The 144,179-nt window shown below is 38.4% G+C and overlaps 2 protein-coding genes and 1 pseudogene across 2 annotated transcripts; 1 reads left to right on the top strand and 2 right to left on the bottom strand.

The window, feature by feature from the left end:
* Nucleotides 1-12,551: 12,551 nt before the first annotated feature.
* UTP23 (UTP23 small subunit processome component) lies at nucleotides 12,552-17,303 on the bottom strand. The gene is made up of 3 exons (XM_008689275.2): nucleotides 17,034-17,303; nucleotides 13,938-14,112; nucleotides 12,552-13,037 (listed from the first exon to the last, which is right to left on the bottom strand). The coding sequence occupies exons 1-3, from the start codon at nucleotides 17,219-17,221 to the stop codon at nucleotides 12,654-12,656; spliced, it is 747 nt and encodes a 248-aa protein (XP_008687497.1). The 5' UTR covers nucleotides 17,222-17,303; the 3' UTR covers nucleotides 12,552-12,653.
* A 2,807-nt stretch (nucleotides 17,304-20,110) lies between these two features.
* LOC103661574 lies at nucleotides 20,111-21,398 on the bottom strand (annotated as a pseudogene).
* Nucleotides 21,399-28,265: 6,867 nt separating this feature from the next.
* On the top strand, nucleotides 28,266-120,845 carry EIF3H (eukaryotic translation initiation factor 3 subunit H). Its single transcript, XM_008689274.2, has 8 exons — nucleotides 28,266-28,432; nucleotides 50,214-50,370; nucleotides 106,479-106,646; nucleotides 108,166-108,265; nucleotides 109,488-109,637; nucleotides 116,988-117,108; nucleotides 119,108-119,240; nucleotides 120,630-120,845. The coding sequence occupies exons 1-8, from the start codon at nucleotides 28,301-28,303 to the stop codon at nucleotides 120,725-120,727; spliced, it is 1,059 nt and encodes a 352-aa protein (XP_008687496.1). The 5' UTR covers nucleotides 28,266-28,300; the 3' UTR covers nucleotides 120,728-120,845.
* Nucleotides 120,846-144,179: the final 23,334 nt, after the last annotated feature.

Genomic DNA, 144,179 nt, shown 5'->3' with positions numbered 1-144,179 from the left:
TCTGTCTTCTGCCCATGCAATTCTCCCAAAGCAGACGGTTCACTTCCTGCAGTGTCAAATTTTATTTGTATCACCTAAATGGTTTTCTTTCATTTTTTTAACACCAGAAATGTAAAGGTTATATTTCCTAATCTAATTATACTGAGTGCTCACAATACGCTGCCTTAATAAAAAATTCCTAGAATTCACCAAATACTTATGTGCTGGACACTGAAAAACACTTTCTCCCATACTGCTTTATTTCTTTCTCAAAAACATTGACATGGCTCTATATCCCTCCATGTTTATAGGGAATAGCTATGGTTTTTTGTTTTACCTAACGTTCTTTCCCCTTATTTTGGTAATGGCACCCAAGTTTCCTTGGAGGCCCAACTCCTCTCTTATACTTACTTCTTTGTGGCTTCTCCAGCGCTGGCCTCAGAATTGGGTTCCTGTGGCAAACATTTGAGACCCTGACGACATTACCAGATTCCCTGAACTGCCTTCTCGCTTACTCTAGTGTGGTTTTTATCTAGATCCGTGGTTCTTAAATTTTAGCATGCATAAGAATCACCTGGAGAGCTTATTAAAACAGAAGTTTCTGGATTCCGCCTCCAGAGATTTTTGACTAGTAGTTCTTGGGCAGGGCTCGCAATTTGCGTTTCTAACGAGCTCCCAGCTGATGCCGATGTTGCTGGTCTTCGGAGCTGGAGCAAGGACGTGGACGGAACAAGAGGGTTTATGCTACACGAAATTAATCAGTCAGAGAAAGCAAATACCATCTGATTTCACTCACATGTGGAATTTAAGAAACAAAACAGATGAACAGAGGGGAAGGGAAGGAAAATAAGACAAAAACAGAGAGGGAGGCAAACCGTAAGAAACTCTTAACTATAGAGAACAAACTGAGGGTTGCTGGAGGGGAGGGGGTTGGAGAGGAGGCGCTTAAATGTGTGATGGATATTAAGGAGGGCTCTTGTGGGATGAGCACTGTGTGTTATATGTAAGTGATGAATCACTAAATTCTACCTGTGAAACCAATACCATATTCTATGTGTTGAGTTTTAATAAAATCTCCAAATAATTCTTATGCACACCGAGGTTTGGGATCCACTGTTCCATTAGTGCTCTTGAACACTCACTACCTGTTGGAATCACTTGGGGAACTTTAAAAATATTCAGCAGCTCAGCCACCTCCTTTAGAGAGTTTTATTTGATATTTGGAAACATCTCATTAGAGACAAGTTTGCAGCTGAAGCATGAGAAAAGCTGCTCTGAATCATAATGTTTTCCTTAGAAAGGAAAATAGGGCCCAGGTTTGTGCCTGCAGAAGCTGGGGTAGTGGAGAATAGGGGTAAGGGAACGTTTATTTTCTTAGATCATTAAGTAGCCTTCTAACATGCGTTTTGATGGCTACCTAGTATTCCATTATAACCTATCAACTTTTCATTGAACACATACTAAGTACCAGACACTATCTTAGTTACAATCTTAGTTACAATTAACTCTTTTACCCATAAGCAAACTGAGGCTGAGAGAAGTTTGGTTAATTATTTGGACCTGGAACTGCCTGACACCCCGACTCAAATTCTTCTCTATACCAGAGGTTCTCCGTCCGGCCGCTTGTGAGAAACACCTGAGGAACATTGAAATGACATAAATGTGAGCTTCCCAGATGGTAAACATGTGGAGATTCGGGGAGAGTGCCATGCTCAGGGGAGACTTGGAAGCTCCTGCCCTTTCCCCATACCTTGCCCTATGCATCTTTTCCATCTGGCTGTTCCATCTGGCTGTTCCTTTTATAATAAACCAGTAATCTATTATGTATATATGTATGTTTGTATACATGAATGAATGAATGAATGAATGAATGCCTGGATTCCACGGAAGACTAAACGAATCTAAACCTCTTGGGTGGGAGTTGGGCATCTATTTGATTTTGGCTTTTTTTTTTTTTTTTTTTTTTTACCATTTCCCATGACTCTAATTCAGAGTAAGGGCTAAGATGCGTTGCCCCACAGCATTCTGCTTCTCATGTCGATGGTATAGATACCTATTTCTGACTTTCTTTTTCCTTTTTTGCTTTAGCAGAGTCACTTCCTTCTCCCTGTTTTGTTACTTCACCAAGGTCACTAGGAAAACATTCAGAAGGTCTAGAATGTATTCAGCCGGAATGTGGGATGGGCCAGAAGACACATGATGATGGCACATTACATTCAGAAAGGCTACAGTCCTTTCCCATTGCAGTGAGAAGTAAGAGGGTGGGAAGGGGCTGTCCTCCCAGGAGGTCAGAACAGCAAAGGGTAAAGACACAGTTGAAAGGACACTGAATCAGACAGTAATTTTGAGTGTGGTCTGAGGATAGTTCCCTTCTAATCAGCTAGTTTTGGTCAACAGAGACAGAAATGAAAGAGTATATCTCTGCCTCCTGTGAACTAACAATGACCTCTGGGAAACAGAGCTTGAGAGCTGATGAGGGGCCCAGCCAGTAGCCTCACACTGTAACCACGCCTGTTCTAAAAAATAATGTTTTATGTGCAACAGACGCTACCCAAGCACACATGCATGCAGTCTCTCTCCGTACCCTCCGTACACACGCGTTAGATTACCCGAATCAGAACCATTCATAAAACAATGATGAGAAAAGTAGCAATAATGTTTAGAGGCAGATAAACTTTACAATATTTCAGTTGGGGTACATATTTTGCCAACCAACATATTGCTAAGTATTTCTTCCTTTTCACCAAGATGTAAGTTTTTTTTTCTTCCTTATGGCTATTTCCAAATTCCAAAATGCTCAAGGAATAAAGTTTTGAGCAATGTGTGTGCTATATTAGCAAGTTAAATTAGATGGCCCCAATTTTGTCAGACATCAAAGAAACAGTGAGACTGAGTCATGAGTTAGGAAGGCTGGACACCCTGGATACAGGTCTAAAGAAGAGTTCATTTCACCCAATTCAGCTTCTTTCTTTCTTTCTTTCTTTCTTTCGTTCGTTCGTTCGTTCTTTCTTTCTTTCATTCATTCATCTACTCACTCATTCTAGGTACCTAGAAATGTGCCTAGGTACCAGAAATAACATCAAGCATCACCATGAAAACAAGGGTGGAATAAAAAAAAGGCTTTGAAGTTTAACCAAAGAAAAACCTAGTGACAACTGAGTGTCTAAATGTATTGTTTCAGGAAATGATGATGAGACAGAAAAACCCAGAAGCTGTCAGGGTTAGGGCTGCTACCTACCTGACCCATGCTCTGGGCTCACCACCATTCTAAGGGGAACACCCATGTGGACACTACGTGCACCAATAAACATGGGTCTTCTAAACCGCCGTGCCATTCCTTCACAGTTTCCTCTCGTGCCTCTGCTCATTCTGAATGTGGAAACTCTAATGGCAACTATGAATGTTATCACATCATATAGTTAAACAGCATCAGGCTCGTGTTGCTTACCACGCGAGAGATTTACTTGTGCTAATTCAGTTTTAGAGATTAAAATGTTTCATTACCTAGGGATTATCATTTTCACCTCAAGTTGGACAAAACATCATTGTGAAATCGTTGTGCAAAGTGATGAGCGTTTGGAAGACTTACCTTTTCAGCATTTGCTGCCTGTAGAAAGCTTTAGATAATTTGTAAAATTTTGGCAGCTGAAGGGAACAGATGGCACCTTTCTGACCACATCAGGGAGTGGACAGGGAGCATTAGCCAGTTGGCAGAGATCCACCTGAGATTAATTCATAGGAGAAACAGAAATGAAGCATTAGCACCCAAATAGCTTGTCAATAATTATTTTCCTTAAAAGAAAATGGAAACATTCATACAGTAAGCCACCAAAAACATCTAAGGTGTGAAAGAATATTTTGTTCAATTCACTCAGGTACATGACGAATTCATGAATAAGCATGTAATATATGCCTATGGTATATACTTTTAAAAATAGCTTTGTTGAGATGTAATTCACATAGCATAATTCACCCACTTAAAATGTACAAATTCAGTGGTTTAATATATTCACATTGTTGTACATCCATAAGCACAGTCAACTTTAGAATTTTTTCATTATACTGAAAAGAAACCTGACACCCATTACCCCCCCAACCACCCCCATGTCTCCCAGTCCTGGGTATCCACTAACCTATGTCAGTCTCTACGGATTTGTCTATTTTGAATATTTAATATAAATGGAATCATATACGATCCTTTGTGATTGGTTTCTTTCACTTAGCATGTTTTCAAGGTTCATCCATGTTGTAATATGTATCACTATTTCATTGGTTTTGGCTACAAAATAAAATCCCATTGTATGGACACACCACATTTTGTTTATCCATTCATCAGTTAATGGACTGTTGGGTTGTCTCCACTTTTTGGTATTATGAATAATGCTGCTACGAATTCTCCCATGAAAGTTTCTGCGTGGACATAGGTCTTCATTTCTCTTGGGTAATACCTAGGAGCAGAATTATGAGGTAATATGATAGTCCTATGTTTAACCATTTGAGGATTTGCCAGACTGTTTTTCAAAGTAGCTATACCATTTTGCATTCCCACCAGCAATGTCTGTGGGTTCAAATTTCTCCACATCTTTGACAACACTTGTTATTTTCTGTTTATTTGTTTATGACCATCTTCGTAGGTGAAAATGGTATCTCACTTTCATTTGTCTTTTTACCTTTACAATGATTTTATTAAGAAGGTGTTTGGAGGGCAGAGAAAGGTTGTGAGGCAGTGTTTTATAAACTTTAAAGACTATCTTAATGTTTAGATGTGGGTTTTGTTTTGTTTTTTGTTTTCTTTTTGGCCTGGTCCCTCCCACCTCTCTTTGTAATAGGACCCCCATGTTTTTCTTTGGTGAACTATCCTTTGTCCAATTCCAGTCTATATAATTTGAGTAGAGCTGACCTCTTCTCCCTAGTTCCTAAATGGGCCCATGAATCAGGCTGGCTAATAGGAAACTGTATATTAGATTGGGGTCTAGTCAGGAGAGAGAAAGCACATCAGTTATGTGAACAGAGAGAATTTAATAGAAACGGGTATTAATAGGTATCAAGCAGTTAACCGGGTAACTAAATAGGTAAAAAGATAACTAAGAATTCTGGAGGTAGCAACTGCAAGAAGGAGCTTCTGCCCTTAGGGCAAGGGAAGAAAGGAAAGAGATTAGAATTATTAAAACTTAAAAACTTGGAGAAGGAACCCTGTGGGGCTGAAACCTCTGAGGAGTTAGGCTCTAATTCATTGGTGCTGATGTCTCTCAGTTCACGGGAGGAGCCCCATGGGTCTGCTACCCAGGCAGATCTCAGAAGTGCGGACTCCAGGCAGCTAGTGCTGATGTCTGGTTCTCTGGTTGGGGGAGGGGGGGAAGCAATACAGCTGTTTCTGTAAGTGCTGCAAATCGGATTTAGGGACCATTGGTGAGGAAGAAATGTCTGCTGCTACAGCGCCATGGTGACACTCACAGGAACCTCAAGGAGTCTCAGTAAGCTCACAGGAAGCTCACAGGAAGAAGCATGTTCTTCCTTTCTCTACCCTCCTTCCAGGTCCTGCCTGGCACCCCTCATTGGCAGAATCTAAGAGAACGCAGCTGCCCCAAGGAGTTGTGGTTTGCAGTGTTCCGGCCCCATCATCACCATGTAGGGTATAGAAAGGTGAGCTTGGAGCTGGCACAATAAACCCCTTTGGCTATTCAGCATCCATACACACCCTCCTGTACAAATTTTAACTTTTATGTAACAATGAAACGACTCCCCGTGTCACCTAAAGTGATGTTACAATCTTTCATACCAATGAAAATATTTTCACCCTTTTCACAAAATGAGAAGATGCAAAGTCCTCATGCTCACTGTAGCTATCTCTAAGCTATACTAATTACCCCTCAATTTCAGTCTCAGTCCCAACTGGAATTCTGTGACTTAACGATGAAATAGACCATTTCTGTGGCGCCAGGGGGCTCCGGTGGTTAAGCATCTGCCTCAGGGTCCTGGGATGGAGCCCCACGTCAGGCTCCCTGCTCAGTGGGGAGCCTGCTCCTTCCTCTCCCTCTGCCTCTCCCCCAGCTGTGTGTGTGCGCGCTTTCTCTCTCTCACAAATAAATAAATACAATCTTTAAAAAAATAAAAAAATAAAAAAAATAGACCATTTCTGAATCCAGACAAAGTGGGACAATCAGATGTATTGTTCAAAGTTCCACCAATAGGGGAATTTCCCTCCATTGCTCTTTCTGGGCCATCAGTGAATGGGGCTTAATGCTGCAGCTGTTCACTTTTGGTTTGGGGCAGCATGGCAGCATATAGCATGAAAACATCTATAAACCAGACTCAAGTTTTTTTTCTTCCTCGATCAACTGATCATAGGAAAATTCCTTGAGGTCATAAGTAGGAACTGGGGGAGAGATGGCAATGCAGCACAGGTTAGTGTCAAAGGAGTATGAGAAATCTCACTCACGCACCTTACTTGTAGGTGCTGTACCTACCTAAGCCGGATCTCTTATGCACCATTTCCACTTGATGCACACACCCAACCTCATGGCTTAATGGGCAGATAGCATCCAGTTAATTACAGGAAGTTCAGGTGACCTGGTCATCTGATGTCCTATGGCTAGGACCCAGTAGCAAGCTTAGAAAAACAGCTTGCACTGCAGCCTAGACTTGCTACAGGGCCTTATTTTGCTCTAGTCCACCAACTCTCAGTCCTACGGGTTACTTAGAAATTGGGTCAAAGTAACAAATTAGCATGTGGCATGGGTTGTCTCCAATACTCAAAACAGCCTGCCAAGCTTTTGTGCCCCCCACCTCTTCCTGGGTGTATGGTTGTGGTGTAGCAAAGTTTCATCAAGAGGTTATTTTGACATGCTAAAGAGCACTGGACTCTCAGAAACGTCACTGAGGCAGCAGACCCCTGATTTTTCATAGGGTCTATCTCCCACCCTCTAGTTCATAAAGCTTGACAAAGACATCTGTAGTATTCGCTACTTCCTGCTCCTCAGATTTAATTTGTATAATGCCATCATTGTTGCAGGTCATGGTGATGTTTTATGCAATATCAAGATGGTCAAGATCTCTGCAGACTGTGTTATGGCTGAGAGCAGGGAAGCTGACTTAGTATGAAGCAGGACTGTGAAGGTGTACTGTGGACTCTGTCAAGGAAAAACATACTGCTTTTGGTGGTCCTAGCAAATGGTTAAAAACTGGGTGGTGGGGGGGCAGGAGAGAGGAAAGCATTTTCCCTATCAGGTTCAAGGAACTGTGTGGATTCGTTCCACCAAAGATGATACATCTGGAAGAGCTGCTTCAAATGAGTCACCCTCTGATCAGCATCAAAACAATGTAGTCATGCTTTAAAATCCATCTGCCTCCTGCACAGACCAAATAGATGAGTTAAATGGAGATGCAATAGGAGTCAACCTTTCTGCATCAATCAAGTGTTTGAGGATGGCAGTAATCCCTGCAATCACTCTGATGACATCTGTTCTTTGGGTTTACTATCCTGGTAGGGAGGAGAAATTCCAACAGCTTCCCCCTGACTCTTCATACCTTAGCAACCCTTAGTCCATAAATGAGGGAGCTAACATGGGGACACACCAGTTGCCTAGTGTGTCTTTCCCAATTATATGTTCTGGAGCTGGGGAGAAAACACAGGTCCATGAGCCCACTGTGATTCAAACTTGGCCTATAACTCAATTACTCACCTGACCCCTATAAATCCCTACTTTGAACGTAGGCGCAGCAACATTTGGGTCCCTAGCAATTAGCATCAGTTGAGAACCAGTATCTAATAATTCCCCCAAAGTCTGGGTTTTCTATCCCCTGGTGCACATTCACCCTAGAGAATGGCCACAGGGAACCTATAGAAGCACTTCAGGGTCTTTGCTCAAAATAACCCAGCCTCCCCTTAAATTGAGGGCTCTGGGCCTCTGAACTCATTTAGGTCTGGAAACTGGATGACAGGCTATGGCTATCCTTTCTGATAGATGTGACTTCATTCTCACCTATTTGACAAATACGTATTGAGACATCCTACTCTTAGTACACTCCTTTTTTCTTTTCCTTTCTTTTTTATTTTTTTGCCTGGTACATTGTCATAAGTATTATAAAGGAAAACCAATGATCTAGTCAGACATCACAAAAAATGTAATTGTAAAAAGTACTTCAAGTGGATTCATATCTAATATTATTGATAAAACTTCTGTCTTGAAATATTGGCTTAATGAAGCCATTTAATGGCAAAGATTTTTAAATAATTTCTTCTATCTTCACCATCCTTTACATTTTAGGATTTTTTTTCTGTGTGTATTTTATAATGCACAGTAGTAAACCTATGTAGTTTATAAACATACATTTATAGGTATACACAGAAGTTCTTTTACTGACAAGAATATAAGATTAAATATTCAGGGGCCTCCAATCTAGGATCATATGAGAAATCAGTTCCTAAGCTCAGTCCAGACACTTTTGCCTTTATTCCTAATTAGTTCTGGATCTCAAAATATACAGACAGGTAGAGTTATACCAAGTTACTGTATTTTTTCATTTACATCTAAACTAGAACTCTTAAGAAAAGCTATAGTACAATGACATATTTTTAAAATATTTTTAAGAATACAAACTATTCATCCTATCCACCCATGAAAATCTATTAATTAAACCTGTCAAATCACAGACAACTTGCTTCATCAGGTGCAGAGACATAAAATACTCTCTTAACTCTGTGCATAAATAGGAAACAAGAAATTTTACTTTTGATACTCAGCTGCTCTGAAATGACTTCTAGTTTTAATTTACATACCTGTGGGGATGAGAAATGGCTGGAGGGCTTCAAAAATGTAGGGAGTACAGAATCCTGCCCAAACTCAACTACAAATACTTTTTTGAAGTGTTCATAAAAAAAACTGGTTTTCAGAAACACTATTTTTCGGGGCGCCTGGGTGGCGCAGTCGTTAAGCGTCTGCCTTCTGCTCAGGGCATGATCCTGGCGTTCTGGGATCGAGCCCCACATCAGGCTCTTCCACTGGGAGCCTGCTTCTTCCTCTCTCACTCCCCCTGCTTGTGTTCCCTCTCTCGCTGGCTGTCTCTCTCTGTCAAATAAATAAATAAAATCTTAAAAAAAAAAAAAAAAGAAAAGAAACACTATTTTTCGGTCTGGCAAACTTCAGAGTCCAAAAGCACATGTACTCCACTTTTATCCCCAACAAAACTAGTACCTACCCTCTAAAGCAGAGGCTCTCAACATTTTCTTTTTGCCAAAAATGGATTATGATCACATGTGTTCACTGCCATGGTGCCATGCCCCCTTCCCCAAGTCATATGGAGAAAAATAAAGCAAGTAGCACTAAGGATTTCTGGGGTAGTGTTAGGAGGGTACTATTCACAAAAGAATTGTACAAAGATATGAGATCCTTTTGTTAAAATATTTTAAAAGTAATTTATAAATGTACAAATTCATATATACGATTAATCAGTTTTAAAATATTAAATAATACATTACTGTAATACATTGTATTTTCAGTATTTTGATTTAAAAGTTACTATTTTATAAAAATAAGTCGACTTTTCTAGGTCTCCAGTTCAGACACTATTAATAGGTGACCATATAGCACTGAATAAATATACATATTTCGGTTTCCTGGACGCAATTTCAATGCATATTGGGGGCTTAGTCCTTACACATACAAGCAGTGCCCAGCTGGGCATCTTACAACTCAACTCAATTCTGACATTATCTACCTGGAGATAGTATTAGATTCCACAGGTTAAGGGTTCAGTCCTTCAAGACTGCCACCTCCCTCCCTCCCCACTTCAGACTCATATAGGCTGTTACCTGTGCTTCTGACCTCTGGCTTTAAATCAGGTGTTCCCATAATGCTCTTCTCCATTAAATTAATTTGCTACAGTGGCTCACAGAACTCAAAGAAGCATTTTACTTACTACATTACAAGTTCATTATAAAAAGATATGACTCAGGAACAGCCAGATGGAAGAAATGCATAGGGCAAGGTGTGGGGAAAGGGCAGGAGCTCCCAAGCCCTCTCCAGGTGGGTCACTCTCCCCAGTCTGCACTTATTAACTTGGAAGCTGTCCAAATCCTGTCCCTGTGGGTTTTATGGAGGCTTCATTACATAAGCATGATTGATTAAATTGATGGCCATTCTCCTGCCCCTAACCCCGCCCCAGAGGTTGCGGGTGGGGTGGGGACTGGAAGTTTCAAACCTCTAATCACAGGACTGGCTCCAAAGGTAACCAGCTGTCGTCCTGAGATGTTTTTCCGAAACCATCTCATTAACATAAGAGATACCTTTAAGCTCTCATCACTTAGGAAATTCCAACAGTTTTGAGAGCTGTGAGCCAAGAACCATGAACAAAACCCAAATATTTATCTACTTATTATAAATCACAAAAAAACCTTGTTTTTTAAAAAGAGAAATACCTAAAATTTATTCATTTTAGCATATTGAAAATATCATCAGTGTTCATTTCACCTGCTTTATCACTTTGTCTACATTTGATTTGGTAATCCTCTCATCATCCTTTTCTTAAAGCTTTTATTTATGAGAGAGAGAAAGTACATGAGCTTGGGGAGGGGGCTGCACAGGGCGGGGGAGAAGCAGACACCCCGCTGAGCAGGGAGCCTGATGCCCGGCCCAATCCAGGGACCCCGAGATCATGACCTGAGCTCAAGGCAGACACTTAACGCTTAACCGAGTGAGCCACCCAGGCGCCCCCTAACTCTCATAATTCTTGGACAATTTTTTTTTCCTCACAAAAACTATAGAGCTATATTCACTTTTTCCTAGTATCTTTGCCTTCTTTTTAAAAAATGTTCCTGTTAAGAATTTAAAACAGAGGGGCGCCTGGGTGGCACAGCGGTTAAGCGTCTGCCTTTGGCTCAGGGCGTGATCCCAGCATTATGGGATCGAGCCCCACATCAGGCTCCTCCGCTATGAGCCTGCTGCTTCCTCTCCCACTCCCCCTGCTTGTGTTCCCTCTCTCACTGGCTGTCTCTATCTCTGTCGAATAAATAAATAAAATCTTAAAAAAAAAAAAAAGAATTTAAAACAGAATCATGAAATGACAATCAAGCACTAACCTGGCTTGCTAGGTAATACAACCTGTTATTCCTAGTGTACTTAATTAAGGCTGTATAACTTCACTTTCCACGCAAAACAGCATCTCTGAATTCAATTGAAAATATTTCTGTAGAAAATGTAAATGGTCTCAAATTTAAGAAAGATCGTTTATTTTAGCCATTACAAGAAGTTGTTCATGATGTACTTTATACCTGATCGTGAAACCCTAATGATACAGATTCAGAACCACTACTCAAAGGTGTCACAGGCAGCACAAAGTCAGAAGCAAATGATCGGATTCCACTTTTCCAACTTTACATTTCAATATTATAGCACAGAAACATTGCAGTTTTGGTCTGATGAATAATTCAAACAACTGGGGAGAGGGCTGAAAAAGACAAGTTTGATTATTCAATTCCTAATAGAATCAGCCCTTTAGACATTTTATTAAAAAATTTAAAATGTGTATATATTTAAAATATGTATATACTACATAATCTGTTAAAATTCTGGTGACCCTTTAGACACCTTTTAAATAACATTCATAGGCAATCTTAAAGAGAGTGTTATTTTGGAATTTTTGCTATTGAATTTAACATTTGCTTTTAAAGAAAATAGTCATCCTTAGTGGACAAATGGAACTCAAAAAAATTGTTTTTCCTCCCTAGGACTCTATAAACAATTAAGAGACTCTCTAGTGGAACTGAGTGATATGATCTTTAATCAAGAATTATCTTGCTAGGGTGGCTTGGCTGCCTCAGAGAAAAAAAGAAGAGTAAAAGAATCTGGGAAACAGAAATGACAAAGTATATTTCTGGATAAGGGCAAGAAGTGCTTGGATGGCAGCTGAGCAATACAGTTGGCAGAAAACCTTTCCACATTGAAGGACAGAGGACTCTAGAAGTATCTCTAGGGGTGAGGAATTACCTCAAAGTTCCTTTACAGAGTTATTGGAAAATGTGGCAAAACCAAGTGAAATGCTTAAAGAAAATAAGGGCATTATTAACTTCCAGAATAAGAACAAAGTAGTATAAGAAATAAATTCAATCATAGCATGGCTACTTGGCTCAGTGGGGAAGAAAGTTTATAGTCTTAATAATGAAAATACTTTATTTGGGATGTATAAAGACTGAACTACTACTATAGTAGAAAAATGGAGGAGTCATATAAGTAAGCAAAATTTCCACTTTCTAGTAGAAAGTCTAATAATGGATGGACCAAAAGGTAGCAGCATAGTCATATTATTTGGAAATATAAATTCTACAACTGCTACATGAATTGAATAAGCAATTTTCCTCTGTGAATGTGAAAAAGGACCACCTCTTGTCACAAGCTTTTTGTACTTGATTTTTGTACAATATTTGCATATAATGTTGAGGGTAGGGACAGTGGTGAGACAGAAAGATACAACAGTTTTACACTGAAAAATAATCTCCAGAATGCCTAAACCCATCCACACTGGTTTGTTCTCTTCTTTTTTTTTTTTTTTAAGAAATAATTTTAGGCAAAGGCTTATGGGTCAATATTTATTTATAAAAATAAGACTTTTAAGTATTTCCACAGTTCTAAAAAAATTTGCTTTTCACATTTGAATGTCTTTAAAAGTATTTAAAGAATTCATTCATTATCATTCTGCTTTTCAGAAAGTACTTTTGAGGTAGATCTGTTCCGGATTCTTTTTCTTTTTCTTTTCTTTTCAGAGGCTGATGATTTTGTATCCTGTGCTTTTTTCTTTTTCTTCAAACAGCTAAGAGGATTGGGGCCACTTATTTTCTTGTGTTTTTTTCTTCTTCTCTGTTTGGGGTTTTTCACTAAACCCTGCTCTTCTTTGAGTTGCTTGATACTTTGTTTCTCGTGCGCAGACACAAGCTGACCTGACTCTACTGCTTTAACAAAAGCAACTGTTTTGGGAGAAGGTTTGTCCAAGACTATAGTGTTCTGAATAATAAACATGAGAGGAACTCCAGGCTTCTTCTTCACTTTCACAGACAAATTCTGATCCTATTAAAAGGAAAAATAGAACTGTTTAGTTCAAATATGACAATTAAATAAGAGGCCTTAAATAGTAAAAATAAAAGAGAAGATCACAAGTTTTACTTTTCAAATCAGTATGTCTCACTAATGGGAATATACTTTATGATTTAAAAAAAAGGAAGACAAACATGAAATCTGTGCACAGTTAAGTGGCAACAATGTGAACTACACTTATCAATACTCTAGGACCACAAATCACAAACTAAGGCAAAGGTAAATATGTTAGGCAATGTCCCATGTTTCTACTCTAAGGCATGCTTCAAAAAGGGTTAAGAATGTTAACAGAGGTTGTAGGAATAGCAATAAAGTAATTCTAGATTCAGCTCTGCATCTAATTGTGTGGTTTAATAATTCTAAAAGCATATTTAAGCAAATCTGTATGTACATGAACTTATTTGAGGATATCAACACTGAGAGTCTCTCTTTCCCCCTCCCAGTCTTTAAAAGTCCAAAACAGTTCCATATTGGTAGCACAACTGCAAATAATATGAAACATGACTTTTTAAGGAAAAATATTAAATAAAGGAACACAAGAAAACACTGATGAACACAGAGTACAAAATCTTTGTTCTACTTATTTTCCCTTCAAGAGCCCTGAAATATACAATCATATCTCTTTGTCAATTTTATTTAAAAAAAAAAAAAACTTCAGAAAGAAGAAAAATCAAAATGCTTAAGGTTCTCTCCTCAAATTCTCCAATGACAACTGCTTTTACTGACTGCAAATTAACTTACAAGCCTGCATTTAAAAAAGTCGAAACATTTTAACAAAGCACTTCCACCTAATTTTTTCTGATTATATATAGCTCCATATGAACTATAGATAGAAATGATTAAAATGGACTCTGGTTTTAAAAGTAGTATCACCTGTGTTGCCATAAAATAATGATGAGGATTTCCCTCTTCAACCATGGAGAGCAGACATTCTGAGCCACTCACTGCATTCTTGAAATGGGGACAATTTCGGACTTGGCATTTTTGTGCAATCAGTTTTGCTCCATATAAGTCTTTTCCCAATGTTTCTAACTCTTTTAACACACACCTGGAAAAAAAAAGTTATTAACAGCTCAATATTATAACAGATACGTATCAGTTGTTCACATAAAATTCAAGAAATTAAATTTAAGAAATTAAATCTGAATTTACATTTACATTACAACCTGAATTTGTCATGTGTTGGCGCCAATCATATGGTAGCCATTTCACTCTTTAAAAAACCTGGAAAATACAACCACTGAGTAGAAGGAATAACATTTAAAATTTACTGAGCATTTATTATGTGTCCGGCAGCATGCTAATTGTTCTTTACATAACTTCTCGCTTAAATCTCAAAACAGCCCTGAGGTAGGCACCTTACTTGAAAATTATCCGTATTTTAGAGCAACTCACTCTGAGAGATTTCAAGTAACATGCTCAAACACAACTAATAAGTGGTAGAGCCGAAATGTGAATCCAAGCAGTTGACAACAGATGTCTTGCCCCAATCTTAGTGCTATATGCTTCTGCTTCAAGTACAAACTGGTACACCTATAAACTATTTTCAGTACAGAAAAGTAAAAATTTTCAAGTCACCAGTTTAATAACAATCACAACTTCCTTTTTTTCACTCTGCATTTTCGTATTAATGTAAGTCAGTGTTTTTCGAAGTGTCAGCTAAAAACTACTCATATTAAATGACATAGTGATAATCGCATTAATTTCTACACCTTTCTCATGCCCAAATCTGCGCCTCTTGAGGAGCCAAATAATAGCATTTTAATAAGCTCCCCAGGCACTTCTTACATCAAAGAAAGAAAGAAAGAAAGAAAGAAAGAAAGAAAGAAAGAACTGAGCCAAAAATTTCTTAGGCTCTAGCCAGCCCTTGTCAGACTCTACCTTGCCTCACTCCCTTTATCATCCCTTCAGTTTTTAAGAAGAGATTTTGCTTTCTAGTCATTAGTTTTGAACTCTTTTTTGGAGTTTTAGGCCCAAACTGCCAAGTATTTATTGAATATTTCCTATGGATGTATATCAGCTCTTCAAATTCACGTCTAAAATCAAGTATTTCCCTGCCTCCAAGCTTCTCCTCGAGGGCATGCTATCTCTTTGAATATATGAACTTCCCAGATGCTGGGTTTAAGTCAGAAACCCTAACTGACCTTTTCTTCTTCATCCCTCTCCTCCCCATCAGCTGTTAGTCCTCTCTTGGCTGTTGGTATCTATCTCACAATGTCCTTTTGTAGAACCCTTGGGTTCCTGCCTTTCCTCTCTGAAGTTCAGGCTCCCATTATTTCTTGATTGGACAACCACAAAATGAGTTTGCCTGCCTTCATGCTCTTGCTTCTCCAACTTAGCCCTCACACAGCTGCAATCAGCTTTTCTAAAAGACAGCTGTTAGGTCTGATAGCATTTATCTCTTCATGATGCACACCAAGAATTGATAGAATAATATGCTTTAAAATAAACCATCAGTAAGCTGTGTGTGTGTTGGGGGGGAGGGTGGTAAATGAAATAAGACTAGCCATGTCAATAATTCCAAAAGCTGGGTAATAGACATTTCATTATACTACTCTACTTTTGTGTATGTATAAAATATTCTGGAAGTTAAAATAAATTCTTCAGGGAAAAAATGCTATAGAATATAATTTCATGCAGTACTTCCCAAACTTTTTTGTTGTAACACCCTATTAAAAATGTTAATATTTCTATGGCACACAGGGGTAAATGAACAGGTTTTGTGTAGCCAGAGTGATGAACTCCGGGCACAAGCCAACGAAGGACTTGTCTGGCAGCCCTGAAGGCTAAGGGGATAAAACATTGTGAGGTGTCTATAACCATTTTGAGGCACTACTTGAATATGGAAAGCTGTTCATGAAGCAGTATTATGTGAGAAAAGCAGGCCAATGATATCGTATGCCCAGTAAGAGCCCATTCCTCTGTGTGTGTGTGTGTGTGTGTGTGTGTGTGTGTGTGTGTGTAGATAAAGAACTGGGTCATTTTAATTTTTTCCACTTTTTCAAAGTAAATAATCTACCATGAGGGGAAACCCCCTAAGTTTCTTAGTAGTTCATGCTGTTTGATTTACCTTCTTCCCAGCTTCACTTTCAATTACATCCTGCATTCTAACCTCTTCCAGGCACAACTCCACTTCTTTATTCAAGAGGCCTCCACAAGTCAACTTCTTTCTTTTCTGTCACTCAAAATAGTCCTTCCCCTCAGAACTGACAGGGGACTAGGCCCAAAAGTTATCTCCTTTATGAAACCTTACATGATTCTGTCCTCCCTCAAATCTCCAGGAGGTTCCATCTTAAGTGTTCCCACACTGAGGGAGTCAAAACACACCCATGGAGGTTGACTTATGCACTTTACTGGCCAGATGGCTGGAACCTTGTCCTGTTCACCAAGTTATGCTCAAGGGTTAGAGCAGCGCCTGGCATAAGGCTGGAACTTAGTAAAAACAGCTGAATAAACAAATGACCACGGGCAAAGATCTTAACCTCGAGTTCTGAATTACCTTTCTGGGATTCGAAGATGTTACCTCACGGAGGAGTTGTGAGGCTCGAAATTTTTTCATTTACACTAGAAAAAACTATGCAAATAACAGCAACCATTTAAAGGGGAGTAGGTTCTGAATACCAGCAAGTGCTCTACATACACTGTACCTCGTTTGATCCTTACAGCAACCTTACTTGTTACGGTCTCTTCCTTACAGATGAACTCGCAGGAAATCACAAAGCTGGTGAGTCTGGGACCTAGATTCGAAGCAGGTCGCACTACCAAGCACTGGTCCTATCTGCCAGGACAACGACGCGAATATTTGCAGGGCATTGTACTTTCTACCTACGTTGCAGACATCGCCTGACCTCCTTAGGGCCTTCACTCCACTGTCAACTCCTCGTGGGTGGGGCGTTTTGCACGTCGTGGCCTCGCCTCTACCACACCCGCAGGATCCCCGGGTTTCCTCCCCGAACCCGCCTGGCCCACCTGGTGGTGCAAAGCTGCGTCTCCCCCATCAGGTAGCGGGGCAGCTGCTCCCGCAGCTGGATACGGCCGCGCAGCGCCGCCTGACAGAAGGTACCGTCCAGGAGGATCTGGTACGGCTCGCGAACTCCAAAATTATTGCGGAAGAAGCCGAGATGCTTCTTGGCATGTTTCTGCCTCGTAATCTTCATGCCTGGGTTACAGGGACCGAGACCTGAGTCGGTAGAAGACGCCTACCCCACCGCCTGCTCCTCCCGGAAGTAAAGCCCCTTTGCCCCCGGAAGCAAACGCCCCCCATCTGCTGGGCCTGCCCCTGGTTACGTCACGCCCAGGCGAGCGCGCGTTTCATTCACAGTGCCCGCGCTTTCAGGTGCGTGCCCTCGGGCCAGTGCTTGCGCCTGGAGCGTTTCTGTGCATGTAGTCTGCCTTTCAGAGATTGGCAGTATAATGATAACGAGAATATCGAACCTTAATATGCTACAGGCATTATTCTAAGTTATTTACCACGTATTATTCCCTTTAATGTTTATAATTCCCAAGTAGGGAAAGGGAAGGGATCAGAGCAATTGGACAACTCTGACTGGGCAGATTTGTCCTGGTTGCCTCCCTTCAAAGAAGGGAGGGCTAAGGGCACATGGTTCCTTAGTGTTAGAACTATCACTGGAAACCAGGACTGACGTTAAGAGCTGCTTGTAGTTCAAATGTTCTTGCTACCCATCCTCCATAGGAACTAGTGTTACTGAGTGTCAAACTTAAGGCAGAAGATCGCACCATTTTGCATCTCCTCCACCCCTTAAGACCATTCTAAATCACTTAGACGGAGTGTTTTGGAAGAAAAAACTCTCAAGAGCTTCGTTTTCTAAGTGTCAGAATCCCTAAACTTGAGTCCTAGTTCTGCCACTAACCCAAGTCATTTCACTTTGAGCAACAATTCAAAAAAGCTGGGTTCAGTTCTGCACTGTCAAACTGTTTGGCAGGATTAGACTATTTTTAAAAACCCTTTGTATGTCTATGGTCTCTGAGATATGAAGACTACATATTGGACTAATAACAGGAAGCGAAAAAGATGACTGAAAGTTTACAAGTTTCTTGGTCAACTTGATTAATGAAGAGTTAATCAGAAAAATTTGTTCCCCAGCAGCTAATTGCCAAGCATCTGCTTCAGTTCAGAGCAAGATAATCAAATAATGGGGAAAATAAAATTTTGCATTTTTGTCCTAGCCTGGAATCTGTCCCAGATCTAGTTTTGGCTAATGATTGAGAGAAAGAACCAATACAGAAAAGTGATTTGCAAAATGATTGAGATGTATTATTTGCATTTGGGGTTTTATTTGAAGATACAGGTTTATGGAATTGGAACTAATATATTCTATAATGGTTCCCACGTCCTGATTCCCAGCACGTTACTTACATGGGTGCTTTTATTTCACTGAAAATAAATTTAGGAACTGGAAGCTATAAGGTGTTATTATGGGATTGGATTCATGGTCCTTGAGTATAATTGCTCACTGCTTTCCAGTTTTATTCTTCTTTATTCCTGTATGCCAACTCCCCACCCCAGTTATACTCCCACCACAGAGAAATTATACCACCCTCGTCTTGCAAAACTGTTAAAACATTCAAAAAAAAAAAAAGATTCACTGATTTATCTACCAACTCCATTCCATTCGTCATATTTCACTTGTGATAATAAAGGGGAAACCTCACTGTAATGGAGTTGGGAAGTTGGGCGGAGAGAGCTCTCACACCCCGCTGCTCATTGAATAACAGACCCAACAGGAAGAGACAGACCTTGTGTGTGGATACTACTTTACTACTCCAGCAGGAAGAAGAAAGTCTTTCCTTATCCAATGCCCCACCAACAGCCCAGCCAATGAGAGATGGTCACAACTTAGCCAACGAGAAGCCACTACAAGTTCTCAGTTTACTCCAATGGACTTTTTGTTTATACCAGTCTTTCCAACCCCCTGATTACCTCTATAAAAGAGCAGTACCTCTTCTTTGTCCCCCAGATTTGCCTGTGGGCAAATAACTGGCTTAAAATAACTGATTTGATTTTTAAGGTTAACCAGTGAGCAAAATGTGTGGTGTAGGACTAGACGTTTGAGTCCTATTCTAGTTATTGGTTTTTTTTTTTTAATGTACTGAACTACAACATAATAATTTTCCAAGTTCTATGTATATGACAGTGCCATTTGCATACCAGATCCTTATTTCACAAACATGAAGATAGTCTATAACGGTGATTACCAAGTTTAAAACAGAGTTTTCTGTTACAGCAGTATTTCTCAAAACATGATCCTGGGACATGCAGAAAAAGCCCTTGTTGCTTGTTTAAAATGCCCATTTCTGGCTCAGAATATGTACTGAGGGATAGGGATCCTATTCAGAAAGGAAGTGACGTTTATTACAATCTTCCCAAGTCGTTATTACGCATATTAATGTTGTGAGGTTTGCAGTCAAGCATCACTGTTTATCCAATAAGACCTTTTCGGTAAGTAGTCCAATGAATACTTTTTGGTCTGATGGTCAATGACCTAGTATTAGAAAATCAATATTTGGCCACAACCAAGGCAGAAGACAAATATTGCCATTATGGGTTGAACTATTTAGGTATAAATTTAAATCTGAAATTTTACTTTGAAAATTATTACGATATCATTGTTAAATAGTCATTGAAAATAATTTTGACCTTATAGTGCTGGAACAATAATGTCTCAGCCTTGCTAGCTGCTAGCTTGTTTCTTAGGTCACTACACTGGACATTTTCCATGCCAAATAGACATTCAGCTCAGGTAGGTAGTGAATTAATTTATTTTTCTTTATTTTTTCATGCTCTTCATATTCTTTATTATGTCTGGATCAAATATAATTTATAATATGATTTGTTGTACATGATTTTGAAGTTTTTTCTTCATGAAATTTTGATGAAGCCAAGTTGACAGAATGATTTATTCTTGTAAGGTGTGACTAATTCCCAAACAAGACTTTTTCATGAAAGATTCATGGCCTAAATGGAATTAAATAGGTAAACATTAAATACAATTCATAAAGGTTATTTTGTTTAATTTCATAAATGTTAGTATTCCAGATAATTCACAAAGATCTATTGTGACATTATTGTGCCTTACATTCATATTTAAATATTTATAAACATTGGTTAACATCCATTAGTTCAAAAAGAATACAATGTTCCTTCTAACATCATGTAGCTAACACGTTTTTATTTTTTTTGCCTTTTGATTTTTTTTATTACTCAAGCTTCTTTATTTAGCTTTCTGACTCTGTGCTTGTGCCTTCAACACTTTAACAACAATTTTCTGCTCCTCGATAAGGAAAGCATGCTTGATCCTGTCACGAACACACTGAGCACACATGGAACCACCATAGGCCCTGCTGACCTGTTTTTTCGTTTTATTTTTTTATTTTTTTTTAAAAGATTTTATTTATTTATTCGACAGAGATAGAGACAGCCAGCGAGAGAGGGAACACAAGCAGGGGGAGTGGGAGAGGAAGAAGCAGGCTCATAGCGGAAGAGCCTGATGTGGGGCTCGATCCCAGATCGCCAGGATCACGCCCTGAGCCGAAGGCAGACGCTTAACTGCTGTGCCACCCAGGTGCTCCTGTTTTTTCGTTTTAGACAACCTCATAAGTACTTTAGGTCTCACAGCACAAACTCCTCAAAGTCGGCCTGGGCACACACGACATGCAGATTTTGGTGATTTCCCAACCTTTTTGGATAAAGGTAAATGATTCTATTACCAGGGGTTTGGGACAGCTTACTTTTGTTAGAGGCTGTTTTGTTGGACAGCCTACGATGGTAGGTCAAACACTGGACCATTCTGAATGCCTATGGACACCATTCCCAGAAGAGAAAAAAAGAAGCGCTTGCAAGTTTAAAGGTTAACTATGGCTCGCTAACACGTGTTCTGAGTAAATAATTTCCCTAAATAAATCATTTAAAGCAACTTAGGTAAACTGTATTGAGGGCCTACCAAGTTCTTCACTAGGATCCCCTATGATAGACTCATCGTGGAATTGCTTACTGTGAATTTTCGTATATGGCAGGCAGTGTTTTGAAGGTTGGATCTGGAGGCTGCTCCACTTTTTAAAGCATTTTTCTATTTTTCAAATTACAAAAATGCCTATCATAACAAGTGGAACAATGGAACAACATAAAGATACTCATCCCTTCTCCCCTTGCCCAGAAAAAACGTTGACAACCTACTGTGTATCCTTCAGCAATTTCCCATATTCATATACTTACACATCGTTTGCATACATATAGTTAGAGATTTTTGCCACTTTATGTTATTCAAAAATGGAATCATATTTTATCACTTTTATACATTTTGCTTTTCTCATCCAGCAATCCTTGTGGAAATCTTCCCCTGCCACGCTCCCCAAAGTCAATTGGCATAGCTCTCAATTCATTATTTTTAATGGCTGCATGACATTTCCCACAAAATCATCGCATATAACATAGTGGATGTGACACAGACTGTGAATTGTTATCCAATCTCTCTTTTTTTTAGTAATAGAATTTTAATTTTATTCTGGACATGAATATGTGCTCAGAGAAAAGAATCCATTTCCCAGACTTCTGTGCAGTTAAGTATAGTCATATGGTTAAGTTCTAGCCAAGGATATGTAAGTATAAACGTTACAAGGGACTTTTGGGAAGGCTGCTTAAAACATGCCAACTTAGCTCAGCGATTGGCACTTTCTTCCTTCCTACTGGAATTTGGATGTGATGAATGGAACACCAGAAGCCTATTTTAGTCCATGAGGTAACCTTGAGCATGGGGGCCATGTGCTAAGCTGGCAAAGCAGCTAAAGGAAGGAGTCTGTGTCATTTGTGAAACCATCTTTCCAAATCCAGGCTTTCTATGTCTGGGCTTGTTTTACAGGAGAAGAAAAATAAACTTTTACCTTGGTTTTAAAAATATTATTTTAAGGTTTTTTTCACTTTTTGAGACTTTATTTTAGAGCAACATTAGCTTTACAACAAAATTAAAAGGAAGATACAGAGATTGCTCATATACCAACCCCGCAACACATACACAGCCTCCCTCATTATCAACATCACTCACCAGAATGGTACTTTATTTTTTTCAGGATGAACTTACAATGGCACATTCAGTTTCTCTTATATGCAGCCAAACCCAGTTCTAATTGATAAAGTTAAAACTACCTGGCAGAATTTTATATCGGCAGATATCTTTGATGAAACTTCGATGTCGGTTAGTGTTTGCCAATACAAGTGCCCTTTCTTTGAACAGGTTCAAAATCCACGTTTATGTGTTTTCCATAAAAGGTGCAATAGTTTTTCAAAGTAAAATAAAATAAATTCTTTTACATACTATAAAAGCTATCTGGACATTTTTTTCTTTTGAAAATATAAACAATTTGATTTGAATTGGGTGTGTCAGTGGGGTGAATCTTCTGTTGAGTAAAGTTAGTTAAATATGAAGACCCCCCAGCTACTTAGGCAAGAAACGTCAAGGACATGTTACTGTTATCCAGTTGTCAATGAAAGAAAGCAAGTAGGATTTCTGTCTGTTGGCCTAGCTAGTACCAGTGAGCTCTTCCTCCAGGGTTTATGACAATAAAGAAAGTGTCTCTCAGAAAAAAAGTTTCAAGGGATTTCTGTTTGTCAAGGATATTTTTAAACCAGACAGTAATCAAGAAGTATCCACCATTGGTTATCAGATGGCTGTAAAATTGGACTAGCAAATTTGCTTGTTGTAATAGTCTATTTGAATGAAATCATACAGAGAACAAATACTGCCATGGGAATTAAGTCAAAAGGAATTCAGTATTTCACTGTAACAGATCTGAATGGTGTTCTACATTGGATGTTACTACAAAATGTTTAATGGTATTAATGAAAGTGGTAAAACCGAAAACTGGTAGAGAAGAGGAAAAGTTAAAAAGTGGCAGCAATGTGCAAGCTGTTTTACTTTGATGCATGACAAACTGCCCTTTCCAATTTAATTAAATCATAACTGAAACTGGTTGAGAAGTTCGTAGCGACCGTATGGGGTCTTTCATTTTAACTTATTAAAGCATTTTAGGAGATTAATGAATCCTTGTAAAATTACTCTAGGTAAGCAAATATTATTCCTGTTACTTAAAGGAGTTTGAAGATCAAAAATTATGTCAGATTATAGCATTAAAAGGATTTTCTACAAACGCTATTTATTTATATTGAACAAAATGTTGAAGAGAACCATTTCACTCATGCTTTCGTATATATTTTTAAGCAGCAGGAGGACTTCAGGTCAGAAACTGAACTCCTGGTGGCAAAAAATTAAACAGACTTTCAATAATCCAGTAGAATATTATTTCAAAGTCTCATATTTATAATTAAATTACACCAATACAAGGTATTAATTATGTGATATTATTCAAAATAAAAGTCACTCTTAGAATCTGTGCAAATGTTTTCAATGTTAGATCACCTTGTTTGAATATTAGCTGGTAATTCATAATCAAAATACTGGGATGAGAAGGCGAACTGTTTTTTTAATTATTATTATTTTAGCAAACATATAAAAAATGCCCCCATGCTGGGTCACATGTATAAATGAATATTATTTTCTTTTTATTGGCTCTTTCTTTACCCTCTCTATTGTTCCTTTCATGATACTGAGCAAATCACTTAGCTCTTCAAACAATGGCCTCACACAGTCTCATTCCACATATACACAGACGGAAGCATATGATTTAAACTGATCCCAATCAGACTAAAGAGAAAGATCTTTTTTCCCCATGGTTGGGGGAGAGGTTTTCTTTTTCTTGCAATGAAGATAAAAAAAGAAGTGTGCTGTGTCCATTGCTACTGGCAGCTGTTTTGAAATTATGGGGGTAGCCAGTCTATGGACAGAACCAAAACATGTTAGAAGCCAGAGTCAAGAGAATCATAATGATATGGAACTGGAGACTTTATGCTACTTCATTTGCAATATGCCCCTCTCTAGACATTTGGTTTTGTGACAGAGTACATCTCCTTGTTTAAAATAATTAAAATTGGGGGGGGGGCGCCTGGGTGGCACAGTGGTTAAGCGTCTGCCTTCAGCTCAGGGCGTGATCCCGGCGTTATGGGATCGAGCCCCACATCAGGCTCCTCTGCTGGGAGGCTGCCTTCTTCCTCTCCCACTCCCCTGCTGTGTTCCCTCTCTCGCTGGCTGTCTCTATCTCTGTCGAATAAATAAATAAATAAAAAATCTTTAAAAAAATAATTAAAATTGGGGTTTTTGTGTACTTATTTGTTTTTTGGTACTTGCAGCCCAAAGTGACCTAACTGATGGAATATTTGCTAAAACCATCCCCCCCCAAATGTATTTTAAAAGGAAAAATGATAGGGGTGCCTGGCTGGCAAGGTTGGTGGAATGTGCGACTCTTGGTCTCAGAGTTGTGAGTTTAGGCCCCATTTTGGGCACAGAGCTTACTTTAAAAAAATAAGTAAAAGGAAAGATGGTATTGCCTGTGTAATACCTTGCTTTAAGGAAATTTAAGATGTACTGCATTTGTTCTTGTTTTATGCTGGACAACATTTTGAAGAGGCTGGGATGTGGAAACCTGTTGCTATTAGCTGCTTTTGGCATCTCCCAAAGGTATCTTTTCCATTTTGGTTAAATATTAAGCAAAGTGTTTAGTGTTTTAAGCCGGATGATTTTCTTTGGCCAAATGAATATTTGTGGACTTCTAAAAAGTATACTAGCTTAATCCAGAACTTTAGTTTTTCCCTATTTATATGTTGTTTCTTCTGGCTTTGCTTATGTCTAATTTTTGTATTGTAGATCTGGCTTGTTAATTATGATGACACCATATAGTCTCTCAGGCAGGGGGAGAAATTGCTCTTTCCTCCCATTTCCATAGAAGAGAGAGTTTCTGATCCCCTCCTCATGAGTAAGTATCGTTGGAGGGTAGGGTAGACTTCCTGTTTCTCTCCATTCCCTGTTACTTGTGACTCCTGAAAGAAGGAAGGGCTAATCTGATATTTTTGGAGATCTCAAACATCGCATAACCACATCTCCTTCCCAAGGGAAAAAAAGATGTTTGTGTTCCTTTCCTAGAAAATAATCTATATAGAAGAGGTAAGAACGTACACCTCCCACAGAATCTCTTGCTGAAAGCTTTGAAAGTTTCCTTGCTTCTTTTGTTTCCAATGAATACTAGAGAAGGAGGACCCCTTAGCTCTATGTCATGAATATACAGTTACTTCCCGAAGGGACAGTAATTAGAAAGATCAGATCACTTTTTACCCTCTTTCTTCAGCAAAAGTTAGAATAAATGCTAAGTTGATCCTATGGAAGTTAGCTGTGAGCCCTGAGCAGACACAGACACAGACACAGAGCCCGCTCTAAATCTATCTACCCCATGACCAAGAACGCTGCTCAGCTCAGGCCCCAAGACTTATCAGATGTTCAAAGGAACCTTGCTTTCCATAGAGGTCTGGAAGCAGGCAACAACTGAATAGGAATAAATTGATATTAAAAAAAATCCTTGGGCTCATCTGTATACCAAATAGGGATAAAGTGACATTTAAAAAAATCCTTTGGTTCATCTTTGGTGTCTTGACTCCCATTTTATTACATTGAAAGGGGTTTAAGGAAGCCTTAGCCAAGTGAGGGAAAGCAGCTCCAACACTGGCTGGTTCTAAGGCATGGCTGGACGGGTCAGTCTGACACTCGCTGGGCTGTGTTTTCCTAGTGGGTAGAGTTACTATGCCACAAAGGCAGAACTAGTCAGACTGTTTATTTTTTCATTTTTTCATTCAGGTATGACAGGCTATTCTTTGCTTCCTGTCCCTAGGTGGTAGTCACCCATGGCACAGCCCACAGCTTGCTTTGGAAGGCCCTCACCATCCTCTCTCTTTTTGCCTCTGACTGGATTTGAAATATTTTCAGCAAATGTAGAAGTATGCTAAAAACTTTAGTTCCTGTGACAGAAAAAATGAAGAATGTATTGTTACAAATCAGGGTAAATTTATTTTGGCCGGTAAATGAATAGCTACAATGGCATTAATACCCGCAACATCGGGTATTTTTTTTTTCCCGGAGGCAGAAATACAATGTAATGATTGTGGCCAATCTTCTTTGGATGATCAGTACAGAATATTCAGTATTCTGCTATAATCTGTTATTTATAATTTTCTGCATGCTTTAGTTTTATGTGGCTCTTATTCTTCTAAGAGGTTGAGGAGGGAGCTTTGGTTATTGATTTGAGATATTTCTTCTTTCATAACGTATGCATTTAGCTCTAAACTTTTCTCTTAGCACTGATGTACCTGTGTCTCACAGCTTTTGACATTTTGTATTTTCATATTCATTCAGTTTAATGTATGTGTGTGTGTGTGTGTGTGTGTGTGTGTGTGTTTTAAAGTTCCCTCAAGACTTCCTCTTTGATCCATGGATTATTGGAAGCATGTTGTTTAATTTCCAAGTATTTGGAAAATTTTCTGTTACCTTTATGTTTTGGCTTCTCGTTTGAATCCATTGTGGTTGGAGAACACACTCTGTGCAATTTCAGTTCTTTTAAATTTGTTGAGGTTTGTTTATGGCTTAGGATATGGTTTATATGTTCCATGGGCATTTGAAAATAATGAAATGAATGTGTATTCTGTTGTCGGGTGGAATGTTCTATAAATGTTGATTAGATCCTGTTGATGGTATTGCTGAGTTTCTTTGTAACCTAGCTGATTTTCTCTCTAGTTGTTCTGTCAGTTGTTGAGAGAAGGGAGTTGACACCTCTAACTGTGACTGTGTATTTGTCTATTTGTTCTTTGAGTTCTAGGAGTTTTTTCTTTACAGAAGCTCAGCTTTGTTACTAGGACATACACATTTAGAATTACTATGTGTTTTTGTTGATTGGCCATTTTTTCATTATATAATGTCTCCCTCCGTCTCTGGTGATTTCCTTTGCTCCAAATTCTCCTTTATCTAATATTAATATAACCACTCCTTCATTCTTTTGCTTAATGCTTGCGTGATATGGTTTTGTCCATCATTTTACTTTCAATGTGCCTATATCATTATATTTGAAATGAGATTCTTTTAGACAGCCTGTAGTTGGGTGGATTTGTACTATGTCAACTTTGCTAAGCTGGACTCATACTTCCTCAAATTCCCTTTCCTGTATAGTCTGAGCTAGGGTTGCCCGCAGGGGTGTGAGGGAAACAGAGAAGTCAAAGATGACTCCAAGGTTTTTGGTCTAATCAACTGGAAGAATCAAGCTGTCATCAAATGCGATGAGGAAGACTGTAGGGGGGGGTAATATTTGGGGCTCAGTTTTGGAAATGTTAAGTTGGTGGTGCATGTTGAACATTTAAGCAGAGAAGTTGCATAGGAAGGTGGACATGCTGGTGTGGACTTCAGTGGAGAGGTCTAGGGAAAAATTAATTTGGGAATTATCAGTTCTGCATAGACCTCTTTTGAATGAGTAAACATTTCAAAAATAAGCAATAGGAAAAATTTGGAAACGTGGAAAGAATGTCTTAAATTCCTTATCTAAAATTATTTGCTGAAGTTGCTTTAAAGACTTCAGTTCTATATTTCAGAGAACTATGTTATAAATAAGCATAATTTTTAGGTAGTGTGTTCTGCATTATTCTTGAACACTGTACATAAAATAGCTTCCTTGGTACTTTACTCATGGAAATCCTGCATGAAACTAATAGCAGCAAAGGGCTATTAATACTCGTTATTCTGATCAGAGTTCCCATATTCTAATTAATTTCTGTATAATCTAAGTGGTTAGAGACCGCTACATAAAATTACCTAAAACAAACTGCAATACCAGCTTGCCACTAATTAACAGAGTGACGTTGGACAAATCACGTCTCAGTTTCCAAGTATGTCTGATGGAGTTAGCACAGCTCTTCGTAGTTTAGGAGATTGGGATTGGGGAATTAATAAAAAGAAAAAAAGTGAAATAGTTTTTAGGCGAGATGCTACATTAATGAGCTATAACGCTGTTATGGTCAACTGACTAATGGAGACTGACTAAACATATGGTGGAAAATATTTTAAAAAGCCTACGTTTGTTTTAAAGCTTTCGGTGAGAAAAAGCCTCAAAGGCAGAACGCACATGCGCAGAGGATTATCTCGGCGAAGGAGGCGAGGCTGGAAAAGAGAAGGGAGGCGGAGCCCCGCTCCAGTTTGTCCTCCCATCTCCGCCCCTCGGACTGTGCATGACGTCACGTAAAGTCCGTACTTCCGCTTCCGGTCACTCACGTTTTTCTTTTTTCCTGTCTGGCTAAAAAGATGGCGTCTCGCAAGGAAGGCACCGGCTCTGCTGCCACTTCTTCCAGCTCCACCACCGGCCCGGCGGGGAAAGGCAAAGGCAAAGGCGGGTCCGGAGATTCGGCCGTGAAGCAAGTGCAGATAGATGGCTTGGTGAGTGGGGTTCCGTTTCCCCAGGCCCACGTGGGGAGCTCATTTCTTATTCCAGTTCCGCCAGACGCACTGCTTGGCAGCCTCCCCCTGAGCCTGTTGAGAGTGGGACAAGGTTTTCCCCTAAAACCTTTCTTTTTCATCTTCACTTTTTGTTGGGAGGCGCAACAGCTTTCTCTGCCACCTATTGGGGGAGTTGAGGCTGAGATAGGGAACAGAGGCTCGGGGTGTGTGTAACAGATTCTTGGGGTCTTGTTTTGAGATGCCTGGATTTGAAGAAAGACTCTTTAGAAGACAAATAGGTGAAGGAGGTGTCGAGAAGGATCTAGGAATCTAGGGCTTTTGGAAGGTAAGGTAAACTTCATTGCTTCTCTGCTGGGACCTGACATCTGTAACTTCCCAAGTGGAGATTTGCTTCGTAGCCACTTCTGAGCCTGTGGTTCAGCGTTTATCTGAAACTATGTACTAGGAATAATCATCTCTTATGTTGGCTTCTCCTTTCCCCATCTGTGAATGTTGGAGTGCCTCAGGATTTGGGTTTAGGCATCCTTCTAGCAGGTCTCTGCTTGACATAGTGTAACAAGAGTAGGTAAAAGCACACTCCTGGAGCCAGACTGCTTGGGTTTCAGTCCTATCTCTAAAATTAGCTGAATGCCATTGGTTAAGTTAATCTCTTTATACTTATTTTCCTCACTTTAGTTGTTTTGAGGATTAAAATTGGCTGAATATGTGTCAATAACTAGAACAGTGTCTGAGACATAGTCAGTCACCATTTAATCTTAGTTGCTTCAGTGTTATTATATGTTACAAAAAGTTACAGTAGTAGACCCTCCTTAAGTTCCTTTCTTGTGGCTTTAAATATTATTTATATTCTGATAACCTTTAGAATTACATTTCTTGCCAGACTTGGTTTTTGCATGCCACTCTTAAATACCCTGCTGCCTGCCTGACATCGCTTTTGGCTATCTTATAGGTATCTCAAATTTAACTTGTCCAAAATAAGATTGTTGCCATCTCCCCTTCCTTCCTCTCTCCCTATCCTTGGTCTTACCTCAGTCTCTCCCATCTTGGTGAATGGAACTACCATCTAACCATTTGAACAAGTCAGAAAACCTAGGCATTAACTTAACATTTGTTCTTGTTTTTTCCCCTCAGCAAATGCTGTTGGTTCCACCTCCAAAATATATCAAATTCATCTGCTTCTCATCTATCTCTATGCCATCAACCATATCCACTTGCAATAAAATACAGACTTCTACGACATTTTCAAGGTCCTGCTACCGTCTCTTTCTCCAAACTCACCTCCTACTTTATTCTAGGCTCCATTCACAGTGACATTTTAGTTGTTTTCTCTAACTGAAATAGCTCAAGTATTTCTTCCTACTTGATGGCTTCTTTTGATTCTTTAGGTCCTTGTCTTAAATGCCCCATTTTAAGAAAGGCCTTGCCTACCAGCCCTGTTGAATGTAGCTCCGTTCCCATCATCCTCCATCACACCACTCTGTTTCATAACATTTTCCACTGCCTGTGACTGTCTTGTTCGTTTTCTTGTTTGATTCGCCCACCAGAACGTAAGCTACTGAGGGCAGGTAAGGGACTGTGCTTTTTCACGTGTTATATTTCCAGTACAGAACCTTTTAACTGATACAGGTAGAATAAATGAATGCATGAAAGATTTCTTTTTTTTTTTTTTTAAGATTTATTTATTTTAAGAGTAGGGGACGCAAGCAGGGCCAGGGGGAGGGTCAGAGGGAGAGGGAGAGATGCAGATTCCCCACTGAGTACAAACCAGCCATGGGGCTTGATCCCACGACCCTGAGATCATGACCTGAGCCAAAATCAAGAGTTGGACCCACCGCCTGATCCACCCAGGCGCCCCTCATTTTTATACTGCTCCTACTTCGTGTCCTGATATCTTTTATAGATTATTCTAATGGTATCTTGAATTGTTCTCTTAAACCTGTTCAGTCCATCCTTCATACTTTAATTAAAAAATTCATGTAATGTGAAAAGTTAAATTTTGTTAACTTCCTTCCTGAAATGCTTACAGTGATATTGCAGTGAATTCAAGGCCTACTAAGATGTTGTCCTTGCCTTTGTGTTCAGGTTAATTTCCTACTATTTCCAAGCCTCATAGGAAGTGTACGTTCCAGTTACAAAGGGTATTTGGTTAGTCTGATGTTTAATCACATTTGTTCCTGGCATCTTGTTAGTGGTCAAGACCTGTTTTTCTTCTTGTATTGAACCTTTCCTTTCCTACCTTTGGTTCTGTTTCATCAAATCTTCTGTATCTTTAATATTACCTTCCCCTTAACAGGTGAGCATTGTCAGGACTTTCCCATATTACAGTGTTCAGTTCTCTTTTTCACTTAACGCTCTGTGTTCCATTCTTAGTCTCCACTTTTTTCCTCTTGAAGTCAGCGGTTAAAGAATTATCTGAATTGGTAGTCTTCCTTTCTTTTTTCAACTCACTGTTGTTAGAATCTCCATCACCAATAATTCCCTGATTTAGTTTTTAGAAAAATCATTGATAGCATTCGCAAAGAACTATACAAAATATGAGAATATATCACACATGCAAAATAGTATCTATGATACATAATTTAAATAATCACAAAATAAACATCCAGTTACCTGCCATTCAACGTGAGAAATAGAACATTATGAATAGCTTTGAAGCCTCTCCCTATTTCATCCTTTCTCCCATCCCTAAACCCCACCTTGTAATCACTATTGTGAGGTTTGTTCCAAGGATTGGGTTTTCTTTATAGCTTCACCATACAGAGTATTTCTAAACAATTTGTTTAGTTTTGCCTGTTTATATTAATAATATAAATGAAATGTGAATTAAATCACAGTACATGTTCTCCAGTGTCTTGAGTCACATATGCGTATCTCACATTGTTTTTGAGATTAGTCCATTCTAGACTGTGGCTATAATTCATTCCTTTTCATTACTATAGAGCACCTCATTGTATGAATATGACATAATTGTCCTCATCTGACCATTAATGGACAATTAGATGGCTTGTTTTTCTTGTGTGAAATGGTATCTCTCAAGAACTTTTAATTGTCCATTCCATTAGACTTGTCAATGAGACTTTTACTGTTCCTTGCACAGAGTCAGTGTTCAGTTTATCCTCTTGGAATGGAGGAATGGATTTTCATTGCAGTCAAGTGATCTCGTTGTTCCTAGAAACGATCAAAACTAATCTTTCCTGTTGAACTTTTCATGTAAAACCCATGTTGTTCCCCTAAACCAATCTGAATCTTTCCATGGATCAGCGAGACAAGTGGAATTGGCCTCACCTGGTACCTTGTTAGAAAGCAGAAATACAGTATCTCAGACTCTTAGGGCCCCATCTTGATCTACCTTATCAGTTGATTTATAGCCTATTAATATTTGAGGAGTAGTGTTCTGGTCCACACTGATTTCTTCCTTTATCTGAACTTTTAATGATGACAACTTGTATCACTCATCTTGGCACAGGATCATAGACTCTTCCCTAATGGTTTACTGTTTTCTTTTCTCACTGAGATGATAATTTGAAGGCAAAATTGTAAAATTTTTTAAAAAGATTTTGTTTATTTATTTTAGAGAGAGAGTGAGCCAGCAAGCACGTGTGGGGGCGGAGGGGCCCAAGGGGTATGAAGAGGGACAAACAGACTCTGTGCTGAGCTCTGAGACTGTAGCCAGATGGAGGGCTTGATCTTGACCCTGAGATCACGACCTGAGCCAAAACCAAGAGTTGGATGCTTAACCAACTCTGCCACCCAGGTGCCCCAGATTGTAAAATACTTGTTATCGTTCATAGTTCCAGTGCTTAAAACTGATGACCATCGAAATTTATTTCCTTTTAAATTTTGTTTTTCCCTTTATGTAAAAAGTTATCGTATTGTTTAAAATTGTTAGCTACCTCATTCTTCCTTTATTGGAATAAGGTAGAGTATGTTATTAATAAGTGAAAAAGTCAGAGTTCCATATACTTTGTCATTCAGGTGTCTTTCAGATGTTACCTCACAGGTACTTTCCAACTGCTCTTAAGTGGCCCCATCAGTTCATTGACCCTTTTATCACCCAGTTGGGCCCTTATTACTGTCAAAATTCTCTTATTTATTTGTTGCTTGTCTTCTCACACTAAAATATCAACTTCCTGAGAGCAGGACCAGTGTCAGGTTTGTTCACTGCAATGTTAACAGTGACTGTTACATAGAAAACACTCAGATACTGTGAATGAGTTAATACAGTTCTGGGTACAAGAAATTTTCTTGAAAATGAATCATGAGGACACTGGGTCGGTAAATGCTTTGTAGAAATGGTGTGTTGGGTGAGAAACACAGGAGTGAGGCTGGGAGACCAGTGAGCTTTATAAACTTGCTCATATTTCTTTCTTTTTTTAAAGTGTCAGTGTCTTATCTGTAAGAAAAATCACTAATATTAATTGAGCACCTGCTATTTACAAGACCCTGTGAAGGAAAGTTTGGTTAGATTATGTCTGATTCTCACAACAGCTCTAAGGGTAGATGTTATCTGCCTTACTTACCTGGTGGTTATTCAGAGCTGATGAGAAAATGTTGGTGGCGGTGCTCTGTGAACTGAAATCAATAATTCAAGTTTGTAAAGGGCTTATGCTAGGCTATGACATATATCACTGTGTAGTGTGTGTGTGTGTGTGTGTGTGTGTGTGTGTGTGACACTATATGAAGTTATAGAGACTAAATGGTGCTTGTTAAACTATGAAATGGAAGCCCTAGTCTAAAATCCAAATCTCAAGTAGAATACAATTTGGCCTTTTTAATGTTTTAACAACAAAAAATTGTGTGGCTTTTGGCTCCTCCTTTCAGTTTTCTGACTTCAGTAAAGAGTAAATTGCTTCACGTGTGTGGATATTTCAGTCAGATAACTTGAAATTCTTTCAAGCACCAAATTTTTTACATTTTCGCCATTTTAATTGTAAATCTTTCTGAAGTGTATTACATAAATTTCTGCCTCTTTAGTCAGAGAATATTGAACACAGCTTAGCCGTGTTTTGATGACTTAGTATTACTTTTAAGAACATAATTTATTGCCCCGTACTGGACAGTGGTCCTCGAGAATCCCTTTGGGTATTTACATCTGTTTATTTCTATAATGTCCCGTCTTTTAGGTGCCTTGAGCAATTTGTCTTTCTAGTTGGCTGTCTTTTTTTCTTACTGTTTTTGTTGTTAAGCTTGTATGTCTTTTACCCCTTTTATTTCCAGCTTTTCATTTGCTATGGATGGTAAACCAGATAAGCAGTATTGTTAGCATTATTTTTAACACGAAGCTAAGTACACTCTGAATGAGGATTAAATTGAGTATGCTGTCTGACATTTTGACCACTTCGTTATATTTTTGCTTTGGCAAGTAAGATGTTACTAATTGTAAGTAATAGTTTTTTTTATAGTAGATAAAAACATTTGACATTCGTTATTATATCCTAGGAAATCCAGGAGCTAATAGAACCAGTATTAGCTGGATTAAATGCATGATTTATATTTTAGAGAAACTGAGTGGGTTTTCTAGGGCATAAAGTGAATTTTTTCTAGAGTTTGGACTCAAATCAGAAATTGCTGTCTTTGATTCATTTTGCTTTCCATTATTACAACTGCTTCATACAGTATAAGGACTCAATAGATGTTAGCTCTTATTATGTGCCAGGTACTATTCAGAGTACTTTGTATGTATTATAGCATTGAAGCCATATAACAACTCTGATTTGGGAACCATTATTATCCCCATTTTACAAATGAGGAAGCTCATATAATAGATTATGTGACTTAATGAATGTCAGGATAAGGGGAAATAGAAGTAGTGTTCACAGAAGAATTAATCCAGTGTTTCTTGCTCAAGCATCAGGAAGTGTATTTTCCAAAACTTAGGTCTCTTACAGACTTAGAACTTTAAAATGTACAAGAAAGCGAATGTATCAGAATCTTTATATTTAATAATCTGTTGTATTTGGGGAGAAGATTTGTAGCTAATAGAAGTCAATTTAGTAAATATTCTCATTTGGAAAAAAGATGACTTTTAGCCAATGGGTCGCACAGATATAAGATATTGGGGAATCAACATTGAAGAAAATAGGAGGTAAGCTAAAGAGTATTGAGGAGTACTGGTAGATATTCCTAAGTAAGGTAATTTACTTGCCTTAGGGTAGGCAAATCTAAGTCTGTCTGACTTCTCAGGATGCTTTTAAGATTCATGTAACCCTGGAGACATCCTGGATTTTGTTCCTTTCCCTTAAGGTCAGAGGGCTTATTGAAATCCATTGCCTTTTTGAGAAAGTTTTCTGATCGTGCTTCCTGTGTTTATGGCATATACATCAGTGATGACAAACTGTATTAGCGTTGTTTCTTGTAGCTATCTTGGGATAACTTGAGCCTAGCATACATGGTATTTCTCATGGGGGAGATGATTTAATAAATCAGCATCTCTGGGCCTTAGTTTTCTTCTTTAATATGAGGATAATGCATGGCCTTCCTGCTGTAATGAATAGAAGCTTAATATATATTATTTTTATTGATGTTTAATTATTGTAGTAACAGATTTAGTCGTTGGTATTGATTTTAATAGTTACAGTGGGATTCCAAACTTGATGCTTTACCACGTAAATGGAAGATAATGAAAAATTTTAACTTCAGTTGTAGCATATCTGGCCCAGATGAAATGGCATATGTACTCTTCAGATGCCTATTTTGACATTAAAAGGTGTGGGTGCACAGTATTTGCTGGTTTCGTTTCTTTTGTTTTCTTGTCACCTTTGGCTTCAACTAGCTCCTGCATAATTATAAATTCTGATCTTCAGCTTAATATCTGAGACTTCAAGAGCTTTGCTGAGCAACATCAGTGTTTTAAGTCTTCTTTGCATTTTTCTGAACTTTTAGTTCAGTCCTTGCTGTGATACAGGGGAGACAAGCCTTTACGAAGCGTTAGCCTTTGGCAAGGGTCTTTGCCAGGTTTTATTTTGTGGTCAAATATTCTCATTTGTACTTTACCACGTCTACCCTAGTTTCTTAGATGAAAGCTTCTGATTTCAGCACTTACACGAAAGCTTGGTTGCATTTGCTTTTCTCTTGGAGATTAGTTCATAATTTTTCTTTTGTAAAATATTTAAATTATGGTACTTGGGTATTTCCTTTGGCAATGTATGAGAAAATATACTTAAAGAGAAAGTAGCTTTATTTTTTCTCATAAACTATTTGTAGAAGATCATTATGTAAAATGGTTATATCTTGTAAAGATTAGCTTTAGTAGCAAAAAGTACAGCATAATGTACATCTCCATCTATATAGTGACAAACTGTACTTGTTTTATTAAAACCAAAAGAGCTGAAGTGGACACTGGTGTATGTATTTTTGTTGATGTTGGCACCAGGCCCAAAAATAGAGGAGAAAAAATTGATTCAGCAAAAGAGTGGTAACTCAGTTATTAACTTAGTCAAAATATAAAACTTTTTTACTGTTTGAGTCTGAATTCATCAGCTATATTTTGGCATAATATTTTAAAGTTTTAGTTTTATTCCAAATAGCACCTAAACACCACAGATATTCATTGTATCCTGATGATTAATGTGAATTTTTTTTCTTAGTACCTTCTATACCTCTATCCCTGTCCCCAACTAATTTCATTTGATATAAGTAGCAAATGTTTGTTTATCTGTGGGACAAGAGTTATGTGTTAAAATACGATTTTTTAAAACAAAAAACATATGTATTCATTGTAAGGTAAGTTTGGGGATATCTCTCTCTCTCTCTCTTTCTCTCTCTCTCTCTCTCTCTCTCTCACACACACACACACACACACACACACGCACAGACCAACCAGAAAGAAAATTACTCAGTTTATAAGCTCATAGCATGAGGGTGGATAGCAACATTAAGATTTGGGGGTTTACTTTTCTAGTGTTTTTCCTGTGCTTTAATAAATACCTGTAGCTGCAGTTAATGGCTTAAAGGTTATGCATGATTTTAAGAATGTTGCCAAATTGCTCTCCAGAATCGTTGTATAATACAGTTTATTTTCCCGTGTACAGAATATTGGAGTACTGCTTCTTGGCACCATTGCCAAAGGAGTTAGGATTTTTAAAAATCTTAGTCTTTATTTTTAAAATTCCCTGTGCCTATTAGTATGCTAATATACTCGTTAACAGTGATTCAAGTCAGTAAAGTATTTCCTGTCCTCTGTTAGTGATACCACATCTGCCCAAGTCACCCAGGCTTCTGGTATCATCTTTGATTGCTCTACAGGGTTTCCCTCGGATTCGCTTAGGATCACTTAACATAGTTTGTGAGTCTCTAACTTGGTGTTGTCTCTGCTTTTCATTTCTCACTCTCCTTTCTGAATTATTGCTACAGTTTCATGTGACTGGTCTTACAGATTCTGTCTTGTACTTGGCCATCACACACAATGCTGCTGAGTAAATAATTATTTTTAAAGGACATCTGTAGTCCTAGAATGCAAAAACCCATTGGAAAATCCTCATTACACAAAATCAAATCATACTTGATAGCCTGACCGTTAAGATCTTCTTTACCTTCTGTTTTTAGCCTTCAAATGAGGGCTTTTAGATAACCGTTTTCAAGTTTGGTTTAAGGATAGCCTTTAAAGCAATTGAAACCCAAATATTTTCCTTTGGATAGAAGAAAACCCCTGTTTTACATTTTGTGCAGAAATGCATAATCTTCAGTTTGGTTCTGAGGGACCTCTTGAGAAAGGTGAATAATCACCTTCTGGTATTACTGTGGTGTGCTTTTTAAAAACTGAAGTCTTTTTATTATATTAACCCTGTTTAATTAAACAGCCATTTGGGTACACATGGTACATAAATCAAAAAGCAAAAAAGAGTATGGAGTGAAAAGAAGCTCTCACTTTTCATCCCTGTCTTCAACCACCCTCTTCCCAGAGGCAGTCACAGTTACTCTTTTTAATGTTTCCTTCTGGACTTTAGCAAGCACTGCCTCCTGTTAAGGAAACAGAAACAAACTATAATTGCAGTGCCCCCAAATCACCTAAAGGCCTTCTAATTAAGCAGTGGTCCATGCTCCTCAGTATAACAAACTTAAAACATGTTAGGAGTAGATAGCTCATAACAGTTTTGAAATTTTTTGGTTTGTTTTGTATGACAGAGGAAATGAATTTTGTTCCAGCAGAGCTTTTTTTATCACTCATTTTACTTGGGAAAAATTATTTTCCAGCTACATGTGGGAAAATTTGCAGATCAGTTATGTATATTGAGTTGGTAAAGTAAAAACTTAATGTTAAAACATCCTCATCACTTAACATTTAATTGTTATACATTTGTATGTTTGATTGTATCATTGAACTATCCCATGACCAATTTTTATGAGGAGAGCAGTGCTAGTCTGTTGAATTTCTTGAGACTACTTTGCCCTTCTCCCCCTTTTCCCAACAATTATTAGTTGATTTAACTTTAAAATTGTGGACCATTGATGAGTATTAGATCCAAGAGAATAATAATGAAGTGTGCTCTTTCAACTGAAATATTATAGAGGTGATATTGATTAAGTGTTTTGGAGCATTGCAACTAATCCCATATGTGTCAGGAGCAAAATATCTTTTTTTTTTTTGCTATTGAAGTTACTTAAATTTCTTTCACATCAAAACTGAACAGCAGTGATTTAAATCCTATTTATTATTTGACACAGCCAGTTATGAAATGGAACCCCTATCCCACTTGAGCCATAAAATGTGTTAAATTTAAGACTAATACTACTTTCTGCTTTTTGAATTTACATTTTGGCAGTAACTACCTTCTTTGTTCAGTGTTAGAAAAAAATGATCTAGGCTTAACCAAATAAGAAAACTGCCAAGTTCACAGATCAGTCAGTGAAAGAAGCCAGAATTAAATGAAAGTCTAGTTATTGACTTTACAGAATATGCTAAGGGGAGATTCTGTGGCATTACAGTTTCTTTGAGACTAAAATTCTTCTATGGTAATAGCTATTCTTTGTGATTGATGTGGGAAATTCAGGCTGTGGACCCTACCTCCCAGAATCTACAAAACTGGAATAAAGCCAGCCTAGGAATCATGCATCCCGCCTGACCTCTTCTCCAAATGGCCAGAAACTGGTGCAGTTGGGCTTTGCCTTTTTATTTCAGACTTCTAAGAAACTCTTGGAGTGGGTCTAGTCTTTATTTTTAGCAAGGATAATGATGTATTTAAGGGAACCTGCATACATACATAAGCACACGTATACACCGCTTTTTTTTTTTTTAAAGATTTTATTTATTTATTTGACAGAGACAGACAGCCAGCACGAGAGAACACAAGCAGGGGGAGTGGTAGAGGAAGAAGCAGGCTCATAGCGGAGGAGCCTGATGTGGGGCTCGATCCCGGAACTCTGGGATCACGCCCTGAGCCAAAGGCAGACCCTCAAGGACTGTGTCACCCAGGCGCCTCATACACGCTGTTTTGAATGAAGACCATTATTCTCAACTTTGACTCTTCGATGCAGATTTTAAAAATCTTGTTTTGAAACACCGTGGTATTGGTTGTTATAAGAGATCGCTCTAGATCAACATGACTGATAAGTCTTAACAAAACTGGAAGTTTGGTGTCAGGTAGTTGATTTTTAATAAGTTATATGTACATCTTATTAGACTGAAAAAAAATCTCTGAGGAATAAACTGAACATTCTGGGGAGGCAAGTGTCAATGCCATGAAAATACCTGGCATATTTTAGTCACTCACTAAATATTTGTTGGATAGGTGGAGGGATGAGTGAATGGATTAGGTGAAAAGTTTATTATAGTAGCTAATGTTACTGAGAATTTACTAGGCACTGTGTGCTAGGTACTTTGGGTGGGTTATTTTTTAATCCTTGCAACAGTGCTGTGAGATAGGCACTGACTAACTTATCTCCACAGGAGGTAGGTGAGGCTAGGATAGATAAGATACCTTGTCTAAGGCCACAGAACTGGCAAACTTTATTTTGGATTCTAGTGCTTCAGCCTCTGTATACCATATATTTTTTTCTGTGGTACAGACCAGAGGTTCACATTTGTGTATACAATCATAAGAATTAATTTTAAAGCTTTTATTTACTAAAGCTTTCTTTCTCACTTGAACATTATTTTTTTTCACAAAGAAAGGTTAGTTCTAGAGTTACTATGTACAACAAGTGGAAGACAACGAATGTTGGGGCTTCAGCTGGGCTCACTTACTGGATAAATAATTTACTTTCTTACCTCTGTTCTATAAAGCTTGTAGCTCCTGCTCCTGAAATAACTTTGTTTTTACCCCTCGTAAAAATACAGTGTTCAGATTGGAATCAGAGCTAAGAGAATAGTGGTTTGACCCCATGTAAGGAGAATGCCTGTCCTCTCCCATAGAAGCAGCATGGGGTGGGAGAGGAACTATGGGCTTGTGAGCCACACAGTTTGGAGTTCACATCTATTGAAATATTGTCATATTTTGAAAGATTTCATATCAGTAACATAAATTAAGAAGTGTTTGATTATAAAGTCTGAATGTTCACCTTTTGGAATTAGAGAGAATGGTCTACCTGCTTAATGTTACAGCTTCCATAAACCAGTGCTACCTAAAGTATGGGTGTGGTCTGTGAACTGTCCACTGTCTGTATGAGATAAGCACGGAATTGAGATTGAGTGTTTAGAAACTTTTATAGCAGTATGATATTGCTGTGATAGCCAAGAGTGTGATCCCTGGGCTTGTATTTTCTCTTTTTTAAAAAAGTCACTTTTCTTCTAAGTTTTCTTTTTTTACTATAGTATTGGTCTGTGAGGGACTGGAAGAAAATAAGTTCTTCACCACCGATAGTCTGAGAAGACCTGTTATAAACTATTTGCATACCTATTTTAGCTAATAGCATCTTCCTGTAACCAGAGTCTAATAATATTTAATAGAACCGTGTATAAAATACTACTGTGATTATTAAATACCACTAGATTTACTTTTTTATTGTTGGCTTATTGGCTTGAGTGGTAAAACATTTATATACATTCAGCATTTCTTTTATCTGTGAGCTGTTTAAAAAAGATGAACAAGTGGATTTAGTATTTCTTATTCTAGGTGCACAATACAGGTTGCAACCTCTGGACATTCCCTATGAACTTGGCTTTATATAGGAAGATTAAAAATGATGGTATAGTTCCAGCAATTTAAAACTACTTATGTCTCTAATTTGAACTGGGCTTTGAACAGATCCTTTTTATGTCTACTACAGGGACAGTGGAAAACCTGCTGCTTTTCTTGGTGAAAATTTATTACTGTTAGTTTGCTCAAAGTTTGAGTTGATATTTTTGCTGATTTATAATTGGCTTGTGTTAGGCTTCCCTCAAACAGCTCTCTCTGCTTGTTGAAAATCAGTCTGTATAGCCAGAAGTTCCTCTTTGACCTTGGTGGTGTGTACATATATGTATTGTCTAGTCGTTTGTGTATGTGAGTACAGTGACATCTGTGAATAGAGGTGAGGAGTAACCATATCAACAAGAGATTAGAATTAAAGTCAGCAGGTGCTCAGGCTTATAGTTGTATTTTTTTACTTTCTCCTCCTTTCAAAGCCACTTATTCCCCCCACCTTTTTTACGTACCTTAAAGAACATGCTAGAATCAAGATACGTCCACATCAGGGGCGCCTGGGTGGCGCAGTCCTTAAGCGTCTGCCTTCGGCTCAGGGCGTGATCCCAGGGTTCTGGGATCGAGCCCCACATCAGTCTCCTCTGCTAGGAGCCTGCTTCTTCCTCTCCCACTCCCCCTGCTTGTGTTCCCTCTCTCGCTGGCTGTCTCTGTCTCTGTCAAATAAATAAATAAATAAAATCTTAAAAAAAAAAAAGATACGTCCACATCATTCTGTCAGCTCAGTAGCATTGTCAAAAAGAAATTAGCGGGGTTTTTTGGTGAAACTTCATGTGGTAAATTGCTGTAATTGCTGGATTTTAAAATCTTTTCTGTTAACTTTTTCTTAACATTTGATGTTTTTTGAATTGAAAACAAATACATGCTTATTATAACTAAATAATAACAAAGATTCATAAAAGATATGTCCTTCCACACCATTCTTGTTCATGCAAACATAAAAGCATAACTGCATGTATATAATAAATTTTTATTACTAATAATTTTTAAAACTCTAACCCTTTGTGTGTTGTGGCTCTTTGGGAATCTGATGAATGCCACGGATCTTTCTTCCAGGAAAATGCCTTTAAGTGTATAGAAATTATTGGTAAAATAGCTAGTTAATCCCATTAAATTCCAAAATACTTTAAAATAATGGCAAAATTCTAAATGTTATACTTTTTTGGCTTCTAAAACAGTATAGTTTAATTTATTCTTGATTGCCTGGGCTTATAAATGTGAGTTATTATAAATTTGAGTTTATATATAGTTATGTAAAACATATGTTATACATAATGCAGGGATATAGCAGCGGTTTTTTACCTAGTTCCTTATAAGCAACTCGGAATCTTTGAATTGAGAAAAATTGGAAGTGGGTACGTGTATGAATTGTTTCTTCAGATTTTAAAAAATGTGTACAGGTTTTTAAAGTTCAGGTATTATTTATACAGAATAAAATCCACCTCTTTAAAATGTATGGTATGATGACCTTTTGTAGTTGTCAACAGCTGTACATTTGCCACCACATCAAGGTGTAGAATAGTTGCTTCACCCTAAAGAGTGTGCCGATCTGCAGTCAGTATCCTCCCCTCACCTCACCTTGCCGCCCCCCTCCCCCGCAACTACTTAGGGGTTTTGTTTTGCCTTTTCTAGAACTCCATGTAAATGAAGTCATATAGTACATAGCATTTTGTTTGACTTCTTTCAGTTAGAATGATGTTTTCGAGATTCCTCTCTGTTGTACTGCTATTTCGTTCCTTTTTATTGCTGAGTAGTAGTAGTACATAGAATGGATATACTACAATTTGTTTACCTAAGTTTGGTGGCCTTTGGGTTGCTTTCAGCTTTTAGCTAGTATGAATGATGCTGTTATGAGCAGTTGTGGACGTATCTTTTTGTGGGTATATTTTCATTTTTCTTGCTGAATTCCTAGGAATAGCAATTTGGGTCATGTAGTAAGTTCGTATTTAGCTAGAAGATGCCGCAATTACTGTTTTCTACCTTTCCACCAACACTTTTTATGGGGTTCTAGCTTTTTGGAAATGTCTTAATTTCCACTTTCCTAACTCAGAAGTCCAGGACTCCATTTTTTGATCCAGGACAGAGAATGGATTGCAATCCAGCTCCTAGCTCCTGGGTATTTTATCTTGGTCTGTTGTACCTTTGGGTGCTGCTGTGTTAACTCACAGGGTTAATGCTCCGGTTGTTCGTTTGCTTGTCTTGCTTGATTGGTTATTTCAGCTTTTTAGAAATGCAGTATATTCAGCATTTCTGTATGTCTGCAGGGGTAGAGGGGATTCAGGTACTTGAAATTGGCATATTGCAAGGCCTAAAAATTCCAGATTATATTTCTTAAATAGTTTACTTTTTAACCCTGAACTTTATTAGAGTTGCTTTAATAGAGGGATTTTGTGTGGTAGCTTCATAGCCCTTATTTTACCAGGTGAAGATTGGCTCTGACACTGATGTTAGAAATACTGCTGATTAAAAGTCATGTAGTATTTCCTGAAAGGATTTTGTTAATATATTGTATTTCATAATTCATCAACAAAAATTATATGAAATTGCTCATTTTGAATCATGTAATGGTATCTTAAGACACAACTATTTCTGTGAGTAGATTGAATTTATTATTTATATGGCACTGCTTTTGGTAAAAACATGAAAGTCTACTCCCATCCTAGTGTTCATCCATCTTTAGGCCTTTTTGTTCTGTAAAGTATGACTTGTGTACTTTGTGAAAAGTAAATATTAGCATTTTAATTTGAAATCCATAGCTGGCAAGTATTTTCTTCACCCAAGCCAACTGCTTGATCTTCACTTCTCTGCTCAGTTGTCATCTCGGAGAGGGGCCTTTCCTGGGTCATGCCAGTTAAGGTTATCTTCTTTTCAGTTCATCTGTTTATTTTCTTCAGAGTGTGCTTCACTATCTATAATTTTCATTCACTTTCTTAATTGTCATTCTGGAATATTGGTAAAGTGGGAGAATCCCCAACACCTTTATAGAGGGTCTCTGAGGTCAAAACTATTTTTATAATAATATTTAAACATCATTTGTCATTTTTACTCTCATTCTTTATGAGTGTTAAATGGAGGTTTCTCGATACATGCTGTGTGATATTAGAAGATTGATGCAGAAGGAGATATGTGAATCCAATTGTCTTTTATTAAACTAGACATTAACAGGATTTACAAAAACTGTGAAACAATGTTATTCTTTTTTTTTTTTAAGATTTATTTATTAGAGAGAGAGTGTGCTGCGCATGTCGCACGCAGGCAGAGGGAGAGGGAGAGGGAGAAGCAGATTCCCTGCTCAGCAGGGAGCTGCATACGGGGTTCTGTGCAGCTCAGATTCCAGGAACCTGGGATCATGACCTGAGCTGAAGGCAGACACTTAACTGCCTGAGCCACCCAGGTGCCCCACAATATTATTCTTCTATCCTGATTAAAATTTCTTTCTGAAAATGTAAATGTTTTACAAAAATGTGAAAGAAATGATGTCATTTTTTCCATCCTGATTGTTTTTATTTTGAAAAATTATTTTTCATAAATGTCATTTATGATATTATGTAATATATTTGTTATTGTTTTTAAGTGAATAAATATTTTGAACATATTTCAGTTTGAATTTCTAACACATAAATATCAATATAAAAATTCTTTGGGATCCTTAGTAATTTTTAAGAGTGTTAAAAGGGCCTCAGGATCAAAAACTTTTGAGACTTGCAATTTTAAAATATAAACCTCATGAAAGTAAAGACTCTGATATGTTTGATTTTAGTTTCATTTTCCCAATAGTCCTGTCAGAGGTAACTGTCCTATAGAGTCACTAAACACATACCTAGGTGAATGGATTAATGAGTGAATGAAAGAAGCCAAAAATAACAGAATTCTGGTGATTCTATGCACAGCTTCCAAATCTTTCTGTAGTACCTGGTCTTTGCAGACATCATAATCTTTGTTTTGGTCAGATTTAAATTGTTCCCTAGTATGGGATTGGAAGTTTTTGATATAATTTTGATAGAGAGGTCTTAGAGATTCTGCTAAATGTTCCATTTTAGGGAGGATGGAAGATTTTATTCATCATGCTTATTAACAAATTTCAGATTTGTTGATTTCTGGTATAATTAATTTCTTTGGATATTTTAGGTTGTTATTTATTTTTATCCTATAGTATTGAGAATACTTTGTGTCTTTGAAGTTAAATACTATGTGTGTTTAGCCTTTTGGGCAGTTAGGTTTTCATTTTTTAAAAACACACTTTTAAAAAATAGTATTGTGTTCATTAGAGATTACAAAATAGTCTGCTTTGCTCTTTCAAATTGCACTGAATAATAAACAGTAGTAGAAAAAATGGTTCCTCTAGGGTAATTTCAGCGGACTGGACATCTGTTTACTATTCCTTGCTAAGATCCGCCCGGCTTGAGAATGTGCAAACCTCAGAATGCTGGGAGACTGATCTAGAGATAGTTGATATATTCAGAGACCAATACTGACTGCGCAGGGCAAATCAAGTAGGTTAATAAACACTTAGACCCAGAGTATGACTAAGTTTGGGGGGGAGTGTAGAAGAATTTGGTAATTTAGAATTCTACAGGCCAGTTTGTTGCCATCCTTTAGGCATAATTTGTAGGAAAATCTTTATTTACCCATGAATTTATAGGATAAACAAACCTGGTCAGCGTTCATAAAGAGTCTTAAATATGGGGTCAAGCTATAAAGCATACGTCTTACAGAACTCTCGATGCTTCTCCGGTGGATTGCTGGCGTTACTCTCCCTCTCATTGCTGTGCTCTGGAGATTCTTCCAAGTAGGGCTCGAGTTCCTCTTATGAGGGGGTGATATTTATGCTTTTATAAATAAAATGTTCACTTTTGGGTCTGTGTTTTTCTGTGTACTCACTTTTCCTCAACACAGGGAGTCTTAAACCAGAGGAAAGGAAACTTTGTTTTAACCAGTTGTGTGCATTGCAGTCCTCTGCAGAGTTAAAAAAAGGAAGGCTGGTCCATACTACCTCATTAAAAGTTAGAATGAAGTAGGATGTTAGAATCACCTGGAGACTCTAAAACAAAAACGAAAAGAAATAAAATCCCCTCAAAACCAATATAGGATTCTTTTTTTTTTCTTTTCTTTTTTTTAATTTATTTGACAGACAGCCAGCGAGAGAGGGAACACAAGTAGGGGGAGTGGGAGAGGAAGAAGCAGGCTCCCAGCACAAGAGCCTCATGTGGGGCTTGATCCCAGAACGCTGGGATCACGCCCTGAGCTGAAGGCAGACGCTTAACGAGTGCGCCCCCCAGGTGCCCCCCAATATAGGATTCTTAGCCCAGATCAATTACCTCTGAATTTAAGAGGTTGGATTTAGGCCATTAGCTTTTTGTATTTTGTTTTGGTTTTGCTTTTGTTTTTTTAAATACTGATGGCTCTAATATATAGCCAGGGTGAAGACCTCTTTTCATTCATTTAAAAAAAGCTCCACAGGCCATTTTGATAAGCTGAGAACAAGTGATGTAGAGCTGGGAGTATGTGGGATCATATGTGACGCTTATAAACAAAATATAGGAGTATGTTTTTGTTTTGGAGACTATTAAGCTTTCATGTATCTATTTTTAAAAGTAAGAGGAAGCATGACGTAAACAGAATTAATTAAAAATATATCAGCACTGTTTTAGGGACAGAGGCATATGGTTGGTTGGAGGGAGAGAAAATGAAAGGGGATGAGCTTGACTGAAACAGGACTTTTGTGGTGGAACATTCCCATCTTGTGGCTTGTGAGAATAGTGCTGCTAAAGATTAGAAGCTGTATTGCATTATAGGAACTAGTGGCAGTTTCCTGTTGATGCTACTTGATGTCTAGTGATCAGGGCGCAAAAAATTTGACCTCTAGCACCATTCCCTTACGGTCTTTTGCTGCCTGACCCTGTGATCTTACACTGAACTGTTCTACTTCATGCACAAAACCCTGCTTCTGCAGCCCTGCTACAGTGACTTCTTCCAGAGCTGTTGCCCCTGCATTCTTTAGGTTTCAGCCTTGTTATTACAAACAAAGTTACTCAGTTACTATGAAGTAATTACAAGTACCTCGAAGTCCAAATTCATATCTCACCTCCCTGATTTAATAATTCTGTGTCAAATTGTCTCTTTCCTCATCTGGCAAATAAATGAGGAAATGCTATTTCTCACTTCATGCAGTAGTTATGGGATTGAACGAGTCATTGCGTGTAAGACACTGTGGAGTGCTTGATGTAAGTGAACGATAAATGTTTAATGTTCACTCCTTCAGCAAATAGATTCTGAGTATCTTTTATGTGCCAGGACCTGTGTTGGGGGTTGAAGATGTGGTGAATAACACATGTCTTCGTTTCCACAAGAATATTTAAGAGGGGAGACCATGGGCAGAACATGGATTTTTGTCTTGTAAATATGAAACAGCTGTGGAATGTTTTTATTTATAAATTCTTAGTTATTTCTGTAGGATATCAAAAGCTTGTATGTGAATTTGTTATTTCTGATGAGGAATTTCCTTTTGACATCTTTCAAGTTTGAATTGCAAGCCCATTATGTTACTTTTTGAACTAAAGAATTGAGATTTTTGCATGTATGTAGGAAATAAGGGCATAAGATGTCAAACTGAAGAATGAGTTTGCTTAGTTTTCATAAAATTTTTTTTATAGTTTTGAATGCTTTATCAGACTATATTACAGTGGCAAAATCATAAATGTTAGAGTTGGAAATTATTTTAGTGATCACCAAAGTCTCTTTATTTTGGATAGCCTTAAATGCTAAGAGAGAATTTATCCTTAAAATTTAAGCCTTCTTTCTGCTGCTATCATCACCTGTGGTCTTTAGTTTGCCTTTCAAAGTAAGACCCATCCCCTAGTGCCTCACTATTTAGAAAGTGCTCTTTGTGATTGTCCCTGCTCTAGAGAAAGGTTTGAATTCATTGAACTAGTTCTCATCACAGGGTTTTAGGCTTTCTCTCTTACCATTACCCCTTTCTTTGTATACTTACTTATGTTTATTGTTTCTAGCAGATAGTTAAACCACCAAGCTTTTCCCATCTCTCAGTTGGATACTGTTCCTGTAAATTTTCTCTGAACTGAATATAACAGGTCAGTGATGCTGAAGAGTGAGATGATAATTTCTCTTACTTGGAGCACCGTACTTCTGTTGATGCTGTATGAAGCTGCATTGATTCTTTGGCCAGGCATAGCAAGCTGCGTGCTGTTTGGTTACATTGCCCTCCTACCCCCCATCCCTTTACAGTTCATTTTTATTAGAGTTAAGACAGTGTTTCAGTAGAAGTTATTTTTGTACTGTGATAACTCATTTTTAAATATAATAATTTTTTCTTAACTTGGTTTTCTTTGAAAAAGAAAACGAGGTTATTTTGGCCTGGCTTCTTTGTGAAATTGCTGGGTCCTAGTCATCAACACTCCTTTTTGCGCACATGACTGCCTGCTGTTGAGGAATTAATTCTAGAGTTTGTCTGAAGATCTACATTAAGCTCTTCTGTCTTCTAGCATGTCATTTACTTTGATTTCAACAGTGGTTCAGTGATCTCATTAATAGGGGTAAGTGTCTAGGAACCTAGGTAACTTAGACAAGCTGGTAGGTGTGTTTGTAATAACTTTTAATTAGTTCTGTTTATCCCTTCTAAGTCACCCCTGTTTCTTTTTGCAATAATTGCCCTTCTCAGAAGGTAAGTTGAGTAGGAGTTAAATAGTTCTGCTTTTTATTGACAAAAATCAATAATATTAATTTATTGAACATTTATTACATGTTGGACCCTGTGTGAAGTATTTACCATACATTCTCTCGTTTCTCATAGTGTTAATGTTGCTTTAGAATAGCTTGATGTTGCAAATTAGAAATCAAAGACTTAGGAAGAACAAATAGCTTTCCCAGGGTCACAGCTAGTAAATGTTAGCGCTGGAACTTGTACCCATACCTGCATGACTCTTAAAGCTCATTTTGTACCTTTCGAAAGTGGAAAGGTCTTTTATGTAGGGATGTGTAAGATGGTGCACTTTCTTCATTTCACAGTATTGAAAGTCTTAATTGGTTGGTGTTCTTCCACGTTAAGCTCTTTTCCCTGCTCACTCCTTGCTATCCTTAAGAGGTCTGGATATTATTGGTCTAAAATCTTTTTGGGGTCTGTTCATCACAAAGCCTATGACTAATCATTGTTTTAATTACTGAATTATTGATACGAAAATCAATTTTCTTGTTATTAAAGTTAACGTACTCACACAACTTTGGAACTTGACTTGTTTTAAATCTTGGCTCTTCTACTTCCTGGATGTGTGACCTTTAGCCATTTACTTTCTCTCTGCTTTTGTTTTTAAAGATTTATTTATTTATTTTAGAGAAGGGGGAGGGGCAAAGGGAGGGGAGAGATAGAGTCTTAAGCCAACTCTACGCCCAACCACCGTGGAACCATATATGGGGCTCAATCCCATGACCTTGAGATCTCCACCTGAGCCAAAACCAAGAGTCAGATGCTCACCTGACCGTGCCATCCAGGTGCCCCACTGCTTTTGTTGTCTTACTTGTAGACCAATTATATTCCTTTCTCTTAACATAGTTGTGAGAATTACATGATGTGATAATACACATGAAATAATTAGAATATTGCCTGGCACATAATGTTCACTAATTGTAACCTTTTGTTATTAACTGGTTATTGATGATTAATTTTTGTCATAATGTATTTGTTTTAAGTGAAACACTAATCAACAAAATACTAATTAGCATTTTGTTGGTGTACTTATTTTCCCCTCTGAGGACTTACTGTATTTTAGATTGTGTTGCCCTTTAGTCTTCAGGCCATGAACTTATACTAGGTACTGTTACTACTAATAATAAATACTATGTGCCAAGTGCCATTCCAAGCATTTAACCTTTATTAAAAACCTTATTTTCTAGGAAGTATAACTAATGCTTATTGTTATTCTGAACTTTTAAATTAATTGCCTGTCCAGCCTTACAGTGTTACCTCTTTATCTTTATGGAAATGTTAAGGGAGAGAGTAATGTAAGAGCCAGTTTTCCATTAGAGGTTATGTGGTGTATCCTGGTTGAGGAAAATTAGGTAGTGCTGGAGACTTTGTTCTCTTTGTTTTCTGTTACCAAATGTTCCCATTGTTGCTTCCTTTGGCTTAATGAGATGTTCTGTTCAGGAACCATCTTGAAATGTTGAGAAATTGTCAAGGGAACGGTCTGCTTTCAGGTTTTCAGGTAATTGAGTTTTTTTATCTCTGTGTCTTATTGATGGTTTTATCATCCGTGTCAGGAAATTATATGCTGTTAACAGACATTAATAGGATCACTTCCTCTGTAATAACTTTGGGTTGAGGTAATACTGTTTGAAGGAGCTCCTGGATGCCAGACCTTTTGGGAGCTTTGACCTGAAGGTCATGAATGCTGTATGTGGACATTTTGGACATGTCTTCAAACTCCAGGAGTTACAGATGTACATTTAGATTATGTGACTTTTATTATTTGTGTCAGAGTAAAGGAATTGATCTTTAAGAAACTTGGTTAGTTCTCTTATGTAATTTTGTGATTTTTGTAAACCATAATACGACTGATTTCTTCCTTTGAAATAAAGGAAATATAAACTGTAAGGATGGTTGTTAAGCTTACTTCTGTATTTTCTTTTAGGTGGTATTAAAAATAATCAAACATTATCAAGAAGAAGGACAAGGAACTGAAGTGGTTCAAGGAGTGCTATTGGGCTTGGTTGTAGAAGATCGTCTTGAAATTACCAACTGCTTTCCTTTCCCTCAGCACACGGAAGATGATGCTGACTTTGATGAAGGTAAGGGTACTCCTTTCATGTGTCTTTGCAGTATACACAAATGGTTTTTATTTTTAATTTTTCAAAAAATTTTTTTGAGAGATTTTATTTATTTTTATTTTAGAGAGGGAGAGAATGCATGTGAGTGGAGGGAGGGGCGGAGGGAGAGAGAGACAGAGAATCTCAAGCAGATTTTGTGCCAAACGCAGAGCCCAGTGCTGGGTTTGCTGTCACGACCCTGGGATCATGACCTCACCTGAAATCAAGAGTCTGATGGTTAACCGACTGAGCCACCTACGTGCCCCCATAAATGGTTTTTAATATAGTTCTCACCATAACCTTAGTTATCTCTTATTGGGAGTCTATCAGGCCAGCCTAGTTCACTTGATTACTGAGTTTCCTTTTTTTTTTTTTTTAAATATTTTATTTATTTATTTGACAGAGATAGAGACAGCCAGCGAGAGAGGGAACACAAGCAGGGGAGTGGGAGAGGAAGAAGCAGGCTCATAGCAGAGGAGCCTGATGTGGGGCTCGATCCCAGAACGCTGGGATCACGCCCTGAGCCGAAGGCAGACGCTTAACTGCTGTGCCACCCAGGCGCCCCTGATTACTGAGTTTCTTGAAAAAATTAATGCAAATTCTTTGAAATGAGGATTTCTATAAAAAGCTTCATTAGTTTGGCCTTATTTGGAATTTGACGTTCTGATTTTAGTAATTTGGATAGGCGCTGCGCTGTTGTTAACTTTTCCATGATGAAATCAGCTTGCAAACAACTTACACTGTGAAGGGTAGGGATCATCATAATGTGTCCAACGTTAATTTTCTTCTGTAGTGTTTTGACTTAATGTTTAAGAAGATGAGCTTAACTATCTATTTCAGAAAGAAGACACTGAGCTTTTCAGGAGGTCTGTGTGTGTGTATGTATGTGTGCACATGCGTGCGTGTGTGTGTACACATGCACTACAGGTATAATTGCTTTGTTAGCAAAGGCCATTAGTAGTTAAAGTTCACACTAAAGGCCAAGGTCAATAACCTGAAAGATTTTTTAAAAAATCTAGTTAAAAATAATTTCCCACTTGTCTGAACACTCGATCATTTTCTATATAACTTTTTTTTATTGTGGTAAGAACAAGTAGTATAATTTACCATCCTAAACCATTTTCAAGTGTATAGTATAGAGTGTTATCTATATGCAGGTTGTTCTGGAACAGATCTCTGGAACTTTTTCATCTTGCAAAAAACTGAAACTCTACATCCTTTGACTAGTTCCTCCTTTTTTCCCCCTTGCCAGCCTCTTGCAACCACCATTCTGCTTGCTTGCTTCCTTCCTCCCTTCCTTTTTCTTTTTTTAAAAAAGATTTTATTTTTAAGTAATCCCTATACCCAAAGTATAGAGCTCAAGACCCATGACCTCAAGATCAAGAGTCACATACTCCACTGACTGAGCCAACCAGGTGCCCCATCTGCTTTCTGTTTCTAAGAGTTTGACTCCTTTAAATATTTCATAAAAGTGAAATCATGTAATATTTGTCTTTTTAGAGACTGGCTTACTTCACTTAATGTTCTCAAGGTTTATCCATGTTATAGCATATGACAGGATATCCTTTTTTAAGGCCGAATAATATTCTGTGGTACGTATATACCATTTTATCCATTCATCTGTTGATAAATATTTAGATTGTTTCTATCTCTTGGCTCTTTTGAATAATGTTGCAGATATCTCTTCAAGGTCCTGTTTTCAGTTCTCTTGGGTATATACCCAGAAATGGGATTTGCTGGATCATATAGTAATTCTTTATTTAATTTTTTGAAGAACTTCCACACTGTTTTTCATAGTGGTTACACCAGTTTTGACATTCCGCACCAGTAGTGTGCAAGGGTTCTGATTTCTTCACATCCTCACCCAAATTTGTTATTTTCTGGTTATTTATTTTTTTGATAGCGATCCTTCTAACAGGTGTGAGGTGATTTCTCATTGTGGTTTTGATTTCCATTTCCCTGACAGATAGTGATGTTGAGCATCTTTTCGTGTTTGTTGTCTGTATGTATTCTTTTAAGGAATGTCTATAGGTTCTTTGCCTGTTTTTTAGGATTGTTGTGAGTTGAAGTTCTTGGTATATTCTGGATATTAACACCTTATCATATGTATGGTTTGCAGATATTTTCTCCCATTCTGTAGGATACTTTTTTACTCTGTTGATTGTTTCCTTTACTGAAGCTTTTTAGTTTGATGCAATTGATATTGTCTGTTTTTGCTTTTGTAGCTAGTGCTTTTGGTATAATATGCAAGAAATTACTGCCATGACCAATGATAGGAAGCATCTTCCTTATATTTTCCTCTAGGAATTTTATGCTGTTACCATTCTGCTTTGATTACTGTTGTTTTGTAATATATTTTGAAATCAGGAAGTGTGAGGCATCCAGCTTTGTTTTTCTTTCTCAAGATTTTGACTATTTAGGGTTCTTTGAAATTCCATATGAATTTTAAGATTTTTTTCCTATTTCCATAAAAATGCCGTTGGGATTTTGATAGGGATTTTACTGAATTTGTAGATCACATTGGTTAGTACAGGCATTTTAACAGTATTAAATCTTCAGTCTATGAACACAGGATATCTTTCCATTTCTTTGTGTTGTCTTTACTTTCTTCCAGCTGTTTTGTAGTTTTCAGTGTACAAGTTATTCTCAGGTGTTTTATTCATTTTTGTGCTATTTTAAATGAGATTTAAAAAAAAATTTGTTATTTGTTTTCTGTGTAACTTTTAACTGATGACTTTACATTTGGATAAAATGTTACTTATGTAATGATTTCACATACTCATAGTACCTTGACGATCTAATAGACACCGAACATATTCTTGCTAAGGTTAGTACCTTGATATTGCAATTTGGTCTACAAAAATCATTTTTTTCATTAAGGTAATGCCTTTAGAAACTAACCAAGGCTATTTTATTCTAGACACTTGAGTATTTACATTTTTAAAAACTTTTGTGCAGTATACACCTTTTCGTTTTTAAGCTGACCAAGCTCTCCTTGTTTCATCTAAATTGTAATATTTCATCTGAACTACTGTAATACTATCAGATTATGGTTGGGATTTCTCTGCACTCCAATCTGGCGGTATTAGGATATCTCAGTTCCTCTCTTTACAAGCATATCTGGAGATTCTTAATTATATTGCAGTAATAACTCTTTTAGAGCTAGAAGACTAGAGGAGAAGACAAGGGATTGTTAACAGTTTTTTTGGTTTGTAAGTGAGGAGTTTGAGGGGTTCACTTGAAGTGACTTATTAGTTACTGTGTTAGTGGCATAGTTGGGAGTAGAATCCTTTCCAGAACAGTTTATATTGTCACGTAGTTTTCTCTAAATAATTTTGTCTTAGAACGTTCTCAATTTAGAATATGTACAAGAAATGTTCAGTGTAATTATGGCAGGTGAACAAAAAGCAGAATGTATTATTATCTTTAGATCTTGATCATTGGATGCTGACTTCTCTTATGGGCTTTCAGGTAATTGACCAATATTGTATTTTATTAACATGTACTTTTAAAAGCTCATTAAAAAGTGTTTTAACAACATGGACATAAGAAATTTCTATTTAGCATTAAGTAATAAAAAAATTGCTGGGCATTGTGTGCTGTGTACTATATGTATATTGTCTATAATTAGTTGTTACTCAGCACATTTGAAGGTTTTATCAGTTCCTTTTTCCAAATTAGGAAACTGATCCTCAATAAGACAGGTAACTTGTCAAAAATCATTTAACTGGGAATTTATAGAATTAGGGCTTGAAATCTTTGGCTGCCTGGTTCCAAGTCTCATGATTTTCCTGTTGTTGCTTTTGGACACTTAGTGAAGTGGAAGCCAGTGATTAAAGAGTATAGAATGGGGAGCATCATTATTTTGTAACTGAAATCTGCTTTTTGGATAAAACAACTAAATTTGTTTTTCTTGATTTATCTTCAGAAGCGAGTAGGATTTGCCATTTTTCTTATACATGTGAAAAATCTACGGTAATACTCTATAGTTCTTTCTGCCCTTACATGTCAGACTGGAATTTTAGGTTCTCTCACATAGTTCATTTATCTGAATAGGTTATACTGTGTAGTCACCATTAGATTTTTATCAAACATAGGTAAAAGCTAAATTTTCTCATTATATGGATACCTCTTGGAATAGAGGAGCCCTGCATGTTGAGTATTTTTAATCATTCTAAACATCCATTGTTTTATGTACTGCTTTTCTGTTATTTTATGCCTACTAAAACTAGTATTTATTTTGGGAAAGGACCTTTTTTCTGCCCTTCACCTTATGGAAATAAAGTTCTCACTAAATATTCGTAATCTTAATGATTACATACTTTGAGTTGCTTAGGTGTTTGTTTGTTTCTGTGTTTTTGTTTTGGTGCCTCATGTAAAGTGGAGATTTTTAATCTGTGGTTCCAAAGTGAAATGTTTTAAATTAGGGGCTGACAGGCTACAATCTGTGGGCCTGCTTCTGCATGTAAAGTTTTATTGGAACACTGCCATGATCATTCATTTATGTATTTTCTGTGGCTGTGTTCCTGCTACAGTGGCATAGTTGGCTAGTTGTGACAGAGACCATATGGGCACCAAACCTGAATTTTTTTTTTTAACCGTCCGGCCCTTTAAGAAAGTTTGGCCACTTTTTTTAGTGTGTGTGTGTGTGTGTGTGTGTGTGTGTGTGTGTATGTGTGTATATGTGTTATTATGTTATTTTCCCTTTCTCATAAGGTTAAAAAATAAGGTAATGTCTCTTTCTGTCATAAATAGATGACTTTTTGTTTGTTGCTTATTCCTTCTAGATGTTGTCTTTAACATTGACTCTGAGTCCAGAATGTATTGTGGTCACTGTAATAAAAATATGGTATTATTGGGTATTTGTTTTACTGGTGCATCTGGAAAGTATCAGAATATGTAGTTTGTCCTTTATTTAATTATTTAATGGGGTTTAATCATCCCATTGAGTTGTTGATGTTTAGGGGAACTGTCTACAGATAATAGGGAAGGAAAGCATTCAGTTCATGGTTGCAGACTTGTGAGCCAGGTACACGTTTCTGTGAAAGTAGACCGTTGCTGTGAAACCTTTGTTGCAAAGTGAAGTAGCAGTTACCATTAATTTATATGGAGAAAAATTTGAGCACTCCCAGACCCAAAAAAAAACTTCTCTTAGGCTTTTCTGGTACCTTAGTACACATCTTGTTAGTGGATGCACAAGATAAATCAAGATAAAGCACAGATGCTCACAGGCACAGTTCAAAGCTGTGGTGACTTGATGCTGGGGGAAGACTGTCAGGGCCACTCTCGCTGGTTGGCATGTGTGCTGCCTCTAACAGCTCACTGCAAAACAAATGCCAAGTGTTATTTTCGCTTTTTGCCTTTTTTGTAAAAGTGAAAATTCTCTTTGGATTTCTTTCAGTAGGTCTTTTGGAAAAGTGAAGTGGTATACCGCAAACTTCCAAAAGCAGGGTATGCCTGTATTATGGAAAGGTAATGAATGGTATGAGGCCAGAAACCTTGGGTGGGAATCTCAGCTCTATACTTAGATCTATGTGACATTGAATGACTTCAGTTCTGAACTAGTTTTTTCCTGACTCTGTACTATCTCTCATTTAGCACGTGTTAATTGCTTACTTACTGAGTACTAGAAACGTAGCTGAAGGATAATTTCTTTATGAGATCAATGCCACCTTGGATTATGTTACAATAGGGTGATTCAAAACCAAGAAAACTGTTTGTGGCATGAAGTTTTTCTTTTTTGTTTCTCTCCATGAATTCACTTTTTGTTTTTTCACATGATAACTCTCCCTTAAGTGGCTTAAATCTAGATACACTCATACACTTACATTACAGGATTTACTTTGTAGTTAAAAGCGAGATAACTTGCTCATATTAGAGAATATATATGCTTTTTAAAAACTGAGTAGAAAGACTCATATTAAAATTCCCATTAGGGGGCACTATTATCAAGCTTAGGAGAACTGGAGACTAATTTGTTTTCTCAGATGTGCAACCCGAGGCTTGCTAAAAGGGAAAATATTTTCATCTGATAAGATTCAGATACTGTTTTATACAACTGAATTCCTTAAATATGTTATAAAGTGCACTGAATTAAACACAGATCCAATAACTCACTGTCTTATTTTTCAGCAGACTAAATCAATTTAATATTGCAGGTGATATAAGAAGCTTACTTTATTCTGCATCAGAGCCAAATCCATAATTTTCATATTTGTAATGGTCAGATTTTTTATTTTGCTCTCTTTAAGTCAGCCCAAAGGATGATCTTTAGACTTCAAATAAGTTTTCTTCAAAAACGAAGCATGAAGACTATATTGTACTACTAAAATGCAGTTAGGGGAATGAAATGATGCCTAACTTACTCAGTATGAACGTGTGTAGCATGTAGAATTTCTGAAGTAATTCTACACACTGACGTGATATAGACACAGATAGCTTTTGGCTTTTTTGTTCATTTTCAGGTACTTGAAAGTTATTTTTTATTATTAAAGCTTGGTGTTAGACAAGAAATAATACTTTAGACTGTTATGTACAATTATTTTGTTATCATTAAACTTCCAGAAGAAAAACAGTCGTGTAGAGTATTAAACAGACTTTTCAAAGGCTAAATATGATTTGGCAAAAATGTAATTTACAATAAAATGTACTGGGAGTGATTTTTCACTGCGTAGGTGTTATTTGCGTATCACTGGGCTCAGAGAGAGTAGGTTTTATCTAGCTGCCTTATTTGCAGCACTCTCCACATTAGTAAGCCATAGTTGCATTGGGGAAAATCTCTCCTTAATCAATTGCTTCCTGAACTCTCACCTTCCTTCTCTTTCTTCTTAGTTTGCCTGCAGCCCACACCCAGGGCAAAACTGCTTGAAACCTTCCCGATAATTACTGTTTCGGCTTTGTATTGCTTTCCGGTTCAGGGAGGAGTTGAGTCAGGATAGAGAAAGCTTTAGTATTTTTTTTTTTTTATGCAGATGGGGACATTTTGTGACAAGATATGATGTTTACTTATTTTGTATTATTTTCTATGTGAATAATCAGTAATCGTTGTGATCTGTTTGACAGATTCACTTTTTTAAACATCCTGTTTCACTGCATTTTTTTCAAAGAGCTTTTCTTGGTGCAAATATTGGAAATATATACAGACCATTTTGGAGTGTGTTTTGAACCTTATTGGAGAAATAGAAGGGTGTTTACTTTGTGACCTCAGATCATTAAGAAGTATGATAAAATGTTTGAAATATCTCAGAAAAAAAATTAGTTCTTAATAATTCATTTTAGCATTTTTCAGCAAATTACATTGAATGGGTGGTGAAAAGGATCCAAAGATAGGAAATCTGGTTACTGCTTTGAAAGATTTTAAGTGGGAGAGAAAAATGTAAAGAATTGTGAAACAGACTTGATAAAAGTCTAGAGTGAGGGAGGACAAAAAGTGATGGGAACACTCAGGTACAAGCTACTAATTCCTTTTGGGGTATGACTTCATAGGAGAGGTGAAGTTTGATTTTGTAAGTGGGGGTTGTTTGTATTTTAAGTAATTTTTAAGGAAGATATGTCTTGTGAGTTTGTTCAAATTATTCACATTTCTGGGCCCTCATAAATAACAGGCATCTCTAGAAATAAAGAACAAATGATTTAATATATATTCAACTTGGCATCTTTTTTTGTTCAGTGATAATTATGTTCCTTGACAATATTTTTCAAATTTTGTTGCTGATTTTGTATCCAGGTGAGGAAGCTGCTTTTGCCGTCTAGGCTCTTTTGATACATAAAAGACTCCTGACAATAATTTAGTGCCATGTTTATAGAAACCTAGGACCCATGCTGCACTTAGCTCAATGTAAAATATTTAATAAATATTTAAATATGATATTTAATGAATTGTAAATATTTAATAAAAACATTTCATATGTATTTCATTTTAAATGAAACAGTGTGTAGGTAGGTAACTAGAGAGAATCTGTACACTGAATTATTATATAATTCTCCTGGGTACTGATCTCTTTGTTGATATTCATGGTAGTATTTTGAAAATGTTAAACCATTCGTATTTAATGGCTTATCACTGAATATTCAGGGCAATGAACTTTAGATTATTGCTTACTTAAATTATTTTGATTGCTCAGAAAGCCTATGGTTTGTGATTTGAAACTAACTTAAGAGTCTTACTTTATATGTTTAGTCTTTGGTTTATTAAGGTGATTAGAATATGAGACATACAACCCAAATGTGAAGCATCAGCCCCAATGTTTTTGTGCCTTTTTTGTTCTTTTAGTTTGGCTGTCTCAAGATATTAAATACAAAAGTAGGAATAAAGTCTAGCTTCATTTTAAAAGTTTGAAGAAATTTTTTGCATTTGTTTAATGTTTTAAAATTTAGGGTTTTTTTCCCTTTTAAATGAGTTGAGGAATTCCTGTGCATGGAAGGATATACACTATTGAAAATGTGGTCAAGGTAAAAGATTTTTCTGCTTAAAGAAATTAAAGCGCTTTACACTATACCCTCCCTTGGTCCCTAAAGTGTAAGTGCTATGGTTTGGAAAGAAGCCAAGTAAAACGTGTTCAAATTTTGTGCAGACTTAAAGTAATACTTTAAGATTTGAAAATTACAGGTGGATACAGTACTTAAATAGTATTTAAAATTCCTAAGTTTCCCAAGTCTAAAAGTGTAATCCTTAAATTACTATTCCCAGTGGTTTACATTTTAATTAAATAAAAATTGTCTTACTTTTGAACCACAACAACTTTAGGTATAGATATTTGAATTTATTACTGAACTTTAAGGTAATAACCATTAAAAATGAACTGTTTTGGCACTAATTAAAATGTCAAAAAACCACAGTTACAGTGTATAACCAAAGATCTTTGCTGTTTCTGTTTTTCCAAAAATTGTCCTAAGCAACACAGTTCAAGCTTGCTTCTATCTTGCCCAGAAATGCTAACTAGCTTATCTCATTAGGTAAGATAGATCTTGAAACTTTTATCCATTTGCGATTACTCTTCATGGCTTACCTAGTCCACTTTCCAAGTGGTGTTTTCCTACCTTTTATCTCTTTCCACCTTGGGGGTTATTTGCTGCTTTTATTTTTTGGTGGTAATTTTTACCCAGTGGTAATTTTTACCCAGTGCATTTTAGATGCTTTTTAATATATTTGAAAACAAAGGCAACCTTATATTTGGTTTAAGTAACAATATAATGGTTACTTGGTGCATTATAATGCAACCCTGTATCTCCCCACTACCCTCAGCCCCATACACATTCACCCTTTGTTTTCTTCTAACGTAGAACCTGCAGACATTTTAATATACAGACAATCTTTCTTCCCCACTTGATTGGTGAGAAGATCACAAAATTATTCCAGTGGTCTTTGCAGAAACATATCTGTCTAATGACTGTTTTGTAGAATTGGATAGTGCTGACTTCATAGAGATCGTTTTTGATGTCCGGTTACTAACCCCACAACGAGCAACTGTGGCTGTAGGAGTCCAGCAGCAGAGTCCTCCGTGTGGTTCTTTGGACTTCCAGCATGGCCTTAACAACCCCAGCAGGCAGCAAGGCAGTTGTCCTCAAGCCACTGGAGCTTCCAGGCTCAGGCTCGTCTGCTCTCACTTTACCTTCCCCTTTCCTTTTCTTTATTTCTTTGTTATTAATTTCATCAAATCAGTATTTCAGTGGGAACCAGGTGCCAGGCATTTCCACTGGCTGTTGTGTACCTGTATTTCTACTAAGGATGTTTTCTGAAGTGTTCATTATTTAAAGAACTTAGCTATTCTAAGCAGTATATTTGACTTGGAGCATGGGAAGATTTGTTAGCACTTTATTTTAGTGAGTTAGGTTATTATTATAAAGGAAAGATTATGTTGCTATTCAGGTGAAAGTGTCCAGAAAATATTTTTGTGCAGGTGTAGAATGACTTGGGTTTACCAGTATATATCGGCAAATCTAGATCTCCAGGTTTGCAATTCAGAGTGTTTCTGTCGTTTTGTTAAAATAATTTTGTTCTAAAAATGTATACATTGTCATGTATTCTGATTCACTTTCATAGTGGAAATATTTTATTTTTACTTTTGATCTCATTAGTAGCGACTCCCAGAATTTTAGATGAAAGCTTTTCTGTCAGCAATTTATTCTGTAAATAAATGTACGTGGTTTAAAAAGTCTGTTACCAAGACTCTTTTGGTAATGTGAATTCTTCTCCTTAGATTTAAAATTTCTTCTATCACTTCCATCACCACTCCTGCCCTGAAAACATAGTCAAGACAAAACACTTAAAAAGATTTAGTACCAGAAGAGAGTGAAAGGTTTTATGAAGAGTGCTGACATAATACTCTGATGGGTTTTAGCCATATTCTCTGGTGATCTCATGAGGAATGGGATGGTATGTACATAATATGAAATATTAAGATCACTGTAAGCCATATCTGGGTTATTTCCATGTTCCTTTAGGAGATATTTGATATAACTAAACAGTGAGACTGATGTTTTATCAGAATCCAGGCTTGAATTTCTTTCGAATTGTCTCTCTATTCTACGGGCAGCCTGATAAAAAATAATAGCCAATTCCACATACATGGAAATGATGTGTGTACATATAAATACCATTATAGACTTAGTTAAGAGAATTCCTAAAATCATTCATAGATCTTCCAAACTTTTTTGAAAGGTGTAAAAGGAAGGACAGTTAGACTGAGTTCTGGCTAAAGTTCTGGTAAAGTTCTGATAAAGCTCTGGCTTACTACTAATTGAAATCATGGGTCTCTCCAGCCTCAGTTTTCATATTTGCAGAGTAGCTGACAATAGGAACTTTTGTAATTCTTTTAACAGATAGGAGACTGGGGCTCAGAGAGGCCCAAGTTAAAATCAGTAGTAAATTCAGAACTAGAAACCCCAACATGAAATGTGTAATCCACTGCAGTTTAGGAGGGTTGTCAGTAATCCCAGTATTTTGTCAGAATCACTATGAGTGAGTGATAAGATGCCTGCAGTTGTGACTTGTAGGCATGGTTTTTTTTTTTTAAGATTTTATTTATTTATTTGACAGAGAGAGGGAGAGCACAAGCAAGGGGAGCAGCAGGCAGAGGGAGAGGGAGAAGCAGGCTCCATCCGAGAATCCTGGGATCATGACCTGAGCCAAAGGCCCACACTTAACCGACTGAGCCACCCAGGTGCCCCAGGTGTGATATATTTACATAAAAGTTTACTTCTTAGTGTTATCAGTTACTGTCAGTGCTACTGGAATCAAATGATTGTTTGAATTTAATGTTAAACTTCAGAAAGTTTCCTAAGTTTGTATATGTATACTAGGTATTACATAAAAATAAAGGGCAATTTTAACCTTCGGGTCAACAGAAAATTAATGGTCATTGAGTATATACATTAAGCTCAGACAGTAGGAACCTTTAAATACTGAAAGCACAACTTCTCATATTTTGCTAAATGGAATGGAGAATATAGTTAATTAACTATAGGTTAATTTGGGTAGATTAAGGGAGGAAAATAGTTCATATTAAATGCCACTGAATGCAATTACAAACAAAAGGTTGAATAGATGGTTCCAATTTAACTTAGGAAAGCGGTGTTGACTGACACAGGAAAACTTTTAGAATACATTGCTTTGCAGATGACTTAGACAGTAGTGATAAAGACTGTCATGTGAATTTCCATCTTTACTGAGTACACAGCATTGTTAAGTGGTATGTTGTGCACTGTTTCCAGTCTGCTGTGACTGCCATCTGTACAAGTGGAATGAAAGAGAAGAGAGCATGGAAAGGAAATGGGATCAGTTAGTTAGTTGTAAAGAATCTGTGTGAACGCTGGGTGCCACTAACGAAACACTGAGCAGTTAGTGGTTTTCCTTTGTAACCAGTACAATTAGCTGTCTGTAAACAGGAGGTGTACAACATATACACTTCTCACTTTACCTTTTGGATGTCATGGTGCGTACCTATGGTTGCTACCAACTAGGAAATCCGGGGACTGTAACTTTGTGCTACCCTTTTCTTATTTTTCTCTATCTTTGGTTATAATCTTTTTGCTACTTTGGTGTTTGGCACCAATATTGAGGTAGATGTAATATTCCTAGCATGTTTATTGTGCCTAAATGGAATTTTGGAAACAAATTATGCTATAAAACAAGTTTCCTGAGAAATACTTAAGTACTTTTGAAAAAAGTCAGTAAGATAGGAAAATTACTTCAAAATCTTACAAGTTGTAACCAACAGAGAATCATATGAATGATGGAAAAGTTTTGTATGGGGGAGAGGAACTGACTGGTAGAATCCTACCTGTGTACCTTTGTCAGTGGATAAATCTCTTATTTGAATCTGAGGTTTATAATTAGTAAACAGTTCTTTTTATGTGCATGTGGTTACCTTTTTGATGTAAACATGTGAGCCCTTATAAAACTGTGTTAACCATGAGTCATCTGGTACCTTAGTAGGAGTTAACATATACTTATATAGATGACTAATAATACAAAGCCACCGTGGTTTCTGTGGTTTTACCCGCCATAGCTCCAGTTCTAAAACATTTAAAAGGAGACCCACTCTCTCTTTTTAAATTTTTTTGGACGAAGAGTTGTCTTATCAGAAGTGCAGTAACTTAAGCAGATCCATAACTGGGGGGAATTAATAACAAAGTTTTTGTTGTCACCAGGAAGTAGATTAAATAGTGTAATTGTGGTAATGAGTACCATGTATGATAAGCCTGAGCCACCTGGATTTTATTAGGCTGCTTGATACTTTGATCACAATATTATTTCAAGGCTTGTCTATTTAAATGGCTAAGGTTTCTTGTCATCTTTGTGATTTAGACCATAATTTTTTTCACTGTGAAGAGATTTTTTTTTTAAGAAAGGCTCTGCTCAAGCCAAAATTCTAGGGAGGTGCAAGGGAGGTGCAAGTTCAACAGCTAAATGAGCCATAGAATGAGAAAACCTGTTAAACACAAAATTAAAAGCTGGAAAGTATAGCAGTTGAATATCGAGTTCATTTGACCTCTTTAGTTTTTTGCATGGATCATAATTACACTTTTTTTAAAAAAAGATTTTTTAAATTTATTTGTTAGAGCATGCACAAGCAGGGGGAGCAGCAGGCAGAGGGGGAGAGAGGAAGCAGGCTCCCTGCTGAGCAAGGAACCTGATACAGGACTCAATCCCAGGACCCTGGGATCATGACCTGGGTTGAAGGCAGATGCTTAACCGACTGAGCCACTCAGGCCTCCCTATATTTTTGTTTATCATACGATAGTGGAGTACTATAAGGACATTTGGCATAATTGAATTAATTATTGTTTGATATAAGTATGTGCATTTAAAATACAGGTTTCATGCTTTGAGAATGTAGTACTGCTGTCAGTTTTCCTTAAGCTGTTATTAAGCAGTTTTGATGAACATCTTTGAGGATTTATGGAAAGATTTGAACTATTTCACCCATAATGAATGAATTATATACCAATCACAGAATTTATTTGTTTGATAAATTATCTTGCTTTGTCTTTGAACTCGAAATTTTAAACTTTTGTCTGGTATAGATGAAATGACATTTTTAGTTATCAAAATTAACACACTCTCTGTCCACTAATTTTCTTTACTATATAGTCTTTCACAGGTATTTAAGGACATCTTTGTTATGTATTTAAGCAAATATTTTGGCTTGGGAAAATAAATATTCATTTTGACTAGTAAGGGGGAAGAACAGTAATTTAGTAACTTTTTGTTGTCCTTAGCCTAATATATAATAATCATTGTTAAGTACCATTTTGAAAATTTACGTTTAAAATGCTTTGTACATGTATTCATGTGCTCATTAATTTTCACTGTTTCGGTTGTTGAGAACTCCTATAACTGTTGTAATTTGGCTTGAAGTTTCCATGTCCAGTGTAACTTTTAAGCCTCGTTAGGGGCACTTAAAAATGTAATGGTCTTCTTTTAGTAAATGTTATTTGCTCTTGGCAGTGAAAGGAGTATATGGAAGTGGCAATCAACAGCACTTTCTCCTTCCTGATAAGACAAAGGAGAAAAGTATTAAAAATAGGAAACGATGTGAACATGGGAAGAGTTGCTTACTGGGAGTTTGTAACATTCTTATTTTGGGAATATAGGGAAGTACTTGTAATTTTAGGAATATGTGACTCATTGATTCAGGAAAGATGAACTCATAAAAAGCAGAGAAGCATAGATTCAGGAACAATCATGTGATACAGGCAGAGAAAAATGAGAAGATCTGTCAATTAGAGCAAAAGCTTGGTTCGGCGGATTATGGAAGACTTTGGACACTTGAAAAAAGCATGGACATGAAGCAGCTGTGAATCATTATAGGTTCTCCAGCAGAGGTGTGTTAGAATAAAATCAATATTTTGTGGCTAGAGGCAGGAAAAACGGGTAATGAGGGTTTGAATGAAATATGGGCATAGCAGTAAGAATGAAAAGGTGAGTACTAGAGAGATGTAAGAAATGGCAAACGATTGAGATCCAGGGTATACACACACTTTGAGGGTTTGACTTCAGATATGAAATAATTAATATCTGACATAGTCTAGAAGAATTAAATTTCTGTTTGTCATCCCTTTCCTTCTCGAATAGTTTGTAAAAAGGACCTGTTCTGTGATGATGGTACGTACGACAGAGCAGATGGGTATAATAGTAAGTGTAAGCTGTTGATAACCAGCAGGGGGATTCCTGTACTTACAATACCAGCATTACTAAAATTTTAAATATTTAAGATTTTTCAATTCAGGGAGTTGTTTGTTCCATTTTGAAAGTACATACACTGTTTGGAATAGTTGATGTGAAATGATATTTTTAGTTGTGTCTTACTGTAATCCGACCAACATGAGTTTGCTCTTTGGTGAGTCACAGATAGAAACTATACTAGGTGAATTGCCTCACAAAGGAAACTATTTGTAGCAAATAAGGAGATCACTGGGAATAACTTCCAAAGTCATGACTCCCTGAGCAAGGGTGAATGGGCTCCTTTTATTTAGGGTTAGTATGAATATTCATACAGGGAAGCCTTGTCCTCTATCTAGAGGCGGGCATAAGGCTGCACGTATACCTTAAGAAAATGTGCCTATACATACATTGCATGTTATGTAGATGAGGCTTGTGCTCTGCCTTGGGTAGAAATTTTAGTCTTATAATGAGGTAAAGGTAGTTGTCGGTTATTCTAGGGTCACTTAATGGTCCATCTGCACAGCGTGAGTTAGTGGTCTGAGTGGTCTGGGCCAGCGGAGGATCTTGTTAGGGCAGTTGCCATCATTTGAAGGATGGTTCCAGTTTCCATTTGCCTGTGTTAGGAGATTAGCCGGAAAGAAGAGCTTAAGGAAAAATGTGGGACAGAGGTCGGTGTGGTAAAGCAAGTGGGCAGTAAAGGTCAGGTCTTGTGTTCTAGCTGGTGACATTGAGAAGATTAATCTTTATTATAAAGATCCTAAGATCTAAAAACAGAAATAAAGGGAAATCTACTTCACTCTTTGAATGGAATAGTCCATTCATGGGATGGGATTCCTTAGACAGTTACGCCCTTTCTTAGTGATAGCTTTTGCAACTTGTTGGATTCATTCATTTAACAGACATCGGGGTGCCTGTATGCCTCAGTTGGCTCAGTATCTGACTCTTGGTTTTGGCTCAGGTCATGATATCAGGGTCGTGGGGTCTCAGGGTCTTGAGCCTTGTGTAGGGCTCTGTGCTCAGCATGGAGGCTGCTCGAGATTCTCCCTCCCTGTCCCTCTGCATGTCCCCCCCCCCGCCCCCCCGCCACCGTACTGCCCCGTGTGTGTGTGTGTGTGTGTGTGTGTGCGTGCGCACGCGCACACGCGCCGTCTCTCTTTCTCAAATAAGTAAAATTTAAAAAAACCCCAGATATTCACTTTGTGCTAGCTATCTCAGGAATTTTGCCAGATATTGAGGGATAACAGAATGAACAAGTGGAGGAGAAAGACATTGATGGTTAACCAAATAATAACAAGTTGCGCTAAGTACCGTGGGAAAAATAAGCAGATGCTTTAATGGGTGGCGTCCTGCCTTAAGCAGGTCCCTTCAAAGACTCTCTGATATGGAGGTATATTCGGCTGAAGGATAAAGTATATTCAGTTGAGGTGAAGGATAAGGGTGAAGATAGGCTGGGTGAAGAGCCAGGAGTAGAAGATAACCAAGTGCAAAAGCCACCCCTGAGGTGGGAATGAGCTTAGCATTGTTTAGCGACTCTCAGAAAGCTAGTGTGTGTCTGAATAAATCCTCCTGAATGAGAAACAAGGGGCTATGTCATTGAGAGCCTTGTAGTAGTTTGGGTTTTATTAATTAAGCAACAAGAGGCTGTTGAATTGAAGATTTTTAAGTATATGTAGTAATCTAATTGAATTGATGATTATCATGTTCTTTATCATTCTGTGACCTAATCAGGACTTTTGGTGTTCCGTTTGATATATTTATGGAAACTTGGCTTGGTGATTGGATTCATTGGTGATAGTGTTTACTCCAAGAAAGTATATCCACGGCTACTAGATAACCTTCCTAAACATAAAACATGAAGTTTGTCTGCAGTCTTCATTTTTTATAAATTTTTCATTTTGGGGGCACCTGGGTGGCTCAGTCGGTTAAGTATCTGCCTTCGGCTAGGTCATGATCTTGGGGTCCTGGGATCCAGCCCCCGAGTTGGGCTTCCTGCTCAGTGGGGGAGCCTGCTTCCCCTTTTCCCTTTGACCCTCCCCCCTGCTCCTGTGCGCGCGCGCTCTCTTTCTCTCTCTCTCTCTCAAATGAAGAAATAAAAAATCTGTAAATTTTTCATTTTGGAATCAATTTAGTTATACTAAAAAGTTACAAAGATAATGCAGAGTGTTCCCCTAAAGCTCACAACCAGGCTTCCCCTAATGTTATCTTACTTTACCGTGGTACATTAATTTAATTAAGAAAGCAAGGTATATAAGGTATATTACTGTTAATGGAACTCCAGACTTTATCCAGATGGCACCGATTTTTTCCATTAATGTCCTTTATTTTTCTGGGATCCAGGTCATAATCCCACACTGCATTTAGCATGTCCTGTTAGTACCCTCTGGTCTGTGATCATTTCTTAGTCTTTCCTTGTTTTTCATGATCTGGGTAGCTTTGGGGAGTACTGGGTAAGTGTTCTATAGAATGTCCCTCGGTTTGAGTTTGTTGATATTTTTTCATGGTTAGATGAGAGTTACAGATTTTGAGGGAAAACCTCAAGTGATGAAGAACCCTTCTCATTACATTCTATTAGAGGGTAGAATGATACCCTCATGACACCACTAGTGATGCTAATTTTGAGCTCTTGGTAAGGTGGTGGTTGACATCCTTTTTGAATTAGCATACTATCTTAGAAATCGTTGTAACCTGAGGAACCACTCAGACACAAATGTTTTGGTTGAAAAATCTCTCTTGGAAGAAAGAGCTTGAATAATTTTCCTCCTTATACTGTATTCCTAATAGTTTAATATTTAAACCACATAGGTAAATGTTATATATTATGTGCCTTACTATGTAACTTTTCACACAGATGAGATGATACTTTTGCTTTTGCTTATATACTGTATACCATCTTGCACATACTGTTGGGTATTTAACTTCATACAGGTGAGTTAGGATCCACCTCTGATCGAATCTGAATTAGATGTTGCAGAACATTCCTTGTAGCTTATCAGCACTTCAATACCAGGAATATTTGATGACAGCGATTAACATTTCCCATGTGTAATATGACACAGTGTTACTGGCGTAGTTTGTTTCCAGGACACAATGCCTTTTATACAAAGGAACCCTTTATCCAGCTTCCCTTTTAATATTAACACCTTATATAACCGTGGTGCATTTGTCAAAACTAAAAATTGGTATAAAACCATTAACTAAACTGCAGATTTTATTTAGATTTCTCCAGTTTTCCTATTTGTGTTTTCTGTTTTAGGATTCGACCCAAGATACCATGTGCCCTTAAGTTGTCATATCTCTTCAGTCTCCTCCAATCTGTATCTTCTCCTTCTTTTTCCTGCCTTTGACATTTTTGAAAAGTACTCTTAGCTGTTAGGCCTCTTGTCTGTCATTTTGAGTTTGACATTTTCTCATGATCAGATTAAGATTATGGATTTTGAGGAAGAATACAAGTGAAGTGCCCTTCTCATCACCTTATCAGGGGCTACATTAACTCAACATGGTGATATTAACCTTGGTTACTTGGTTTAGATGATTACTGCCACGTTTCTCCACTGAATAGTGAATGTTTTCCCTAGAAGTGAGTCCTAAGTCCAGCCTATACTCAAGAGGAGGGGAGCTGAATTCCACCCCGATGGGAGGAGTATCAGAGAATTTCTGGAGTATGTGAAAAATACTCCCAGTAGTTAATAAATATTATGAGGGCTGTTGGGCTGTATCTTAATTATCTTTTCAGTTATTATCATTCACTTTTTCTGGCCTGGATTCTCACCAATTTATTGTTTCCCTTGAATGTGGAACAGTGGCATGTGGTAAATAGTGAAATATTTATTGAATGGGTAGAACTGAAACAGGGAGTTTGTGGATTGTTTACAAAGCTGAAGTAGCTAAGCTTGATCCTATAGTAGTGAGTGGCACCGTTTAACGGTGTTTGAATGATATGATAAAAAAATTTCAGTTTTCTTTGTTTTAATTTTGTTTGTGATTAGGGAATGTATTCTTCCCTAATTTTAACATATTTAGAAAAAAGTATTTTTTTCTTCATAGCTTTGAAGGAAGACTGATTAAAGCAATTTAACAAAATAAATTTAGACCAGCAGTCTTTATTTTATGATTAAAGGTACCATTTGAATGTTTTGAGCATACCCTATGTTTAGAAGGGTGGACTTAACTTGGGAAAGCATATAATTTCTAAGTAAATTAGCAGTGATAGAAAAATCCCTTCCCATTTCTCAAAAAAGGTGTTTAAAAGTACCAATGTTATGTTTAACCTAGTTTTCGCATTAAAAATGGACTCTGAGCCCTAAGCATGCTAAATTTAACTTCCGTATTGGATGGTAGTTTTACTTACGGATGCCTTTGTAGGTTCCTTTCAAGCTGTCTTAAATCTGTTTTTTTTTTTTTTTTTTTTTTTTTTTTAAGAATGTTTGATCCACTAGAAAGGAACAGTAAGCCATGCTTGCATTTGACCATTGGCGTTTTTGATAAAGAATAGCTAAGAAGTGAAGAAGTTTCTTCCGGAAGAATTTGAAGGCTTTAGGAGATTGACAGTTGGCTTTTATCTTATGTATCAGCTGCTATGGCCACCACCCCACAAGGGTGTGTGTGCTCGCCTGCTTTTTTCTGTAGGCTGTTCAGCAGTTCTTGCTCCAGGGCCAGATTGTCAGTGGCTACTTAAGATTGTTAAAATACTTTGTGTTCTACTGCATTATTTCCATTAAAAAAAAATTCTACATTGTCATTTGTGATTGATCTTCAGGGCCTTTACCTTTAAAAGAGAATAATCAGAGGGGTGCCTGGGTGTCACAGTTGGTTAAATGTCGGACCCTTGGTTTCAGCTTGGGTCCTGATCTCAGAGTTGTAAGATCCAGCCCCACAGGGGCTCCACACTCAGTGGAGAGTCTGCTTGAGACTCTCCCTCTCCCTCTGCCCCTCCCCCCAAAATAAATAAATTAAAATCTTAAAAAACTTTTCTTTCTTTTCTCTTTCCCTCCCTCCCCTCTTCCTTCCACCCTCCCTCCCTTCCTCTTTCTCTTTTTTCTTTTCTTTTCTTTTCTTTCTCTCTTTCTCTCTGATTTTATTTATTTTAGAGACAGAGAGAGGCTAGAGAGTACAAGTAGGGGAGGAGAGCAGGGAGCCTGACTTAGGGCTCAATCCCAGGACCCTGGGATCATGACCTGAGCTGAAGACAGATGCTTAACCAACTGAGCCACCCAGGTGCCCCTAAAAATACATATATATCTTTAAAAGAGAATTATCAGAGCATTTCAATTTGTGTGTTCATTTAAATTTGCAGTTATGGTGAAATTTAAGGAAAAAGTTTGTGAAGTTTGGAGACTTCAAATGTCCAGTGTTACTGATGACAAAAATTATTTGGAAATAGAACTGTGAAATGGGTGGAAATGTAAATAAACACCATCAGATCAATATTTTTTGTAATTCATAAAATGACACAGTTGAGCGACTTAATAATGGTGGACCTATAGCTCATTTATATAACATATAACTCATTTATATAACAAAAATGTGTGTGTATGTAAAATTTATATCTAAATTCTTAACAGCCACACTTCTGTTTCTGATACGAAAAATGTCTTGCATCTCTCAGTGGAAAAGAGTATTGAACAATGAAATTTAGGGGTAGGAAGCATTTAAGAGGTAGGAATTGACGTGAGAGATTAGGATTTCTTAAAATGGGGGGTGGGGAAGAGGTCTTGGTGATGGCGAGCCGTTTAGAAGTAAAGACTGTTGGGTGTCCGAATGTACTAAGAGATGCAGGTTGTGCTAATAGTCTTTTAGCTTCAGTTTTCTCATTTGTAAAATGGAGACAATTGACTTACAATGTAGTGTCTATTAGTTGGGACCATTTTGTTAAACAGTTTGGCCTTTATACCATTGACTGTGAGCAACTATGAAGGCTTTTTGTGAGTATTATGATAATATTCAAATCTGTTTTAAGAAAAAATATTAGAGGAACTCCATCAGAGTATTGGTAGTGAGAATGAAAAGAAGGGGTAGATATGAGAAATTTGATGTTTTCTACTGAGTAAAGGGGTGGTTTGCATTAGTGAGTGACAGCTAACTTGGAGGCTAGGCTTATGAGGATCTGGAAATTGTGGGTTAAACTCATTTTGAATGACATGTATACAGGTTATTTCTTTGAATAATCAGCCTTTGTCACATTTATTTTTTATCAGATTGATCAGTTTATTAAAGCTATGGTAAAAGTAGGAGCACCTGGGTGGCGCAGTTGGTTGAGGATCGGACTCTTGATTCCTGCTCAGGTCATGATCTCAGAGACCTTCGATTGAGCCCCGTGTCAGTCTTTGTGCTGAATGTGGAGCCTGCTTGAGATTCTCTCTCTCCCTGTCCCCCCTCCCCCACACTCTCTCTCTCTCTCAAAAATAAAATAAAGCTGTGGTAAAAATAACTGCTATTATAATTATTTGGTATGTGAAATCAGAGCTACCCAGTAGCCATGATTATGGCCCTCTGGTGCAGTGGTCAAGGCAGTGGCTCTGATGTTAAACAGACTTGTCTGCATTTGAATCTGATCTGATTTGTGAGTGTGATAACACCATTTACCATTCATGGTTGTTCTGGGGATTAAGTAGGAATGCTTCTAAAACAGGTGCAGTGCCTGACTCATGGTAAACACTCAGTGAGCAGTAGATAACTGTTATTTTTCACAATTTGGGGTACGATTTTGGGTTCATTGTATGCCTGGAGCCATATGAAGTATATAGGATCTGACTTCCACCATAGCATAATTTAATCAGTTGAGATTATGCTTATCAAATTTTAAGATCAAGCCTTATTGAGTAGACTAATTTGCATTGTATAATACAAAGTAATCAGGGTAAGTTGAAATTTAGATTTTTAAACAGTATGATATTTAATAGGAACAAATAAAGGTTTAGGCCTTGAGGGAAGAAACATAAACCATTACTAATTCAGTGTGAGGAGGACAGGCTTAGCTAGAGGTTTCTGGTTAAAGGGGGTAAAAAAATAAGTTTGTAATATAATGCAATGGGAACATCACTCTTTGTAGTGGTTTTAAGGAACCTCCTTATAATGCCAGTTTAATTCACAAGCTCTTCACCTGCTTGGGCTGTAACACTCTGCTTTGGGCCATTGTACAACCGTCTGTCCCCCAAGGTGTGGACCTTTTCTTTAGAAAAATTGTACTGTGCATAGTTAAGCAAAAGAATTTATGAGGTTGATCCTAGTTTTTAAGGCCTTTGCCTTAGATGGATTTTCTTATTGGTGTTTAAAGATGGTGTAGGCATGATCATGGGATGAATAAAGGAGGTACGGAGAGAAACTTTTATTTTCTCATTCCCTGTTACTATGTTGGAATACACCTCCATGAGTTAGTTTTAGCTCATGCTTCCTTTGAATTATTAAGCTGTCTGCATCACATAGTATCTCTGTCTCATCTGAACATAATTTAGTTTTAGGAAAACTTATAGGGAGAGGTAATAGAACTACTTCTCAAGAATAATTTACATATAGGCCAAAGATTTCATTGTAATAAAAACAAAACAAAAAATAAAATCATGAAAGAACTAAAGAAAACATGAGTGAATTATATAATATGCAGTCTCAGATTAGGATAAGATCTTTCGGTGTATGACACAGAACCCAGAAGGCATAAAATACATGGTTGATAATTCAGAAAAATAAAAATTAAAACATCTGTATGGCAAAGTGAAAGAAAAAATTATAGTTCAGCACTGACAAAAGGCTGATTTCTTAATTATGTGTAAATCACTTTTATAAATCAAATGGGGGAAAAAAGAAAGCAAGTAGACCACCAGAAACAGTGGGCCAAAAATGATTCAAGACAGTTCACAGGAAAAGATCTGCAAATAGCTCAATGTTATTCATGATATAAGAGATGCAATTTAAAATTACAACAAAATATCACTTGTCACCCTTTAGATTTGCAAAGATTAGAAAGTTTTGTACTACACTGAATTTGACAAACACTGTGTAGGAAAAAAGGGCCACTCTTACATTGCTGATGGGGGTTTAAGTTGGTACAAACTATATGAAGAGAAATTTGGCAATACAAGTTTTTTCCTCTTTCAGAAAGTAGTGTTTCTGTGAAACCTTTTTTAAGCCGAAATGATAGGAAGTGGAAAAAGTAATCACCATTAATTTATATGGAGAAATTTCTGAGTGTTCCCAGACCCAAAAAATAATCTCTTAGGCTGTTTGGATACTTTAGGACACATCTTGCTAATGGGTGCGCAAAATCAAGATAAAACATAGATGCTCACAGACACAATTCAGAACAGTGGTGACTTGATGCTGAGATGCTGAATGTAGGTCCTGGGGAAGGAGCTTGGAGGTGCCACTCTCACTGCTTTGGGTACTTGTTGGTAAAACAATCTGAACAGTTTTTACTTTTTGCCTTTTTCTGTAAAAGTGAAAATCTTGTTTGAATTTCTTTTAGTAGGTCTTTTGTAAAAGTGAAGTAGTGTAACATAAACTTTCGAAAAGTGGGGGATACCAGTATCAAAAATGGAAACATTTGCCACAGTTCTTTACCTTGAAATGTCCCTTCAAGGAATTTGATTTACATATTTTCTTACACATACGTGAAGTGATGTACATACAAAGAATATTTATTACAGGGGCGCCTAGGTGGCACAGCGGTTGGGCGTCTGCCTTCGGCTCAGGGCGTGATCCCGGCGTTATGGGATCGAGCCCCACATCAGGCTCCTCCGCTGTGAGCCTGCTTCTTCCTCTCCCACTCCCCCTGCTTGTGTTCCCTCTCTCGCTGGCTGTCTCTTTCTCTGTCAAATAAATAAATAAATAAATCTTAAAAAAAAAAAAAGAATATTTATTACAGGAATGTGTAATATCAGAAGATTGAAAAACTTTAGTGTCCACCATTAGGAGAATGATTAAAATATTTTATATCCATCAGTGGGATGCCACACATCTGTACAGAAATATGAAAAATTTTATGAACATGTGTGGAAAATCTGTGAGATATATTTTTAAGGGAATAGTTTTGGGGAGGTTTTTTTTTTTTTTTTTTTTTTGGTTTGCTACCACTTATGTTGAAAAAATGAATTTATGTATCCTTACAGGTAATAGGATTGAATAAATATAAACTGCCTCTTTAAGGATAAATACACTAGAAAAAGGGTGAAGTCTGAATGAGGGGAATAGGAAGGAGTGCGAGGAGAATCTACTTTTCATTTTGTACCTTCTGAATTTTGAAATATAGGCATGTGTAACTTGTGGGGAAAACTTATTGAATTAATGAATGTAACTGGGCAAATAATTTTACGTTGACCTATTCTGATGTTGATGTCTCAGGCTATTTCCTTGGTTACTGCTTAGTGTCTATCTTAAGCATAAGTGACTTTCCATTTGTTGGTTGAAACTTTATTTTTTGAGTCTGTTTCTGTGTCTTGGGAGGAGAGCTTTAATAGATAAAACAAATTTTATGTAAAAAAATATAAATTTCCATTTAAACTGCACTGTGGTGGACTCCTGACATTCACAGATTTGTAATTCTTACTTCTATCATGGGTTCAAGGTGATTTAGTGAATTGTCCTAGCAGGCTGCCCAGTTTCGTATTCAGCATCCACTTATCATTGCAGCAGTGTGATTCTCTGTTCATTATCATATTGTAGGTGATGCCGTTTGAAAAGCATTAAAACTTTATTTCTGGAAAAGTGGTCCTGAAAATAGCCACCCCTTACTCTTAGGAGGTTGTTCTGTTAAGCTATCACTTATAATTATGAACAAACAGTTACTAAAATTTGCTGATATAAATGATGCTAATGTACTTATAAGATTAATGAGATTAAAAATGTACTTTTCCACAGATTGAACATTCACTATATTTTTGGATATACTTTACCTCTGTTTGGTAATGTAACACCCAATTTCTTATTTTGACTTCCTAATATATTCTTGCATCATTGTTACTGAAGGCCAAAACTTACCTAGTTTTCAGGAGGCATAACATTTTTGTTTAATTGCATGCTTTTCTGGACATGAACTTTGGATATTTAAAGATTTGGGCCTTAAGAAATCTTTTTTACAAAGTTAGTTACTTTGGCATATAAATTGACTTCACTTTATTCCCAAGTAGAAAGAGGTAAGCAGAAATTGACTTAAAGATAAAGTTAATTTAAGCTCTATGCCAGATAGAAGAACTTGGAATTTATTAAGAAGACACAGTGGATTATAAAAACCAAATTGAAGACTTGCTGTTCTCTTAGTATCTCTTAAATTTGATATTGAACTATTTTAATACTTTACCTTGGAGAGCATACTCGTTAAGCATATTATTGTGAACAGTATTTCTAAATAAATGTCTGTCACAGTGTAAAATGAAAATGCAGTGAGAGTGGCAGGAAAAGGGTTTCTTTTTTGAAGGACAGATTATGCTTTTTTCTGGCATGCTTCCTAATTGTGCTTGTGGAACCTTGGTTTAATTCTTACTGTTGTACCCAAACATCCTCTAAATGTTTTGCCTAAGTTCCAGTTAGGTTAGCTTTGAAAACTATATTTACTTTTAGTCAAAGGTAATAAGCTAGGTGGTCTTTTCTATGAATCAATAGATGTAATTGGTCTTTATAACTGTATTGATACTTTTATATATATTATGTATTTACATATGTATTATATATATAAAGGCATCTATTATAGCATATTTATATATGTATATATAAAATCAAGATCCTGAAAAAAAATGCATAGTTTGTACTTTTGTAAATCTCATGGTATTTTAAAATGTACTGAAAATTTGCCATCAAGAGGAATCTTGGTTAAGTCTTTATGAAGGGGATGATTCTTTCCTTCAGTTTCTCTTAGTTTATTTCATATTGTTGAAATCATATTGAATGTTTATTAGATTTAGGGAGCCTTTCAGAGTGCTTGCAAAATTATGTGTATATTTTTCTTTGCTTATCCTTAGATCTGTTAGATTTAGTTTGGTCCAGTAGGTAAAATACATGGTGCTAGAGTGCATGGGAGGGTTCATAGGAGGTTGTTACTAGAAAGCAAGACCTTATCCACCAGTGTAAAACAGCGAGCATTGGGTAAAGGGAGTTCATATTCATGATTTCACTAGCTGTGAGAGAACCTCTCACTGAATTGGAATAATATACAAATTATCGTGTTTGTATTTATATTGGACAAAATAGACTTTAAAACTAAGACTCTAACAAGAGACAAAGACACTAAATTTCAACAAGAGGATATAACACTTGTAAATATTTATGCACCCAACATGGGAGCACTCAGGTACATAAAGCATTAATAACAAACATAAGGAAAGTAATTAATAGTAATACAGTAATAGTAAGGGACTTTAACACCTCACTTATGTCAATGGATAGGCCATCCAATCAGAAAATCAGGAAACAGATGCATCTAACAGACCGTTCCATCCTAAAACACCAGAATATACTTTCTTTTCAAGTGCAAATGGAACATTCTCCAGAACAGACCACATATTAGGCCACAAAATGAGTCTCAACAAATTTAAAAAGATTGAAATCATACCATGCATCTTTCTGACTGCAATGCTATGAAACTAGAAAATAACCACAAGAAAAAATCTGGAAAGATCACAAATACATGGAGGTTAAATAACATGCTACTAAACAGTGAATGAGTCAACCAAGAAATCAAAGAGGAAATAAAAATAATACATGGAGACAAATGAAAATGAAAAAACAATGGTCTAAAATCTTTGGGATGCAGCAAAAGTGGTTCTAAGAGGGAAGTTTATAGCAATACAGGTGTACCTCAAGAAGCAAGAAAAATCTCAAATAAACAACCTAATCTTACTAAAGGAGCTAGAAAGAGAAGAATAAACAAAACTTAAAACCAGCAGAAGGAAAGAAGTAATAAAGATTTGAGCAGAAATAAACAAAATAGAAACTGGAAAAAAAAAAAAAAGATCGGTGAAACCAGGAGCTGGTTCTTTAAAAAGATCAACAAAATTGATAAACTTTTAGCCAGGCTCAAAAAAAAAGAAAAAAAAAAAAGACTCAAAATCAGAAATGAAAGAAGATGAAGTAACAACCAACACCATAGAAAAACAAAGGATTATAGAGAATGTTATGAAAAATTTTATGCCAACAAATTGGACAACCTAGAAGAAATGGATAAATTTCTCAAAACGTATAATCTCCCAAAACTGAAGCAGGAAGAAATAGAAAATTTGAATAGACTGATTACCAGCAATGAAACTGAATCAATAATTGGAAAAACTCCTAATAAGTAGTAGTTCAGGACCAGACAGCTTCACAAGTGAATTCTTCTAAAGATTTAGCAGAGAGTTAATACCTACCATTATCAGACTGTTCCCAAAAATAGAAGAGGAAGAGGAAAGAAACCTTCCAAATTCATTGTATGAGGCTAACCATTGTGCAAACCATCTGATACCAAAATCAGATAAGAACACTATAAAAAAGAACTAAAGGTCAATATCTCTGAATATAGATCCTTAACAAAAGTCCTTAACAAAATATTAGGAAATTGAATCCAACTATATAGAAAATTATTCACCATGATCAAGTGGGATTTATTCCTGGGACGCAAGGGTGCTTCAGTATTCACAAATCAATCAGTGTGATACATCACATCAACAAGAGAAAGGACAAAAACCATATGATCATTTCAAGAGATACAGAAAAAGCATTTGACAAAGTACAACATCCATTCATGATAAAAACCCTCAATAAACTAGATTTAGAGGGAACATACCTCAACATATGAAAAACCCACAGCTGATATCATAGTGGGGAAAAACTGAGAGCTTATCCCCTAAGGTCAGGAAAAGACAGGGATGTCCACTTTTACCACTTTAACTCAACGTAGTACTGGAATTCCTAGCCACAGCAGTTGGGCAAGACAAAGAAATACAGGGCATCTGGATTGGTAAGGAAGAAGTAAAACTTTCACTATTTGTGGGTGACTGATACTATATATGGAAAACTCTGAAGACTCCACCAAAAAGCTACTAGAACTGATAAATGAATTCAGTAAGGTCACAGGATACAAAATCAATTTCCTACACAGAAATCCATTGCATTTCTATACACAAATAATGAAGCATCAGAAAGAGAAACTAAGAAAACAGTCCCATTTACAGTTACACCAAAAATAATGAAACATGGAGGAATAAATTTCACCAAAGAGGTGAAAGACCTGTACTCTGTAAACTGTAAAACATTGATGAAAGAAGTTGAAGATGACACAAACAAATGGGAAATATTCCATGCTTATGGGTTGGAAGAATTAATGTTGTTAAAATGCCCATACTATCCCTACCCAAAGGAATCTATAGATGTAATGCAATTCCTGTCAAAATACCAACAGCATTTTTCGCAGAACTAGAACAGACAATCCTAAAATTTGTATGGACCTACAAAAGACCCTGAATAGCCAAAGCAATCTTGAAAAAGAACAAAACTGGTTATATCATAATCACAAATTTCAAGTTATACTACAAAACTATAGTAATCAAAACAGTATGGTACTGGCACAAAAATAGGTAGATGTGAATGGAACAGATTGGAGAGCCTAGAAATAAACTCATAGTTACATGGTCAATTAATCTTTGACAAAGCAGGAAAGAATATACAATGGGAAAAGGTCTCTTCAACAAATGGTGTTGGGAAATCTGGACAGCTATGTGCAAAAGAGTGAAACTGGACTACTTTGTTACACCATAGACAAAAATAAACTCAAAATGGATTAAGGAACTAAATGTGAGACCTGGAACCATAAAAATCCTAGAAGAGAGCACAGGCAGTAATTTCTTGGCATTGGCAATTAGCAGCATTTTTTTCTAGATATGTTTCCTAAGGCAAGGGAAACAAAAGCAAAAATAAACTATTGGAACTACATCAAAATAAAACCTGTACAGCGAAGGAAACCATCAACAAAACTAAAAGACAGCCTACTGTATGGGAGAAGATACTTGCAAATGACATATCTGATAAAGGGTTAGTGTCTATATAAAGAGCTTCTACAACTCAGCACCCAGAAAGCAAATAACCCAGGCGCCCCGAAAAATGGGCAGAAGACAGGAACAGACATTTCTCCTAAGAACACATATAGATGGCCAACAGACACATGAAAAGATGCTCAGTGTCACTAATTATCAGGGAAATGCAAATCAAAACCACGATTAGATATTACCTTACATCCGTCAGAATGGCTAAAATCAAAAACACAAAAAATAAGTGTTGAGGAGGATGTGGAGAAAAGAACCATTGTGCACTGTTGGTGGGAATGCAAACTGGTGCAGCCACTGTGGAAAACTGTATGAAGGTTCCTTAAAAAGTTAAAAATAAAATTATTATTCGGTGATTGCACTACTGGGTATTTACCCACAAAATATAAAAACTAATTCAAAGGGATACATGCACTCTTATGTTTTTGGCAGCATTTTTTATATGTAAGACAAATTATGGAAGCAGCCCAAGTGTCCATCAAAAGATGAATGGATAAAGAAGATAATGGTATATATACACAATGGAATATTACTCAGCCATATAAGTGAATGAACTCTTGGCATTTGCAACAACATGGATGATCTATGGAGTATAATGCTAAGTGAAATAAGGCACTCAGAGAAAGACAAATAACACATGATTTCACTCATGTGGAATTTAAGAAAAAGAAATGAAGCAAAAAAGATATAAACCAAAAAACAAACTCTTAATTATAGAGAAAAGACTGAGGGTTACTGGAAAGTGGGGGGGGGGGATGGGTAAAATAGGGCAAGGGATTAAGAGTACACTTACTTGATGAGCACCGAGTAATGTATAGAATTTTTGAATCATTATATTGTACACCTGAAACTAATATAACACTGTTAACTATACCGGACCTAAAATAAAAACGAAATAAAAAAATTACTGTCTAATGTATCAGACTTAAAAATTGAAAATAGAAACTTTATACACCCCCTTCCCCCATTTTTAATTAGATGGGCATTTCTTTTGTAGGATTCATTAAAGTTTATGTTTTTAGTAAGAGCTTATCGGTAGTGGTGTTTTGAGGCAAAACTTAAACAGCTGAAGAATATAATGTGGTAGGCAGGAAATGCAGGTTTAGTACATGTTGAGCAACCAAAAAAGTACATGTGAGAGCACATATAGTTTGAGTGTCCTTAGAGCTTTTTAAGTACACCTTTCCTCTACTGAAAGCCAGGTTTGTAGAGAATGGGGAGTAAGTCAGAACTGAAAGGTGGCATTTTGGTCTTGAACTGGAGTCCATATTTAGCATTTCATTAAATATATGGTATATATCATGGATACAATGTGCAAATGGGTTGTTACTTATAAATGGAAAATCAGATTTGTTCTTGTATTTCCTAACTTAGTTTAACCAAATGTTTGATCTCATTAGGACTGGCCATCAAACTTAGTAATGTAGTAAACTATGTTTACACTAAGGATATTACTCTTTGATCTAAGAATGCTGGGAAACAGCAAAGTTTACCTGAATAATAAGCACTGGGGTTGAATATATGCTCCGAGACACAACATTATCACTAATTTTGATGGCAATTACTATGGACTTAGCCATGATACATATTCATATTGTTCTCACATTTTATTTGCTTCTCAGAGCCTTTAATATGGAGAATGATGGGTTTTGTATTCACTTGCTTAATGTAGCAAATATCCTTAAAACATTTTCTACCTGCATTTTCAGTTTTTATTTAAGATGAATGCAGAGAGCAGAACTAATCTTTGAGTATTTGCTTATCTAATTATATTAGACATTTTTATTCTATATGCTAAAAATTTGAAGAAAAGTAGGTTATAATTAAATCCCAGTGTAAATCAGTCCAGATATGATAGTTAGGTTGAGAGTAATGTTTCAGCAATCTGGAAGAATTAATAATCTAGTACTCCCTTTCCTAGGCTTATGAAATGTCTGTTATAGCAACCTTCAGGGAGTCGCCTCAATTCAGAACTTCTTTTCAAACTTCTTGTTTTCTCTTCTAGTATAATTCCAGTAAGTGCTATTATTGGTGGAGTTGAGGGTTAAAGGAAGAAAGGAGCTGTTTTTCTTTTTGATTGTTTAATTCAGAAATTTGTAGTCATTTAAAAACATAGTTTGAGTTATTCCACCATCTACATTATTACTTCTAAACAGGTGAGGCTAGAAAAATTGTTCTTGTCTGTATTAACGCATTTTACACCTTACTGTTGTTTTTTTAAGAGAGGTAGAGAGAGAGAGTGAGAGAGGGTGGGGAGGGACAGAGGGAGAGGGAGAGAGAGAATCTTTTTTTTTTTTTTTTAAGATTTTATTTATTTGACAGAGAGAGACAGCCAGAGAGAGAGGGAACACAAGCAGGGGGAGTGGGAGAGGAAGAAGCAGGCTCATAGCGGAGGAGCCTGATGTGGGGCTCGATCCCATAACGCCGGGATCACGCCCTGAGCCGAAGGCAGACGCTTAACCGCTGTGCCACCCAGGCGCCCCGGGAGAGAGAGAATCTTAAGCAGACTCCACACCCAGCATGAAGCCCATGCAGGTCTTGATCCCATGACCCCGAGATCATGACCTGAGCCGCCCAGGTGCCCCTTGAACAACTTTTTGGGGTATGATTCCTGTACCATACAATTCACTCATTTAAAGTGTACAATCCATTGTTTTTTAGTATATCCACAGATACGTGCAGCATCACAGCAGTCAATTTTAGAACATTTTCATTACCTCACAAAGAAACCTTGTACCATTAGCTATCATCTGCCTGTCCCCCACCCTCCACCTCTAGCCTTAAGCAACCGCTAATCTTTCTGTTTCTATGTATGCTCCTGTCTTGTACATTTCATATGAATGGAATCCTATATTGTGTGGTCTTTGTGATTTACTTCTTTCACTTAGTATGTTTTAAAGGTTCATCTCTATTGTAGCATGTGTTAGTACTTCATTTCTTTTGGTATACATATTTTTAAATAATAAAATACACATATAACCAAACTTGTCATTTAAACAATTTTTAAATGTACAATTAAGTGGCATTAATTATAGTCATTATGTTGTACAACCATTAGCACTATTTCCAAAACTTTGTGCCTGTTTAGCAATAATGTCTCATTTGTTTTCCCTGCAGCCCCTGATAACCTTTATTCTACTTTCTGTGTGAATTTGACTTTTCTAGCTACCTCCTATAAGTAGAATCATACAGTATTTGTCCATTTGTGTCTGGCTTATTTCTTTCAGCATTTTTTCATGTTTATCCTTATTGTAGCATTTATCAGAATGTCTTTGTTGTGGCTGAGTAATATTCCACATTTTGTTTAATTATTAGTGGTTGGATATTGGGCTATAATGCTGCTGTAAGCATTTGTATACAAGTTTCTGTGTGGACGTTATTTTGTGATTTCTCTTGGGTATATACGTCAGAGGGAATTGCTGGGTTGTATGGTAACTGTGTCTAATCAATTAAGAAGTACCAGACTTTTCTAAAGTGACTGAACCCTTTACACATTGTTTTAAAATATCAAGGTACTCACTAATTTTGAGCTATTTGTCTCCTTTAAAAAAACATTACTTCTCATGTCCCATTTAACAACATGTTTAATGCATAATATATTTACAGGAGAAGTACATAAAACAAATGCTGTTTGATGGATGATTATAAAGCCATCATCCACATAACCAATACTTTGGTCAAGAAATAGAGCATGGATAGCACACTGAATCTGCCTTAGTGTTATGGCCTAATCACATCTTCCTTGTGTTTCCCCCAGAAGCAACTAGTTTTCCAGTTTTCTGACAGTTCTGGACTTAATCTTTTATTGTTGTGCCAGCTATGTTGTATCTATTATGAATTCAGTTTTGTTTGATTTTGAACTTCATAAATGTAATGACAGCAGGTATTTTCTTTATTCTTGCTTCTTTTATTCAGCATTATATTTGTGAGGTCCATCTTCTGCAGTTTATTCATTTTCTACTGCTGTATTCTATTGTGTGAGTATATCACATTTTATGTTTAATTCTGTCCTCACTGGGCATTTGAATTGTTCCCAGTTTTTATGTGAAATTTCTACATTTTTGAAAGCACGGCACATATCAGGACATTTTGTATGCTAAAGTTGGCCATTTACAACCCTTATTTACAGTATGAATACCAGAGAGATTAGACTCCATTCTGTGTTTAGAGCTAGTACTTGAGCATGTTCAGAGGAAGGCATTTCACTATTGTCTAATATGTTTATGGTGAGTTTGACAGTAGTTGTTTGTTACAAAATTTTTGGAACTTTTCCCTTGTTATTCAAATGTTTCTTTAGTTTTTCCCAGTGGTATGAATATCATAGATTAAAGTAAGGGAAATGAGGAGTTAAATTGGACTGACTAAATATGGTATTTATCTTTATTTTTTTATTGCTTTGGACTGACAGTAACATTTTGTTGTATTGCATTTAAACTGTGTCAGAATGTGTCTCTTGACCTTTTGAAGAACTTTATTTTTAACTATCCTTAACTTGTATAAGTATGTATGGGCAGTAGTCAGACCGGATTCATTCTAGATTAGTGTCTTGGGCATTGTAGGTTTCTTATATGAGTGAATGATTGCTTTTGTGAGCAAGTTTCTATTATAAGTAACTTTAAAAGGAATCATGAAGTACATACATAATTTAGCAACTCTCATTGATAGAGGTTTTTAAAATTTAGGTGGTTTTCAATAAATTTGAAAATTATTCCAGAAATGGAAGCAGCCGTGGGAAAGACAGTTTGGAAACGGCGCAGTTTTAAAAGCCTATAAAAATGCTCCAGATTAAACAAAGGTCTCTTGGCCCTTCTAACTTAAAAAAAATTAGAGCAAAGTAGAAAACACTTCATAAAGCCTGTCAAATGGCTGCATTAATTTTTCTTGAATTCCTACATCTATTTGTCTTTAGATGATGTAGTAACAAAATAATGTAATTATAAATTGTAGCAGTTGATTTGAAAACTTGCTGGTTGCACTGTTGATTTGTGGATTTTATGATACCAGTTTGTGATTTGTGTCTCTTAGCTGGTCCTCCAAGGGTGGGGCAGGCAGGATGTGGATTTCTAGTCCTCTTCTTGAATGTAAACTTTGTTGATTCTTATGAATTAAAATTGTTTTGAGATAATCTGTTAATATGGTATACAACTTAAAATGCTTTTTTGGAATTTTGATATTTTCTTGATGGCACACTTTCCATGAGCCCCCTTTAAATGTAACATGTAAAGCTGTTGAGCGTATTCCATTTTTCGTGTTAACTGCTGAGGGTGTCCACATACCTAACTTCAGGCCTTTCTTATCGTCTCTGGCCTGAATTACTGCAGTAGCCCCATAATGAATTTCCTTGCCCAAGTCTTTCCCTTTTTATTCCATCTTCCACTCCAAAATGATGCCTTAAAACAGAAGTCTGACAGTGTCACTCCCCCTCTTCCTCTCCCTTAAAACTCTTCTCTGGCATCTTCTTGCCAGCACAGTAAAGTCCAATTCTCCCTGGCCTGTGGCCCTTTGAGATTTGGCTCAGGCCTATGTTTCTGCCCTATTTCTTGTTCTTTCTCCTGTGCCCATGATATAGTATGAAATTGTTTATAGAGTTCCCTAAAAATTCTGTCTTTCACACTTCTCTGCCTTTGCATAGTGGTTTTTTTCAGGCCAGAATACTGCTCTCACTTTTTCTGCCTGGCAAGCTCTTTCCCATCCTTCAGAAACTGGCACAGCACAGGTATTTGAACCTCTGTAAAGTCTTTTCCATTGCCCCTGTTCCCATAGTCCCCTGTGCATTAATTCTGTACCCTGTGTATCTATTGAATTTATCACAGGGTATTGTTAATATGACTTTCTTACCTGCTGTGAACTGCTTGAAGGCAATGCCTGTGTCTCTAGTCAAGGCTGGCTGTCAGCTTTTACCATAATGCCTAGAAATAGAGATGGGTTCTCAGGAAATGCTGTGGAAATCATCTGGAATTGGAGTTGGAATTCACTCTGTAATGATTTTGATTATCTTTTCACATTCTCCTGTTTTTACTGTAAAATGGGTGATTTGAGCCCATTTGGTCACTCATTTTTTATTTTCTAGGATATGTGGACTGTATTATTCTTTCTGGTGGTTAGTAGGTAGTCAAGATGTGCATGGAACCACCACACATAAAATTCACTCCACAGGGCTTGTCATTGACTTTGAACTTGGTGTAAAATAAATTCCTGATGTCATGCTAAATGTTTTTTATTTTAAGTAACATGATTTTAATCCAGAATATGGAACCCAAAATAAGTTTTGTAAATAACATTTGTAAACTATCCCCTAAAGCTTTTGTGATTAGTTCTTTAGTCCGGTAGTTCAGCAGAAATGGGAAGTTAAGTATTCTTTCTCCTCATTGATAACTTCCTGTGTTTAATAGTAGGATTAGTCTGTAATTGTGTTCTCTTTTCTACTGTCAGTAAGGTTTATTGTATTAAAATGTGGGGTAAAATGCCCTGTCTCTTTCATGAGTACTAATGGAAGTAGCTGATAGTGTGAGGTGATGGAAACATTTTAGTTCTAAACACTTCTCAGTTTGCAGTTGATTTCTATTACTCTAGGGGACTGATCCTTCACAGCTGTTAGAAAATGTAACTGGGTTCTTCTCCTGCTGTGCAGATCTTTCCTTGTTTGGGAACCTTTGATGGCACAGTAGGGGCTTTTAAAAGTGTCACAAATGTAAGGCAATTTATACTACAGTAAGCGTAGAATTTTGTTGTTGCTGTTTATGGCAGAAAATTGGAAGTTCAAAGTAAATGGAGGAGAAAGGCTGCTGAGCATGGTGTGCTTGTGAAAGCTGCCTTTTTTTGAGTTAGTAATGCCATCACTTCTGGTTATCTGGACTTGTTAGTTTTCCTTTCCTGTTTTCTTCTACTCCAAATACTCTTGTTGGTGGATTGAAAATAAAAGCAGAATAGATTGATGAATCACAGACAAGAAATAGCATACATCCTGTCTTGATTAATGCCTAGGTTAATGTACTTGGGGGAGGGATGTAATCAGCAATCACATGGTAGACGGAGTTTATTGAGTAGGTATGTGTTTTGAGCTGAAGTGTGTACTTATTACAGAAATATTTCTCCGAGGACCCTGTGAGGCCTAGTTTTAGCACGTTGCTGAGAAAAAGAAAGCACTCTGTGGCTGAAGAAGGTGCTTTTTTAGTACCTTTTTATTCTCCATTATGCCTGTACCACTTAGCATGGAGATTACAGCTATCACATTGGAATACTAACCTTAGCAACAGATGTGATCCTGAAGCACGTTACATTTCACCAGATGTTCCGTTTCTCTTTAGGGCAAACTTCTGGTTAGTTTCTTGTATCAAACACTCTAAGAAATCAGAATTTGAAGTTTACTTTAGACATACTGTGGTTGTTTATAAGAGAGACGAAAGGCAAAGGCACAGCCTTTTATAATCTCAAAGACTGGAAAATTTGCATAATATCAAATAAGTTGTGCTGCAGCTACATTTTATAAATATTTTTCTAGTCGATATTACATTTGCATTCTGTATGAAATGTTTGAGAAATACATACGTTTCAAGAAGTAACTCTCATGAAATAAGTAGTAAAATAGTATTCCTTGTTGATTGTGCTGCATATATTTATGATTTGCATACTCCTTCCAAAAGAGCATTTGAAGAAGATATGAGTTCTTGCTAATTTGACAATTTAAAACAATTTATAATTGAACAAATTGTGGATACTCTTAATCATAACATCTGCAGGACGTTGATTTATAAACACTGTAAAATGCTGTGTTGTTTTCATGCTATGCACACTTCCTGTAGTGTATGCTTACAGTTCAAAAGAATTATTTTCTTATCTATTTCCTTCAGTCTTTGAATTTTAGCACTAGTCATAATTTTGAGTCTGGAAAAGATTTCATGATATTCTAAATTTTTGTGTTTTTCCTTCCCATCAATAATGGTCTAGCAGTTTTATGTAACATTAAGGAGTGTTGTTTTGTAAAAATAGCAGTAGTATCTAAGGAGAAACACATCATCTTGTTTCTTTGGAATAGTAGGAATAGAATAGCCGCAAAGTAATTTTAAAATGTGTGTTAATTGAGAAAAGGGAAAATCACACTGACTTTTCTTTTGGAAACTTTGTGTTCATTCTACATCTTCACTTAAGGGGAGATTCAGCAAGAATAGTTTTAAAGTAGATGTATTATTTGAGAAGATACACTTTCTGTTCTTTCTACTTCGAATCAAATATTTTGGGAAAAACTCTCATGTCTGCAAGACTTCCATCTGGTGAGAACTTGATCCTTTCCGCCCAGTTTCATCTTGGCTCTCGCCAGTGGTTGTAGCATAATAGCTTCTCTTTGAGATTAAAACAGAACCAAGACAGGCTCTTTTTATTAATAATCAAATGAAGGTTTACAGATTTCTGATTAGTTCTTTTTCCAGATAGGGAATTATTTTTAAAATTTATTTAATTTATTTATTTTTAAAGATTTTATTTATTTATTAGAGAGAGAGGGAGGGAGAGAAAGCATGAGTGAGCACAAGCAGGGGGAGGGGCAGATGGAGATGGAGCCACAGGCTCCCCACTGAGCAGGGAGCCCAATGCAGGGCTCCATCCCAGGACCCTGGGATCACCACCTGAGCCAAAGGCAGATGCTAAACCAACTGAGCCACCCAGGCTCCCCTCCAGATAGGGAATTATTAGAGATAGGTCATATTTTATTCCTTTGAACTCTATTTTAAAATAGTACTACTGTGATGAACAATGCTTACACTTTCCTTGTCTGTAAAATGAGAGTAATAACAGTACCACATGATAGAACTGTTGGGGGGTTTATCACAAATAATGGGAGGTTTGTAAGCTACCAATCAATGGAAGCTATTATTAGTCATCTTGTGGCTTAAAAAAAAATAAAGATAGCTATAATTAAAAACAACTCAACATATGTAACCTGCATGGTTATATTAATCAGTCAGTGCTGGTATGACCTTAGCATTTATAAAACAGCAACTTCATTATAGCTAGAGATTGTTTTTTGCTTTTGCCCAGTTTTGTTACTGTTTTTTTTTTAGTCTTTTCTGTGAATATTTTGATATCAACCATTTTTTATTTAAAAACTTCATGATTTAATCATTCATCTCTATGTACACACACCATTGCCAAATTGAGAAAGCTAAATAGAAATTGTTATGGGCTAACAAATTTTGTTGTTTGTGTCCTCCAAATTTTATATGTTGAAGCCCTAACCCCCAGTGTGATGGTACTTGGAGGTAGGGCCATTGGGAGGTAACTAGAGTTAGATGTAATGCTGAGGCTTGGGCCATAGTCTGATATGATTTGGTCCTTACAAGAAGAAACACTGGAAAACGTGTGCAGTCATTCTTTCCATCATGCGAGGGCACAGGGAGAAGTAGGGCAAGGAAAGGGCTCTTACCAGGAACTGAAGGAGCCAGCACTTTTGATATTGGACTTCCCAGCCTCCAGAACTGTGAGATATTGGACTTCCCAGCCTCCAGAACTGTGAGATAATAATACCACCCAGTCTATGGTATTTTGTTATGGCTGCCCACACAGTAATATATAAACAAGCGAAGCTCAAAATTGGAGGTAATAGTCAGGTATGAGGTAGGCTAATCTCTCATACTAAGGAGATATATAGGGCACTGGGACAACGAAAAGGCATTTTATTTACTGTGTATGGCTCTATCTGCAGCTATTGGAAGTTTTTGTTTTATGATGCCATCTGTAAAATGTTATTGTTTAGTAGATGGTAGGTACTGTGAGATGTTTTGACCTTAAATATTCATGCAAGTTTAGTTAATTTCTCTGGACAGGCAATTTAACGTACTAGTCTTAATTCAGTGCCAGATGATTATCATCTGAGCAGAGGTCTTTTTGGAAAAGTTCATGCATCACAACTCTAGCAAGAACATACCACAGCATTTCGTTTTTTATAGATTCTCTTGATTAGGTTGTTGAATAGAAGTAACAGGCAATTGAAAGGTAAGACTTTTGTTCCTAAGAAATCAAATATTTCCTGCTCAAATGGATTCATACCACTTTGCATATCTTTAGTAAAATTTCATTTTAATTTTGTAGGGAAGGTAAATTTATTAGATACAGACCACTTAGAATAATTTTTACTTTTTATTTGTTGCGAATAATTTAACCAGAGTATGTACCTTCTGCTCTCTTCAAATGCAACGTGTGAAGTGTCTTGTGAGGGCATTGGAACTGTGTTGCCTCTGGAGACAGGAATATCTTTTTTGTTTTGTTTAAAGATTTTATATATTTATTTATTTGACAGAGAGAGGGAGAGAGAGAGAGACAGCCAGAGAGAGAGAGAGAGACAGCCAGAGAGAGACGGAACACAAGCAGGGGGAGTGGGAGAGGAAGAGGCAGGCTCCCAGCGGAGCAGGGAGCCCTATGCCGGGCTAGATCCCAGAACGCTGGGATCATGCCCTGAGCTGAAGGCAGACACTTAACAACTGAGCCACCCAGGCGCCCCAGGAATATCTTTTTAAAGAGGTGTTTTTTTTTTTTTTTTTTAAGATTTTATTTATTTATTTGACAGAGAGAAAGCCAGATAGGGAACACAAGCAGGGGGAGTGGGAGAGGAAGAAGCAGGCTTCCAGCGGAGGAGCCTGATGTGGGGCTTGATCCCATAACGCTGGGATCACGCCCTGAGCGGAAGGCAGACGCCCAACGACTGCGCTACCCAGGCGCCCCGAAGAGTTTTTTAAATCTGGTTTTGAGAAGTCCTTGGAGAAAGTGTCTGTAACATTGCTTAATCTGTATAAAAGTAACACAGGAGAGAGATTCTTAGAAAGACATGGTGGCAGTGAAATCAAATAAAGTAGATATTTGCTAATTATTGTTGGTAACTTTTTACTGCCTCGAGATACTGTTTACTTAAATTATGCTTTTGACCTCTGTTTCGACCTGATTGCTAAACTTCCTTTCCCCAGTGAAATGCTTGAGGAAGCACTCTTCTCATCTTTCCAGTACTTTCTTACTCAACAGCCTTCAACTGATTTTAATTTTGCATTTTGCTGGGAGCGTAGTGTGGCTTGATCCCTTCTGTGTAATGGACAGTTCTGTAGTAAATGGACCCTAGTTTATGCTCTTTGATCTGAATATAGCCTTTGACATTATGAATTTCTGTCTCCTAGAACCTCTGCTGCAATTCCATAGGAACATCTGGTTTACCTCTTGAAATGCTTCTGTTGCTGAACTCCTCAAATTCTTGCATCTCTTTTGCTTTTTCTCTTCCTATCTTATCTGTATCTTTAAACTTAACTATCACTTTTGTGAGCATGTGAATTTTGTTATGAATTAAAGAACAGAATGTACTTTCTTTGAACTTTTAGCTAAGTCTTTCTTTTTTAAATGTTTTTTTGAATTATAAAAAGTTAATAGAATATATTTTATAAAATTTGGAAAACAGAAAAAGTTATTCATCTTATATCTTTAACAGTGATTGTTAATAATTTCATGTATTTCCTTCAACTTAGAATGCTTTTTTAAAATTTAAAATGCCTAAGAATTTTAATTTTAGTGTTTTTACCTTTTGTACCTGCCTCACATTGTAGTTCATATCGTGTTATTAAATGATCTTCACCATCATTGTTAAAGCTGTATTGTAAACACTTGAAGGCATGAACATATCATAGTTAAATCTTCCTGTCACCAGACATACTAGGTAGTTTCTAATTTTTGATGACCACTTAATAATGTAACTTTTTAAAACAGAATTTGAATTATAATCTTACTTCTGATATCTAGCAGAAGAATCAATAATAGGACATAAACATTTTTGTGGAATATTGAAAGGAAGGGTTTGATAGCTGGGAAAGGCTGTCTTTGAGTGCTGGTGATTATTTTTTTATGAGCAAGTTACTTATGTGACAAATGGAAAAACGAATACCTACTTTAATATGAAATATGGGGAGTATCTGATTTATTGATCGAAAAACAGGTGCTCAGTAAGTAATTAGAAATTACCGTGACACAATTATTATTACTATGACTGCCTCAGAGTAGGTTTTATTGACTTCTTGAGTCATTTTCCCCTTGCCCCCAAAGTTTTTGGTCATTTGTGAAACTTTTCCAAGTGGTGACATAATGCCATCAAAACATTGTGTATTTAAAAATGAACTACAGTGACTTTTTTTTGGGGGGGTAAATCAATAAAGTTTTTTTCCAGGACAAATGTAAAATAATACTTTCCACAGAATTATTTCCAGAAATAATGAATTTTGTAGCTAAAAATGGTCAGGTCGCGACTACCAGAGCATCATTTATAGCAGCACTTTTTTAAAAGCAGAAACAAGCAGAAGTCACACTATTGCAGTGAACCTTGTCAAACAGCTGCAGAGTTAATGACAAATACCATGTTTGGGGAGAATGCAGAGTAGCTATGTTGTTTCTTTTACAAAATGACTGTTAAATAATATTGCCTAATATCGGTTGCATACAGTATGTAAAAGCGCTTACCGTGAAATGTGTGGACGTTACTAGATATTCCTTCAGCTTCACAATTGATGTGCACAGAAGCATTCCTTCTTAGCGTGTATGCTGTTCTTATATAACAGACAAGTGCTACGTGATTTTCTTGTTCATCCTGGAAAATCCATGGTTGAAGAGGAGAGAGTTTTTATTTAACAATTATTTTGTGAGCTGTGATATAGACTGGAAAAAATGTGTTAGAATCAGTACTGATAGAGTACAGTGTGTTTTTAGCAGGAAAAGGGCGTTGCTACCAGAGTGCTCACCCATGCACCTCTTTGTTTACAGGGAACAGCTTCATTGGCTCTAGAGTTTTCCTCTCACATCCTCCTTTCTTATACCTGGACATCTGTGAAAGTGGGTTGCATTTTTTTAAATCCATGGTGTCTTATAATTAAAATACAGCCCTCTTTCCTCCTTCTTTTTATACTCAGTGGAATTTTAGATTTCATGAAATAATGTTAATTGCTTTCTAATCTTAATTTAGTATGGAGGGAAATAGTGAAAATAATAAAATTAAAATTTCAACCCCTGAGTATTTGTCTTTAGAATATGCTGAATGAAAAATCTGACCCTGCTTTTCCAATACTGCCTGTGAGAAGGATGTCTGTGTGAATCTTTGACTTTATAGAAGAGATTACATTTTTATACCTTCTTTATGACACAGTCAATGCCAATAAAAGCTATTTCGATAGCTTCAAATAATTTGCTGAAAGTAGCACGTTTTAGCTAAACATGTAGTATGCTAAGTAGCTTTGCAGTATTACGTGAGTAAAAAAAAAATCGCAATTTTTAACATTGAAATTGTGATTCTGGGATGAGTAAAGTGTTCCCATTTTACTAAGCCTTGATAATTTTAATTTATTTGAGGAAGTTGATGACATTGCTGTGCATATTTTCAAAACTATATCTAAATATGGCAGTAGGATATGAATAGCTCCAGAGCTTAATAAAATCAAGGGTTAAAATCTAGTTTCTAGAGTTTCCCTAATTGAAATAGTAATTTTTAGGTATAATGCGTTCCTTGGACAGAGATTTGTGTGTGTGTATATATACACATACGTACATATATATGCATATATGTAGGATCATCTGACAGTAACAAAACGCTTGTTGCATTTTCTTATAACCTCTAAGTCTGCATAAGGAGCTTCTAATTTAGTACAACTAGAATGAGAAAAGCAGCCTCTTAGGTACACAGTCTGTCATCCACATCATCCTCTCCAGGTTGTGTGTTTAAACCTTGGGCATCATGCACAGCAACTCTATCACAGATACACAGTAGATTTGTTATGGTTTTAATTTTAATCAAACTTTATATAATTAAAATTCGGATAACACCTTTTTTTAAAAAATTGAAATTGGTGGTTTTCATGAGGCCAAATGTCCATTAAGTGATCTTCAGATGATATAAGTTAGACACTGTTCCAGTGTATATTTGTCTGAAATGAAGTAAGTGTTGGGAAGGAAATCTGATGACTCTCTTGAACCTCCTCCTTCTTCCGGGTTAGCCCAAGTCCCCTTTTCTGTATGGGGAACCCATATATACTCGTTAGTCTAGAACTCTTGTCACTTCTTAGGCTGTGATCCTTGTTACTGCCCCTGTGTTTCTGACTACGCTTGTCGTTAGGGTTTCTAGACTGTATTTTTGAGGGAAACTGACTTTTTAAATTTATCTCTGTGGAATATTAGCATCTAAAAGCACTATAGGGGCGCCTGGATGGCGTAGTCATTAAGCGTCTGCCTTCAGCTCAGGGCGTGATCCCAGCGGTCTGGGATCGAGCCCCACATCAGGCTCCTCTGCTGGGAGCCTGCTTCTTCCTCTCCCACTCCCCCTGCTTGTCTCTCTCTCACTGGCTGTCTCACTGGCTGTCTGTGTCAAATAAATAAATAAAATCTTAAAAAAATAAAAGCACTATAGAGATAATTGATTCCAACTCCAAAGCTTAGCAAAGAAACACATGAAATTATATTCAGGGAGGATATTTATCTGGTCCTTGGTTTAAAACTCTTTGTCATCATTACCATGTGATAAGCATTAAACCAAGTAATTTTTTCATTTGAGATAAAGTCTAGATGGTTTTAAAACTATATCTTTTAAGGGCAGTGTGGTTATTTGGAGGCTTTCCCCTGCTTTATTTTATTATATTTACTGGCAAAGCCAAAATAGCAATTCAGGTCTCTTGTTTTCCCAGCCTGCGACTATTCTTCTGCACTGCATTATTTGGCAGGGTAAGAAGCCAGGTCTTTGACTCCCAAACTTGATTTCCTGGTTATTATTAACAGAGATAGTTTGTTCATTTTAAATGCACGGAGAACTGTATGGGATTGCCCAGATATTTTCTTTAGGGAACATTTAAGCATTTGTGTAGAGCCAGGAATGCTGGCCGTCACCATGTGTGTCGTATCTGCTCTTCTCTACTAGAATGTCAGCTGCAGGAACCTTTTCTGTCTTCATTGCCCAGTGCTGGACAGCACCTAAAACCCTGGCACATTATAGCTCAGAATAAATGCTTGTATGAATATATGAAGGGATGAATGCATGAATTTGCTGTTTAAGATTTTTCTTCCCCAAAATATAAGGAGGAAGCATCTGTAAGCCATTTGTAATGCCTTTATCTAACTGACTATTGTAATCTTTTCTGCAAGGAAAAAACCCCATCTACTTATATATATGTCTTTGGAGGATAAAGGAGAGTTTTTGTTGTTGTTAAGTTGTTAAGGTGATATTACCTGGTTTGAAAATGCTTTGGAACATTGCAGATACTCTGATTAAACTCAGCTTTTTAAGGAGATACTGTTTGGTTTGCCTTTGGCACAATTTCAAAAGCCTTGGCATGAGCTGCTGACTCTCAGTATCTGTGGACACTGCTGTGAGGGACAAATTTTTAATTTTTTTTATTTTTAGTGGGATGGGAGAAATAATCTATCTGAAGCAAATTCAGGGAAAGTAAAACAAAGCTAGTGCTGCTTAGGTGGTTATTTATGCTTCCCTAGATATTTATTTATTTATAGTTATGCAGTTTATTTCTATCATTGTAGCCCATAGAGGTTAATTCTATTTCAAACATCTGGCAGGATCTTGCCTGCCAATTGCGGAAGAGAATTATTTGGTCTGTTTTGTAGCCTTCCAACATCTTTCTATAGTAATTTTCTTGCCTTTCAATGATATTTACTTCCCCCTACACACTGTATTTCATCTTCTTCACTAATCCAAGAGGCCTTCCCTAGAAAAACATCTTTAGGAGCTTCAGATTACATAGTGACAGCTGATTACACATGTCTCAGTAATGGCACGTAGAGATCTCTCTGTAAAAACTCTAAAAGATTACAGGAGTACTGAGTTGCTTGAGGATGGTGTTCGTGTATGTCTATAGAGCTGTATACCTCCAGGCTGTATGCCAGCCCTTCCCCAGAAAGTTTCGTCTTTTCAAATAGAGGAGGATTATCTCTCTGTTAGGATCCCAATTCTGTCCCTGCCTTTAGAACAGTCTTCTTAGTTTATAAGCCCTAGTCACTGTCACTGTGTGGGTAAGGGCATGTGTTTTCTCTTGTCCATTTTGGGAATTACTAGTCTTGGTCACAGAGTAGTTTAGGTGGAGCCTCCATCCAGCCTTCTCCATGCTGGAGTCCTGGTCTTGGTAGGACAACGGTAAGAGTGGCATTGTTGGGTATCTTGCTGAAAGCTGGAGTTTTCTCTGGTCCTTTGGCCTGTCATTCTGACTCTTCCGGATAGTGTTATTTTTAGTGATCTCAGTGCTATCTGTGCTATTTGGCTACCCTGAAGTGAATTGATTATTGCTTCACACCTAACCTCTCCTCCTCTCCTACATTCGTACAGAGGAATGGGAATCCCTAAGTGGGACCACGTTTGGCTTGTTCTCCACTACCCTTCAGTACTTGTTACTCATCTTTTTGATCTTGAGTCCCTTTGAGAATTTGGTGAAAGTTTTAGATCTTCTCTCCACAAAGTGCATATGCATGTGGTTTTGGGAAAAAGAGATTGTAACGGGAAAGGCAACATGGCCTCCTTAAAAATGAGCCACGGGTTTCCTAACCTCAGATTTATTGTGGCTGCCATAAGGATTTCTGCTTGATCATTTTCTCAGCATAGAACTCTGTATTCCTTATCCTATAAAAATAAGTTTGGACAAAGCAGAGCGTGCTGGGAAATAGGTGGGGGACAAAAAAGGGGTGAATGGAGAATGTGGTTGTAAGTACTTCTGTGTCTCTGATTTAAGTAATCCATAGGAAATTATTTGTCCTTCCTAACCTTTTCTTTAACTCTGGTCATTTGCCATTCTAGCCAGCTTTCCCTTTAATTTGTAGTTAAGGATATTCTTAAAAGATTGTGTCCCTTAGGCTTTTTTCTTACAACATGTTTTATACTGGTTTTCTAGTTCACATTGTCCTGATGTTTGAAGGTGAAGGAAACTATCTTTGAAAAGTTGAGACTGCCAGAGTGGATCATCTCTCTAAGCAATAGGGGTATGCTATAAAGCTGTTTGCGTATCTGAGTTTACTATTTTACTTGGGGTGGCAGTATTTCCAGTAGCCTTCGCCTCGTCCCCATGTAAGCTGGCATTACTGCTCCCTCCTCCATTCCATCCCTGCCCTCATTCTCAGTGTTGTTTTTAAAGTCACCTGTTGGGAGGGGGCATGGAGTTTATTTTCTTTCTTTGGAAGAGTTATAAATGGAATCAGGAGATAGAAACTTATATAGTACAATGCAATTATATTGTTATATACACAGTAATAAAGAACACCCAAGATTACCTTTTCTTGAAATCTAATTTCTGTAGCTTGTCTCTTTCTTTATTGAATCTATTCTTTATTGTATAGAATATAGTTAGCTTATAGTTTTAGTATCTAAGAAGTATTTTTTTCGTTTTGTAATCCTTTTTCATGCTAGATTGTTTTTTATCATATTCGTATTCGTACATATAAATTCGGTTTCATGAAATGGATATTATAGATTCATACTTTATTTTTGTAGTCACACATACAACCTCTAATTCCCTTCTCTGTTTTCCTGCTTCCCCCCCACTCCTCATATGGAGATGGGCAAAGAGGAGTTTATACAACACTTGGAGACCAAGTTAATCAAGGCCAATTTTCCAAAAACTTTTTCTTTGCTCGAGATAAGTGCCATGACTTCTTGATTCCATATAGCACTTCTGAATAATAGTGTTGGTGAAGACGTATTGAATTCTTCTCAAGGTTATTTAGTACACCACACTCTTGCTGTGAATGATTTCATTTAATCCTCTTTTAACTACTTTCTGAAGTAGGTACTGTTTTTTTCTCTTAATTTTACAACAGAGGAGACCTAGGTCAAAATAATTTTGTTGTAGGTTACACAACTAAAGTGTATTAATGATGGTGTCTTGGCTCAGGATGCCATGACAAGTACAGTAGATTGGGTGATTTAAACAACAGGAATTTATTTCTCACAGTTTAGGAGACTGGAAGTCCAAGATCAGGGTGCAGCAGGGTTGGCACTTTTCCCTGTGACTTCACATGGCCCCAGTACTGCCTGTGGATGGAGGTGGAATTGGGAGAGAGAGAGAGAGAGGGAGAAAGAGAGAGAGGGAGAGGGAGGAAGCAAACTCCATGGTGTCTCTTATGTGGTGGCTAAAGGGCACTAATCCCATTGTGAGGGCCCCACCCTCATGGCCTCAACTGAACCCAATTACTTTCTAAAGACCCTATCTCTAAATACCATCAAGTTGGGGTGTTAGGGCTTTAACATAAGAATTTGGGGTGGGTCATAATTCAGTCTATAGCAGACGGTATTTAGACCAGGTTGGCTGCCTCAGATTCTGAGTAGTCTGGTACCCTGTTCTATTCCCTGCTCCCACAGTTTAGGAGTGTACCCAGGTTATTTGATGACCATGGTAAAGGTAGGCAAGTTAGCCAGCAGTAGAAAATTCTCTTGATATGTATGCACATACACCTTTCATGTCATATGTAATGCATACTTCTTTTGTCAAAAAACATGGAAAATAAGGGCAAGAATAAGTAAGAAAACAAAAATCATGTGTGATGTCACTCCCTGGAGAATTACTGCCATTACCATTTTAGCATGTTTCTTTCTATTCTTTCTTCTTACAAGGAGGGAGCAATCCAGGTTGTTTACATAGTGGCATTTATATGGTTTATAGTTTTATATTCTTCTTTTTTTCCTAGTAGCATCTCATGAACATTTTCCCATGCCATTTATAAATTTTTTAGAAACATTCTAAATGCCTTGGAGAAAATAAATTTGAGACCAGTTCAGAAGGTAAATGGCTATATGAACTGAGTGTGGTCAAGATTCATGACTCAGAGTACCCCCTTAGTGAGGGAGAAAACACAGAAGTAGTAGGGTTTGTGAGTGGCATGGATAAAGTCAGTGTATGTGTTTGGAGTATGTAGTATCTATGAGACTTTCCCCTGAAAATGGTCAGTAAGCACAAAGCCATGTGGACTAGAGGTTGATTTTTTAAATTGCCATCATCATATGGTTGGAAGTGGAAATCACCGTTTTCCAGCTGGGGAAATTAAAGCTCAGGGAGATAAACGCATTAACTACCACAGCTTGTTGGGCAGCCATGTTGAAGAGGGTACTTTTTAGAAAATGGTGTCACTATAACTTTATGAGTCTCCCAGCACAGGGTGCTCAGTAAATGGTTTCAGTACAAACAGTTTTGTTTGTGCATTGCAAACAGTACCTCCCAAAAGCGATCATTTGTTCTCTATTTTGAATATTTACTGCTCACTGCTAAAGCATCTCATTCTATTTTGTGCACAACCGGAGTTTGACATGATAGGGGATGAAACTTTCTTTTTTAAAAATTTATTTATTTATTAGAGGGAGAGAGTGAGTGCGGGGTGGAGGGGCGGGGGGAGAGGGAGAGAAAAACTCTAAGCAGACTCTCTGCTGAGCACAGAGCCCCCAACGTAGGGCTTGATCCCACAACCCCGAGATCACGACCTGAGCTGAAACCAAGAGTCAGACTCCCAACTGACTGTGCCACCCAGGCGCCCCTGCGGATGAAACTATTAATTCATTTTGTCAGCACTTTCTCCTCCCCTCCCCCTCCCCCTTCTCTCCCCCCCCCCCGTTTGTTGTTGTTGTTGTTGTTGTTGTTGTTGTTCTTCTTCTTCTTCTTCTCCTTCTTCTTCTTCTTCTTCTTCAACTTGTATAGAATATTTTGTGTGTTACAACAAGTACTCATGAGGCCATTCTTTCCTTGTTTTACATTAAAAACTCAGATTTCTAGGAAAGGTAAATCAAGTGTGATTATTCTATTACAGAAATGTCTTTTATTTCTCAAAAAGTACATCCTAGTTTTGCTTTGAAACCCCACATGAAAACTTTATATTAGGGTTAAGTCCTGGAGAAAGTCTTACTGACTTTGAGATCTGATGTTTTTCTCCCTTTGGATAATGTAAATGACCAAGTTTCCCCTATTGCTTTGATTGCCAGAATGCTTAGAGCCAAATTTGTGTATTTTAATAAAAATATCTGTGGTTTACTTCATTTTGTTCAGGTGTCTGCCTCACCTGCAATTTCTGCTTTATGTATTCTAATTTATACTTTACCTAGTCTTGATTTCTGATGATTTTATGTGTTTTAAAGCAAGATAACTCATGTCCTTTGTGGACATAGTAACATGGATATATATTTATAAAATTATATATGTGTGTGTGTGTGTGTGTGTGTGTGTGTAAAATTTACGAATAATTGTGACTTTCTAGTACATTAATGACAATCATGTTTTTGAGATATTCCATTTTTTTCCTGAATACTTTCAGTACTTAATTTTGGGCCAGAATTCGTCTAGTACCTGATATATAGCTGTAAATATGACAGAGGTGTTACTTGTCCTCACAAAAGAGCCTGTAACCTAGTATGAAATGTGTATTTTTCTAAATCCAGAGATTCTGCTTTGATCTTCTAACATATCATCCTCTTAATTTTAACAAGAGGTAGCAGTGGTCAGTAGGCTATTCTTCAGGAGAGAATTCTTGATGATGATGGGTAAAGAGGTCTGTAGACTTTGGTCCTGTCCTGGTGAATTCACTTTGTATAAACAGATCTCAGATGATCTATAGTTAACTTACTAGTTGCTTTCTATCATCCACTTACCTGCATGTACTTTCATGACCAAAAGCATAAATGTATATACATTTTAAATCTCACTACCTCAAAGAAATAGGATCTCTTGGCTATGTTTCATGATTTGGTTGAGAAGATAATATGAATTTGTTACAGGATGTACATGTTATTTTCTGTAGAGTCCAGTTTATTTCATAAAATACTTTTTGAGAAACATTAAAACCTCAAAAAACCTGATTTCCTCTAATTTTCAAAGCTCTTACTAGTTTTAAAAGATAGAGAGGTTGCCCTCCCTCCCTCCCCCACTTCCCTTATCTTCAGCTTGGCACTCAGAAGAAATTATTTGTCAGAATTCATAAACACTTTAAGGAAGAAATTAAACCACCCAGGACAAATGAACTATTAAAAAAACATTTCTGTAAGATTTTTAAGAAAGGCAGTATTTTTCCTATTTCTTTTAAAATAAAACAAATTAGTTTCTAGGTAGAGGAGAACATATATCAGGCACTTAATGTGAAAAATGAACTGTTAACCAAAATCCTTAAGCATTCACAGGGTTGACCTTAATAACATGTATTAATTGGAAAAAAGGATGAATATATGATACAGACTGGGTGAAGAGAATACGGAAATCTTAAGAAATGTGTACTCCATAGTTCTCTCCACCCAAAGTAGACTCTTATTTAAGTCTTTTTTCAAATGCACATTCTGTTTGCTTAAGTCTGCATCTGCTACTAGCTTTGAATACTGCCTGAAACGTATGTGCAGCTTGGCAGAAAGTCTGATATGAAGAGGAAAGCACAGAATAGTTTGTCTTGTTAAATAAGGAGGCAACGCCTTCACAGTTCATAGCCTGTCGTCGTTCTCTGGTATCCCATGGTGCTGCTGGGAAAGAGGCTTACAATTATTTTCTTAAAAGTCCTACTTAGGTTAGCCCTCATGATAAAACAAATAGGAGATTTTTGAGGTATTCCACTTCTCTGTCATGTTTGTTGAAATCATTGATTTGTTTCAGAGTTGTGGGGGTTTTGTTTGTTTGTTTGCTTTAAAAGCCATTTGCATCTCTTGATTGAACTTAGTAGGTTTCTTTGCTGCCAAGAGCATCTGCTAGATCTGGTTTCTGTTCCCTTACTTGATGTGTTTGTGCAAGTCACCTATGATCTAAGCCAGTTCTTAGTTACAAAGTAGTATGGGCATAAGTTTCAAATAGTAACATAGCAGTGTTTTAGGAGTTTGATTACATATTTGTGATAACTATGGATTTTGACATTTACAAATCTTTTTAGGTAGTTTTACCACTTAAAATCTTACTGGTATTGCTATATTACTGGTTGATCTAGTGGTCAAACATGGCACAAGCTGTGTTTTCTCAAAACCTAGAAATTGTATATTTCTGTTGTGTTTATGTGTTATGCTTTATTGGCTCCGAAATAATTTACACTCTACCAATAAGAAGAGATGAAATTCTGTAAGTGGGTGGTTGCCTGGGCTTTGGAGTCAGAGAGTCTGATGTTAGATTGAGTCCTGCCACTTTACAAGCTGTGATGAACAGTTTTTCTAAGAGGATTTCAATAACGGTGATCAGCCCATTAGAGTTATTGTGAGGAATTAATTCAGATGACATATGTAGACCACTTCTCAAGAAGTCTGATATAATAAATGCTCACTAAGTGCTAGTTTCTCTTCTGGTATTTAGCTCTACCCTTTCCCTCTAGGCCATATATATACTTTATATATTTTTGTCATAATTTTTAAAAAATAATTTGGATTTATTCGATATAGTATTAAGTCATTAAATGAAACAGTACGTCTATTAAATTGTCTTTAATTTCTAAAATTTAAATTAGGTCACTTTGTCTTTTAAAAGTTCCCTAATAAATCTATAAAACACTTCCCCCCCCCCTTAATCTGACAGACATTATCTCGAGTTTTGGACTATGTTACAGCTTTAACTTTCTGCCTGCAGCTCCTCGCATCCTAGCCAACTGTGGCAATTCTTTGTTCTTGTTTTTCACTGAGAAATTGTATTTCAGTAAGGCTCACTTAAAATAATCAAATAAAAAAGGTGATTTTAAAGATGAGGGTGAGGAATTGAAGGAGAAAGAATGCTGGTTAATTATTCCACTGAACTAAAAAACTTCTACTTCCTTGTCCTTCTCAGTGATCTTCAGGAGAAATCAGATCTTAAGCTTTTTTGTTGTTTGCCAGTGTAACTCCAGATATAGCATTTAAATATAAAACAACATATTATTTTCAGTGTTTTCATATTTGGAGATAAAAACAAGAGAAAGCCTAACAAATGTGGTGGATTTTTGAAAGGAATAGTTATTGGGCAGCCTGCCTCAGTTAAGACAATTTTAGCTCTAGGCAATTTAAAATTGACTGTTTTGCAAAGAGGATATCTGGAAAAAGTGAATATGAATATACTGGTGCCAAACTTCGAACAGTTATTCAGTGTTGTAAACCAGGCTCTCCTTTGCTAGGGAGAGGCTTAACCAATTAAGACAATTGTAGAGGTTGAAGAGATTTATAAAACTGCAGCTCATTTTTATCATCCTTCCAAATTTCGTAGCACCACCTTAGTCGCATGTTAAGTATTGTTTTTGTATTAGTAATTTGAGTTGGCTTAATAGTAACTATCAATTTGTTTTTGAAATTCGTTTGCTTTGCAATGTTTCTCCTCAGTCAGTAGGGTGTTTGCTTTTTAGACTAAGAATGCTTAAAAATTAAAAAGTTCTTTACTGAACTTTTCACTATACAGTTCTGAGCTGAACCCTTCTGTTGGATATTACCATGATTTAAAAATAGTTCCCCTCCAAAACAGTTTTCCTCTTGCTATTCATCTTTGAAAACTCCCCCAGGAATATTTGGTTATTAATTCAGAAGTGAATGTCATTGGTTGAAATTGCTGCTTTTGGGCTTCTTTTTGTTAAATATGAGAACTTTAGAATAAAAGTGAAAGCGTGCCTAACCCTGGACCAACTCTACAGAGATGCCAGGAAGTGCTTATTTCTTAATTCATTGACTGGCATTAACTCAACAGTAGAGAGTGTGGTACTTTGTATCAAGGAGCCTCATTTTTTCTTTTCCTTCTCTTTTTTCCTTTTGTTTCTTTTGCTGTGATCCTCTTGCGTTCTGAGGTGCGAGGTACTCCCTAGACAGGGGTGAACCTTATCTCTGCCTACGCACATCTTTTATGCCCTCCTGGAAAAACTCCAGCCCAATAAAGTGAGTCCAGCTGGGCAGGAGAAGGCAAGTATGGCTCTACCTCCCACTCACCGAGAAGTTGTGGGCTGGGACAAGGCATCCTCAGAGCCATTTCCGGAAAGCATGAGCTTCCTCCCCTCCCCTGTTACCTTAGTGTTGTAGCTAAATTGGGTCTCTTGTGTGTGCCTTAAGTGCCCACCCCCAGTATAACTCCTGAGAGAAACTAGCATAGCCACAAAAGCAGTGGCGTTCACCTGGGAGGTTAGAATCTGCAATGGTCGTTCCTTATTTCCTGGGTGAAATTTACTGGCATCTCACCATTTCACGATTTTTTCCTTGTGTCTTCCATAGGCCAGAGGGGTAGACAGGTGTTAGCTGTGTGGCAGCTCAGATCATTTGACTGGTGGTAGCTGCCAGGAGCGTGGTTTTGAGACTGTATTAGTGGGATAGTCTGCTGTGTTTCTCTTATCCTTACTTAGGTTTGCGAGGATACTTTTGCAGGGTTTGGTTCTGTGTTTTTTGAAAACTTGGGTTGGAGGAGGAAGAAAGGCAACACTGTGTGGGTGAAGGGAGATAAGAGTCACACGTCTTTGTCACCATTAAAAGGGAGGACACAGACTGAAAAGTCTGCAGACAAAGCAATTCACTTGGTGGGCTGTGAGGTTTTTCTTGTTCCTCAGCTTATATATAATGGAAAAACATGTCACTTAAATTTTTTTGTTGTTATTGAATTAAACTTACCTCTTTGAACTGTGCACTTACTGGAGGCTCATATGAATAGTCTTGGTGAGGCCTGGGCCTTAGTGCACCCCAGCTTTACTTTGAAGCTCATTCTTTCCACAGATCACTTACAGTCCTTTATTTTTTAAAGATTTATTTATTTATTTTAGAGAGATCATGAGGAGAAGGGGCAGAGGGAGAGGAAGAGAGAACCTTAAGCAGACTCTGTCCTGACTGTGGAGCCCTACATGGAACTCTGCACAGAGCTCAGCATGGGGCCTGATGTGGGGCTTGATCTCACGACCCTGAGACCACAACCTGAAGCGAAACCAGAGTTGGATACTGAACAGACTGCGCCACCCAGATGCCCCATCACTTGCAGCCCTTTAAGATCCTTTCTTTCTGTGTGTGACACCCAAGAGGACATTAAGTTGTGTTTTTTAATTTTTAAAGTTGGGGTGGTAAGTCCAAACCAAAATAGAGAATATCTGGACATTTCACATAGAATAGGCCCAGACTATATTTTTTGTGTAATAGTGAAATCCCAGTACCTTGTAGATTTTTAGAAGCAGTTTATGAGCTTACCTGTCTTGTTCTACCCCTTACATTTTAATATTCATTTGCCATATTTAGGTCATATGAAAACTCTTATAAACCTTAAAAATAAATTTTTATTAGAGCCTTGCAAGCTCATGTCTCTACTTCTCAATTCTCAAGAAGTAAATACACGGGAGCGGTGGTATTTCCCATAGAGCCACACGCCTCCTATCCCTTAGTCTCTTTCTAGCTGAGAGGAATACTTCATTTTCATTCTTGTCCAAGGGGCTATAAAGTAGATAAGATTCTGGGTGAAGAAGGAATTTAGAGGTTTGCTACCTTTAGAGGTTTGTTTTACCTCCTGCATCCCGAAAATGCTGTCATAAAACCTATTGTATTCAGGCTATTTGGGGAGAGACTTAGTAAGATTACAGACTCTCTTCCAGAGAAATGGATTTTTTAAGTATTAATACATGCTGAAGGCTCTGCTTTAGTCTCTAGAAAAATTATTACTTAGGAGTAGCATATTTAATGAACACGGTGGAGTTGCATTTTGACTGTGATGTGCTCTCCGATCTTTCTGGAGACGGGAAGGCTGAGCATCAGAAAAGGATCAGTAACTGGACAGCAAGATTCCCCATGGGAAAAATGTAAGAGCTAGGACGAGAACCTAGATCTCAAGATTCCAAGTCTTTCCTTTTTTCTACTGTTGCAAATTGAATCTAACTTCTGCTTATATTACACCTAAATTGTACATTGGCGGATATTTTGGAAATACTGATTTTTAAAAAATCATCTTATAAAATCATGTTTGTACTGTCAATTGCTTGGTAATCTCTCTCCATCTCCTTCTCTCTTTTCCTTTAAAACGAATAGTATTGGCTCCTGTTTTAAACTTGTGATATTGGAACTTTTTAGTCAAATGAGTGATTTTATTTTAATTTAAAAGAGGGAATTTTAAAGCAGAAAGAGGCCATAGCAATGGTTCTATACCATATTTATGTGGTTGATATGTACGAATCTGTTAAACTACCTGGGAAGGAGGTCTCTCATGTGCTAGAGAGACAAAAATTTAAGATAAAAGATAATTGACATAAGATTATCATTATTTTTCTGCTGCTTCTTCTTGAGGCCATCATGTTGTATATAAACAGAAAAACTGAAAAACCTATCTTGAATAGTTGAAAAGTTGGCTGCCATATTTATCATGAGAAATACAACCTTCCTTGGAATAAGCAGATTTATAATTTCTTTGCCTAGTAACAAATGTTGGAAAATAAGATTGTGACGATCTGAGGGAGGTTCTTTTGTACTTTATGATCCTGAGTCTTGTTTGCTTTATAAAACCATAGTGCTATAACCAAGGAAATGGCAGGCATATAACTTTACTTTTTCTAAAACCTGATGAAATGATTAGATTCCAAGTTAAGCCAATATAGTTACTCCACATAGTTGTACATTTCATTATAATAGGAATAACGTGGGTATTATGTCGAGTATAAAATTTTCTCCTGTATTGCATATTTGCTACTCATTATTGGGCTATATTGCTTTTTAAAATCTTTTATTAATTGTAGTCTCAGTTTGCACCTATTTAATAATACTGCTTTAGGTTAATAATATACATTATAGTCATTAATTTGATGAAAGTAAAAGTCTTTCAACCTTTTCATTCTATACATGGTGATTAACCTATAACTCTAATGAAAAATTAATATCTGTTACTTAATACAAAAAAACACACAAACAAGAAAAAAGAATTCTTTTAAAAATTTAGCATATGCAGCAGGGGGCACCAGATGAAGGCAAAAATGAATTCTTACATTTTAAATCAGCTACAGCTTGTATTCTGTTCACATTTAAATAATGTGGTAGTTAATTGTTTCCCTATTCATTTTCTTGATGATTTTAACTTCTCAGTTCTAAAAGCTGTGTTGAAGGAGACATTGATAAGTATTCTCACTTTATTAATTCAAATGAAAGGTCTTAAAACCAGCCAGTGTAGCAATTATACAAATTTTTTCTTAAACATTTACTATTTTTAAGAGTTTTAAGAAAGGAGTGGAAACCACATTTAATAATTTCTTGTTTAGAACAAGGCATTATTATTGTGTGTTTTTAGTGACTTTCCTACAGTATGTTATCTCATTAATGAAAAACGGAAAGCTTCAGTGATTTGAAATGATTTGAAAGCTTAAATTCATTTTCGGTATATGTGAACTGAATGAATTTTGAATCTGGAAACCTGTTCCCTTTAGCTAATAAATAGTTGTGTAAAAACCCGTTTCCAAAAAGTCTTGTTTTTGCTATTTGTGGCATCACTAAATAGTTTTTCTTTTACCCGTTCCTCCCTGTCATCTAGTCCAATATCAGATGGAAATGATGCGCAGCCTCCGCCATGTCAACATCGATCACCTCCATGTGGGCTGGTACCAGTCCACGTACTATGGCTCGTTCGTCACTCGAGCGCTCCTGGATTCTCAGTTCAGTTACCAGCATGCCATTGAAGAATCTGTCGTTCTCATTTACGGTTAGTAGGAGTTTCCTTTATTATTCTTTTCTTCCCTTAATGTTATTACTACTATTTTTGCTTTCTGTCTTTTTGCCTCTAAGAGCAGCCTGGCAGGCCTTCGCAAGTAAATACCAACCCTGTTTCTGCAGCAGCCTCAGCAGCAGCTAAGTCTAGACAGGGTTTCCTTCTTTCTGTTTATTTTTCTTGCTATCAGAGCCCTGATGTGTACATTTTGGAATGCTGGAGTAGCTGCTTCATTTTTATTCCTCCATCTCCCCTCCCTCATGTGAAGGGGCTGGTGGAACTAGACCAGATGTCTAACAAACCCCAATTGCTAGAGTGTCTGGCTCTGTACGTGACTGACCAATCATAACACAGCGTGCCAAATTTTTTTTATACCTCTGACAGCAGCGTACAAAACCTGGACTGTTTCTTAGCACAAAGATTTTTTTCTTTTCGGCCTATTTAATGGTGTTTCCTCAAGCTCTCCAGACCAGATGTTCTGTGCTGTATCAGAACTGTAGGCAATTTAACAGCTTTATAGCCTTCCCCCTCCCCAAACACTCACAGTTTGCCATATCTGGCAGACTTGCATATAGTTTCCAGCTGAGAAGTAAATGTAACGTCCTGAGTATCTGTCAGAAAAAATACTAATGAATACGATCAATCTTATGAGCTGCCCCAAAATTGTTTCAGTATGTTAACAATTGGATTACAGTAAAGAACAAGTTGTTAAAGTGTACTTATATTGGCTGGAAACATTGCATCATCAGACCTTGATGAATTTTCCACTTGTTTCAATCTATTTTGGTTTTCATTTTATCACCTATTGCTAAAAGTTTCACTGTGTTAAGTTTCAGACAACATGAATGTTAACACAGGTTTTAGGCGAATATTGGCATGCCGGAGCCGTTATCATGCAGCAAGTGCTAAGCTCCCTTACTCATGGAGTGTGTAAGCAGCTAGTTTTGACAAAATGAGTTTCTCTGAAACTAAAAAGACACTTTTGTGATAGCACTTTTTAGTCATTTCGTTTTTAGAATCTGTTTTTACTAAAAAATTTGGACAGTGATTACTAAGATGGATACATTTTGTTCGCGGGGCTATTCATTTAAATTAGTCGACTCAAGTACACAAATGCATGCAGTGTATTTTCACATTGAATAGTCATTAGTATTTTTCTTCTAATTACACAATATGAATATAAGGTGTAGAGAACATATGAGATGTTTAATTTTCATCAAGATTTCTGATTCAAGCTGACAAATGGATTTGAAAATAACTTCATTTTGAATCTTCTGTTTTACGTCAGGGAGAAAGTTACTCTACCAGTTACAAGTAGGTTGATAGGATTCCTACATTTTCACTTAAATGTTCACTATACTGTTTTTAGTCTGCTTCAAATTGAGTTTTCATCTTTTATTTTGATCTTCATTTTGCAAAGATTGTATAAGTAACAGCGTGCCTAGAACCAGTGTCATTCAGGCAGAGCACTGGCAGAATTGTTAGTAATTTCTTTCTCTTTTGCCTATTTGAGATCCCATAAAAACTGCCCAAGGGTCTCTCTCGCTGAAAGCATACAGACTGACTCCTAAACTGATGGAAGTTTGTAAAGAGAAGGATTTTTCTCCTGAAGCGTAAGTGTTTGGGGGCCTGTGCGGCGAATGGTAAAGCATTGGCTGTTTTCCTTTTAAGATTTTAGTTTGCCACATTTATTGAATCCTTGGTGGTGGTGGTGTGGTAATGCTTTTGCCATGTGGACGGTAGAAGTCTTTTGCGTGGCCGAGTGCCACTTGATTTCTCCCTTTCCATGTTTAAACTGTTCTTTATGGAATGTCTCATCTGTTGTTCTCACTGTGGGTGAATTCAGTTGGAGTGGAAATTAATTAGCTACTGAATTTGAAGAAATAGATGATTAAATAAAGGAGATGGGACGAGTGATCAGCGGCTGTCAGACTGTGCACTCTGTGTCAGGATGATTGTGAGCTGTATGTCTTACTTTCTGAGCTCCTGTTTCATGGGGGTGGGGATGGGAAAGACATAAACATTTTAAAGTATCAGTAAGGAATGTGGCATTTTGGAAATTTTATGGGTGATAAGTATGCACAGAATTGATCAGTAAAACTGTTTTATGATCTTACATAATGGCATTGGAATATTTACATTAAAATTTTAAAAAATTCAAAATTCTTTCATTTTCTGTTAATTATGGGAATTTTGATTTATTAAATTAAAGTTAGTGGCTTTGATTTCATGCAGGACAGACAGTTTTTGCTAGTTTCCTAATAACTTCTAAAGAAATTAAGGTGCAAAAGATTTTAAAAGCTAACTCATGAACAATTCCTGGGTATGATAGTTACAACTAAATTAATGAGAAATTGCATTCTTGCTGTGTTCTGAACTATTGTATATAGGATATCCTGTGAGTGTTTTGCTAGTTGTTAATTTCTTTAGTTGGGTAGGCTTTTGAAATGAACTTTCCAAGAACTGAGTATTTCTCTGTTCTAGCTATTTATTTTAAATGTTTTAGATAAAGATTATATAGCATAACTTCCCATGACATTTACATTTTAGTATCAGTGAAATTTTGAAGATACCTGATTACTAAGAAAGAATAGTTTCTTCTGCCAAGAATCTTGTTTTCTGGGCTTTATAGCTCAAACTTGGATTGTTTTCAGTGTTATTCAAATCATTCGACTTACGCTTGACTCTGTAAAACTAGTTTCTCTCTCTTTTTTAAAGAGTGCTAATGAAACAAAGATCTTGGAGAGGGCCTGTAATTAGGGAAAATGTATGAAATAGTCAATTTAACACTTACTTCTGACCACCAGACTAAAGTATTTTTAACATGCTTCACAGATTGAAAAAGGGAAATATCACCTTTGAGCACATGTTTGAAGAAGTGCCGATTGTAATTAAAAATTCACATCTGATCAACGTCCTAATGTGGGAGCTTGAGAAGAAGTCAGCTGTAGCAGATAAACATGAATTGCTCAGTCTTGCTAGCAGGTAAGTGGCCCTGTCTAATGAAAAGTCCTTTTTTAATCACTTTCTGTAAAAGATTCTTTCACTTAGAATTTAACCCATGGATCAAGAAAAAAATTACCCAAGCACATTTTGAGGTTCTTGAGACCTATGTAACGACATGTAGAATTAGTCCAGCGCTGCTAAGATCCCAGGAGAAAGGTCAAACTGATAAAGTGAAACAGTGTTTGAATACTAATAATTCCTGTTTAAGAACCTTCTGATGCCTTTCCTTTACTGTATCATTTTTGCTTTGATAGCATAAATGCCCATGGGGGAGGGTTTTTTTTTGTTGTTGTTGGGGGGCTTATTAGCTTTATTTATTGTACACTGTCATTGGAGGCTTATAGTATTATGTCTGAATATTTAATAATGCTCAGGAAAAATATGAAAATGCTTCTTTGTTTTACTGGTGGCACTTGCCCTTGTTCAGATGCAGACCCTATTAGTAGTGAATTTTCAATGTGGATTTTCTAGTAAAATTAGAATTTTCTGAACCTGACACTGGCTTTTGCTGTCTTAGACAGTGGTGACATAACTTCCTCCATTGTGACTGCTTTAGCTGTCTAGTTGCTACATATTGTTTATTGTATTGGTAAAGTGCTGACTGAGGTGTTCCAAACAGATTATTTCCTTTATGGAATTAATGTTTCTTTTCCTAGCATTTATTGCTCTTTCCAGAAATATAGGCAGAATCGTATAGATAGCTACTCCTAAGTGCCCTTTAAGCTTGGTCTTAGTGATTGTTTTGTGGTAGGAGAATGCTAGCAGCAGACCTGTACAATGAAATTAAATAGAGTAGGTAGTCAGTCTATAAGCATTTGTTGGATGGCTGAAAAAAAAAAAAAGTGTGTTTTCTTAAAGCAACCAGTTTGGAATAGAGGCTCAGTTGTTTGTCAGATTTCTCTAATCCCAGATAGAAGCTTGTACAAAAGAACATACAGACTCTGTACTTCTTTGTTAGAAGACAAGTAGCGTGAACCCAGGAGGACCAGAGAGCCCAGCATTGTTGTCCGTGCTCTGGGATGGATAGGACCGTGCTTGAAGTGCCACTTTGTATCGCATGAATCCATCATAGGGCCACTAGAAAGTCTGTGTAGAGAAAGGAGAGGCAACTGCATGGTAAGCGGAGTGCTAAGTGATACAGCCAGCTTGCATGACTAATTTGGCACTGAAGAGTATACTGTTGACTGCAAACATACACTCATAATAGTCCTTTAATTTGTCTCTTTTAGAAGGTCATACTTTTCTTTATTGCTTTTACAAACACACTCAGCACACCTGTATTTAAAGCATTTGCACTAAGAACATTCTTTAGCGTGCAAGGTTACAATTTGATGTATTAAGTACATATAGTTACACAATAATTTTAAATTTACTACATGAAAGTGTTTGCTTATATAATTTATGCCTTCACCTTTTCCCAAGCGTATTGAGCATGCAAAACAAATATAGCCCTTTTGTGCTTTAAATTACCAATGAGCTGGTCTGTAATGCCTGTTTGTCCAAAACAGCATTTATAATAACCAAGAAAATGCTCCTAGTTTGCCATTGCAACTAAGATCTAGACAAATATTTTATTATAGTTTTTATCTTCTGTATTTTATGTGAAATAGAAAGAGGGGCCCTTTCCTTTTCAAGTGAAATTATTTAAAGGTAAATTTGTGTTCCTGTTGGAAGGAAAAAAATGAAGCAACCCTGAAGGCAGTGCCGATACTGATGGGCTGTTATACTCATCCAGACTGATAATACTATTTTAAAAGACTGAAATATAACCTTTGTACGTATCAAATTTTAACTTATTTTTAAGATTTATTTATTTGAGAGCGAGAGAACAGGCAAGCGCGGGGCGGGGCGGGGGGCGCTGAGGGAGAGGGAAAGAGAATGTCAGGCAGACGCTCACTGAGTGTGGAGCCTGACATGGGCTCCATCTCACGACCCTGAGATCATGGCCTGAGCCGAAATCAAGAGTCCAACACTTAACTGACTGAGCCCCCCGGGTACCCTTCGGATTTTAATTTCTTGCATCAATAGCATGATGGTAGTCAGGCCAGTCACCATAAAATTTTTTCTAAGAAACCACTTCAGAAATCATGCCCAAGAAGCTCCTCAAATTTTGCTTGGTCTTGCTTTTCACAACCCGTATGTGGATACCACTTTTTTGGTTTACCTGATATATTTGTCTTAGGCTGTGAATAAAACATACTACATTTCCTTTCATTTAAAATTTTTTTTAATTTTCAGTTTTAATTTTATTGGATGGAAGTTCTAGCAATGGCTGTTTCGTAACAGCCTTTATTAATTTTAAAAAATGTGTTACCCAATCCTTCAGCTTTTCACACGTGAAGAAACAATTCTGTTTTTATTTCCTCTTTACACAAGTAAACTAAGGGTGGGCATTATACATTAAGAATAAATTGATACTTTAGCCAGAGCAGACTTCTCACTGCATGTCTTGGTTCACATCTGTTTAAGTGAGCTGTTTTTCAGTTCTTTGTTTCCTTGACAATAAAAGAAAAGGCTGTATTATTGAAACTCCTAACAGTAACTCCCTGGTTCAGTATTCTAGTTGAATTGGTACTGAAAAGATCCCCATAAAGTTGTTCTTGGTAATGGACCTGATTTCCTGTGAATGTTATCTGTGAAATAGGTATTATTTTAATTCCTTTTGCCCTTCAAGATCTGTTGTACAGATTTTTGAGTGTATCTTATTGGGTATATTTTTTGAAGGACATTGTAGTAATAAAAATGTTATGAAATGTTTAAAGACCATGTATCTGTGCTTTTGTTTTTTCACTAATTACATATATTTAACAATACATAACAATAGTACTTTATATTAAAGACATTTTTTGGTGTAGAATCAGAGGGTCTATTCTGGTAGCACCTTTCTTATTGCTTATAATCAGTGTAGTCAGTCTCCAGGATTTAAGGTGTGGGAACAAATAATAGATCTCTCTCTGCATATGGCAGTAGCTCTCCTTTATGATTTTCTCCAATATCACTACCCCACTCCCCATCACCCAGTTGTAGGGTTTGTAGGCTCTTTCTCTTCTCTGAATTCCTTTTGCACTTCAGCATATATTTAAATGACTTATTTAACAACTAATTGTATAGTAATGATAGCATTTCTATCTGATGCTAGCTCTCTGGGCCTCAGTTCTTCCACTGGTAGAGATGGAAGGGTTGGTGCCCTCTTCCTTAGGACTGTCCCATTCCTGTCCATCCTGCCTTCTTGGGATCCAACTGGGCTCTTCTATACTTTCTTACCTCAGGTATCTTCAGTTGCTCTCCAAATTGGTTCTTTTCTATTAGGTTTCTTTTCTTTTCTTTTCTTTTCTTTTCTTTTCTTTTCTTTTCTTTTCTTTTCTAAGATTTTATTTATTTATTTGACAGAGAGACAGCCAGTGAGAGAGGGAACACACAAGCAGGGGGGGTGGGAGAGGAAGAAGCAGGCTCCCAGCGGAGGAGCCTGATGTGGGGCTCGATCCCAGGACTCTGGGATCACGCCCTGAGCTGAAGGCAGACGCTTAATGACCAAGCCACCCAGGCGTCCCTCTGTTAGGTTTCTTGATTTGTTTTCCCCATTAAAAAAAAAAATGAAAATGTTCAACTCCTCAGAAAAATTGAAAAACAATCTGATGAACACACATAAACCTTTTGCCTAGATTCACCAGTGGTCTATCTTGCCACATTTGTACCTGCTCTCTATCTATATACATAAATGTGTAACTTTTTTTTTTTTCTGAACCATTTGAAAGTAAATTCCTGACATGACTTTTAACCCCTAAATATTTGAACATACATCTCCCAAGAATAAGGATGTTTAAATTTAAGTCTCTCTCATCTTAAAAAACAAAGTTACAACAAAAAGCACTTTTTGATCGCATACCATTATTATCCATTTCCTTTCACCTTTTGGTTCATATCCACCTGTTTTGTTTTGTTTTTGTTTTAAAGATTCATTGATTTATTTGAGAGAGAGAGAGAGTGTATGCAAGCGAGTGTGGGTAGGGCAACGGAGCAGAGGGAGGAGAGAGTCTTAAGCAGACTCCACTCTGAGGGCGGAGCCTGATGCAGGGCTCAGTCTCAGGACCCTGAGATCATGACCTGAGCCGAAATCAAAGAGTTTGGTGGTTAACCGACTGAGCCACCCAGGCACCCTGTATTCATCTCTTTTTATAGTCAGACTTCTTAGTGTTCCATCTATTCTATGCTGTCAGAGCTCTCACTTAAGTCACAGAGGACAGCTTTATCACTGTGTTACTGGGTGTTGTTGTAGACAATTAAACATGTAATATGTTGATGACTCCTTCTTCCTGAAATACCTTTTTTGGGAGTCTTTGCAACTGCAATTGTTAGGTTCCTTCTCATTCTCCATAAGCCCTCTTTGCTCATCCCTAAATATCAGTGTTCCTCGGGTCTGTCTCCTCATGTGTACATTGCTGGGGTGATTTCATCTTATTTGTGTATCTTCTGCTACCTCAGGCCAGAGCCTCATTATTTCTATTCCTGATTACTTTAGCAGTCTCCTAACTTCCTGCTTTTAACCTTTTCCTCTTTCATTGTAGTGATCTTGCTAAATGCAAATTCTATGATCATATTACTCCTTTGCTTAACTTTCTGGCTGATTCCGCATTGTCCTTAGAATGGAATCCAAACTTCTAGTCCTGGCTTCCAAGACTCTCTGTGCTGTGACCGTTGTCTCCGTCTTAGTTTCACTGCTCTCTTTTTTCCCAGTCCTTCCCTTCTGTGCAGTTCTCAAAGGCATTATGCTTTTCATGCCAGAGTGTCCGAACACACTGCCTTCACCCAGTGTCTGGCAGTGTCCCTCCTACCTTCCTTGTCTCCACCTCCTCTTCGAAAACTCTAAATTCAGCTGTTAGATAATCTGGAAACTCTCATCTGGTTCTGCCATACTATCTTTTATGTTTCCATTCTCTTAGAGCAATGACACCATTGTGCTATGTTTATCTGTTTGCATTCCTGTCTTCTCACCAGGATGGGTGGAGTGCAACAGTGTCTACATAGTTTAATCCTTAGTTTCCGACAGAGTGACTAGCAAAGTAAGCATGTACTCAACAGAGTGTCTTGAAAGAGTGAATTTAGACGACAGAGTATTGTTAAATTTTAATCTTGAAGGTGTTTAGAACACCGTGTGGCTATATAATCAGTGGACCTGGACATTTGACTAGCTACTTGGTAGAAAAAACTGTTTTATTTGCTCACCTTTCACATAGGCCCAGACACTTAATTAGAGGTGAGCTAAAATCAAACTGGTAAGAAATTAGAAGAAAACAGAAACAAATACTTAATTTTGTTTCCAAAGAAAAAGAAATATTTTCAAGTTAAAAAACGATTCACAAAATTAAAATGGAATAAGAAAAATATGAAAACTTAATTTGAAAAAAGCACTTTTTCAAAAAAGCGAAACATTTGAAAAAAAGATTAAGTCATTAGGCCAAGTCACTGGGCCAAGGTTATGTAGATAGTGCCAGACCTGGGATTAAAGGGTACATTTATTTACACACACACACACACACACACACCCATTCTGTGCTTTTCTGCTCTTTAAGAAAGAGCTAAAACTTGCTAATTTTCTCCAGGTTACAGATACAGTCCATTTAGGATCCATATTGTAACTGAATTTACTTTCATTTATTCCCAACTTTCCCTGTCTGTTCCTTCCTCAGCCTGCCCCTTCTCTGTAAATGCCATAACCAGCATTTGGCTGCTCAAGCCAGGAAACTGGGAGTCACTCTTGATTTCTCTCTCACTTCTGCCCATTTTTCTCATGCTTTCCCATGTTACTGCCACCATCCTCGTCCAAGCCACCACTGTTCTCTCTGTAATACCACAGTAGATTCTGTGTGTGTATGAGTGTGTGTGTGTGTGTGTGTGTAGTTTTTAAAGTAGAGATAAAATTTACGTAACAAAGTCTGCCATCTTAACCATTATTTTACGTTCCCACCGCAATGTATGGGTGTCCAGTTTCTCTACATCCTTGCCAGCACTCCACAATAGGCCCTTAACTCATCTCCTGGCTTCTACTCTCCAGTCTGTTGTCTGCATAGCAGCCAGAGTGGTCATTTTAAAATTTAAGACAAAATAAATCACATACAGGTACAACTCAAGGGCACCATTTATGTTGGAGTTGAGGGGTCTCATTCACACTAACTGTTGTGGGGTGATCTGTGGTTCAGCTAGAGGCTTCCCATCTCTGTCTGACCTCTGTAACCTATCACTGTGCTCTAGCCGTTCCAGACCTCTTCTTTTCATCTGCCTCGTTCTTGCCCATCTCAGGCATTCAGCACTGATGCTGTCTTCTGCTTAGAATACTTTTTTGCTTGGCTGATTCCTTCTAAACATTTGCTTTCAGCCTGTCCTCTCCATAAGGGAAAGAGATAGGGCAACCATACTATCTAAAGTGTTTCTACCTTTTTTCTCCTCCCCAGTCCCCATCATTTGTAAGTTCAGTGAAGATAGAGACCATGAATGTCTCATTCATTATCATTTCTCTGTTTGTTAACACTAAAGTCAGAACATAATAGGTGCTTAATACTTGTTTGAAATGAATGAATGAATACTGTTTGTTAACTAGTTATTTTTAAAGTACATATACATAATAGCAGGCTTTACCACGGGAGATAGTTGGAGGCAGAAATCAGTGAATATGGTGGTCATCGTACTAACCATGAGCTCTTTATAAGATGATTTTGGTAGATGAGTTGCAATAGGAATTTCTGGAGAGAAAAAGAAGTGTGAATGACTGTATATGGATTCTAGGAAGGGCAAGAGGAAAGGAGCCCTCTTTTTTTTTGTTCATTTAGCTTTACAGAATAAATGCTGTTGTTGTTCTTTTAGAACCTGCTGGATAGAGGAGTCATGTACCAGAGGTCTTAGTGTGTTTGCATGGCTCCTCCTTTCCATGGCTCCTCATTTAAATGCTCTGGAGCACAGTTGGGGAGGGGGTGGTGCTAAGGAAAAGGGTGCAGGAGTACTGAGCTTAGGTTGAACTTGGTTGTTCAGAAAATGTACATTAGAGATAACCTGCTAGATACATTTAACAGCTCCCACTCTAATACATGTATGCTCTGATAATAAGAAGCTGAGCTATTTCAGATGCTCTGGTGGTTACAGGTGTGGGTTCAGTATGGAAAGTTTAATAACTGGCTGACTCCGATTCTTTCCTGTCCCCTTGCTTTTATGTGGATGTGTGCTCTCTCATTCTTTTAGCAAATGGCAAATCAATTTAATATCTTAGAAGTGTTTAGAGCAGTAGCAGACCTATTGCTTTAAAATATAACATGTCAGTATATTTACTTTACATTTCAGCAACCATTTGGGGAAGAATCTACAGTTGCTGATGGACAGAGTGGATGAAATGAGCCAAGATATAGTTAAATATAACACATACATGAGGAACACGAGTAAACAGCAGCAGCAGAAACATCAGGTTGGTGTTATGGGAATATTCGACAAACACAGAATTCATTTCTAAGTATGGTGCTTTAAGAGTTATCTTCAAAACGATCAAAATTATATTTGATAAAGCATTGAGTATTGGTAACTCTATCATATTTAGTTTATCATCACATACTATTTATAAGTTGTACTTAAAAATACCTGTTTTAAAGAGAGCCAGTATATTAAGCTTAGATCGCGATGGCGGTGTTATGCAAATAAGAGATACATTTATTGAGAAAATCAGAGGCAAAAGAGATTCTGGAGTGTCACAGCTCATTTCTTTACTAACTATAATTGGTTTGGTAGTGGCTCATTGCAGCATAGTTAGCAATCTTCAGTTCATTTGAAAAACTGAGCAATTGTGATTAAGAGCAAGCAATTTTGATAGGAAATAATAGACCAACTGCTGTGAAATAGATGGTATAATACAGATAAAACCCTGGAACTACCTGAATATTCTCGTATGCACATATACACTGCTGTGGCCACTTAACCTTCTCTTTATTCTTGTTTCTTGAAGGCTGTGTGATTTTCACAGTTCCTGGAGTATTGTTTCTGGACTGTATTGCTCTGAACTGTTCTTATAGCATTTGATTCATAGATAAGTTGATTCCAGAATGTTTATCTGTGAAAGCATTTGTATAGGACTACTTGTGTGTTCATTAAAATGTAGTTTAAACTAGGTGGTGTTAACTAGACAGTTCTCAGCTCAACTACAACTTAAATGGCTCTGAGAATATTATTTTTTTAAAAAATTTTAATATCAATCTTCATATATAGTGAAATTTAAAATACTTTGTTTCTACCGTGCTTAGGAATTTAAAAAACACATGTAAATCTATAAAGTATATACGTTTTAACTGAAAAGAGGATGGGTGGTAAAGATGGCAATAGTGAAAAACTTATAGAGGGTGGTGGGGGGAAGGACAGAAAGAACCTCACTTGATTCCATTCTCCTGCTGGCTCTTCCGGTAGGGAAAGGATGCAATCTGAAGTATCAGATTGAAAATCTTACCTATGAGACAGTTGATTCTGGAAACTAGTCTTACGAGTCTTCAAATTTTGCATTTGATTTTTATTTGTACCAGCACCATTCATAACCCTTTTTAGATTTGTCCAGCTTCTACCCTCAGACCCTATAAGGAGTATAGAAATCTTTGCAAAAAGCAAGGTACTCCTTTCATTAGGAGCCCAACGACTAAATTTTTTACTACCCCACCTTGGTTTCTCATTACCTGACCTTTTAAAGGTTCCATGTGGGGTATTTTCCCTCTGCCATTGTAAGGAACCCATAAGTATTACCTCTTAATTGTAATTTGCTCAGTAAGTTTGTAGTTGATCCGTACCTTTAGATGTATCCCCACCTTCTCTTCTGAGAATCCTAGGAATCCACAGTTTGGCAGTTTCTGAAGCGTTATCTAAGCTAATATTCATTCTTAGTTATAGAGCTAAAAGCACAGCTGATTAGTAGAAGTATTTACTACTATAATAATAATAGTGATGGTGATGGTGTTACAGTATCAACATCATCAGCATTATTGTTGTTTTGGTCAGTAGGAATAAAGTTGAAAAAATCCCCAATGTGGTGGTTAATTACCTTGTGACTACAGTTAAGATGAGTCATACTTATAATGCTCTCATCTACTCCATTGTCATAAATGGCAAAATCACTCCCCTTCACTCACTAATCACGAGCTTCTTTGCCTTTTAAGCCTCCAGTTTCCCACATAACCAGTTTGCTTTTTCCATATCATTAGTTGTAGGCTCTTAGAGCTCAAAGTGACATTAGAGTTTCCAACAAAGAAATTTCCTTTGTTGCCATATTTATTGGCTTCTTAGGAGGAGGGTTTACCGTGGGTTACCGTTTATAAAACTGAGGTTGAAATTCAGGGCAGTGGGGTTTTGCCGATTGCATAATTGATGGAGACCTTTTTTTTTTCTCCTCAAGTAGAGAAAAATAACCAAATCATTTCTTCTCTGAATTTCAGTATCAGCAGCGTCGCCAGCAGGAGAATATGCAGCGCCAGAGTCGAGGAGAACCCCCACTGCCTGAGGAGGATTTGTCCAAGCTTTTCAAGCCCCCTCAGCCTCCTGCCAGGATGGACTCGCTGCTCATTGCAGGTACCGTTAGCCCCTGTGGACACGGCTGGTTCCTCTGCTCCTCAGGGAGCAGAAGACAAGAAGAGATTTAGAAACACAAAACTAAATCCTAAATCTAGTGTATTTAAAATGGCTGACTGATGAATTTGAATCTAGCACCTATAATTTCTGAAATATAAGAATTTGTCAGTCTTTGTTATTTCTAAGGTCCTTTCAGTGCTTCTTCACTCCGTGTTTATCTAAACGTTTTTGAGATGGCATTATAAACTTTCTAAAGTGGGAAGGTTTTATTTGAGTCATCTTTCATAGAAACCAGGGAAAAATGTTTACGTTCCATGACGCAGAAGATCATTCAGCTCAAGCTGCTTGCTTTTCATGTTCCAGCGTAGCGCTGCACCCATGTCTGTATGGGTGCTTGGATCCCCTGCTCTGACTTATACCGTAGCCATAGGCATGCGGTTCTGGATGTACTTTGGAGGCATCTACCATAGTAACACTGTCTTTCAGCAGTGGAGTCTTGGTAGGAGTTTGCTCTTACTTAGCTGTGATAACCTTATTTCTGTATAAACGTTGCTAAGTACTGTTTGATTCAATCAGCTTGTTGCCTGTGAGAATTTTTAGAGTGAGAATCCCACTCAAAGAAAAGCTAATATTCCACAATTTCTCAATTCTATATATACATTTTCAGTGTGTGTGTGTGTGTGTTGGTGGGGGGGAGTCAGATTCCAAATTCTTAAAACTTTTAGAACACATGTAAACTAAATTCAGGAAACCAAGACACACTCCTTACTGAAGGTCCAATTCAAGCAGAATTGTATCATATATATAAAATACCTTGCACAAATGTTGCATCAGATTAGATCATTAGTTTTAAGACTTAAAGAGCAGTGATGGACCCCTTTCTTCATGGGGACTCTCTGCTTCTGCTCTGTCTTGGGTCAGAAAAGGATCCCTTAATATTTCCAGAGCACAGCCTGAAAACAACTGTACTTGTGCACATCTGGGTCAGGTGGGTCCATTTCATTTGCAGTTCTGTGATTTGGTATCTCCTTTGTACCTGGCTGAGGAGAGCCAGTGCTGTTTTCTCACTTGTCTTAGTAACAGCGTGCGTCCGAGCTCCATGGTCAGTACCTTTTGATTGATAGCTAATATGCACTTAATTGCTGTCATTTTTCTTCCGTCTCCACGTAACCAGGAGTGGAAGATAGCTTATTTTCAGAAGAATTTACATTCTTTATTATAAGGGTGTGGACAAACAGAATTGATTCCTGTAAACTCTTGATTCAAAACAAAACAAAGTAAAATTCTGGTGATTGTGTATTGTGCTGATTTTCTTGCTTGCCTAGTGTTCTAGGTCATTTTATGATTTGTCGAACATTGTGACTCTTTCTCACTTTCCCAAATGCACAGGCCAGATTAACACTTACTGCCAGAACATCAAGGAGTTCACTGCCCAAAACTTGGGCAAACTCTTCATGGCCCAGGCTCTTCAAGAATACAACAACTGAGAAAAGGAAGTTTCCAGAAAAGGAGTTAACGTGGACTCTTGAGATCACATGGGGCCAATTCTTGGGAGAAATACGCTTGCCTACTTTCTAGCTAATAATAAAATAAAAATAAAACAACCTTGACTGCTTGCTCATTTGATTTTACACATACTATATCTAGCTTTTTATTTTTGTTTTGCTTATACTATTTATCTCCAAAGGACTAACCAGATTTGACCAGAAGCTACATCAGGCTCACACCTTCAGGCTCCGTCACCTTTGCTGCTCTGAGGTGCCGCATTTCAACATACCGTCCGTGCTGCTTGTCCTAACCCCTGACCCAGCGGCCCTGCCACCTCCTGGGAATCCTTTACTACATTGATCCCAAATTAGTACCCCTGGAAGCCCAGGCTTCATGGGCGTGCTTCTTGTCGGTCTGCCTTTTCGTTTCCGCAGGTGATGGTCAGCCAGTCCCCATGCTCATAGGTCATTAATCAGGCACTAGAATTTTTTTTTTAAACTTCATCAAAAAAAGCCATATTTTATATGAAAATCAAATTCAGTATGTATTTTTTTTCTTGTATTTAGGACTTCTTTGTTTATCTTTTCCATACAATGAAACACAGTTCTGCTGACATGTTTTATAAATGGGGAAGGAAGAATTGGAAGGACAGTACTACATTGAGGGGAGAAAAAAAACCTTTTAATTTCATATTTGAATGACAATCAAGGGGCACCTGGGTGGCTCAGTTGGTGAAGTGTCTGCCTTCGGCTCAGGTCTTAATCCTGGCATCCTGGGATCGAGCCCTGTGTCTGGCTCCTTGCTTAGTGGGGAGTCTGCTTCTCCATCTCCCTCTGCCTCTCTCCCTGCTTGTGTTCTCTCTGTCACTCTCTGTCTCTTTAAATAAAATCTTTTAAAAAAAAAATCATAAAAATCCTGCTATTTGTAACACCAAAATCAGTGCGATCTACAGCTGTGGAATTGTGCCTGTGAGACTTTTATTTTGTGATTTTCACCTTGAAGACATGGCCATAGGAAAATCAGAAAGAATGGGTAAGGGGTAAGGAGACTTGAGAACCCCCCCCCGGCAACATTGTTTTGGAGATACCACTGGGGATCTGGGATCAGGCAGCTGGATTGCAGCCTGACTCTTTTTCCCTCTCAGGTGTCCTTAAACTAGTTGCTTACCCTCCCTGTGCTTCACTTACCTCATCTAAATGAGAGGAGAAAAGGGGACAAGGGTTATTACCCTATAGGGAGGGAGGGTGGGAGTGTTGAAGTGTATTGAAGATTGGGGTAAAGCACCTAGAACAGTGGTTGGTACATAGCAGATGCTCAGTACGTACTATGACGACAGCTACACTCTTAAGTTCTTATTCAGGATATTGGGCTGTTGGCAGGGTTTTGCTTTTAAAAAGCTTTGGCCTTTGACCATTCTAGAATTAAGGTACTTGCCCACATGAATTAATTTTTCTAGGATAAAGTCCTAGAAATGGACTTAGTGGTCAAAGAGTATATAAAATGCTAAGGCTTTTTACCTATATTTCCAAATTGCCTTCAAGAAAGTTTATACTGATTTGCACTCCCACCCATGGTGCTTCCTTGAGTTAACACATATTTGAGTGTGACTGTGTTACACAGATGAGACGTATTGATAAACAAAACCAGTCATGGTGCCTGTCTTGTGAATTGTGTACTCTGTTGGTTTATTTCCTTGCATTCTAATTGCCTAGATTTGGAATTATATTGTGAGTTAAAACACTCTTGAAGTATCAAAGAGCAAAATAAAAGGAAGGAAAATCAGTTCAAACATTATTATTATTTTCCTCCTGGTGTAAGATTAATTTAACAGGATTCAATTATATTATTTAAAGATGTGGTTACTTATTAAATTCCATATGACTGTTAGATACCCATAACTCAGAGTAATGTGTGAGTGCACACTTAACGGAAGATTTCAGGAGTTTTTGGGTTAGGAATTACTGTAGTGGGGAAAACTGTTTAGGGAAACATGTCAATGGAAATTAAATCTGCACAGTATGTAGTGTTAGGGAATAGCTTCTGTTCGGCATTTGATTTGAGTGCTATATTCTGACATTTTTCAGGAACAAATACGTATGGTTCATCTTCTATAAATATTTGCAGTTTCTTCAAGTTGAAATGAGAAAAGCTCATAAACTGAGTACCAGGTCTAATAAATCATTCACTTACCCAAGAACAAAAACACAGAAAAAGCTAGCATGTTAATGTAATGGAAAATTAAATGTGACAAACCAGAACAGTAAAACATACTTGAAATTGACCCCATAATCATTGATAATGCTTTATGAGTTTCTAGAAGACAGCATTATTCTTAATTGAAAATTCTTGAGAATGAATCTTTAGGCTGCCCCAGATAACCTGATTTTTTAAATATTGAGGTAAACTAAAAACTTTTTTCTTCATTTTTGGAAGCTTGGAAATTGAGATGTGGTTATTTAATGTTAACCTAGTTCTCTTGAAATTTCAAATTTTAGTGTCTTCTAAAATGTGTCTACTTTGTCCACACTGTATTTTTGTGACAGTCTTTGGAAAACCTAAGTTAAACCTTCACTTTTAAACCATGCTGGCATTGAACTCTTGTGTATTATGAAAGAATTATTTGAGTTTTAAACTCCATTTTTATAGTAAACATTTCTCATTCATATTAAATGTATACCATTTCTCAAGTTTTTCCCTTAATCTTCTCATTGGGCATCTTTTTCTGTGATAGTCCTATCATAGAAATGGGGCAAGGGTATTTAGAGAGGTGATACAAAACTGGGGTCAAGCCAAATGCCTATGGGGCCTATTTTAGCAAACGACCCAAGTGCCCGTCTGTAGAGAGCCTGGTCAAGTCGTCAGTGCCTGAGACAGTGCTTTGGTCTATCTCAGCAGAGGATTCCTTCTGTTGTGACAGCAGTGAGTAGATGAATAATGAGGGGAAAGATGAAGATACTGAGTCTCTTAAATGTTTACAAAGATGGGGGAAAAGCAGTGGGTGGGTTCTGCGTCCCATAGCCAAGACTGTGCAGTGGGGGAGTTAGAGCTGGCTTACCGTGTGGTGACTTCCAAATTAGAGCCTGAACCTTTTTGCATGGATTGGAACAGAGATTGATCTGACTCCAGATTATTTGAGACAGGGAGGGAGGGAGAGCCTGGGGAGCCAGAGATACTGGGAAATTATAGTTTGCTGGAGCAAACAGCTGTGGCCTAATATCATTGCCTCGAGCTTTCTTTTCATGTAGAAAAAAGACTGTAATTTAATGTACCTTAAGCCTGGTTGGCCCTAAAGTAGAACCCATAACTGACTGTACCAAAGCCTCAATAGTGATTTGAGGGATAAAATCCATAGATGCAGAAATGGTTTTCAAGAGCCACCACCCCCAGCTTGGGGAGTTCAGGCCAATCCATAGGGGTTTGGTCTATCCCAGACAATTCTTTCATTACCTGTATTCTTGTTCTCAGAGGCTGTTAGGCCCTCACATCAATTGTCATATGATCAGTTTATTAGAGTCAAATTTGATTCCATAGGATTGATGTTGACGTCAGTTGCATTTTCTTAGAACTGTGAGTTAGGCAACTCCTTTTCAATTCTTTGATTGAAAAGATTGAATGTAGCCTCAGTCTTATTAAATAAGTATTCCCTGGAACCTTCATGAGGTGAGGGGTTAGTAGATGCTTATAGTAGGACTTGCTGGAAGCCCTTTTCAGTAGGTTGCAGATACATCTTTGGTCTTCTTTCTATATATAGCTTCCCTTCCAGGAATAAACTATAAAAAAAAGTCCTAATCCACTGATGTTATACTATAAAGAAAGGTAAAAATGACTTTCTCTTCTTTTAATCCCCAAATTACTGTTTTTACATTTGGACTAAAGTGAAGGATTCTACCACTTCTTCGTCAGACCTGAACAATACAGGGTGGCCCATTTCTCCTTATTTATAGTTGAGTTGATTGCAGTGGGAAAATATTGCTTCTGGCACTTGTGTCAACCTCAAGACATAAACTCAGGTGTCACTTCTATTTCCTTCAGTCATATTTTTTTTTCATTGACCTTTCTCCAGGGCACAGCCATTTCTGGCATCTTCCATCTTCCTTTGTGGACATGGAGGCAAAGGATTTGTTTAACTTTTCAGCAGTGTTTACTGCTTCTGACGGTAAATGGTCCTTGCCTTTTCTTCTCGGACCATAGTCTCTCTTGCCAATGTTTTACTTTGTATGTATTGGAAACAGCTCTTATTTTGTCAGATCCCCCGAGTAATCTTTCCCCACCTTTGTTTATCTTGTCATTTGGCTTTCACTTGCTTAACTCATTCCTAGATTCAGTCTGCCTGTGATTTTTTAGTTTTGATTGTTGCCCTTTTCCATTTTGAAGTTTTTAAATTGCACTTTATTTTTTAAAATCGTCACAAAGATTTTAATTTTTCCTTGATCTGATCATGCATCTCTGAATGTCATAATTCTCCAGTCAGGCAGGCAAGTGTCCCAGTAACCTCATCTCCTAGATCACAATGGTGAGGGTCTATTTTTCTCTTTGATGCGTGCAGCTCCCATTATTGCTAATGAAAGGTCTTCATGTGCATTAAGGGGAAACTAGACCTCTAATGAGATACAGAGAGGAATTGCAGCTGATGATTTCCACTTCTAGCCCACTGTACTATAACAGAAATGCACTCTCAGGAGGCAATGGGCCAAAGAAACAAAATGCATGTGCTGCCTACATAAAATATCTAGTCTTATCCGGTCTTAATGGCCGGGTGGTATTGTTTTGGCTTATAGTCTCTGGTATTCTATACCTGCCAAGGGGGACCTTTATTATGGAGGCGAAAGACCCAGCTACTTGGAGAAAGTGAATAGACTAGTTACATTGCATTTGAGTCAGCTTTTAAGAATGATCCCTTGCGTTAATATATTATTTTACAGCCCACAAAATACTTGCTCGTATATTTTCTCATTTAGAATGGGAAAGGAGGACAAATGCGTTATGAAGCCAACGTGCTTGGTACTAAGAATACTAAGGGACTGAGAAACATACAATTCCTGCTCAAAGATGATGAAACCAGACTTCAAAAAGGTGATTGATTAAAGCAAGCATATTCCTAGGTGCCAGGACTAGGACTGGAGCTCAGGTCTTGAGTCTCTTACCAGTCCTGGGCACAACTTCCCTTCTCAACCCAGTTCGAGGCACATAGTTCTTATTCCAACATAGATTTCCGTTCGTCTTGGATCTTCCCCTCTGTGGTGAACCACTCTCTCCCCTCCCCCACCAATTTCAGGAACTGCTTCATTCACCCTCTTCATTCACTGCAACCCCTAAATGTGTGGGCTGTAGTGGTGAGCTCCCAGTGTCTGTATTTATCATTGGACCCTTTTCTTATTGATGTACCAGAAGTGAGTTCAGGGATTCTAGTGTCCATTCAGGCTCATTCCTTGAGTAGAGAATGAATATCTAACCTTGTGTAACCATTTGCGGTAACAGGGCTGAGTAGCGCAGTGGAGTGCAGGGGAAGAAGCAGAGAGGCACAAAAATGAAAATATGTCTCCAGGTTCTTAACACTTGGATTTTCTGTTTCCAGTCCCTTTCCATCCCTGTTTGTCTTCCTGCCCTTGGGTCTCATAAAAGCATATTTGAATCTTCTTAATAACACTGCCTTTTTTTTCTTTTATTTAAGCACCTTTGACTTGGTTTCTGTTGCTTTCAGCCTCAAAAATACCTAACCCAACTCCTGTATATGTCAAGGCTTATCTGCTATGAGGCCTAACAGATTTGAGAAGGTGCAACCTTAGGCGGTAATAGGAAAATAAAAGTTACTTTGCAAATATTTTAATAGAATTTTAGAGTGGGAGGGGACCTAGCCTGATTTCTTGGCCACCACAAACCTCCCATTCACAGATGTGGAAACAGGCTCCAAGAGTGTTAAATATTGTTTCCAAAATAGCCTAGATTGTTCACTGTTTTTTAGTATTATTCTGTCTCAGTATTTTTTTCTTTTTCTTGAGTTGATATGATCAAAGTGAGTAAGTCTAGTTAACATTTGTCACCATACATAGAAAATTTTTTTTTCTTGTGGTGAAGACTTTAAGATCTATTCTGTCAGGATCTTTGTAATATACAATATAGTATGAACTGTAGCCACCAAGCTGTAAATGACACCCCCGTGACTTTACTTATAACTGTACCTTTTGACCCCTTACGCCCGGTTTGCTAACCCTGTTGTACCCCCCGTCAGCATTTCGTAGAGAGCTCAAATGCTGCCCAGTATACACTGAACCTTTCCGTTAGGGAAATGCTCTCTGATGCACTGTGGAGTAGATGTGTGTTTCTGCAATGTTTGGAGCACAAAGGTTGCACATTCTCAAGAAGGAGTTAGGGGCTAATTAAAAACCTCTTGGATATCTGAGTCACCTTGACTGTTGCATCTGGGAAGTGGATGGAAGAGGTGAGTTTTTGCTTCTTTGCTGGAGATTGGTGGTGTAAACAGGTGGTGGGGTATTCTAAATTTGGTCTGAGATGAAAACATTTCAGGCAAATGCAACTAAGCTAGATTCTTTTGACAGTAAACTATTTCTTTAGAGATGCAGATGTCAGTTTTATAAGTACAAAGCAGCATTGCAAAAAAAATAGTTGAGGGTGTGTGTGTGTGTGTGTGTGTGTGTGTGTGTAAGAGCTACTCCTAACAAAACGCTTTAGAAAAGTATAACTCGCCTTTGCCTTTGCCTTCTGAACTTAAGATGAAACGCTGTGTAGAGTCCATTCCCTCCCACTCCCAAACTTAGGGAAGGAGGGAAGCTAGAGCAATTTGTTAGGAGCAAAGACATTTGCATTTGTGATGTTCACGTCATTCTGTTCATGCTTCTGTGAATTCACAAATGTACAGAAATTCAGAAATCATCTGGGGTAGGAGAGGGAGAAAAGAAAGGTGTTGATTTTGTATTTTCATGAAGCCCTAATGTGGCAAATCTCAGATGACAGTCTCTCATTTTGTTTTAGTGGACTGTGGCAGTCGTGGGGCGCTCTGCTGAAAGTGATTAGAGGCTGGCCATGCAAATCCTCCCAGGATTCTGAATAAATGCAGTGTTAGCAGTAAATCATTGCTCCCGATTTAAAGCACACTTGGACAAAACGATATTTTTCTCCTGATGCTTTCATGTACTAGATGCTTGCCTCTCATTACCTCTCAGAAGAAAAGTCAACCAACCTACCAGCCAACCAACAAGAGTGGCATTTTTCCTTAAAGAGAATCGAGTGTTGCTTACCCTGTCCGTTGAGCACTTTTGAGTTTCTCTTTATTCTAAATTGGTAACTGGGTTTTAGATCTGCAAGTGGAGCGTCACTGTGGGATGAAAGTACAATCATAGACTTAACCCTTTAAAAATGGGGATCACCATGGGTTGTCCTGGGTGCCGTATCAATGACAGAGCAGCTTCCGGGGTTCATCAGACAAATGTGCCAGATCCCATTCAGCACTGGGAATGATAGGGTAGTACGTGTCCTGACCCTCAGGGGGTTTACCCAAGGACAAGTGTTTCCCTAAGTGTGGCCCCTGGAGGAGCGTCACCCAGAGCTTGTCCGCAATGCGCATGCTCAAACCTGCACTGTGACAGCCACCCAGGGTGATTCCTTGCTTGGTGGAGTTTGCTCCGGAGCAGTGGTTCCAGAGTCTGGCTCTGGGGTCAATGCCCGGAGAGTTTTTTAAGTAGTCAGTGAAATAAGGCCTGGGGATCTCTTTGTTCGTTTTGTTTTTCTGCTTTGTTTTGTTTTTTAAGTTGCCAGGGATGATTTGGGGAAAACATTGCAATATAGTATAGAGTAGCCACTTCTGTTGGAAGTGGAGAGTAACAGGCCAGGTCATGGAGAAGGAAGGGGATTCGAGCAGAAAGAACTCGGGCCTGGGGGGGGGAGGAGACAAAGGGTGGAAGGTGTTACGGGTCCAGGGACTTGTGTGCCGTGCCAGGGGGCCTTCTCCCAGAGTCACCAGCATTTGAAACCAGGCGTACAAGGAACCTGATACAATAGCAGGGCTTCGTTTACCCGACAGTGACCTCAGGGGCCACCTGCAAGCAGCCACGTCATGTAAAACAGCAAGAATAGCAAGTGTGAGCCACTCCGCAGCCTTGCGCTCAACAAAGCCGCAGTGACATGAAATCTCTGTTGAATCTTGGCAGCGGGAGGGAGAGGCACTGTGACAGTCTGCCTCCTATATTCACACTTGGCTTTCCCTAATTAGGGTCAAGGAGACAGTTATTTTTCAAAAGGAAACAAAACAAGATTCAAATAGGTATTAATTATTATTATTATTATTTTTAGCAAAAATGTAATTGTTAAACCCAAGGCCCATAATTTATGATGAAAAGCATGTTGATGTTGGAAAAAAAAATAATCACACTGTTCTCTGCCATTGTATTTATTCGAAATCACATGCAATCCTGTTGGACCTGATATCGCCAAAATATGACCCATTTATTCTTGGGAGAAATTTCTTAGGTATTTGAACACCATTGGTAGTGTGACACCAGAGCATGCAAAATACTCAACATTCAGTGAAGGGATTTCTTCACCTTAAGAAAAATGGCAGTGAGAAATGCATTTTTAGCAAACTGCAAAGTCTCAGCCTAAGAGCCTATTCAGAATGGAGGCTGCATGGGCCACCTGCGGGAAGGCATATCCACATACCTGGAGGCAATAGAAACAAATCATTGTAGACATTAAAAATAGAGTTCTCTTTCTTGCTGCCAATATCCCTTTCTTCCTCTCTACTTCAACTTTTTTTGTAGTGTTTTCTGAAACTGTCTTTTTTTTTTTTTAAGGAAGCATATAGAAATTTAGATTTAATTTGTTACAGCTTGCATTTAAAACTCTGGAAAAATGAGAAATAATTGGAAGATAACAGTAGCAGCTGCCTAACCAGTTGTTTCAAAATATGGCAATAAAATATTAAACTTGAGACTTGCTATTTTTGTGCATGAATGTCTGTCATTGGTTATGATAGATTTCTAACCTCCCTACCAAGTTAATATTTTAGGAGGGGGGTAGGGGAGGATGCTTATGATAAGTTATGGAATTAAATATTATTCCTGGACAAAATTTGTAATAAATGAGGCCCCAACTGTAAACTTTACATATACTAGCAATTATTCTCTTAAAAAGTGAGGGGAAAACAGCCAAGCACATTGTTTAATTGACCTGGACTAAAAGGCAGCCTCGGATTTTGGATACTACCTTTGGAAAAAAGCCTGCAACTGATTCGGCACATAAATCCTAAGAACTTGGACTTAGAGGGAGAGTGAGCAGTTCTGATGGAAGATGCAGTTTATTTGCATTACAAATGGGAGGTATGGGGTGGTTAAAGTGTATTAAATGAACACCCAACACCACACAAGGGTGGAGTTTCATTATTCCTGTAAATGGAATTAACCTGCAGCAACAGCATGGACTATTCAGGTTACTTTAGTGAAAATGGAGTTCCATTTGCCCGAGGAGCAAGGTACAGTGTGTCTCAAATTGGTCATGCCCCGAGCAGTTGTGTGGGCGTTCTAAGGGGAGCAGGAGATGGTGGCATTCAGGGGGACGGGGACTGCAGCTCCTATGAAATGTTGCAGCCTCTCAGATGGGGATGGAGGCACTGGAGGTGTTGCCCTAATGTGTCCCAAGGAAGACTAGTTTTGTGGGATATTTATAGGTGCTACCTGGGGAGGAAATCCCGAGAACTTTTCCGGCCACATAAACTTGGGAAAAGCTTGCTTAAACAGCATTAGATTGGGTTCTTCAGGATTCGCACAGCCTTTAATACAAAAAGTGAAGTGTAAAGTTTCGGGAAGCAACAGTATAGCTCTGGCTGCCCTTGGCACAGAGCTGGTTAGCATCTGAGTACTTTCACTTAGCTCTGCTGATGTTTTCGTATCTTCAAAATGGAAATTGCTAGGATTCGGCCAACAATAAATGGCGATTACACCTGATTCAGCCCAGTTCCATTAGCATACTATGTATGTGTAGAGTGATGCCCAGCACATAGGATTGTTGGGAGAATTGCACAAGGTGATGGGTGTAAAGCTCTTCACACTCACAGAAGCAAGCATTCATGGACTAGTGTTGTGTGGACTATGTGACCAAAGCAATGTGACCAACCAGCCCTCATCTCCAGCAGTAGCTCCAGGGATGGCTGTGGATTCCAGGGAAGGTTGCTTGAGAGCTGGGGTCAGAATGCTTTCTTCTATAAAGAGCCACATAGTAAATGTTTTAGGCTTTGTGGGCCAGAAGGTCTCTATGGCAACGACTCAGCCCTGCTATTACAGTGGGAAAACAGCCACAGATCATATGTAAGAAGGCGGGTGTGGCTGTGTTCCAATAAAACTTTATTCATAAAAATCAGTCACTGGTCTGTCTTTGGTCCCCGGTCTATAGTCTTCTGACCCTCACTTTAGGTAAAGGAAAACAGTGAGTTGTAAAGATAAGAAGACTGAATTGGGTGTTTGGAGAGCTAGATTTTGTTTCCAGATCTGCCACTGCCTGTCAAGTTGACTTCTTTGAGCCTTATCTGGCTTACCAAGTGACTTTGTATTTTCTGCCCCAATAAAGTCATAAACTAAGGACAGCAGGGAAGGAGATGCCGGAAAGGCAGTCTAAAACCTCTGCAGACAGATGGCAGTATTTTTGTAGGGCTATTATCTCTTCACTTAATTCATTTGTTCAACAAGTTCTTTTTTAGTATCCTCTACGGATCAGTACTTCGTGGGTATGTTTGTGAATAAGATATTGCCCTTGTCCATACAGAGCATGCGTTCTCTTGGGCTATTCATTTTTGGAGTGTTGTTATGATTTAAATGGAAGGTGGTGCTATAAGAATTATTGACTTCACTTTTTACAGAAAACCCTTTGTCTTGAGAAGAATAGAGAAAGGTAAACGAGGAGGTGAGTTCTTCAAATAGAACGTTAGCACAGAGAAGGGACTGACTTTTCCCAAGATACTTCCTGAATAGGACTTAGGATGAAGTCAGGCTGGGTAGGTATTGGAGCTCTAGCTGCAGTCTTGTGTATAAGAATACTATATTCTGTTTATACAGCAGACTCTGCCTCCAGCCACAGATGTTTCCGGCACCTGGTTAATTTATCCAGGAAAGGCCAATGCTCATTAAGGCTCCCAAGTCCCAGAGCTAAGTTTTATGGGTAGGGAAACTGAGGTACTGAAATTGGTTATGGGATTGGCTCAGATCACAAGTTGCTGGATGTAGGACTCTGGCCAACACAACTGGCAGGTCCTAGGAATGGGACCAAGGTCTCCCTCCCTGGGACTCCCTGACTCTCAAGAATGGCTGAGGCTTCTCAGACCCCCGTCTCCAATTAGGCTTAAGAAATATTAGAGGGGCTCGAGACCCTGCCGGGAGAGAACCTGTTTTGACAAAGAGAGGCTTGAATCAGGAAAACCAGATGTTGCTTCAGGGCGCAAGAGCTCCGGCAGCGTCAGAGCTCTAAGTCCCGGGCTGCAGTCTGTCAGGGACAAGCTGGACGTGTGGAAGCTGGGTCTCGCTTCTTCCTTTCGCTAGCTGGTTTCTAGTGTCCCTGGAGTGGCCCATATCGAGGTTGCCTCTCAGTGGAGACACATCCTGAAACCAAAGTGGATTCCTGTCTAGAAGGTTGTGGTATCATTTGTCACTCTCAGTTTCACTAAGCATGTCCAGAGGTGGAGCAAAATGTCTCACCCTTGACCGCAGTCTGTGGTGGGGTCACTGACCAGGAGGGCGTGTCAGACCCTCCCACAGGGGCCCCAAGGGGCTGGGGGAGCGGGACGTGTATACGGTGTAGTTCCAACAAGCTTACGTGATAGTATAGTCTAATTTCGTACTTTGGACATTATAAAGAGAATCTGCTGGTTTTGTGATTTGCCCGTCTTGGCGTTTGCCTGCGTGAACGACCAAAAGTGAAGCTCATTCAGATTTTCTTGGCCACTTGGGATAACCAGTCATTCTAAAAATTGTTGGGAGACTGGGAGATTTTAATGTTTATTAAGGGAAAAAAAAAAAGACTGAAATAAAAATAGACTCTTTTCAAGTTGCCTGGCTGAAACAACAAGCCCAGAGATGGGGATTCTGGACACAGTCACAGCAATAATGTGAAGACTAAAAATAATAAAATGCCATGTCTTTGAAAGGGCTGTCCCAGCTTTCACCAGTGACAAGAATGGTTCATGAGTGGGCTTTGCATTGTGTTTAGAAAGCCAGCTGATCTGGGTTGGCCAGACCTGGTGAGAGTTGGGAGTGTCAGGGCAGATCTGTTGCTATGACTGCAGATCCCCGAAGCTTAATTCCAGCAAGGAAGTTGTAGATGTTCCTGGGGTGATGCGAGGTCCAGGAGAAGCAGGGCCTCACCAACGCGGGATGTAGAGGTCACACTTAGCACCTGGTGCTGTTCAAAGCTTGTTTGACTTCTTTGAAAGTTTAGCAGAAGGTGGAGAACTCATATTTACATACAATAGTTTCAAGCCACCAAGATTTGGGAGTTCTTGTCACCACAGCAAAACTTAAACTGTTCTGACTTACTGAACCTTCACTTTCTCATCTGCAAAATGGGAGTAAGATTAACCTCATAGGGCCGTTGTGAGAATTCAATGAATTCACGTTTATGAATTGCGTCGTCAATGCCTTCTATGTACAAGGTGCTCAGTAAAAGGTAGCCATGTTGGTACCGTGTGAACACCACGTTACAGTGTTGAGGACAGCGTGTTCCTTCAGCCATTGTTGTGGTCACTTACAAAGGCTCTAAAAAATGGGGCATTTGAAATCAGCTCTGTAGGGTGTGTCCTTGGAGTTGATGTCCCAGAGGATGAGTTAGATTTGCTCAGGCTTCACCATGTCTGCAAGCATATATTCATTTTATGCATGTTAATTGATTACCTCTTACACTCCAGGCCTTGTGACAGGCCCAGGAGAAACTGGGGAACAAGAGGGAGTTACTGCCTGCAGAAGTGTGAGTCCTCCGGGCGCTCAGGGAAGCAGATGCCCTTTGAGAGAAAAAGGGGAGGGAGCTGGAGGGATGGGGAGAGCCTTCAGAGAGCCCTGTGAAGGAGAGAGAAAAGGAAGGAACATGGGTAGCAAGAGTCTCAGACTGCTGCCCAGTTCTAAGAACATTTTGGCCTGTCAGAGGAGTCCCCCATCTGGCAGGAATGACCTGCGTTCAGTGCTTCCCAGGTCAGTGGCTGGGCGTAGCCTGTGGGAAGCGAGGCCGAGGCACAGCACTTTGGCGGATTTGGAGCACAGCAGCGGGGGCCGCGGGAGACTCGGGTGGCCCATTTTTAGGGCTGCCACTCTGCCTTCGTAAAGTTTGCAGTTTGGAGGGGGAGACAGGCATTAAACAAATCATCGCAGAAACGATGCATTATTCGCAGCTGTGATTGGAGCCACGGAAGAGAAGCCCAGGAGACCATGAGACGGTATCACAGACAGCCTGATATTATGAAAGGTTGGGAAGACTTCCTAGAGGAAAGGATTTCCTGGGACCGAGGTTAGAAAGACAAGCAGAGTTTGGCCAGGTGGAGAGGGGCTGGCGACATATTCCAGACAGAGTGAGAGGTGTTCCAGGGAGAGACAGTAGACTTGATGTCTGACAAATGGCCCTGGAAATTCTGGGGGCTCAAAAAAGGATCATTTCTGTTATTTCCTAATGTTCTTTCCTTTGGGATTGAATGGTGGCATTTTTTTTTCCTGGAAAAGAGAACTGGCCCCTGCCCTACCAAGCATACATTGTTAAGGAGACCCAACTGAGACTTTATACATCAACTATCAAAGAAGTCTGGATTTATCCACTTCTTGGGGGACTAGGACACGCTGGCCTTATTGATGAAGAATTTATCAGGCCACTGATACCAAGGTCCTCTCGGTGTTGAGGAGAGGCTCCAGTCATCTCCCCTGTATTGAAAAGTGATGAAGTGCAGAAATAGGTTATAAATTAGTCCTGTGGGTGTATCTCAAGGACACAATATGCCACTTTAATGTTTCAAGATGGACAGCGAGAGTCTAAGCATGAGGTTGATGGTGTCCTGTCCACCTGACCCCCTGCGGCCTCCCAGCCACAGGCTCTGTCGGGTCCTCCGTGTGGGGTAGCTCTGCGCGGGTCGCGGAGATGACAGAAGGGGCCCAGATTCACGCGGGTCGGTGTTGAGTGAGTCGGGCCAGGAGAGAGAGAGAGATCTCCTGATTTTCCTATGAGACTTTCTCTGAAATCCATGGCTTTTCTTAAACACTAGAAACCTTAGCTGATTTCTAAAATAGGATAGTACCCTTAAAACCTGCTTTCCTTCACCTAAATGCCCCAGCCGGACCCTCTGACCTGGATAATCAAGGACGCCAGTCATCAGAGTGTCTCGGATGATTCCTGGCCCTTTGGGACAGGAGGCCCTACCTTGACCTCTGACATTGTTTCCATTCAGTTTCTGTGCCCCTGTTGGAGACCGTTGTCTTTTCCTCTTCTGCCTTAAATATATTAGCAATATGTATAAATCTCAGCCTTCTCTTGTAGGAGAATAACATTTTTAATATTACTTAAAAGAAATCAGCTCCGTGTGATGAAGCGTTCAATTCGGTTCTCCGCCGCCTGCGCACCTGAAGAATGATTCTCATTAGATTAGAATCTGTCTTCGGCTGTATTAGCGTCTCGTGTTTTAGCTGCTCTTTCTGGTGAGAGAGGACTACTCCCTCCCACGCACCCTCCGTAGCTCGTTTCCAAGTCTGCGCATCTCATCGTGCATCTGCTGTTGCTTTACCCAGGCCTGAGTAGCCGCTGACAGTGATTGGCAGAAAAGTGTTTCCAAGAATATTTTAAAAAGAAAAAAGAACGAAAGGGAAGAGGAAAGAAAGGGAGAAAAGCAAAGCAAGTAAGAGAGAGGGAGAGAGCGGTTTCGCTGAAGAATGACAAAGAGCCAGTCGGCCTCTGCCTGCTGCGTGTGATTGATGGTGCCGACCAAGACGCTGGCCTTTTGAGTTACAGCTACCAGCTGGCGCTCGCTGCATCACCCATATGACACCCGTATTTGGAACAGATAAATTCTGTATTTAAAGTGCTGACTGGGGTGTTTCTGGCTTGCATTTTCTCAGCCCCTGCTTGGCTTCGAAGCACAAGAATCTGGGGTTTGTAAGGGAGGGAGGGTGGGCGTGGGGATACCTTGGTTTCTGCGGTGCGCCCCGCCATGTAAATGGTGGTTTAGACACAGTCTAGATCCAGAGAGGGTGGGAGGGCCAGCTCTCACCTCTGTTCACTTAGTTGTCTCTTTTCTCTTTCCCACTACCATTCCTTCTGGAAGACAAGCCTTAGGTGGTGTCTACACAGCATTAGAGAAACCAGATGGAAAATGTAAGCCCCACAGAGTAATTCTCCAGGTGGTGGATGTTGATGCCTTTTATGACATGATCTTTCTGAAACAGAACCTTCAGATGGCCTTCCCCCTGCTGGAGGTGTTCTGTGTCGACTCCCATGGCCCCTGGATATGCCCCACTCTGAGATCTGACAGTGTCCCCTGCAATTTCAGAGGCAAGGAACTCGGTGAACTGCCCCCCGCAGTGCCCTTCACCATCCTCTGGCCCTGCTTCCCTCACACACACCTACTGTGCCTATGAGGTGTCGAGCGGGGTCCAACCAGGGAAGTTGGAACTCTGTGAGTTCTTACAACAGAAGGCATTGTATGCAGGGAATTACCTCCATCGGTAAAGGAGGGCTGAGAAGCTAACAGAGGGTGGTGTGGCTCTCAAGATATTAGCAAACAGAAAGGCATAGGTGTAGGGACAAAGGCCGCAAATTGGGCCTTGGTCACCTGGCAGAGGCCGAGATCATGTAAGCCTGTCCAGCAGAAGTCACTGATGAGACAGAGCTGCCCGAGTCAGGGAAGCAGAGAGAGAGAGAGAGAAATATGCTGGCTTTTTCTTTCTCCTTCCTTCCTGTCTCGGTTAGCTCGGGCTGCCATAACAGAATACCACAAACGGGGTGGCTTACACAACAGACATTTATTTTCTCACAGTCCTAGAGGCTGGGTGTCTAAGACCACCTGGCCTTTCCCCTGTGTGCGGAGAGAGAGAGAGAGAGAGAGAGAGAGAGAGTGAGAGAGAGAGAATGAATGCTCTGGAGTCCCTTCCTCCTATATGAACACCAGTCCTTTCAGATTAAGGCCCTACCCTTTCATCTCGGGGCCCTACCTCCAGATACAATCACTTCGGGGGTTAGGGCTTCCACATCTGCATTTTGAGGGGAAACACTCCAGTCCATGATGCTTTCTGTCTCCTACCAGGACCTCCCATGGGTCAAACCAATTGTTGACACAGAAGCTGGGAAATGCAGCCTCCAGGGGCCAGGCCTGAGTGATAAAGACAAAGCCTGGGGTCAGTGTTGGGTTGAGTTGTGTTGGGTGCGTGTGTCCATGTGCTCACAATTGGGCTTCTACTAGAAGGGGCATGGGGAAATGGATGGTGGTTGGGCAACCAAAAGTGTCCACCTCAGAGTGATGCCGAATCTCTTTCTGTCTTTGGAACACACCATGTTTCTTGCATGTTCATGTTTTCTCTTTGCCTGTGGCCCTCCCCACCCCCTTTTTCTCTTTACTACCCTTTTGCCTGGGTGAGTTCTCATCAATGCCATCATATCTGTAGGTTAGGGTCTTTCATTTTAACTGCCAGGCACTGTTCTAGGCTCTGGTGACACAGAGCCAACCAAGTACCTACCTTCATGGAACTTACATTCTAGTTGGGGGGAGAGGGGTCAAAAATAGATAAATGAGCATATAATAGTACTGCAGATAGGGATGTAAAAAGTGGAGAAAAATTAATCAAGGTGGGCAAGACAGGGAGTGCCAGAGGAAAGGGTGGTGTGTCTATGTTTTATGCTACTTTGGCCAAAAAGCCCTCAGAAATAAGTAGTGTCTAAACAGAGATTTTAAGTCCAGGAGTCATGAGGGTTGCTATACACCAAATAACGGCCCCCCAAGTATGTCCACATCCCAGTCTCCACAACCTGTGACTATTACCTTACATGGTAAAGGGACTGTGCAGATGTGATTCAATGAAAGGTTTGAGATGGGCCGTTGGTTTTGGATTTTCTTGGCGGACCCAGTGTCATCAAGGGTGCTTATAAGAGGAAGACAAAAAGAGTCAGAGTCAGAGAGGTAGGAGATATTATGACCAAAGTAAGAAGCTGAAGTGATGTGAGGACCAGCCAGGAGTCAAGGAGTATCGATGGCCTCTAGGAGGTGGTAAAGCAACAATAGGAAGCCCTTACACAGGTAATGGGGGAGAATGTTCCAGACAGAGGAATAGCAAGTACAAATATTCTGTGGTAGGAGGTGCCCGGTGTGTTGATTCCATTTACTGAGCACTTATCATATATGATCAGGACTTTTTGCCTCTCCCCACGCTCAACACCTGGGGCTTACCTCACTATTAAAATTGCTTGTTGGTTTGTGTTTCTTTCCCTTCGACTATAACCCCCCTGAAAGCAGGGACCTAGATATTTTCATTGTTTTGTCCCCAGTGCTGGCACAGAGTAAAAATACTTAACACAATGCTGTGTCTTCGAAGTTGAAGACTCTTCAGGAAATTCCGTCTGTGTATATAAACCCACAGGACCACATGATGGCCTGTAGAGTGGTCTTTTGGGGTATTTGCCCACTGTCAATCTGGATTGTGGACTGGGCAAAGAAAGATATGATGGGGGTGCAGACTGGTGGTCCTCCTGGTTTTGAGAGTACAGAGCCAAGGTAATGACATGATTGATTAGGCTCCCCCGTCATCTGTGACGCGGTGAGGCCCGTTCTTTGGGTGGAGGGTCTTAGGGAGGGTCACTCATTAACGGTGATGGGGATCAAGAGATCACTGTTGTGGCTAGAGGAGACCTAGGTCCTCAAGGTCAGCACCTCATTAAAGATTCTGCTGCTAGTTCCTGTGTAATCCTCTCCGAGCCCAGCTACCATGGTAACTGGGAAGTTATCAAAATCCTTCTGCAGGTCTGAGGATGCACTCTCCTGCCGCACGTCTCCCTGGGGTGGTCTCTGGCTCTTGTCTGCCTCCCAGCTCGAGCACAAGCCTCAGCAGCTGGGGAGAGGCAGCTTTCATCAGAACCCTTGGAAGCTGTTCAGGGGGGGTTTACGCTGATTTTCAGGCTGTCTGCTCACCAGCGTCTTCATTATTTCACACTCCAAATACTTGAAACTGCCATTGGGTCACCCTCAGCTCCCTGCAATTAACCATTGGCTTTGAAAATCCAGCTGTGCTCAGCATTTCACTGATGATTACAGATGCGGGGAAGGAGGTCGAGGCTCTCAAGTAAGACAGTTGTTGCCAGAGGAGGGAGGAAGGGAAGGCGTCAGAAGGAAGATGAGTGTCTGGGTGTGCGTGCAGAGAACAGCGAAGTGCTAGGAAAGAGAGAGGCAACAGGAGAGAAATTCCCCAAGTGTAGAGGAGGACAGGGATGGCCTGAGCACTGGTCATTCGGACAGGACAGGGAAGAAAGGGCTCACAGGCAAAGGGAGGTGCTGTGAGAACCGGAAGAAGGTATGCGGCTGTGCACATGTGCACACGTGTTTGTGAGCTGGGGTGGCACTTGAGATGGAGAAAGGTTGAGGGGATGTTTCTGGAGTACCAGAGACAGAGCAAGGGGCTCTCCCTTTGTTATCTCATTTAGACTTCACCTCAAATGTGTATGTAGTCGGCATTATTACTCTCATTTTTATACATGAGGAAATGAAGGCTAAGAAGCACTGCACAGCTTGCCAAGATGGCGCAGGGCAAAGATGGCAAGTTTAGGATTCAGACCCAACTCAACCTGTCGACCCGGGGCCCACTCTAGTATTTATCATACATTTAAAAAAGATGACTAACAAACGTCAGGCAGTAGATCTGCCCGTTGGAGTTTCCAAGACCTGAATAGTCTGGGTCATGCTGCAGTGACGAATGACCCCATCTCAGTGATCTGCGAGCCAGTGGCTTATCTTGCAGTCATGCTTCATGTTCCTCGTGGGCAGCATCACTGCATGACCCAGGCTGATGGAACAGCCTCGACCTTGAAAGTTGTGTTGTTTATACGGGGAACTCTAAGCTGGCCTTTCTGCTTGGAAATGTCACACATCTTTTCTGCTCATGTTTCTCTGGCAACATCGAGTCCCATGGCCAAAGCCACTGCCAACAGGGCAGGGAAATAAATCTTCCTCCAAGGAGGGCATTAGATGCTTTTGAATATCAGTATGGATGACCATGAGGCTTTACCACCCCCAGGACAATTCTGGCCTTAGACTTGGCAGGTGCATGGCCGGTGCCCTGTAGTCTGTACTGGGGCAGGAGCATGCAGTAGTAACACCAGGAGCTGTGCTACTGTGGGGTTACCTAACCTCCGTGACCCTGCCTCCGCATTGGTAAAATGAAGGCAATAATATCTTCCTCTCAGGGTTGTTGAGGATCCAGGGAGATTGTAGACAGAGGGGTGTACACACCCAGCAGTCAACCAATGTTATGTTTCTCCCCCTCCTCCTGAATCAGAGTTCTACTTTTCCCAATTTTCAGAGCATATATTCAATTTGGATAAAACTGTTAAGAGAAATGATCTAGTAATGAACCGGAGATGTGTTCCATTAAAAAAAAAATTAAAAAAAAAAAACCCACAACGTGGGGCGCCTAGGTGGCTTTGTCGGTTCAGCGTCCCACTCTTGGTTTCAGCTGGGGTCATGATCTCTCCCAGGGTCATGGGATCTATCCCACATCGGGCTCCACGCTCACTAAGGAGTCTGCTGGATATTCTCTCCCTCTTCCCCTCTAGCCCTCCCCCAACTCTCGCTCTGTCAAATTAATTAATTAATTATTTTTAAAAAACACACACAAAGTGAAAATAAGCTCTCATGTTTCTTCACTGCATCTTTGCTTAGTTATATGTCTGCTTATTTGGAATGCTGTCAGCTGGACCCAAGGGTTTTTCAGCAGAAAAGAATTGAGGATTATATATTTCCTCTGTGCACAGGGTTATTTCATAGGTATTTTGGAGCAGACATGGTGGAAGAATATTTAAGCTGTTATTGGGGGTGGTTGAAAAACCACTGGTCCCAAGCAGAATAATTATATATCAAAACTTCCTTTGAGGGGCGCCTGGGTGGCTCAGTCATTAAGCGTCTGCCTTCGACTCAGGGCGTGATCCCGGCGTTATGGGATCGAGCCCCGCGTCAGGCTCCTCCACTGGGAGCCTGCTTCTTCCTCTCCCACTCCCCCTGCTTGTGTTCCCTCTCTCTCTGGCTGTCTTTCTCTCTGTCAAATAAATAAATAAAATATTTAAAAAAAAAAAAAAACTTCCTTTGAAAATGAATTAGACAAGGGTTTCTCAGTATGGTTTCCACATAAGGTAGGTTCCAAGGCCCGTTTATAGGTATGGCGTGACACGGTAGAGGGCAAGCGTGGTTGTCATTCTTGACTCCTCCCTATATCATGTCCTTTGCAACGTGACTTTGAGCTTCTCCCATCAAGAGATGAAATGTATTTTTCCTCCCATTGAACTTGCACCAGCCCTCTGCTTTGCTTTGGTCCCTAGAATGCAGAAGAAGTGATACTGTCCCAGTTGTGAGCTTACGTCTCAAGAGTAGTCCTTGCATGCTTCCAGCTGCTCTATGGAGCTCTGCCCAGCCACCAGCACTAGCTTGCTGGGAGATGAGCGACCACATGGAGGAAAGGGAAGTTGTTCCCATCAAGGCCATCCTAGATCAGCCAGCCACCTGTTCACCTGGCAGGTAACCTCGGACTCATGAGCAAGGTCAGCTGAGACTGGAACCGTTCACATGAGCCCCGCCCAAATTACTGATATGCAGAATCACCCACCAAATCAATGGTTATTGTTAAAAATCTCACTTCAGGGATGATTTGTTATACATCAAAAGTTAACTGGCATTCAAGGGAAGCAGAGTTCCCTGGACAAGTAAATGGGAAATGCTGGATTAGATAAAGCAAAACCTTTTTCTTTTCTCTAACCCTTTTTGTGGGCTTTTTATGCTAACCTGTACTACTGAGAATTTCCGGGATATTTATAAATATATTTTCCATAGAAAAATCTGTCTTCCCACCTTGTTCATGTATTAGGATTTCAGGAAATATTTTTGGGATTATAGATTTAAAAAATACGTTTGGTTCATAGAAGACTTTTCATCTTTTTTAATTTGTTATCAGTATTTAAAAATGAGGAACAAGACACAGAAGCCTATTATTTAAAACTGCCAGCTTTCTGTGGCCACAGATCATCTGTTGTGTATGCTGCTACATTCCTAGTTTCTAAAATCCAGCACGTAGTAGTTGCTCAGTAAATACTGAGCAAAATAAAGAGTGAGAGAAAAACGGGGCTGTGAACAAAGGTAAATAAAATCACTGGCATTTGCTGGGAGGGGCTGTATGCCCCAGGACAGAGTAAGACCTTGAGTGCAGAACCAGGCTATCTTCAGAACTAGTTTGTCAGTCCGTTAGCATTGGACCTGAAGGTGGGTCCTGTGCTGGCAGTTAGGTGCTATGTACTCAGACTGTACCTGGGCTGGTTAGTAGCTACTGCTACTAAATCACAAGTTGCTAACTAGTACGGAGGTGTGTAATTTTTTTTTCCAGCTTTACTGAGGAATAATTGACAAATAAAGTGGTAAGCTACTTAAAGTATACACTGTGATGATTCGATATACTTACATATTATAAAAGGAATCCCCCCCCAGCTAATGAACCCATCTGTCATCTTACAGATTTATATTTTTCCCAGATGTGTGTTATTTGATCTCCAAAATACTTTCAAACTTTTTGACCTTGTCCCAAATATTTAAACATCAGGAGTTGGCCCATAAACGTGGCTTCTCTTGAAACATCAGAGTACGGCACCGTCAGACCAGGAGACTTCTCTGGCGGTGAGGAGCTGGAGGTGAGCGGGAGCTGCCTTCGCCGGGCAGCCCCCCACTTGCCCGCTTGCCACCGTCCTCATCCGTCCTGGCGCGCTCCAGCATGTTTCCTTCCTGGCCCCTGCAGGCCTCTGGGTTTGAGACATAGCACACGTGGTCCACCCAGGAGTAGCTAGAGTAGCAGGGTGATGATTTGTCTCAAAAAGGGAAGACTGTGCTTGGGTGGGTTAGCTGTCATCAGATCCGCGTGGTCTGTCGTACCTCAAAGCGGCCTGACGTGTTCGGTTTCCCCAGGAGGCTGGAGGGGCCAGCGCCAGCGTGGGGCCCGGGGAGAGGCCGAGTGAGGCTCAAAATCACCAGCAGAGAAGAAATACTAACCCCAAACCTACTACATACCAGGCAAGGAGCTAGGGGTACGGAGATGCGTAAGACACACGGAATCCCTCCCGAAGTCTCTCTGGAAAGACAGACCGAATGAGCCCAGTTTTTAGGAGCTCAGGTAAACGCGAATAACAGCACACATTTCAACGGCACGCACCGTGTGCCAGGCGCTGTTCTGAGCTCTCCGCGTAGAGTAACATTTCTTTCTTAGGACAACCCTGTGAGGTGCGCATTAATGCCTTACTGGGTGCAGAGGACTTAAACGCTCTTTGGCTTAGTCCTCAACGTTTAAAATGCATTAGATGAGGAAACTGAGCCAAAGAGGAGTGAAGTGACTTGCGTCTGGCCACACAGTGGGTCAGTCGCAGGGCTGGGGTTACCGGCACTGAGCCCAGCTCGGTAGGGACTCGTCCGGGGGCTGGGGTGGCATTTTGAAGGTGGAGGAGTGTGGCAGATGTACTAGTGACGAAGCCTTTACAAGCCAGGATGCGAAACTGAACGGGATCAAGGATTCACGTGATCCCAACAGCGGAGTCCGCAGCTCCGTGGATAATGTGGTGCTCGTTGTAGGTGGCCGTTTGTGACACGGCAGAGCTGATGGGGCGTGGCTTCCTCCAAAAGGCTCATTAGAATCGAATAATGGCTCACCGGCCGGTACTTGTAGAGACGGACATCCATGCAAGACTAGTGAAGGGACAGCGTGTGACTGGGGGTTCAAGGTGGAGGCCTCTTTTAAACTGTCACTTTCGTGAGGACAATCTTGAAGCAGCAATAAGGCTGCAAGGGACAGCGGGAACTTGTCTGTGAATTCCTGACTCAGAGGAGAGCCCCGGGATTCACTTTAGTTTGCTCGGCAGTGGACGGTCCCAGCATCACAAGAAGCTCATCCCGGGCACGTATCTGGCAGTTTAATGGAGCTTCCTTCGCAGGACCCGTGAATTCTGGATGTACCCAGAGACTCAAACTTTATGAAAAGCAAGAGCCTGACTTGCTTCTCTGTTGGTATTTTGCAAACCGTAGTTTTGGTGTACTTCCCTGGGCTAGCACAGCTTTCTGGCATGCAGTGCCCAAGAGCTGTGAATAACCCGCCTCGCGCCACCATCCTTGAAGGCCCTCTCAGATGCTGTCATCACGAGGCCTTCCCACCACCCGTTACCAGATGTTTTCTCTCTCGAGGCTCTAGAACAATTTATCTGGGC

Source organism: Ursus maritimus, unplaced genomic scaffold (genome assembly GCF_017311325.1).
Source record: "Ursus maritimus isolate PB19 unplaced genomic scaffold, ASM1731132v1 scaffold_9, whole genome shotgun sequence".
In the NCBI taxonomy this organism is placed as follows: Eukaryota; Metazoa; Chordata; class Mammalia; order Carnivora; family Ursidae; genus Ursus; species Ursus maritimus.
Note: the sequence above shows the minus strand (reverse complement) of the source record. Positions and strands in the feature narration are given on the sequence as shown.

What these genes read in the sequence shown, in the direction of transcription:
- UTP23 (XM_008689275.2), bottom strand. Translation starts at nt 17,221, where the DNA reads ATGAAGATTACGAGGCAGAAACATGCCAAGAAGCATCTCGGCTTCTTC. An exon ending in ACGCAGCTTTGCACCACCAG is followed by an intron (nt 14,113 to 17,033) that starts GTGGGCCAGGCG and finishes TTTTTTTTCCAG; the next exon opens with GTGTGTGTTAAAAGAGTTAG. An exon ending in ATTATTTTATGGCAACACAG is followed by an intron (nt 13,038 to 13,937) that starts GTGATACTACTT and finishes TCCTTTTAATAG; the next exon opens with GATCAGAATTTGTCTGTGAA.
- EIF3H (XM_008689274.2), top strand. Translation starts at nt 28,301, where the DNA reads ATGGCGTCTCGCAAGGAAGGCACCGGCTCTGCTGCCACTTCTTCCAGC. An exon ending in TTGCTCAGTCTTGCTAGCAG is followed by an intron (nt 109,638 to 116,987) that starts GTAAGTGGCCCT and finishes TTTACATTTCAG; the next exon opens with CAACCATTTGGGGAAGAATC. An exon ending in AGCAGCAGCAGAAACATCAG is followed by an intron (nt 117,109 to 119,107) that starts GTTGGTGTTATG and finishes TCTGAATTTCAG; the next exon opens with TATCAGCAGCGTCGCCAGCA.